The 136,358-nt window shown below is 36.8% G+C and overlaps 7 protein-coding genes and 1 long non-coding RNA gene across 23 annotated transcripts; 3 read left to right on the top strand and 5 right to left on the bottom strand.

Moving 5' to 3' along the window:
* Positions 1-1,422: 1,422 nt before the first annotated feature.
* On the bottom strand, positions 1,423-13,508 carry LOC124633260 (TBC1 domain family member 16). 4 transcript variants are annotated; one of them, XM_047168435.1, is made up of 7 exons: positions 12,503-13,508; positions 6,205-6,401; positions 5,423-5,939; positions 4,626-4,770; positions 4,009-4,115; positions 3,023-3,204; positions 1,423-2,716 (listed from the first exon to the last, which is right to left on the bottom strand). In XM_047168435.1, exons 1-7 carry the CDS (start codon positions 13,378-13,380, stop codon positions 2,523-2,525), a joined length of 2,220 nt encoding a protein of 739 aa, XP_047024391.1. In that variant the 5' UTR covers positions 13,381-13,508; the 3' UTR covers positions 1,423-2,522. The 4 variants fall into 4 exon arrangements, with proteins under 4 accessions (XP_047024391.1, XP_047024389.1, XP_047024392.1 ...); XM_047168433.1 differs by having other exon boundaries at positions 4,593-4,770; positions 5,423-5,924; XM_047168436.1 differs by having other exon boundaries at positions 5,423-5,924.
* Positions 13,509-14,844: 1,336 nt separating this feature from the next.
* Positions 14,845-36,865, top strand: LOC124633026 ((E3-independent) E2 ubiquitin-conjugating enzyme). Of its 2 annotated transcripts, none has more exons than XM_047168113.1 (25): positions 14,845-15,177; positions 16,299-16,526; positions 17,851-18,093; positions 18,456-18,570; positions 19,399-19,530; positions 19,849-19,985; positions 20,434-20,606; positions 21,077-21,199; positions 21,474-21,675; positions 21,875-22,000; positions 22,645-22,745; positions 23,224-23,359; positions 23,888-23,974; positions 24,686-24,827; positions 25,373-25,536; positions 27,253-27,342; positions 27,594-27,815; positions 28,154-28,259; positions 28,638-28,746; positions 31,776-31,871; positions 33,590-33,699; positions 33,995-34,239; positions 34,568-34,765; positions 35,123-35,273; positions 35,429-36,865. In XM_047168113.1, exons 1-25 carry the CDS (start codon positions 14,953-14,955, stop codon positions 35,758-35,760), a joined length of 3,993 nt encoding a protein of 1,330 aa, XP_047024069.1. In that variant the 5' UTR covers positions 14,845-14,952; the 3' UTR covers positions 35,761-36,865. The 2 variants fall into 2 exon arrangements, with proteins under 2 accessions (XP_047024069.1, XP_047024068.1); XM_047168112.1 differs by having other exon boundaries at positions 21,062-21,199.
* A 2,357-nt stretch (positions 36,866-39,222) lies between these two features.
* Positions 39,223-47,243, bottom strand: LOC124633258 (transmembrane protein 104 homolog). The gene is made up of 5 exons (XM_047168430.1): positions 47,001-47,243; positions 45,797-46,009; positions 45,190-45,449; positions 42,808-43,019; positions 39,223-41,383 (listed from the first exon to the last, which is right to left on the bottom strand). Exons 1-5 carry the CDS (start codon positions 47,076-47,078, stop codon positions 40,623-40,625), a joined length of 1,524 nt encoding a protein of 507 aa, XP_047024386.1. The 5' UTR covers positions 47,079-47,243; the 3' UTR covers positions 39,223-40,622.
* An 859-nt stretch (positions 47,244-48,102) lies between these two features.
* On the top strand, positions 48,103-65,494 carry LOC124633409 (protein Gawky). 10 transcript variants are annotated; one of them, XM_047168613.1, is made up of 16 exons: positions 48,103-48,254; positions 49,686-49,787; positions 50,361-51,372; positions 51,530-51,634; positions 51,793-51,921; positions 52,008-52,192; positions 52,270-53,288; positions 53,374-53,637; positions 53,927-54,083; positions 54,174-54,296; positions 54,384-54,521; positions 54,659-54,819; positions 55,027-55,171; positions 55,571-55,912; positions 56,081-56,200; positions 56,284-65,494. In XM_047168613.1, exons 3-16 carry the CDS (start codon positions 50,586-50,588, stop codon positions 56,530-56,532), a joined length of 3,924 nt encoding a protein of 1,307 aa, XP_047024569.1. In that variant the 5' UTR covers positions 48,103-48,254; positions 49,686-49,787; positions 50,361-50,585; the 3' UTR covers positions 56,533-65,494. The 10 variants fall into 10 exon arrangements, with proteins under 10 accessions (XP_047024569.1, XP_047024574.1, XP_047024567.1 ...); XM_047168618.1 differs by lacking the exon at positions 48,103-48,254 and adding an exon at positions 48,633-48,778 and having other exon boundaries at positions 50,998-51,372; XM_047168611.1 differs by lacking the exon at positions 48,103-48,254 and adding an exon at positions 48,633-48,778.
* A 6,619-nt stretch (positions 65,495-72,113) lies between these two features.
* LOC124633379 (cytoglobin-1) lies at positions 72,114-103,101 on the bottom strand. Of its 3 annotated transcripts, none has more exons than XM_047168572.1 (4): positions 102,969-103,101; positions 81,472-81,632; positions 73,979-74,204; positions 72,114-73,290 (listed from the first exon to the last, which is right to left on the bottom strand). In XM_047168572.1, exons 2-4 carry the CDS (start codon positions 81,624-81,626, stop codon positions 73,150-73,152), a joined length of 522 nt encoding a protein of 173 aa, XP_047024528.1. In that variant the 5' UTR covers positions 81,627-81,632; positions 102,969-103,101; the 3' UTR covers positions 72,114-73,149. The 3 variants fall into 3 exon arrangements, with proteins under 3 accessions (XP_047024528.1, XP_047024527.1, XP_047024525.1); XM_047168571.1 differs by lacking the exon at positions 102,969-103,101 and adding an exon at positions 97,217-97,346; XM_047168569.1 differs by lacking the exon at positions 102,969-103,101 and adding an exon at positions 85,148-85,288.
* Positions 103,102-107,601: 4,500 nt separating this feature from the next.
* Positions 107,602-111,894, bottom strand: LOC124633398 (globin-2 A chain-like). Its single transcript, XM_047168596.1, has 4 exons — positions 111,747-111,894; positions 111,014-111,467; positions 109,515-109,743; positions 107,602-108,172 (listed from the first exon to the last, which is right to left on the bottom strand). Exons 2-4 carry the CDS (start codon positions 111,166-111,168, stop codon positions 108,047-108,049), a joined length of 510 nt encoding a protein of 169 aa, XP_047024552.1. The 5' UTR covers positions 111,169-111,467; positions 111,747-111,894; the 3' UTR covers positions 107,602-108,046.
* Positions 111,895-113,149: 1,255 nt separating this feature from the next.
* Positions 113,150-116,703, bottom strand: LOC124633399. The gene is made up of 3 exons (XR_006984739.1): positions 116,515-116,703; positions 113,523-113,588; positions 113,150-113,241 (listed from the first exon to the last, which is right to left on the bottom strand). It is a non-coding gene; the product is annotated as an uncharacterized LOC124633399 (long non-coding RNA).
* Positions 116,704-117,280: 577 nt separating this feature from the next.
* LOC124633433 (deoxyhypusine hydroxylase) lies at positions 117,281-119,734 on the top strand. The gene is made up of 4 exons (XM_047168648.1): positions 117,281-117,656; positions 118,071-118,394; positions 118,677-118,866; positions 119,350-119,734. Exons 1-4 carry the CDS (start codon positions 117,377-117,379, stop codon positions 119,468-119,470), a joined length of 915 nt encoding a protein of 304 aa, XP_047024604.1. The 5' UTR covers positions 117,281-117,376; the 3' UTR covers positions 119,471-119,734.
* The last annotated feature ends 16,624 nt before the right edge of the window (positions 119,735-136,358 follow it).

Below are 136,358 nucleotides of genomic sequence, written 5' to 3'. Positions count from 1 at the left end.
AACCTTTTTGACATGAGGGACCACTTTAACTAAAGTTTGTCTTGCCGGGGACCACCTCATCGGTTTACCTAAATTAGCAGTCATTTCTTTATTATTTATAAAAAAAAAATCTGAATTTTTGGGTCAGTTCTACTCAAAGCTAAAGCATGTCGGTAGTTGTGTAGGTAAGCAAATGCAAATAAAGAATAAAACCGGCCAAGTGCGAGTCGGACTCGTGCACGAAGGGTTCCGTAAATTACAGTTAAATCAACCTATCTCAAAAACTATAAGAGATACTTTGATCAAACCAAAAATCGTTGAAAGAGTTAATTAGCATGCATCACCTCTATTTTTTTTAGAATTTTATACCCCGTAGTTATAAAAATAGAGGGGGGGGGACATACTTTTTACGACTTTGAGAGCTGATATCTCAAAAACCGTTCACTTTAAGAAAAATGTTTTTTAGAAAACTTTATATCATTTTAAAAGACCTTTCCATTGATACCCCACACGGGTATGTACATCGAAAAAAAAAATTTCATCCCTCAGTTACATGTATGGGGGGCCCCACCCCCAATTCTTTTTTTTACTATTTAGTGTCATATTTTTGTAGCGGTTCATACAACACATATTCCCATCAAATCTCATCACTGTAGTACTTATAGTTTCCGAGTAAATCGGCTGTGACAGACGGACAGACGGACAGACGGACAGACGGACATGACGAAACTATAAGGGTTCCGTTTTTGCCATTTTGGCTACGGAACCCTAAAAAGTAGCCTATGTATTTGCCAAATGCGCGAGCGAAGCGAGTGCGAAATTTTTATCGGACTTAAACCAAATATTATGTAAAATGTAGCCCAAACGTACTTAACATTTTGTTTGTTGACAAATGCAAAAATAAGGGCATATAGTTCCTGAATATGCGAGCGAAGCGAGCGCGAAATTTTTATCGGACTTAAACCAAATATTACGTAAAATGTAACCCAAACGTACTTAACATTTTGTTTGTTGACAAATGCAAAAATAAGGGCATATAGTTCCTGATACGCGAGCGAAGCGAGCGCGAAATTTTTATCGGACTTAAAACAAAAATTACGTAAAATTTAGCCCAAACGTACTTAACTTTTTGTTTGTTGACAAATGCCAAAATGAGGGCATATCGTTCCTTAATATGCGAGCGAAGCGAGCGCGAAATTTTTATCGGACTTCAACCAAATATTACGTAAAATGTTGCCCAAACATACATTTCCATAAATGGGGGGACTAGGTACGACACACCCGCTATACATCCATGCGAAAACCCCCGCTCGCAATTATAAGTCAATAAAAATTAAGTTAGATAATGTATAGCAACGTCGCGAAGCTAAGCTTCGCGGACCACTTGGAATGCCTCCAGGGACCACCAGTGGTCCGCGGACCACCGGTTAAGAACCACTGATCTAAAATATCATTAACAGCTGCGCTTTAATTTAAGTAATTATATACTTAGCTGATGCTTTGAGAAACCTATCAAATAATTCATAAAATAGTCAATAGTCTTTTAAAAATTTACAATATTTTACAAACATCGTTTTTCAAATAATTTTTGTATGTTTCCATTTTCGATATGAATTCTCCCTAGATTTTCTAGTTTCCATATACATAGGTATTAACCAGGTACATATTTAATTTTGTTAATTCACAAATAGAAATGATAAGATCATTGAACATTTTTCGTTACCAATTTGATATGTCCTAGCCATATCCTCAATTTCCTTACTGACACCATTTTCCAAGTTTTTAATACTGATTTAATTTGTACTTATAGAATTACATTGATTTTGTACGATGTGCATTTTTTTACAATACACAGTTATACGTATACCGTTTCTGTTAAAATCATTTGTGTTTCAATTAAAGATAATATCTGAAAATAATGAAGTTGTTCTAATCTTCTCCTTTAAGGCCTTTAAATCCATTGTACAATTCGAAGTTACCATTCGGCTCAAGTTTGTTTAAATGCGTATTTAAATAAATAATAATTTAACATAGCATGTTCTGTACAAAACGGACATTAAATGTAGGCCACATTTTCACTAGAGCGTTACGTCCTGAAAAACCCGAACAAAATATCAAGAATTCTGTGAAAACGTGACCGATTCGTTAGACTGTACACTCATTCGTCAGTTACTTTCTAAAAAAACACGATAACTTACTTAGAACTCTTAATACATACAAATCATATCGACTGTATTTTTAACAATAATAATTTGAGACCCCGTTAGGTACTAAGCTTTCTCTTACCAACGCAAATAAATGTTTACATATTCAAACTGTCTTCACATATGAATCTACCAGTTCGATTATCGAACAAATATGGCATTTTTACTTCTGAATATAAGCTGAAATCACTGCATGGCACTATTAAAAAAAAAAAACTTAAATAATACTGATCTGTCTACACTAAAAATGTCCCGCATTCATCAAGCAACTACAAGGCCCATATTTTCCAAATAGGTTTGCCAAAATCACGACGGTTTGCCAAATATCTTGCATTTTCCTTACTGAACAGCATACTTGCAGAAGTCATGGGCGCCAGTGCACTCAACACTAGGCCTATGGGTCGAGTCCCATATGCCTGGGCCACATCGCTGACACATGCCCACTAAAGTACAGGGGATCCTGACCAGTTGTCGGAATTGGTGCAAAAGACCCCTCGCTTTGCGGAGGATGAGACGCCCGTCCATGTACATTGCTGGAAAAAGTCAGAAAAAAAGTGTTTTTAGTAATGAAAAAAGTATTTATAATTACTTAGTTTTTTATTGAGCAAGTAAAAGCCTTTCAAAAGTCTGCTTGTTTTTCACTACCTTTTGCTCGTGCAAATATTCGGTTTCTTGGAAATATATTTCCACAAAGACTGTCAGGACTTATTAGCCTTATTGATAGTAGTCGTCAAGAAAAGTGAAATATGAGTCGATGACTCACTGTTAAAGTTAACTGCAAATTTTTCGTGTCAACTACAGTCAAAAACCCGCACGCACTCGTACATTTGCTTACGTACCTAAAGAGCTGAAATGCAGCAGCATCTCGTCAGTATTAAGGTCCTGTGCGATGACGTCATCGGCGTACACGGCAATGATGGCCAGGCAGAGGAACAGATGGAAGTAGTCCGTCTGGTAGTTGGCCCAGCACGCCTCCCACATGCGAAGTGCTACGGCCTCCGTAAACTCGCGCTTGAAGCACCTGTAATGAGTAGAAGTATGTTTTAGAAGTTGGAAAAACATATATAGGAATTACTTAAATGATGTAGGGGTAGGTAACTAGGACTTTAATTTAAAGTGGTTGGTTAATCCCTATCACTAAGTGCTACAAAAGGGGTATTCGAGTTGAAAACGAACCCCTTCCCCGCTAAGATTCTTCTTGGAAATAAACCTTTTCTACCTTAGATATTTTAATATTTTTCCTGAAAAGATTTCCCTGAGCCGTAATTTTAGTAAGTAGGATCGACCAATAAAGCATAAAAGCCAACAAAAGCTGGGACCTGGATTTATATGATAAGATACGACGAAGGCAAGGCAAAAGGATAGTAGGGCTTCTTTCTAGGAATAATTAAATTTCGTCTCCCTTTGATACCGTTCTACGCCGTAGACGGAGAAACGTGGGCGTTTTTTACTTGAAGGAAACCCGAGTGGGCGGGTAAAACCTTTTCGACAACATCCAATTAATGTATCTACTTGAATTTCAAAACATAAAACTTAGGTAACATAATATTCTTAGCTAGGTACTTGCTCCATACGATGTATTCAAACTTTACCATGGATTTCAAAATAAACTGAGCTCCGACCGATGGAAATTAAAGATTAGCAGTATTTACTAGGTCGACTGCAGGCTACACTAAAGTACCGATAGTGTAAGTAGGACAATGTGTTAAGTAACCAGTAGGTACAGGCCCGATAAAATGTCGATAGGTACCTAAAGATGGCTTCATTTATTAAATTTCTAATGAAACATGGGCGAGCGAGCCAATCACCTTCGAGGAATACTTACAAAAGTATCCAACGATGACAGAACAGTAGTTCCATTGCGTCGACATGTTTTTCCAAATGCTTGTAGAAATGTGGCAACATTATCCTAATAAGCTCGCGTAAGTAGCTCTGAAAATTAAATGTCACGCGTAGGAGTTACATTGTCGTCTATACAATATTAACATCGGCGATACGGATGATAAGATAGGACGAATATTATATGTATGTGACTCATTTGGGATTATCATTGTTGTTAGTGGACTTATTATAAGTATTGGTGAGTGGTAAGCTGATGCAATTAGATACATTGGAACGTTAATACATATGTAAGATACCTATTTATGCTGTACTGTATAAGCTGAAGCACGTTGAGTTATTGGTTACCGCATAATAGCCGGCAAAGCTGTATTGATTTCGCCCCGAATCTATGAATTCGAAGTTATTCAAATATGGCTTTAAAGGTTTACTGACGGCAGACAGTCTGCTCAAAAATGTTTTCTGACGTTCACCAAATTCTGGTTGTTGACTTTGTTGTCTGTTTTGTTCTACGAAGATAAAGCCCACACCAATGTAAGCCGTATGCTAAAGAATCGATTGTTCACCTACATTATTCGACATTAAACAGTTGTTGTATCTTACAAGATTGTTATCCATATCGTTGTCGGTTGGGGTGCACACAAATATCGCTCTCTGCATCAGGCCGACAAAGCACCAGAACGCTTCTGCCTCACATTTTATCTCGCACAGTACCGGTGCTAAGAGATCACTCATTCCTTGTGTGTAACTGAAAAGAAATTACTTAGATATGTAGTTCACAAGTATTAGCAAAAAAAACTGATGAAAATAACCCTTTCAAAAAAGTGCCTGCAATTTTGCGCATAAGAAAGTTACGCAAAATGATGGTGTCGCATTGTCCCATAAAATATTGGGGTCGGATTCCAGTCTAACCGGATGCAACTGAACACTAGTAGGTATTTTACAAGGAGTGACTGCTAAGCAAGAAAGGGTGGGAACCCCTTTAGTTACTGGGTGACACGCGATACCCTTTCCTTTCGGATATCTCGTGGCGACAAATAAGGGCAGAAACCACTAACCAGCCCTATCGTAACGTATAGTATCTTTAATGTAGGTATCTGTTTCTGTAATAAAGATGATAGTTTTCCGATCGATATAATTGAAATGACTCGAATGACCTGAGATTATTTTTTCAAACAAGCCCTTGTTAACTCACACACATCACAATCGGTTCTCCTAACTGCGTCAACCATGTTATGTATTCCAAGTACCCATTTATTTTACAATTCTGTCGGGTGTAATTAGTATACATATAGTATGAATGGAACAATAAGCCTCGCAGTGTAGTGAACAAAGGCTGTTGTTTGCAGAAAACTTTAATTACTTGGCATCAAGAAAACAAAACAGTTAATTACCCTTACCCTAAAATCGGATTGTATACGGCGTAGTTCAACAAGATGTTCTTCATAATTTCTACGTTGTAATTATTCTCCCCTGCGAAAAATGGATTGCCTCTGTCCGTTCTAACCACGTCCTTCTCTATGACACACTGGACTGTCTTCCAGAAAATTGCATGCTGCTCAGGTGTCATCTTTTCTAGTCTTCTTCTCGAAATTTCTTCGTATTCTCTTGACCTAATCTGAAGTATTATCTCTCGTTCGTCATAAGTCGAATTGTACGGATAGCAATGTAAGAGGAATGGCCACACTTCTCTCCTTAGTTCCTTGTCCAATCCTCCGAAAAATACACATTTCCTCAAAAATAGATCGTCTTCAATAACGCCCTTTCCGTTCATAATTTTCCCGTAGAATATTTCGGGAGATATTTTGGGAAGCTTCCCTTCTTCAGGATGTTGTTCAGACTTTTGTACCTCTGGACGGCATACCATAAAATGACGGTAGGGTAGATTTGGCTCTTCAGAACCTGTGGAAACAGTGCCTGCTTACGTTAGGTGAATATTCGCAAAACATATTAAAACATGTGCTAAGGCGGGATTTCATCGGTGTGAACCATGCGACACGAATGATTCATTTTGTTTACTTGCTCTAGCAAACAGTAGCAAACTGAAACCTTTGTGCGCGAATGCATTTTTATTTACCTGTACAACATACGGACTGTTAATAAAGAATTGAGTATTCCACAACAAACGGGACACACCATTTTTGTGAAATCCCGCCTTGATAATTTCGTAAGTTCTGGTTACCTGGTGTAAGTTTGATGTTGTGTAGCAACGAGTGCCATCGATGCAGAACTTGTGCCAAGTGGTCCAAACCTCCATAGTGGAAATGGAGTATTTTGTACTGGGATTCCCTGGATGCGACTACTAACTGGCCACATGTGCAATTGTCATCGTTGAAGAAGAGCCGCAATGACCGCATCTGACTCAAGTCTACTGAAAACCTGGTGAAAAAGTAGGTAGTGAAGTATATACTCATCGAAATCCTGACTAGAACCCATACCTAGATGTAGGTGGTAGGTATATACATATGTAAAAGTATGACGCAAACTCATATAGATAAAAAAAAATACTTCGACTGTAGCTAGAGGCATTAAATTACATGAATGCGTATTTTCATGCGACACAAATGCATTTGTAACCAACTGATTGAACGTTCAAATCCCTAGAAAATGCGAAGTTAGAAGCGCTACACGTGTTGTATGTGGGTAGCATGTAAATGAACCCTTCTACCCCCTCCTACGCGAACCGCAAAATTTAGGAGTTTTGGACCCTGGGGTAAGATTAATGTGCGCTACTCGCAATAACTTTAACTTACCCGTTAACTCGGATGAATAAAGACTTTATTTCTTAAATTATTCACACATATAATATTGTTACTGAGTTACTAACATCATAAGTCACCCTACATAAGCGATATCATGTTCTAGCTACTAAATAATGCAGTTGAGTAATAGTACCTACTGGCGTCTGTTTTAATCAGGTCATCGAATAAACAAGACGATGAACTTTAGGTACGGTTTCTTGCAGTCCTATAACCAGTGGCGGATTTACAAATTTGCCGCTAGTAGGCCATTCAATTTTTGCCGCCCCTAATGATTGTGAACTTAATGATATTTCTGTCAGTTACTATGTAGATTATTTTTGCAACCCGCTATGTAACGAAGAGTTTAATGTTGACCTAACAAGTTTATTTGACAGCGACTTTAAAGCGTAAAACCTCTGTAACTTTTAAACGGATCAATTGATTTTCATGAAACATATAATTGTTAAGTTTGGGAACAGTAAAGTACCAAAACGAGTTTAAAAAACTGGTGTAAAATGAAAAAGTCGCGAGCGCAGCGAGCGCGAAATTTTTTAGTTTTGGGACACAAAAGTAGGTACCCAAACACACGCGAAATTTGTGATTTTTGGGACGCAATGATACCTAAAGAAATTAGAAAAAAGTAACTGTCAAGTGAAAGGCGAAATTGTTGAGTCTTGGAACACAAAAATACTCAAACAAGTTAAAAAAAAACCAATGTAAAGTGAAAAAGCTGCGAGCGCAGCGAGCGCGAAATTTTTTGAGTTTTGGGACACAAAAACGAAATTATTTGGGACACAAAAGTCCTCCACCCGCTAAACAACTTAGAAATCGTCAGCCTACGCTCCGCTGCGCTACGCTGACGCTCTACAACGTTAGTTGTTTTTGCTACTTCAGTGCTTTAACTTTGGATTCAAAGAGCGCAGAATAAACCAGAAATGATGAAGAAACCGCGAGCGAAGCGAGCCGATTTTTCAATTTATCACATAAACCTAAGTATATACTACAGTGCGTTTATTAATCGTTTATTTATATATGGATTGTGTACTCGTATAATTATTTTAAAAAATCTGTAAAAAAAATAGCAAAATTTGCCGCCCTAGGCACTGGCCTACTTGGCCTATTGGTAAATCCGCCACTGCCTATAACCGACCTTCTTATATGAAGAATTAATTAGGTTATTGGATCATAACATGCTCAGGGATACCCTGTTAGTGAGCTATAAAAGGATAAATCCTTGGAGAATATCGACTTTATCACGACCTAGTTGAAGTATGTTATAAAACCTAGTTAAGAAAATGTCCCTTCTCAGATTATGAGGATAGAATGAAGGTATGAAGTCGAGTCAGTACCTAATGAAATAATTAGACAGTAAGTGCCAGTTGCGTAATCTTACGTTGAAGTGCTTGTCTAATCATCAATTAAGGCCGCTGATAAACCATAGCTTCCGTAGAAATCCTACTTAAGTTTAGTTAATTGCGCATTTCAAACATGAAGTTAACTTCTTTATTAGCTATCCTTACCAATAAGACCCTTCATGTCTGGACGTGATACGCACTAAATTATACCTAACTATTATTCCTACATTGTAGTCTCCTAAGCTAGACTTGCAAACAAGATTGCAAACTAAATATTGCATCATCAAAGTCTTAATAACACTTTGACCTTTCCTCATTCTAGAATTTTCCATTAGAAATGTGGTACTTTATCCCACGTAATTCATTGCGATCGCTTATCATTCAAGGAGCAACTTTCGAGGATATTAAATGAGTTGTGAGAGCGATAATGACATTCTTGGCGTGGCATGTGGCTTGAGGAATGCAATCGTCGATAGAGGGATGCGACCTGACCTTGGGTATGACATGACCTTGAATGCCTACGTATGACATTCGCCCTAAACATCAGTATTGTAGGTGTAGGAGCTATGAATAAGTGAAACGGCTTATGTTTTCGGTGCTCAGAAAATGGACACGCAGTTTTTTTGCTAGACAGCGTAAGCACTTCATAGTTTATAGGTAGGAACACTGATGAAGTATAGATAAATGGTATCGTTAATAGTGATCACAAATCATTAATCGTATTGAAGGGCACAACAGACTGAAATATGGGTCCAAAAATATTTTGGGAAGGGAACACTAATGAACAGCGATAGAATAGGCCGATCATTAAAACATTTTATCAAATAGATGATTAATTTACCACAGACTTTGGTAAATGGGTAAGAAGAAAATCAATAAGAACCTGTTCATAACGGCCAATTACTCAAATCACATATGCGGCCTTTTCGTAGGTAGCTTGTTGCACCTAAATACGCAATGTAAATACAACAATGAGTGGAAACCATTTTGCAAAATAAACGCTGCTAACTGCACGCAGAATATTTATAAACTTATACCAAGTGCTACGAGTCCCTCGAACCCGCAACAAATGCTTTTATTAGCACATCTATAAACCCTTTTTTGGGAAATATAGAAATCGTATTTTTTTAGTCTTCCATACAGATGTAAGTAGGAACTTAACTTACTGATTTTATTTATGGAATATCTAAGTGGATGTAAAGCTGTACTTGACAAACAATTGGCAATATTCCGTATTGACAGTGAGTGTCCTCCACCCGTCGTTACCATCCCCCGAGGGCCCTTGCGTGTCATGGAACTCAATGGATTTATTCACCCACTTCGTAACGAGTGAGCTATCTATACATATAATAAATCTGTAAAAAAACTGTGTCTGTACATTGAATATATTAAAAAAATAATAATTGGGTGGGGTTTAGAAACAGTAATGGAGCACAAATCCAAAAAAAAAAAATTGTCTGTATGTCTGTATGTCTGTATGTCTGTTTGTTTGTACACGCTAATCTTCTGAACTACTGAACGGATTTCAATGATTTTTTCTTTGTTTTATCAGTATTAGGCCTGGTCAACATATAGGCTATAATTTATCTTCGAAACTTGAAGACCTGATGCAGAACTCCAACAGACCAATAAAACAATAAGAGATACAAATATGGTGCCGTGGCAAAAATTGTTTCATTTGATGAGCATTTTCAGCTGAGATAATAAATTTTAAGATCTGGAACACCTGATGTGGAACCCCAAGAGCCCAGCTTCTCTGTACCATATACAGGTATGACGTTTTAGCAAAAGTTGTTCAATTTGATAAGCACTTTCTATTGACTTAGACAAATTGAAGATCTAAAACATCTGATGTGGAACTCCAGGGGCCCAGCTAGACTATAGCATATAGAGGTATGACGTTTTAGCAAAAGTTGTTCAATCTGATAAGCACTCTCTATTGACGCATTTTTCTTTTCTCTCTCACACAAACAAATAATAACGAAGATACAACAACGCTTGAATTTCGTGTTAAGTACTGCTTAGTACAAATTTTACATAATTGTCCTTTTGAGACAACTTTAATGAAATGGTGACACAAAACCGACGATTATCCCTTTATACACTATAGAAATGAATCCAAGGACAATCCTCGGTGGACGTCGTTAAAAAAAAAGACAATCCCCGGTTCTGTGCTAACTATGGAGGAAAACTACTTGGGCTATTGTGATGGGACGTTAGTGGATGACAATGTATTAGGTACATGTAAAAACGGCAGGTGGAGACTCGCCACCTCACTTACTGGGCCCCCGGGAACCAGTCACTGAATAGCAACAAGAGGGCAACAGGGATATGAGCGGCTGAAGGGTGAGGATACCTCGGCGGACTTTAAACGTAGATTACGCGCTCCCTGTGCTTACCATGAGGCACCTACCCTCCGAGCAAGGCTACTAATCCTGCTCTAGCGACGGCCACTCTGGACGGCCAAGCCAAGCCAGAGGCGTGAGATCTACCCCCGTCATAGTTCACTCCAACCGGCCGGAGATGGGGGACAGTATACACTCCCTGGAGAACTCAGTATATATAGCCCCGCGGGGTCGCTACTCCCCGTCATCAGCCTCAGATGTCCTGCGGTGCCTATATCTTATTATTATTGTCGTTGTTATCTCAAGAGCCTTTGTCCCAATTATGTTAGGGTCAACTTCCAGTCACGATGCAACTGAGTACCAGTATTTTACAAGGAGCGACTGCCTATCTGACCTCCACAACCCGGTTACCCGCTCAAACCAACACTCCTTGGTAAGACTTACTGGCTTCTGACTACCCATAACGACTGCCAAGAATGTTCAATGACAGCCGGAACCTACAGTTTAACATCCCCTCCAAATGACGGTCATTGGTATCCAAAATATACGTAGAAAGTACATACGAACTTAGAAAAGTTGCATTGGCAGGCACTTACCAGACCTGGAATCAAAGACGCACGCTCATACTTAAGAGATTGGTTCTCTACCCACTAAACCACCACGAATTCCACTAAGTCACCACGACTTTGTCATCTATTTAATGTTTATTTACGTAATATTTTTGCCACACACAACTTAAATGCGGACTAATTAGAATCACTACTTTTATCCCTATGTTCACGTCTATTGCGACTATTCAGATTTTTGATTTTGCTGACCCCGTAGTCGCTGGCATAAGGGACAGGATCCGCGTACGAAGTCGCGGGCAGAAGCTAGTTTATAAATAATTCTCTATATTCCTTCTTGTTTGTATCGTTTTAGTGTAGAAGGATCAATATAGAAGCTTGGTAAATAAGGGATTGTATGCTCAAGAGACTGCTCAAGTCAATAGTCTGTTAAATATTTGTTCAGATATATTTAGGCTACGAGGGTATTCCCCCTTAATTCTGCTCTTTTGGTACCAGTATTTACATAATTATGTTATTGTATCACTTATCTTACTCCATAATTAGCTAAAAGCCTTGAAATGCGAAAATAAATAAACAGTTATTATTGAGCTAACAATCAATTATCTATGCGGGTACAACTGGTAGATCCGGTGAGATAAGGCTGAACATCGAGTAGATGCTAATGTAGAACATTCGACTTTAACCGTCACGGTAAGCTAAGTTTTGCTTCATAAACAAAGCGTCATGAAATCAACATTGCTTAGGTAGGTATACCTATCTACCTCTACATTATCATTAAACGTTTATACCGTGAATAATCAACTTTGCAAATGCGATTTAGGTACATGCATCAATTTACAATCGAACATAGTTCTCGATAATTTCACCCATCGATATTGAAATGAGTAGGTAGACCTATGGAAACTTTTACTTAGGACAGTTTTCCCCAGGGGCCCGATTCTCCTAATTTTACTTAAGCAACATTCGATTGACGTTCGACTCGATTCGACTGAGATCCGATCCCGACTCGATTACGATTGAAGCGTATGTGGCATTCCGCTATTTTTTCTTTGAAATAAACGTTTTTATCCTTTTCTGTCATTCAATAATAAATAATTTTGTCTGCAAATGATTTACGATTGCAAAATGATTGTACAGCAAACTACCGTATAGATCAAAATTACCAAAATAGCAGACCAATCGCACACCAATCAAATGTCAATCGAATACGATTGGTCTTTTATTAGTAGCAGAATGCCCGATATGGTTAAAACTGCTATTGCGATCATATTGCGATTCGATTTCTATTCGATTTTGACATTATTAACTTAGGAGAATCGGGCCCCTGTTTGGTAAATATTTTCTTCAATGTTTTCTACTTGAGTTGATAGTAGTAAACCAACAGGGACAGTTATTGAACGTTAAATGCCGCGATCCAAAAATAGAATACCTAATAAAGAAAAAGTACATAATGTAAAAATTCGAACTCACCTTCGACATTTTAAAGGAGCTCTACGTTGCGGCACCGGTGAGCTATGAACGCTGTCAGGAAACACCAAATTGTGTTTCAGAGCTAAAAACTCCGGCGTACTCATCCAATTTGGATTGCCCTCGTCACACGAACTCATTGACAGTGACCTAATAAACCTGTCCCCCGACACAGAATCAGGGGTCAAATCTACGTTTTCTATTGTTGGATTAGCAATCGTAATGTTAACCGAGGTCATTGACTGTGATCTCACATGTTTGTCGTACATAAACACCTCATCCCGAGACTCGTCCTTCTCAAAGCTACTGAAAATATTATCCTTCACCGAGTCTATAGACTTAACAGTAGGCTTCGAACTGGAGGACAACTCCTCCTGCGTAGTGTCATTGTGTGTGTATCGAGTATCAGATGATTTAATACTTTGCTTATCAGAGTTAGAATTAAGACTCGTAGTTTCTGAGGAATCAGAAAATGCACGTTCGTTGTTAGCGTCCAATTTGGCGCTGTTTGTATTACTGCGGGACATGGGTATTTCCTTTGCATTCGCCGGCTTGCCAGCACATACTAGCTCCTCGCTCGGACTGGTTTCTACGGCCGAAGGACATTTCCGCAGCGTCGAATTCGGAATCCAGTTCAGGAAAAGCGTGGGTCGTTTGGCGTTGTTATGTTGGTCCGTAAACACCTTAGTCGTGACTGTGAGGTATCCAGGATGGTGAACTATATCAAGTTCATGCCTTGCAACGGTCGGAGGATGCACGCACACATTGTTCTTGCAAAACAATATTTCGTTGTCGACGTAATCAGGGGGTTCCTCGTTATCATCAAACTCCAAACCAAGGAAATAGCTCGAGGCTCGTTTCAAAAGATCTGGCAGCGGCATTTCGCTGCGGGATATGTTCACATTTCCTTAAAAATTTAAATCACGGCTTATTTACTGCGGCGCGTTATCACTCGCGACAACCTCATTCAAGCGAAGCTGTGTGGGTACTACGCGCATGTAAACACCTACACAGCTATGTTGATAACGCCGTATTGATCGGACAGCGAGAATAGAACCGGCGGCGGCGGCGCTCGGACCAACGTCACAGCCGTGTCACTGCAACTTGAACGGTTAACACGTGTGCCACTGCTTGTTCCACTGAGAATCGATCGAAATATTATGCTCATAATATTAAATTAAATATAAGGCGTTTTCCTTGTTCTTTTCCTTCAGTTTCATGTCATTATACCTTTGCGCTTTCTTTGAGTCCACTCCCAAAACGAGTTAGGCTCCTATTTTACTATATTCCTATTTAACTTAGCACCAATTCTTGGTACACATTGAGTAAATTACCTACCCAATGAGGTATCAAGGCCTACAACATTGTAGCTTACCTATATCGGGTCATCCGGACAGTTCTCTAATACGTATGGTAGGTCCTATGTAGCTTATAGTCGTAACTTAACTAATCGTTTATTTAATAATTTAACTTTTTGAATAAACTTTGGTTCAAGTGATTTATTCATCTTCCAACTTTTACGGGCACTGCATAGCCTTATCCTGATCCTGCTACCCGTATGTTTTATATTTTATTTATATCCATGAAGATATTTTCTAAAGTCTACATCTGGCAAGTATTGATTAATAGGGGAGGTCAATTAGAGGTCGATAATATTGCCACAGTTTTATAATTATTATGTTATATTAATATTCAATAGGCCCCCTTACCTAACCCTTATAATGATTGAACTTTATCTGTGAGAAAAAAAATTAAATAAGATTAATGTGGTAGGCATTTCGGGACAGTTTCAAATAAATAAAAATATCATCTTCATCAGTTCACGAAATGATTGCGATGCCTAATTCTTCTGGTTAGATCAGGGGCTGAATAGAGTTATGAACCTTTAGCACTCAGATACCTACTTTCGCAATGCAATGGTGTCAGTACAAAAATATTTTGGCGGGAAACGCTTGACATGAGTTAAGTAAATATTTGAACGATACCCCATTATTTGAAAGCCGATGTTGCGAATGCAAGGAACCGCATAACAAAGCTTTCGTATATATTCAAAATAAGGATTCTAAAACTGATATCTTGTTGTGGTAAGTCTAAATCTTGTGATATATGATCACAGCACAGTCCCGCAATCAATTTCAAGATTCTTACTTTGAAAGATAACCCATTTTATTTTTGTTTCCTTAATAAATTATTCCGGTCAACGCCAGCGAAGAGATTAGGTATCAGTCAATGTTATCTGAATAACAACAATAATAAACTATTTTGAAGATAAAATTATAAAAACAATAATAAAGTGAAACGGAACGCCGGAATACTTTACAAAAAACCCGCAAGATGGCGTTTTCCTTGCATAATTTATTGACGCATGCGCCACACATTGCAATCAGCTGTCAGAAAGAACATAATCACGTAAAAAACAAAATTATTTGTGTCTTTAGATAATTCCCGTCAATATGGCGGGGCAAAATCCAGGTTCGCCGACTGACTTTCAATATTTTTACGAGGATGAAGTGTATAAAATCAACAATCGCGGTCAAGTGGTCTTCGGTCTGGTACTCGAGAACTATGAAGCCAACTCCAGCGATCAAGAGAGCGACATTGAAACACCTATACAAAAAGGCGAAATTCGTGTTGTCTGGCATCCTTCCGGCACCGAGCGAGTCATATCCGAGAAGTCGGTAAGCAAGGGCGATCACAGAATAATGTATTAGATCTCACGCGGTATTTGGCACTTGCGCACCCAAGTACTGAGAGGATATTTCTTGTTCTCGCTACTTGCGAGTACAACAACCCCTAGGCCGGGGTTGACGCGAATCCTCTCGAATAACTCAATTATCTAGGATTCGTCCTTCAAAACGTTTTTGAGGACAGAAATTAGGCATTAAATTTACTAAAATCGTACTACCCTTAATAAAAAAAAGTTATCACTCAACAACGAAATTTTGATATTCTCTAAATTTCAAACAATGCAATGGCAAAAACCATTCTATTAAATTAATACACCAATACAAAAAGACCATCTATTTAGAATTAAATATTGACCATGAACTTGAATCATGACTCTGGAGTTTAATAGCACAATGTTAAATTGGTTTCCACATGGTACCTACCTACTGTAAAAAATGTGATACTGCAAACTGCTCTTAAAGCAGTAACGCAATTGAGTTTTAATGGAAATAATAATAAAAAATGTAACTTTCCTGAAGCTTTGTTATCTTTTTACTTATTTATGAAAGATGAAACTGATGCAAGGATTTTATTTTAACAAGATATTCCTAGAGACAATGTCTGGAACTATTCTTATGCTCCTAAAGTCATGTTTTTGTCGAGATGAGGGTGTGGTCTTGCAGCAGAATCTCTAATATAAAATATTTATCCTTGATAAGCATAATAATGTAAAAAGAATAACATCACTATAAAAATCAGCTCTTATAAAATTTTAATTTTTTTTTTCATTGTACCCTAATCTCATTAATAATAAGCAGGAGTAGAGTAAAGCCGACTTGTTTTTTGTTTATTTGATAAGCATGTCAGGAAGTGTACTTGGGATTTTCCATTTGAAATCCACCAGTAAGCTGGCAAATAACTTTGTATTACAACAATGCCAAAAAGCCCTTTGTACTTAAATATAAATTAAACTGAGATGCAATGTATGAGTTTTTGCTTTCTACCTCCACCAATAAATAAACATTTTTTCACTTCAATAATTTGCAGAACTATGTATTAATACTAATAGAAGGCTAAGAGTAACCCAACCCTTCAAACAAATGAGATTATGTAATACTTTCTTATTACCCAGGTTGGCTTAGCAGATCGCTCGTTAATGCCCGGAGATGTAGTCCGCCGTCTCATCGCTGGCAAGGATACGCAGAGAGGATACTGCAGAGACATCATCATGAACGCAGCCCTTCAGATTGTAGGCACCAAGCACGTCATACCCAGTGTTGCCAGTGAAAGGCTCCAGCCTTTAGAAGAATTCACGCCTGATTTGGCTGTGTGTCTCGATTCCTGGGTTGGGACTTCTAAGGTAAGAAAATCAATGTGTTTCATTTGTGATCTTTTCTGGATTTACCTCAGAAAAAAAAACTACCCACTTATTAAATCAATCGAAAAATATTACCATCATAAATTATGTTGGTAAACTGTTGTCAGTCCAATCTTGGCATCAATCTATCTCAAGATATACTTAAAGAAGTGACGAGTTCACAATATTTTTTCTTATATCATTTAGGTACTATAGATTTTTGATTAGATTGAGGGTAGAGTGCTACTTACTTTACAATGCATAATGTCTTGTTAGCAACTTTGAACACACTGCCTTTTCGATGAAAATATAAACTGTTTTCACTAGGATTTATTGATGGACTTATGAATTACTGGCCACGTGGGACTTTCCTGTGTGTAGGCTTTGCTTCGTTTTTTAAAGTTCATGCAGATGATTTTGCACTGTGCATGTGCACTGTGTACACATTTATGTATAAACTATTGTTAAAGAACTTATGGTACAACTTAGTAACCATGGGCCATTCCATATTTGTATAACTATGCTATGCATTATGCTAATTTTATTCAAATTCATTTTTTTTATGCTAGCAGTAATATGTGATGTATTTTATTTGAGTACAATTAATTATTTTGATTAGTACATAGAAAAGATTTTAATGTGCCTTTAATCATCACTAAATTAAACTTGAGTATCTGTTTTGTTAGCACATCAATCATAAATGTTGATGAGTATGTTGTAACTTTGAAGTGAATAACATAAGGAGTTCCACTTAGTGAATATGATTATAGCACTCATTTTCCAATAAAAATATTTGAAGACTATTATTCAATAAATATAGGGTAGAGAGTAAAATATAAATTAGAGATGAAATACCTACACAATAATCTCATTCTCTTGTCTGCTTTAATTAAAGTTATACAGTGAATAAACTCCGTGACGTCATTGCAATATGACGTGGGTGGGCTAAATAAAGGGTGATTTAATTTTATAGCATAATGTTGTGCTGGAAAATATCTCGCCCACAAAACTATTGACTGACCCATATCTATTGAACTCATTAATTATTACGAAACCGCAATTTCTTGACTTTCTTGCCACGGAACGCCAATTCGTCTTTATACGTTTCTACAAAACATAAATAAATAGCTTTAATCTTCCCTTGTCTGGTCTTACTACCATCTCAAAGGCAACATGTTCAAACTACCACTTCTGTAGTCTCAATTCCTCTACATTACATAATATTGCTGCCATTGTGACGTAGGCAAAATAGCATATGATTTAGATAAAGTTTAGAGAGAAAATTGATTAAAGCTGCAACAAAAATATATTGCTGTTTTTCCCACAGGCGGTACACAGCAAACTCCGCTTAGTATCAGCCGAGGGGTCCCGACTCGAATACCCCGACCTCGACACGTGTCCTCTGGAAGACTACTCGATGCGTCGCCGCCGGTCCACCCCTTACTCCTCGTCAGAGTTCTACCCGGGACAGGTGGTGTACGGCCCGCTGGGCTCGCTCGACTCCGCCAACTGGCTCCACATCACCAAGGAAATGAAGGCCGCTAGGAAACATAAGATGCATGATCATAAGGTACGGTATAATGTTGTCTTTGATTTCTCTGTATTGGATGAAACTTAGAACTTTTGTCAACTGACTGAAATATACCAGCATCGTGATTTTGTAAATTGTATTACGATTTAGGTAGTTGCGAATCTTAACTTTAATTTGTACACACACACAAATCCATCAGGACAGAAAATTTTGATGCGGCGGATACTGATTTGTTCTAAATATCTGCTGCGTAAATATCGGACTTATTTTAAATAATATTTAAAAAAAACCGTCGTTGTTCTACGACTATGAGGAAATATCTATTGAGAAAGATCTATGACTGACTGATTTCAAACGAAATAAATCTATATTTGCTATATTACTCCATGTTTGTTGTTCAGTTCACTGTGGAGGCGGTGATGACGGAGAGCGTGAGCGTGCACTGGCAGTGCCGCGCGCTGTGCACGCATCCCACCGACCCCTCCACGCCGCAGCAGCCCAAGTTCCTAGTCGAAGGTATGTATTACATCTTAGAGAACCTCTGTCTTAGACTCACTCGAATGAATGTTCGGAGACTTGTCTATAGTCCGCGCCAAATAAACGTGCAATAAAGTTTGTTCACCTCCTTCTACTAATGTATCCCAATATTCCAAAACGATACGAAAAACATGTATGGGCAGTGTCGGTAACACGATCAAAACAAGTGTATCGTGGTAAGAGGCGTCCTTGTCGCAAAGGATTACAAACCTTTGGTCAAAAGTATGATCAGTCAGTAAAACTTTCCGAGTAGAGTACCTACACAAGTTGAGTAGTCTATCCCAAGCGCATTCCAAATTCGAAATGACGGAAGGACATTATTACAAAATGGCGGACAGGTGATGCGCCCCTGACGGCAGGGCGGTTGAATGACCTTTATTGCGAGTTTATTTGGCGCGTACTATAATATAGAAAAAGTTGGCACTTGCGGTTTAAAGATGTCTTGTCGAGCACGAATCGTGGCTATAACGAAGCCCAGATTGAAAAGTTCTCAAAAGAAAGTCTTAGCTTCAATAACTTCGAAAACTTAATAATACTAGACTGCAATACTACTGTAATTTGTGTCGATTTTATTCGCGCCATGCGTTGCCTAACTGCCAGTGCATTCGATCGAGAATCATAGGTGTGTAATACCATAAAAATACGTTAAGACTTACGTTCTAACCTACAGGGAGTTGCGCCACTTGGGTGTTTTGGGGGGCTGTTTTTTGTAAAATTTTGACGTCCTAAAAGTTCTGTTTTGCAGCCAAGTTTGAGTAAACCATTTTTTATTTTGATTTTGTTATCACAAAGTTGTACTCCCAACAGGTGAAGATCTGAAGAATTTGAAGTTGTTGAACGTATTCGAGCCGTGCACTCTGCAAGTCGGTGACAGGAACTTCCTCACTATTGGCCCAGAAGATAGCTTTGTAAGCAAGAAGCAATGGAGGAAACAACAAAGTGAGTCGCTTAAACTTATCTTGTATGTGTAAACAAGATCTTTTAGCGATAAACTTATCAGTACATGTTGGTCACTGTTTGGCTTCTGATTTAGTGCTTTGAAAGTATTTACCTAAGCTACTTATTAGCAATAATTTGTATAGTTTCATTTAGTTTTTAATAGGAAAAGGCACTACCTATTCCAGACTGATACTCAAGCGCCCAACTTATATTTGAGGGATTAAATTCAATTACAAAATTCATACTCATACTTTTCGATTCGACGCAAATGAGTTCTTCAACATTTTTTTGTAATAAATGTATACATTCTGCACTTAGGTAAATGCTACAGGAATCTCCGTAAACAGACTAAGCCTACAAAGAAGCCGTCTAAAACCGAGACGAACTCATCCGACCACGTGCCCTCGCGGCCTAAGAAGCGCGCCTCCGCACACCGCAAGCTTAAGTCTAACGAGGTACGTTATAAGTTCCCCCCTACCATAGGAAAGTAGGTCTTTAAGGGAAGTAAAGGGAGTATATAAGGGGACCATATCACTCGAGTAAAGTGGTATATAGGAGAAGTAAAGGGTGCATTTAGGGGGAGTAAAGGGTGTATATACGGGGAATAAAGGGTGCATATACGGGGGAGTAAAGGGAGTACATAAGGGGAGTAAAGGGAGTATATAAGGGAAGTAAAGGGAGTATATAAGGGAAGTAAATTGAGTATATCAGGGGAATAAAGTGGTATATAGAAGTAAAGGGTGCAAATAGGGGGAGTAAAGGGTGTATATAGAGGGAGCAAAGGGAGTACATAAGGTGAGTAAAGGGAGTACCTATAATAAGGGGAATGAGGGGATATATAGGAAGAGCAAAGGGTGTATATAAGGGAGAAGAAAGTGGTTGTACAAAGTGTATTCATTCTAGAACGACATGGACGTTGACGCCGGAGACGACAAACTGGAATCTCTCGACGATGCTCTGAAGATGGACTCGAACTGCCCCAGCATCAAGATAGAGCCCATCGGAGACGTCTCCCTGCCCATGGCCAGCAGTCAGGAGGATACAGCCACTGAGGAGAAGAATGATTCCGGAATCAGGTCTGTTGAGGGTGACATGGTTTTGCTGCTTTGAGGGGCTGGCTTTTTTTATAATGGATTTGTAAAAATAAACAAATATTACTCAAGTATTTCTAGATGAAGGAATAGCTACACCTAAGCAATTTTATAACTTGTTAGGAAATTAATATAATACACGTACTTCAGTTATGGTTGAAATTAATTAATTATATTATAGTCCCTAGATTTAATCGATAGTCTCTATAAAAGCGTAAAAAATTGTGATAGTGTACTCTCTTTTCAATTTTTTATCTGATTAAAAGTGATGGATTCCTACATTGGATCTTATACATTGAAAGACTCACGTTGGCAATAATTCCCATCATTTATACGGTTTAAAAAAAAAACAAACAAAATGAGCTGCCGCTTACATAGCTAGTACAGCAACAGTTATCAATAAGGGACCCTCTGATCATCACACTGTCGACGCTAACTAGATCGCACGTCCGCAGTCCTGAGCCGACGCGCGAAGACTCCTCGCTGCTGAATGGTGACAGCAAGTCTGATACCGCGCTCAATGATGATGACTCGGATAACTGGGAGAATACCAGCAGCGATGGCAGTGATACTGACAGGTAAGTGTGTAGTTTATTTGTATGGTAAAATGTTATGTGCTTTTATTATAAGGGGGGGAGGGGGTTGTAAAAGACCATGGTCGGTTTGAATCCCCCTCTCCATCCCTCATAAAATGCCATCTAGTTAGCAGATTACAAACGGCTCATAAAAAATTACTCAATCAACGAAGTTTATTTCGGTCCCTGCCGCTTGACAGTCTGTGAGGGGAATAATCTTAGCAAGTCATGTAACGATTGCGTCTTTGACCGGTTTGTCTTGTTCCTATCTCCATAGCGGTGCAACATGGTCATCCCGCTGCTCCTCAGCGGCATCAGCCCGCGGCAAGCGATCTCCTCAACTAGCAGTACGACTGTTACGCGGCAAGCGACTCAAGCGCACCGTGCGCAGGGCCCCGCCCGCGCCGCCGCCGCGCCTCGGCGACCGCGTGGTGGTCGAGACGCTGCACACCACCAGCCGCGCTAACGTCGTGTGGCAGGTATGTGCTGGGTACAAGCGACTCAAGCGCACCGAACATGTCATTTTGACCAAATAAAGCAGCCATATTTACGAAGCCGCAAGAATATTCAAAGAGTTCCAAGCCACCCACAGCAAAACGAGAAGGGTCGCGATGATTCTCGCTCCTTTCAAATAAGCAGCCTTTTTTCGGATCGCTAACATAGTCACGTTTTTCACAGGATGGTACAATAGAAATGGGCATTCCGTCCACACAGCTGTATCCGATCCATCACTTAGACGGGCAGGAGTGCTTCCCCGGCGACTTCGTAGTCAGCGGGGCGGCTAATGTCGAAGAGAATCAACAGGTCAGCACCTTTTACAATTTTCTAATCTTTTTACTGACTCGTGTTCGATATTTTGTCATCATCTTACACTAACTTCTACACGTGGTTTCACCCGTTTTCCCGAGGGATTTTTTTTCTCGGGCACGGGTAAAAAGTAGCCTATACAAGGTGTTGATTTGCATTTGTGCCATACTTCAGGAGGAGGACATAAAATACGTAAATATCGATTGGAATTACATTTTTTTTGTCATTGTAATGTAGTATTTCAGAAGTAATCCAATTTTATGAATGAAATTTATGAATAATCGTTGCGTATGCTTTGTGTCTGCGTTTGTGTGAGGGCGCAGCGCGGTTTTAAGGCCAGTAACACACGCGCCAAGTTTAAATAAGGCTAGATAGACATTGACGGAATTCCGAAAAAAAAAAATTACCAATTTTTTTGTTGATTTTTGTCGAGAATCATTAGCATAATTACGTCCTTGAATATGGCACGGATGCAAATCAACAGCTTGTATTATTGCCAAGATTCATCAAAAGCTATCTTATAGTTTTTAGTTTAAAGAAGAACAAACTTAGGCATTTATAATTATTATCATTATATAGATTTTTGATTTTCACTATAAAACGGCCTCAAACTTGTTTTACATAAATATTGTTATCAACAGCTGAAGCACAGAGAGTACGGTGTGGTACAACGCGTCGATCATCACGGCAGGACGGCCATCGTGCACTGGTACCGCACATATACTAGTGCCGACGAGCCAGTGTGAGTTACCCCTTATATGTATTTACTAGTAAAATGGATCATTTACTAAAACTAAAAGAATAGGTGATCCAGCATGCTACATATTCTGTCTCTCCATTTTATCATTTTATTTTTTTTATTGGTGGCCTGAATTGTATTGTATAAAAAGATACTATTGTGTTTAGTGTTTATCCCATCAATAGGGAACCATTTTCAAGAAGAAAAACGGATACAAAAGCTCTATAATACATAACATTGTGTTTCCTATGAACCTTGGATATCATACTTATTTGCCAATTTTTGCTAGTGTTTATGCCTTTTGTTTTACTTTCAAAAATATTATTCAGTAGCAGTTTTACCCGCGACCGGGGGCAGTTGTTACAGCCTATGTGTATCGGGGGATCTATAGCTTCCCAACAGTACGGATTAATTGTGGCTTGAACCTTTGTGTTTCCTCAATGTTACTTAACATTATAGACCTGATTATATTCTCTCCTAGTCCACAAATGCTGCACGAGAGCGAGGTGAGCGTGTACGACCTGAAGGACCACCCTGACTTCCAGTACCGGCCCGGTACCGTCGTCATTAGGGTCGCCAACTTCACCGGGGAGGATGCCAATTGTACTGCTGGACAGGTCAGGGTTTAGTTAAATTGATATTTTTGTATAGTATGAAATTTAGAGACCATGTCTTGGTATGCAGGTTTGTGTAAATATGTAGTTTTTCAAGGATTATGTATAAACAACTACGTATAAAGAAAGAAAAGCAATCTTTGTATATACATATACATAGTTATTATTTATCCCATATGTGGCTTGCTAGCTGTTTTACGGCGTTTTCCCGCGTCCTGGGGTAATATCTTCCCGTACATGCATAAAATGTAGCCTATTTTACTGGGGGATAGTGTAGCTTCCTAACAGTGAAAGTATTTTTCCAAATCGGTTCAGTAGTTCCGGAGCATTTAGTATACAAGCAATGTTTTTACCCCCTTTTTTATATTGATGGTGAATTTGACCTTTATTCGTGGTTTTAAGTGTTCAGTCCTAAACAAGAAATTCAGACATTTACTTGGAGCCTGACCTATCTTACTTTTGTCCTTCATATAACCATTACAACTAGTCCCGAGTGCCATGATTGTTAATAAAACTGATGGTTTGTTCCAGGTGATTGACAACTTCCCGTCTGGTCGCGTCAAAGTGTGGTGGGTGGACGGGCACACGAGCATGTGCTGGCCGCAAGATCTCTACAAGGTAACACCACAGGTTCAAGCAATACTCTCTTCTTCAAATATCTCATTATGTTTATTGTTTCATTCTAAGAGTAGTAATATTAATTCACGTAGCTTATAATATTATCTTGGGCCTCAACCATTGTAATTTTTTTTTTAAATTAATTAATATTTTTTCACTATAATGTATTTTGTTTGTGTATATCGTGTAGGGTAAGTATTATCGTTGAAAAAACGTCGGCTACTTAGTTTACGAAGGTAGTAATGATCCTCCTATGCTTAGATTATAAAGACGTACTTAATATAATTACTTACTCTCGGAAGCCGTTGGCCACACGTGACAGTCACGTGGCTCCTAATTTTACCTTTACGAATTTTGTTTATTGTGGGTTTCTGTTAAAATAAATTGATTTATAACATTAGTTTATATATGTCACCGGAAAATAACAAGATCCGTAAGTTTATCAATTTACTAGGAAGTTTATAAACTTTCGTAAGATTCTAAACGGGAGATAAATTGTAATATTTTACGTTTCCACATTTTCGTAAATTTATCAATTTCCGACGTCATACGGTAAATTTATAAACTAACGAATACCTATTCGTAAGATTTTATATGGTTCGACCAATCACAGAAACTCTTTTAAATATACGATCTTTGAAATACGTAAAGTAACACACTGCTCTCTGATTGGTCAATGTTCATAGTGTTTATAATTATGTTGTGATGCAGGTGGGCGAGTACGACAGCGAGGAGGGCGAGCTGTGGGGCTCGGAGGGCTCGGGCTCGGAGGACTCGTGGGAGACGCAGAGCTCCGCGCACGAGCCCGAGCCCGAGCGCCCGCCCACGCCGCCCGACCAGCCGCCGCCCACACGTATGTATACAAATAACATAAATAAACTAATTATAGCTACAAAGGAAAATAACATATCTGTTTGCGCAAAACGTGATGGTGAAAATAAAATTAGAACCTCTAAATAAAAGCTATAAAAACTCCTCCACAATTTGCTATTTATAAATAAGTATTTGATATTTTATGAAATTTAGTAAAAACATAAGAATCCACCACTTCGTAGAGATTTATGAAGAAATTGCAATAAGACTGTTATTTTCAAGGTGTACATGATGTCCGGCGATATGTTGTTGAATCTAGAATTAGGGCCGCTGCATACGTGTCGGGGTTTTTACGGACGTGACTGAATGCTTACAAAATGTATATAAAAGCGCATATTACACGGACAGGACATGAACGTAGCACTCACGGCTAAACACGTCGCGGTCCCATTCACGCCATATTAGAGGGTATCTCGTATCTCGTCACGTATGCAGTGGATATTAGGCTACTAACCAAACAGCTATGTTTAAGTTAGCCAAACGAACGTTTGTGGACAGCATGCTATAACATAATTCATATTCCAGTGTCCGGGCCAGCTGTGGCGGCGTGCGCGTCGTGCGGCTCGTGCCCGCGCGAGGTGCCGCGCCTGCTGGAGCCGCGCGTCGCCGCGCACATCGAGCGCGGCCGCCTCGCCATGAGGAAACTCGAAGAGATGTTCGCTAAGCATCCCACCTTACAGAGCCAAGAGGTACAACTACTATCTCTGTTAAGGTGGCTTCGCAACCCCTCCGACCCCCGCCCCGCGCCGCAGCTGCTGCGTCCGCCCCTGGCCGCGCTCATGCACAGGCTCTTCCACGCCGACGTCGCGCTGCTCGACGCCTTCTGCGCAGAGCCCGAGCTGCACACGCCAGAGGTAGGCACCGAGCGCCGGCCCGTAAGCAAGTCTCTAGTCAAATAATAGACATGACGATAACGGTACAAAATTGAGACTCTAAAATATACAAATACCAAAAAAAGTGGATAAGTTTAAATTTGTTTTTATGGAATAATAAAGAAAACTGAAATATGTCCGCGCGTGAGAGATTGTAAGTCACGGTTTCTTAAAAGTACTAAACAACGAAGTCCCACAAAAGAACATGCTGTATCTTCATTGATATTTTATGGTAGAAAATAAAACTTAGATATCCAATATTTTACGTTAATCTGAAATTACTGTATATACAATTTTCAGTCGTCATGTCTATTCCATGTAATTTTAATTCAATTTGAATATATTCCAACAAGATTTTGAAAAGGATGCTTCGGCATGTCAACACGGCGAGCTCAGCAACGAGAACTGATTGGCGAGACGGTGGTGGGACTACAGAGCTAAATTTTTAACCATAGCCTTTACTTATTCAAAATGCTATGCTTCACATTAGAGGTCATTTCATTTGCACAATCATACAGATTCCGAAACATCTCGAAGCATCCTGCGATATTTCCCTCCTGGATTCTATCTCTGCATGTCAAAGTTATACTTAACGGGCCGGTGTGTGATTTCGCGAACATTCATACATTTTTGCAGAACAAACCCCGTGTAGTGCTGCATGTTATAGAATCGTTCACACATTGTTAATGCGAAAATTGAACACTGCTTTAGTTATAAAATATAGTAGGAGTAGTTTCGTCAACTATTTATGTAGCTAAGGTTTCAGTAGCCGCACTTTTATCCACGTGTCATATTCTGCACAGTCATACTAATATTATAAAGCAGAAGTGTTTATTTGTTTGTTTGAACACGCTTATCTCAGGAACTACTGGTCCGATTTGAAAATTTCTTTCAGTGTTAGATAGCCCATTTATCGAGGAAGGCTTTACTACTTTTTATCCCGGTACGGGAAGTAGTTCCCACGGGATGCTGGCAGAAGCTAGTTGAATATAAGGGTAGAATGTCAACTGGACGTAAAATAAATACGTCGAAGAATTCAGGCGTTATCGGTCGATCCGGTAACTTATCAATTGTTTAGGCCGATTGCTGCTGTTTTAACGTGGTCGCCTCGAAAACCGAGCAGAAAATTCGCTTTTCTCAGTGCATTTTTAAACTAAAAAGTTTAAAACTTCGAAAATAGCGAAGTTTTGGAAGGAGATTGGAATCCTGCCTGTTATGTGAATTTTTGTATCAATTGCTTTTTGATTGTAATATCGGATTTTAATAATGATTTTTGTTTCTTTTTTGTCTTTTATTTCAGCTTAGAAGAGAATGTTTTTGATATTTTATAATAATTCTTGTTCTATGTGTTTTATTTTTATTTCCCCTTGTACCCAGTGTTTGTTAAATGTAGCGAGAATAATTCCGACTATGTATTTGATTTCAGTAAAATTATTGTTGTCTTGAAATCTGTGCTTGGAAGAAATATCTAGTGTATGTGATACTGAAAGTGTATGTTTATAGTGGTTTTCTAAAGGTGCCGTTTATTTTCAGATAATGCGCAAGCTGTTAAACTTGTACAAAGATTGCCGGTTCTTAGACAGACTAATGGGAACGTCATTCTTCCATGAGGATCACTTTTTGGTAAGTTATCGTACGCTGTTGACAGTGTGTTGTAACTTGTAGAATATTTTTATGTAATAGAAAAATCATCTAACTTGAAACTTTGCATACAATGTATCTATTTAAAAATAAGCGGAATAGATATTTTCATTAAAAAAAAGTCATCACAAAATTGTTAACTTCTAAAATCAAAATCAATTATGTAAAACGGTAATTTTATATCTAACACATAAAACACTCCCACATCCTAATTTCAAACTTCTTCCATCCAGGGTCTTCTAGAACGCGTAAGAGAACGCGGCGCGATCACCCCTCGCGCAGGGGAGCGTCGCGTTCACGAACAGCTGCAGCGTCTGTTCGCGCCCAGCGACCCCCCCTCCACGCCCGCCGCGCCCCCCTCGCCAGACCCCATGATGGTCGACGATGAGCTGGAGAAGGCTGCTGACGGTACCCGGCCCATTATCACGGCTAACGTCACTGTGGAGCCCATGCAGGTCAGTAAGGTCAACTTACTGCGGTTTCTATTACCTATCCATCCATTTTTCGAACTTCCGAAACTAAATTCTATGAAATTGAAATTTCATAGAATTTAGTTTCGGAAGTATAATTCAATCTTAACGTAAATCAACGTATAGGTCCCAAAATTTCACCTGAGTCTTTAAGGCCTACGTCAGGTCATCATAGTTTTTTCCCATCATCAGGCCAGAAGATGTCCACTGCTGAACCCTCCCCCAAAATTAATGTTAAAATGTCTTCAGTAGATCATGTTGGAGCTTTTCTTTCCCCTTAACAGACCCTTTATTTGGATGTCAAACATGTTTATAACTTGTAGGTGGAGTGTAGTATGTCAAAGAAGCAACTGCATCTGAACATAGAAGCTGCTCAGGCAACAAGTTCCGACTCGGTTGTGCCACAAGATAATGCTGTTAGTGAAAATCGTGAGTATACTGTCACTAATAAATAAATTACTTAAGTATTAAAATTTCATCTGATCGAAATGCATATGAAATGAGTTAATATACTTTTAAGTTAATGTACTCAACATAGTATACATTTTCTACAAGAAAATACTCCCAGTTTCGTTTTTAGATCATGACGATCTCAAAAACACACAAAGACTGCATCTGCCACATTTTCTTTGTCTTCGAGAAGTACTAAAATTAACTCAGAAGTACACAAATTTTAGACCTCCTTACACGTCTTCATTTCTGTAGTTCTTAAGAGAATTTTGCTATATTTTTACTGTAAATTAAAAATATTTTTTATTTTTACTGTAAGTTCCTAAGCCCAATCTGACTTATAAAGTGTGTTGGCAGCGTCTACAGAATCAACGGAAGGCGAGCCCGGGCCCGGCAAGAATGTGTGCTACAAGCTGTGCTCGCTCATACACGCGCAGCTCATCAAAGCTCACACGGAAGTCAGTCGGTCAGTCAACACATTGTATAACATTACCATGTTAAAAAAATATATAAAACTTTAATTTTCTTTTAAGAAGCAGCACTTTGAAGGAAGAATTTTGAAGTTTTTGGTCCAAAGCCGGATCTTTCTATCTCGGATAATATAAAAAATACGACAAAATAAAATTGGTTTTGTTGTTTATTTGTATAAAAACAGATTTTCTTTATGCGTAAGTCCGGCTGCAAAATTTTGATTTTACAATAGGCATGATGACAGTAATTAAAAATCATTAAAATATTATACTTATTAAATTAAAGTTGAAGCTTGGAATATAAAACGCGCATTGTTTTCTTTTTTAATAATGTGATTAATATTTATTTTTATAAAATAAAACTACGAAATAAGGCAATCCGCCATGATATCTTGAACACCAATCAGAGCGCGTGACGTCACCTTTTGGTCGACGCATTAAAAACTCGCACAAACGTCACATTTCGTATTGTAAACTTCCTCTGCGAATCTCTGTGTTTTCATTAATTAATTGTTTATAACGAGTACTATTTGAATGTAAATGTTATTAAAATCGAATATAAAATAACACGAATCATGAAGCAAGGATTGATTAGGCAAACAACGCTAATTTGCCTAGAATCGATATATGCTAGGAGAGTTTTTGGCATCAAATAAAGATATCTTTAGGATGCAAAAAAGATGTATTATGTCTATGTGTAAACTAAAAGTAACAGACAGTTGTGCACCTTTTTAGGGTTCCGTACCCAAAAGGTAAAACGGGACCCTATTGTTTTCGCTCCTCTGTCCGTCCGTCCATCCGTCCGTCCATCCGTCCGTCCGTCCGTCCGTCCATGTTGGATTTTTCACAGATGATATATTTCTGTTGCCGTTATAACAACAAATACTGAAAATTTGAATAAAATAAATAATTTGGGTGGCTCCCATACAACAAACGTGATTTTTTTTATGGTACGGAACCCTTCGTGGGTAAGTCCGAGTCGCACTTGGCCGGTTTTTTACCATTTAGACCTCGTACAAAACCTATATTATACTAGAATCTAGAAAACTATGTAAAAACTTACATCAAAGTGATCTTCACAAAAATAATGGTGTGGGTAAAAAATACTGGGCAATATTGGTTTTGAATCTCGCCTTGCAAGTTTAAGCCACTTTTTTCGTATTTTTTAATGTGAGAAACCAGAGAAACGTACACAAATAACTTAAAATGAGTTGTTATGGATGTGTTCTTACCAGCCCCGGATCTAGGGGGGGGCAAACCGGGGCCTGTGCCCCGGGCGGCAAATTTAGGGGGCGGCAAAACTCACACTTCACAGACCAATGGATAACTAATTTTGACCACGGAAAAATTAACGGTTAAATAAAAATAGCACAAGTACAGCCATTTCATGGCCACATCAACTTGACCGATACCCTGAGCGCCGAGTGAGACATGCTGCATGACTGCACGAACATTTATTATTCACGAGGCGAAGTTTTAGCAAACTAAAAAATTATTTGCGATCATCTATGAGCCAGGAATATCGCATATTTATTTTTATTTTAAATCTTACATTACAGATTACTGTAATAGTTACCTACAGCGCCATATTAACCTATGGTGCAAGGTGTGCGAATAACCCGGGCGCCTCGGTCTCAGGGGCGCCCCGGGACGCCCCACCACCAGGAATTTTGGATGAAATTACACCCGTTTGATAAGGAAGTTCCACATTGTATCACGATACTGACAAGCGAAGTTCCTAAAAAAGTCGCCTTCGCTTTGTTTGATTGATCATTTTGATTATTTTTTACTTTTAACATCCTCCAACTAAGTAAAAAAATTCTCGCTCGCTACGCTCGCGGTTAAATGACAATGTATGTCCTGTTTTTCTGATTGTTTATTATTTTTATTGACTCGGTCGTCGGTCATTGATTCGGTCTCTAATCACGTTTTCTTTTTATTTGTACGTAATTCCCAGTTTAATTTGTGAGTCTTGTCAGTGTACTTGATCAGGTAATTTTGTGTCATAGGCTCAAAAAATTTCGCGCTCGCTTCGCTCGCAAAATATTGTACATACATTGCCTTGATAACTTCGTAAGTCAAGTCCACACTGTCTTATCTTTTATAAGTCAAATGTAGAAAGGATGTTTTTTATGGAGTCCTCAAAACCACAAAAAGTTTGCGCTTCCGACTGCTTGTTACTTTACAGCGCTTTTGAAAAATTTATTAACTTTTTGTGTCCCAAAATTGAAAAATTTGCGCGCTCGCTTCGCTCGCGCTACTTTTCACAATTGCATTGCTCTGTCTCGACTTTCATAACTTAAACCTGGCCAACAGTTTGAGCCTACAATGAATTGGACACATTTTTTAAGTCCTTTACCTACCAAAAAAGTGCACTTCATTCGAACGTTCTTATTTATATTCCTTGTAACTACTGTAAGTACTTCAATACATAGTTGGCGCTCGGGTGATGATTGCACCCAAGCGCTACATGAGCTAGAGACGGCCCTGCCTACCTACATATTGATAGCTAATATATAGATGATAAAGGTGAAAATAAACATAAGTAGGTAGGCGGGGCGACATTTTTCAGTTTTTGCCCCGCCTAATAAAAATTGAAGATCCGGGGCTGGTTCTTACACTGGGGGACCCCACACCACTTATACACTTTCGAATTCATATTTAATAATACAAAAAAACTTAATTATTGAACGAGCGTTGTTTACTTGCATCTTGTCAACCCAAGGCGTGACGTCACAAGTGACGGCATGACACTGACAAGCGTTTTCGCGCCGGATTCAAAGTGGACAGAGAAAAATGCAATTATTTGACAAAAAAACTTCGCATTTTTTTAAAATTAATGATCTTCCGTATAAAATAGACGTATACCTACATCATACAAAGGAATTTAAAAATTTGTCATCATGCCTATTGAATATTAGTTCTGCACTCTGGCACTTTCAAAATTCACTAATTTGACAATACAATTAGTAGGTATATTTCCACGCCTTTATAATTTATTAAAGGTATATAATTTATTTCGCAGGAGAAGGCCGCAAGAGTTGGCCGATTTCCTTAACAGCTTAATGAAAAAACAAAACACAAACGGCTCTGAGGAGAACTTAGTCTACCACTTTTCAGTGTGAGCCTCCTTTATTGTTTTTATTTTCATTTAATTTTATTTCTACTTTATTTTGGGCTTCTGTACGTGTGTTTGCTTTGTCCACACTTTTGTAACATAATAAAAACACACGAATGCTGCCTACATGTACACTTATAAATTGTTCTAAATTAACTGCTAATGTATATTGCATTTTTTTTTATCATCACTCCTTTTGACAATCAGTGGGCTTTTTCAATAAATTTTTGTACAAGACCGTTAGCCGATTAATACCTACATATTTACTACAATCATGTACAGAAACCCAATAAGCTTTTGTTACTTATAATTTCGTTTATTTGTACATATATTTTTTGTTATTTTATTTTAGTTTTATGCATTTCATTACGTGTCGTACTGTGTCGTTACTCGATGTCGTATTCATAAAAATGTACATACACTAACTGGAATATAAATAATGTTTCTTTAGTTTTAAATTTAACTAAGGTTGCATATGTAAGTAACAAAAAAAGTTAAAATAAGTCAAAGTTCTTTATGCACAAAAAAAAATAGCTGTGCCCATCTTAGTCAACTATTTAACAAAATGGCACAGTATGATGCTCCTTCCATCATAGCTCTATACTTATGTTAAACAAATATAAAAATAATAACAATTATATACTTTTTGTATTTTTTATGTTTTGTCATGTTTATTTTAGTAGAAACGACAAATTCTCTCAAATCATCCAATAGATGTAGTTTGGATTCTTTATGTAAAGGACTGGTATTTACCCGACTGCTGAGAAGGGTTATATTTTAAAGAATGTTTCTCCTTGCTAGATACGAATGGAGTAAAGTCCATTCAAATATACAGTGCATGGGGGTATTTAGTCCAAACAGTTGAACAAGTTTACCTCAAAGAAGTTCCTATTATAAATGAATGCATTTATCCTTTGATCACAGTCATAGAATCTCACATGGAGGCATGGAAGTGCCCCAGCCAAGCCACTCCTTCTACACCAAAAACTCATCCATATTTCAGTACTATTTAGAGAAACTTTTGTTTCACAGTAACACTTTTTACTTTGTTTTTATTTTATTTACTTTTTTGTTCTTTTTGTAGATGACTCTGTAAAAAGTGGTAACTTAATTTCTCTGATATCCGATTTAACCCGATTGATAGATTTCATATTATTGTATTGTATAGCCTATATATTTGTTTAATGTAAGTGTTGAGATAAGGCCCTTAGCACCTGATTTGCTATAACGAAAATGCACGCCATTTTCAAGAATTTATCGACTTTAATTTACACAAAAAGTATTTTTAGGTACCGTTTGTAAATAAGAAATTTCGTCATAGCGAAATAAGGCCCAGTTCAAACCTTTTCGTAAGCCCCTCTTAACCATATGCATGGTACAATTTTACCCAGTATAAGTCTTAATAACTATCGCTGCCCCCGTAATAATTGATCCAATTACTGCATTGTACTGTTTAAAAATCCAATATCAGTAAGATTCGTAGCATTATATTTTTTTTGTAACTAACACCCATCAGTTATTTCTTGGTATGATGTAATACTTCATTGCTGCCTTTCTAGGAAAACTTTTCAGTGTAGATGAAACTAGCCAGTCCTGGTTGTATTACTTCTTTTTGAATTCTTATTATATGGAGATTTAACTTTTTTTCTGAAATCTCAATCATCCATATACCTGAAAGTATGTACTAATATAGTGACCTAACATGGGTGATAATGTTATAGTCAATACGGCGCTCTGGTGGTGAGCTTGGCGGAGGAAGATAAGGCGGAGTCCAAGACAGCTGATGTGAAAGACGCAACTACCGCCACGGCGCAGAAACTTGAAGGCGCTGGTAAGACAGTCATTCAGTTACAGTTGAATAATATTATAAGGCTGGAGAGTTGTTTCTCTGCTTGTTGCACGCGCTAATTTCAGGAACTATTCGACCTATGTAAAAAAGAATTCAGTGTTAGATACCTCATATATCGAAGAAGGCTACTTTTATCTGGATGTGCGGAGTAAACTGCAAAATAAAATCAGAATCTTCCTAACTAACACTGCAAACTCTGCACCAAATAAATTACTATTGACGTCATTAGTTATTCAATCAAAGTCCATAAGTTAATTCATCTTACTCCACTATACAGCAAGCAGTACCGACACAGCGCCCCTCGCCACAGCCGAAGGTTCTGATGAAGCCGAGATGGACACGGCCAGCCCCGCAGCCGTCCCCGAAGACAACAAGGAGGGGGGCGAGGGCTTCTGTATACTGGAGTCAGCCCCCGCCGCGCACCGGTTCCGCCTGTCCATGCTGCAGCCGTCCGAGCCCAGGACCTTCTACTCGGCTGTGAAGAGGGAGATCAAGTTGCTCAAGAGTGATCTGCCTCCAGGGGTGAGCTGTTCTGCTAAGATTGTTAGAAGGAACTGAATAAAACATGAGCTAGGACAAAAGCACCTTTTTGCAACATATTAGGATTCATTCTCCAACAGGAAATAGTTCCCTCATTTGCTTGACACTTTTTTTTTGTCAAGTGGTGAAAATGCCTATGCATACCACCAGCGCTCGGAAAAAACGGAGTGGTTATGTGGGATTTGCCGAACTAAAAACTCCGCCGTCTGTTCAACTCCTGCTTTCATATCATGAGAAGTCACGAGAACTGCTATGCATGACATTCGCGAATTTGCTTAACACCTAAAATAACCCTATCTTCTTTCGTCAGGTGTGGGTCCGCGGCTACGAGGACCGCATCGACCTGCTGTCAGTGATGATCGCCGGGCCCAGCAAGACGCCGTACGAGGGCGGGCTGTTCGTGTTCGACGTGCAGCTCGGCGGCGAGTACCCGCGGGCGCCGCCGCTGTGCCACTACCACTCCTACTGCACCGACCGACTCAACCCTAACCTGTATGAGGACGGCAAGGTAGGACATACTTCTCACAGCTATGTTGGAGTTGGGTTTCAAGTTTGGAGCTGAGAACCAATTGTGTGACTGATTGTTTTAAATGCAGCGACTGGGTATAAGCAACACGTTCCCGATGGTAGGAATCGTTGTCAGAACTTCTGACTAACCGTAACCACTGCTAGAGATGTACAAGAAAAGCTAGTGGTCAGGAGTCTGATTAATGGCACTATTTAGAATATTGGTCGTTAGGTGTATCTGGTTAAAATTGAAAGCCAAGAATGTTTTTCTTAATTTAGTTAAGTTATATTTTTTATATAATTTTTTAGTATAAAGCCATGTAATGTGTTCTACAGTAATGCGTTCTTATATCGTCAGGTGTGCGTATCCCTCCTGGGCACGTGGTCTGGCCGCGGCGTGGAGGTGTGGGGCAAGGACAGCTCGCTACTGCAGGTCATCGTGTCGCTGCAGGGCCTCATCCTCAACGCGGAGCCCTACTTCAACGAGGCCGGATATGAGAAGCAGAAGGGTATGTATTGTTGCACATAGTTAAGCAATTTCACAAAAGATTTTGATTAGATCAGAGACATAGTTAATGGGAGTTTTGTAAAGAAGACATCGACGAATCGTTCACATATGTATGTATGCATGCAGAATTTTACAATAGCCTTTCACTTTACGCAGGTACTCAACAAGGCAAGGAGAACTCCCGCATGTACAACGAGATGGTGCTGTTGAAACTAGTGCAGTCGATGACCAAGATGCTGATGAACCCCCCGGAGCCGTTCCGCGAGGAGATCCTGACGCACCTGCGCGGCACCGGCGGCGCGCTGTGCTCGCGCCTGGAGGCGCTGGTGCGGCTGTCGGGCGAGGGCGCGGGCGCGGCGGCCGCGGCGCCCGAGTTCCCGCTGGTGCCGGCGTCGCGCGGCTTCTGCCTCACGCTGCGCAGCTCGCTGCAGCAGTTCCGCGCGGCGCTGCGGCGCCACGACATCGCGGTGCCGCCCTGCACCTTATAGCCGCCCACCCCGCCTCCCACCGCCACCGGCACATAACGTCTAATGATAATCAAATTCTAAATGAAATGTTCGATCTTATGCGAATACGATTCTTAGATTTATTAATGCATAGTTAATATTATTTATTTGTTACAAAGTAATGTCTACTTTAATTCAACATTCGACGTTATAATGTTTAGATTATGAGTACTTATTGAAATTGCATACTTTTTACGAGGCGAAGCTTATTACTGTCGTTCGAATATTTGCTACACTAATATTATGATATGAAATAAAGACAGGTAATGTTAGATGTAACGTCTAGAACGTTTAGTTCCTGATTCCAATATAATTTATATTTACGATTGAAGCTCCTACGTATCAATATTAGGGAATGGTGTGCGAGTATAACGAGTATCTCATCAATGTCTATTTTATGTATGTGTAATGTTGTGTGTAAAAATGCATTCACTCATTTTTATGTAATTATAGTTTTGTTTTTATTTTATTTTGTTTTATATTGCGGGAAACATTAATTTGTATGGTAATAATGATGTAGTAAGACCGTCGTGGTTAAATTGGCGCAGTACCAACAGACAGTACATACCACTTAGCATAGTCGACTCACCACTGCACTATGTTGTCGATTGTCGATACCTAAATAATTGTTGTTTTCTCTTGTTACCAATCTATGAAATTATTGAAAATAATTTACACGCTTAGGTTTAGTGCATGTAGATGTTTGAATTTCATTTCTTCACCAAATAAGAGCGTCACAAAAGTAAAGTCTTACTAACAGTGATATCTACATTATTAGTATTAATTTTACATTTCCCGAAAATTAATATTAACAAGGAAATCGAAAGTGCTACCCAGTGAAAGGCGCTTAATTAGTGGTATTTTGGAACTTAGTTTTCATTTTCTATCCAATCTTGTTTTAGAAAGAAATTCTTCCTCGTTAGTGCTTATAGTATTAAACCATACGGCCACGCCGCGCCGGCGGCTGCACAAATACTATGTAACTTCATGCCAAAGTCAATTGAGCTATGGAAGGCTTTTGTCGCTTGTGTACGCGAGATAAGTGACAACTATGTATAATTATAAAAAAATAAATAATTCTTCAACAATATTTTTATTTTCATTTTTGTAACCCATTAGATACTAAATTTGACCTTGAAATTTATTTGAATAAAAACAAAAGGCGAAGGGGAATCTACCCTACCTAACAAAACAGATGCCGTTTTTGTCAGATATGGCTATATTTGTTGATACTTACGAATACTATAAAGGTACAGTTACACATGTTAGTTAGTAGCACGAAAGCATGCTACTTTTGAGCAATTGCTACTTAGTGGTACCTATACGTGTGTCGAAACATTGCTAATAATGAGCATGCTAGTTTCGAGTTTGCTCAAAAATCGACGATCGTGCGATTATTGGGCATGCTACCTGCAGCGCGGGTGGAAGGGGCGTGCTTATAGCGTATGTGAACAAAGGACAATGGGCACTTTGTATGGGATTTGGTACCCGCTCCAACAGCAACGTATTATATATCATTAGAAAGGTATTTACGTGAAGAATAATAAAAACTATGGAGCTTGCCTCAATTAGCTGTCCGATCCAAGAACGATAAAAATTGAATCGACATAGAAACAAACATGTCATCCATATATGCAAATTCATTAAGAGGCATTTATGTCGTCAGTGTAATAATTTTAAACTCAGTTAACAGACATCTTACATTGATTGATGCACTCTATTATAATCTAAAGGTTGTAATAGTCTATGGAGTCATACTACGGAAACACAATCGTCATCTGATTTGACAAAAGTTCAAAACATTTCTATTCATCTTTTTTTAAGAAGAAATTCGCCATTATCTCAGCACCTCTTGAGGAGCAAGATTGAGTCGTAATATGGACTATGTAAACATCGTCTCCTGACTTTTTAACCTCAATTGATTGTAAATACTGAAAGACTTTCATCAAATACATAAGCTGGTTCTGCGTGAACTGCAAAGGTTTGCACAGTCTTTTTTTAAATCAATCGGCAGGCAAACATTCTAAAAAGGCCATATTCCTGTTTTTTTCTTACTTTACCAGTTTTTATTCAAAACAGTTGGATTTAAGAACTACATCTACGTTGATGATTTATGAACATTACACATTCTATTAGTCGATGTCACGGGAAATGGACAAGGATTTCGGACTAGTCGTCATAGTAAACATTTTTTGCCTTGCCAAGACCTACGCAATGGTACTAGATTCAACACTGTTGGACAGGGTACCAAAACGCCCATCGTCCTTTGCGTATTGAGCATGCTAGTATCGATCAATCGTCAGCAGCAGGTGCGCGCATGCGCGTGTACAATTTCGCGCTAAAAATGTCTCGCTGGGGAAATGAAAAAACGTTGAAATTTGTGATTTGATATCGGAACAATGAATGCCTATGGATGGATATGCCTTGCTTTTTTCTTTCTATCTGAGAGAAGTTTTTGGACGCATTGCAACGCTACCAAAAGAATAATTCTATTCAACTCCATACGAATGGCTGTTTGATTGCCCATGGTTTTGTTTGAACTGACGGTAAGCACGCTATATAAAATGTCATGTGTACCGGAGTGTTTGCTTTGAGCATACTTAAAACTAGCATGCTTATATCTAGCAAATGTAGACAAGTGCAGAGCATGCTCGAAACAAGTATGCTAAAAAGCATGCTACTAACTAGCATGTGTAACTGTACCTTAATGCCCATTTTCATTGATCGAGCTGTCATTATTGAGTACACGTCAGGTGGGGAGTCCCCGAGTACAGACTAGTATCATTACTATTATCTCAGTTGATTCATGCGGGTATTCCCCTAAACAACTAATGGTTGTTTACAGCAAGAGAAAGGAATCGATACAACGTTGGTGGGCAGCAGGGGCCCGATTCTCCTATAATAATTTTACTTAAGCAATATAAGATTCACGTCCGACTGCGATCCAATCCCGACTCGATTACGATTGAAACGTATGTGGCATTCCGCAATTTTTTCTTTGAAATAAACGCGTTTTTATCCTTTTCTGTCATTCAATAATGAACCATTTTGTCTGCAAATGATTAACTTTGCAATATGATTGCAGAGCAAACTACCGTATAGACCAAAATCACCAAAATAACAGACCAATCGCAAACCAATCGAATCTCGTTGGAATACGCAATCGTATTCGATACGATTGGTCTTATATTAGTAGCAGAATGCCCGGTATGGTTAAAACTGCTATTGCGATCATATTGCGATTCGATTTCTATTCGATTTTGACATTATTAACTTAGGAGAATCGGGCCCCAGGTTTACATGTAGCTCAAAATACACTCACACCACGTACGCGCCACGTTTCCACAAATCCTGTCAAATATTTACTACTGACAATGTTTCAGTTTCTTTTTCTAGTAATCGGGAACCGTGTAATTGTTAAACATATCATAAATAAAACAAAACTTTGTGAACACGAGCGGGTAATTTATTTTGTAAAAAAATATTTTGTACTTCTAATAAATTAATAGTCAGTCGATACATAAATTCCACTTTATTTACAATATATTTCTTTAAAATGGTTTATTTATCACAATAAACATGCAATTATTAAATACAACAAATAAAAAATTAAAAATAAATCGTTTATGATTTGGCACCATTTAGCATTCAAAATCAAAGTACAAAAATAGCTACCTAATTACACGAAACAACTTTTAACTACAAACAGAGAGACATGAAAGTATTGTCATTGGAGTGAATTTAATGAATTACACTTTACAGTAAGTATTAACTTTATTTAAATTATACTTTACGTTTTACAATAAAAAAAGGAACACCAAAAATGTTCATGCCCGCACATTTGTCATGTAGTCCATGTCCAATATAATTTATCAGGAATCACAATTATAAACTACAGCATATTAAAAAGGCAAAAAATACTTAATAAATTATAATGTATTATTAATTATATTATAACATAACCAGTGAATAGCCAAAGCAATATAATAGTAGATGCAACAATAAAAACAACGATAAAAGCCTCATTATAATTATTAGCTTCATACTTGTGCATTTATTTATTTTAATTTTAATAGAATCATAAAAGCGTTCTTAAGTAAGTGTTTAAAAATATATTTTGTAAGTAATATACCTACTTACAGAGGAACGAAATTGACTTCGTCTTTGGGTATAAGGTAACATTTCATTACGAATACACAATTAGTTAAATATCTAGTATATTAGAATGTTATTATCTATAGAGTAGCAAAGGGTAAAACATTTCAGGCTTACGCTATTTACGCAATATGACATAATTGTCAGCACTTTAGATATTTTAATTAACTATTTTTTGCAAATTGAATTGACGGATTGACAAGATATTATAACATCCATTTACTACACATATTTTTTACTATATCGATAACGTTTCAATGAATTATTATTTTATAAACATTGACATTACATACCTAATTGATTATTAATATTAAATGCACTTTTGAGCGCCAGCGCACGTTATGCATAGTTTATTTTTTTTAATTTTACTTATTTTATGAATAAAAAATTAGTGTCCATGCATCGATTGTTTCAAATAGTAATATTGATTAAAAAATACACAAGACTCTGCTATCGGCAATACTTGTGAAAAATTGTTAATGAAAACTTGATTACTGACACACACATCAGGGAAGAGATATGAACACATTGCATATTGTCGTTTTAATTTTGAATAATTTATTGAGGGAAAATATGCTTCAAAATCTTAATAATTAAAAAGTTGTAAAATTATTGATACCTCACTGGATTTTACATGAAACACTTCATATAGATGCGTAATCAGATTTCTTAACATATAGACTCTAATGTCATAAACTCTTCTCAAAAATGTTTACTGACACTAGGATAATGCACATAAATGACCATAGCAGGACAAATATAGCCCACGCAACATGTGAAAATGGACTTTTATACTTATTGACTACGCCTAACCCTAGCAGGTTCGTACAGTGGCGCCGCGCGGACACTACCAAGAATGTCGGTATGAAGTACTGGATGCCCGTCCCAGCATACGAACCCGTAAACTCTATTAATATACTTATATCCTCTAAGAAATACGTTAGCAATACTGGGGGAACAACCGTGATTATAGGAAACAGAACTTTTCTTAAAACGAAATTATACGATTCCAATCTCGTTGTATCTAAGAACAAGCTTTGTAAATTATTTCTCAAAGTTATAGCAATGATAGGGAAACTGGTAGAGAGAGTGAACACTGGGAACAAGGCGAGGAAATATTCTACGACTTCTAAGAATATGTTGTCGTTATCTGCGGGAATGAAGTTGAGTGTGTAGAGGTCGTTCAGGTGCGCGAAGGCGAACGCTCCGGTGAAAGCTAGGAGGAGGTAGAACATCGCTATGATGGCGTAGTCGAAGAAGAGATGGAGGCCGAGGCGTGATTTACCCCTGATGGGGGCGATGAGGCCTGGGAGCGAGTGATGGCACATGAAGGAGTAGACGCAGGCGCCGAACAGCGTGGGCAAGCCCGTCACGTCGAAGGCCGGCGGGTGGCCCTGCGCACCGCGACCCACTAGCAGGTGAATCGCCATTGAGATCATTATCGTGAACGCTGGAACAAATAACATGATTTAACATTAGTACCTTTGTTATTGAGATATTACTAAAAGTGACAGAGCGAAAATCTTCTTTTCTCTTACACAGATATTATCGGGTATTCATTTATATTTTTCGAAGCCTTACATTTAAAGCTAACGAATCAGATTTCACGCATGATGTGGTATGTGAAATATGTTGTGGTTCTGTCATCGCATTGATTAGATTAGATTTCAATGAATCAGTATTCCCAAATTGAAGTTCATATGTACTTAATTTAGGTTTGCAGTATTGTTATTGTATTATAGAATATAAATAACAGCAGTGCCTAATTGAGTTATCCTTCAGTAAACGTTATACTATGTAAGTATATAGGTACTTACATAAGGAAATACCGTATACTGATACATATCTGGTGCAATAATGCTAAAACTATGTATGTTATGCTATCAGTCTGATTTGATATGGATAACTAGAACACAATATTATCTCTAGCGAGTCCGGAACGCGTGAGATTATTTTTTCAATCTGATGATGGGTAGAAATCCTACTAGGTGTTTAAGCCAGGAATAACACACAAATTAACTCTCAATACATTTTACTGTTTGTGTAAATTAGATCAACCTATTTAGATGACATGATATCTAATTATAAAAAACTATCTGAATAATTTGAAACTATTTATACGATCGTCACCGATTGTGTGAATAAATTCCCTAAGACGAGGGTAAAACCGCGGGACAAGGAATACATTCAAAAAGCATTCCACTAACAAATGCTATTTCAATATGAGGAGTCGAGCATACACTTGTCATAACTCATGCAGTGTCAATTGTCGCTCATACATAAACGGTCTACCGTTGCACATGTCCTATTCAGTGTAGAAGGGAGATGCAATTTACCAATCAAACTACATATTACCATTTTGTTCCGCTGTTATATACCAAACACGTGCATTAGGCCTAATTGTTAAACTAATCAATATTTTTATTTAACTAACGTGGTGCGCCCGATAACAGATGTAATATTTATGAATACAACATGATAGCGCAGGTTATTGAAACGATAAATGGTCCACATGTTGCCACGCTAACATGAAATGTAAATAACACGATTTGCGAGCAAATAATAACTATTATTGTATATTTTTTCAACTGCGTTACATAACATAATTAGGTAGACAATTGACTCGAATTTGCCTAACATTTTATTATTCAAATGGCATTGTAATCCACAGAATAGGCCTGTATGAATAAAACAATGAATACTACGCGAAAGAAGGACATTATTTACAAATGAGCGATTATATGCACTTTTTAAAACCTGGTGTCACGACACAGAAAAATAGATCATAATTCTAACAGAGATAATATTTTCTGTAACAGCTAAAACCACAGCAAGCCGTAGCATTCTGATATCATATAATTTAAAAATACTCACCCAACCACCGCATGCCAGAAGTGAACAGCTGCAAATACTTGGTCTTCTGCACATTGAAGAAAACGAAGGGGCCCATAGCTGCCACGAACGTCAGCAAGGCCACCCGGTACGTGTCGAACCGGGTATACCCAGTGCGGTCCGTGGAGGATATGTTGAAGCAAGGCAGCTCATCCCAGAGTTTGGAGTCCGTCATGTTCGGAGGGATTGGGGTACTGTTGGCAAAGAAGAATTATTATGTTAAGACATCTTTCATACATTGTCTATTAGGCCCATGGAAAGCTATGCAATAGTTTTTAGCTTGTGTTATGGGTGCTACACTCAGACCTTTTTTTTTGATGGGGAATCAAATCATAAATCAATCAGATAAAAAATCAAATCAATCAGATCAAATTACACCTCCCGCTGTGGGTTAGCTGCGTGGGTTTTTTATGTATCAGGGCCGCGGTAATTCTTTCGAACAATCCCGCAGCCCCGGCAGGCTTTGGCCCTGCTGGGCAAAGCCTCATATAACATATTATACCATCCAGGGATGACCGGGATAGACCATTGTGGGCATGGTGATCAATCAACGGCCAATAATAACAGCGTCGTTGTTTGTTAAAACATGAGACAATATAGTATAATGACAAGTTGCACCCTATTATTGTTTGTGTCAGAAGCTAAACTATTTTTTTTCTCACATTTTGTTTAGGTCAGTATCTCAAAACTAAGAGCAAACTAAATAAATATTTTTGTTTTTAGGGTTCCGTACCCAAAGGGTAAAACGGGACCCTATTGTTTTCGCTCCTCTGTCCGTCCGCCCGTTCGTCCGTTTGTCACCAGGCTGTATCTCATGAACCGTGATAATTAGAGAGTTGAAATTTTCACAGATGATGTATTTCTGTTGCCGCTATAACAACAAAAACAAGAATAAAATAAATATTTTGGGCGGCTCCCATACAACAAACGTGATTTTTTTTGTTCATTTTAAATAATGGTACGGAACGGAACGGTTTTTATATCTATTGTTCAAGAGTTAAAATTAAAAACAAAACATGATTTTTGACGAGAAGTTCTATTGTTTCACCAATATGGGATAAATTGACTATGTATAATTTAGACACCAATGACTAATTAAAGGCGAAGGAAAACACCTCGAGTAAACTTAGACTTTAAAGTCTGAAATCACCAACCCTTTATTTGACCCTCAATCCTTCACTGTGAAAGGAGGCCTGTGCCCAGAAGTGGGACGATATAAAAGGCTGAACAAGACAAGATGAATTACACGCTAACCACATTCCCGCTAAAAAAAATCAATACACATTTTAAATGTGGTTGATAAATTAATGTCGGGTAATTACACATGTTTATTATTGTCGGTCAGCCGATGAATAAATCATTGCTATTTATATTTACAGCTGCCGCGCATGGACACATTCCTCTAACTTATCTCTCCAGCAATTTGACACGACAACTATAAATTATAATAATTACTGTCGTGTAACGAGGAACATTATTTCAAACGACGCGACGAATACATTATAACACCTGACTAAATATTTAGTATTATGTAAATCGTAATTGTAGTCAAGTTTACATAAACAGCTATGTAAATAGGTAATACTGGTTTTAATTTTCAGTAAAGAAATAACCTACACTTTAGATTTTCATCAATTTAAACATAGATCAACTCGTAGGCTTTTAATAAGAGATAAACCAAATGTTTTATAGTTGGTACTTTTCAGGCAAAGCACTTATGAAAAGCAAGCTAAATGCCATAAAAAGGAGCGACGTCATTTGATTACGCTCTATAAACGCTTGATTTTTCGTGCCTTCAATTCCGATTTTATTCGCTGATAATCATCTAGCCTCAATCAATGCATAACAATGCCGTTTTAACTTTCTTTATTATTGTTCCATTAAAATTTCAACTGTGTTAATCACATTCTAAATATAAATTAGCTTTGCCTGCGCTTTCAACTATGTCCAAGGGGAACCTCTTCCCATTCTTAATGGCAACTCAGGGGTAATGTAACTTCCCAATAATGAATGATTTTTCTCCAATCGGTTCACTATTTTAGAGCCCCTTAATATTATAATTGCTAAACATTTATGGCCTTACTAAAAAAACTTAAACATCTGTTTTACACTAGTCTAAAAAAATGGTGGCTGCAAAATGGACCTTATTTCAACGTCATAATCTGACATTTTTTTAGACGAGTGTTAAACTGACGTTTAAGAGTTTTTGTGGTAAGACTGTCAATTACTTGTGTCAGTATGAATAGGCATGGTGTCTTTAAAACCCAAAAAATTAAGAAATAAACAAAAAGGCAAGAGCATTTCTGATTTTCTCAGACAAAATTACAGATGTACATCACAATAAATAATGTAAAAAATGCTTACCAAACCACATCCATGACAGACTTAGCAACTGCTGCAGAGTAGATAGATAGGTCTCCATACAAATAAATGCACAGGGAACAATAGAAGGTTGTTCTACCGATCTTGTTGAAGAACAGGTTGGCCATCTCCCCCAGTTCCACTCGTCTGTCTAAACTGTAGTAGCGAGAAGGGATGTTGTCACCGCAAACTAGAGGCTCTTCTAAGTCACCGTGATTGTTTTGAGACGTTGATGGATCTTCATCCGATTCATGGTCTTGTATCTGGAATTTGATTTATAGATGAACAGAATCTGTCTTCAGCTAAAATGTATGAATTTAAGAGAAGTCTTTGCTCTGTTATGTTACAGTAGTGAAAAAGGTGGGTGGTTTTGCAGTGTCAAAAAACTTTGTACTACTACCAGAACTTGCTTTGTGAATTATAAGCAGAATGTTTTATTTATAAAATATTTATTATGTAGCCTATTACTAAACTTAAATGTTTACACTTCTTCTAATGATATAACTTTAGACAAGATTTTATATTTTGTTGACACAATGTGCACCAAATAATATATATCTACCACATAGGCTTGACAAATGATTGAAATAGGAAGTTTGTCTATACTTACACTTTCCCTCTTGATAGTCTGCAGCCTCTTCCACTTGAACACAGCGTTAGCGCAGGCCATCGTCTCTATGACATAGGTAGCGTTGAGGAAGCTCATGAACGCCAGGAACATCAGGGATATGGTGCTGAGACCCCATCCAGCTCGGGCAAACGCAGCTGGCAGTGTGAGCGCCCCCGTCCCAACAATCAGGTTGAAAACGTAAATTAAACCCACCTGGCAAGGGCATGTAAAATAAGATGGTCATTCTGTCATTTTAGAAAAGGATCATAGTTATGTTATAAATTAAGTACCTATAAATAATTAAATTAAATTAACTGCATTAACATTTAATTTTTGAATGACTTTTTAATGTCATTGTAGTCAGTGGGTTGTCTTATTGGAAGAGTAAACTTGTTTTGACGTTTATTACAAATGTAAGTGTTCCTCTTTAGCATGGAATTTAATTTTATAACAGAGACCGAGGCTGTAATGATGACAGCTGTTTCGAAGCGGAGTGGGAGAAACAACAGTTGCTTTCGTAAACAATACAAAGAACAAAAGATTATGAACTTTAGCAATAGTTTGGAAACAATTAATTTACTGCCAAATCATATGTTAAACACTGCTACAGCTTTTACGATGATTAACGGGTTGGAGTGTAGCAAAGGGTGTGCAAGGCTTTTGGGACTTAGAAAATTTTTCATAAAAAATGAAAATTTCTGAAAATGTCTAGTTTTTCATTTCCATCGTATAGAATACCTAAAAATAAGACGAAAACCATCAGGGCACTTTTTGTCTTAGACCAAGGAGCCCCGCGTAACGGGGCTCCGTCGACTATGGACACCCCGACTTAGGGCAACCCCGACTCGGACAGGTTAGGTTCGAAGGGGATGGCGGGGTCTTGCAGACCCCGCCATCCCCTTCGTGGTTATTTTTTTTTAAACCACCCAGAAGTAGGAGCCCCGCGTAGCGGGGCTCCGTCGACTTTGCCTTTGTTTACAATGACCTTCAGTGCTCATTTTCAGGTGAACCGTTGGTCCTAGGCAAAAGGTGCCCAGATGGTTTTCGTCTTATTTTTAAGTATTCTATACGATAGAAATGAAAAACTAGACATTTTCAGAAATTTTCATTTTTTATGAAAAATTTTCTAAGTCCCAAAAGCCTTGTACACCCTTTGCTACACACTAACCGATTAACGACTTAAATTTGTATTTCGAAAACTCACCCATACTGAATATTGGTCCCCAGCCTCCGTTAAAGGCATTCTTATCAACCTTCTTAGACCCCAGAAGCGACGAGGCATAATTCTCTAAATTCACACGACATCGCTGCCGGATATCTGACACAGCAATGGACGATTTTTCCCCAATCGATGTATTAACATTTATCGATAATAAAGAAAATTGACGATAACGGCCAAACACAAAAGATAACACGACAAATCAAAACTTATGACCACTTATGACATAAATACATGACAGTTTTGACTTTGACAGACTGGAATGAAATTGCCAGTTGCCAGCAACAATTTATTTATTTCGATTATTTTTGTTATGTTGAAAGAGGGAGTATACTCGAACACTACTGTGGGTCGGGATCTGCGCAGAAAAAAAGTTACGCTAGAGGTCTGGGCCAAAAAGTTATAGTTATTTGTATAAAAATAAAATTAAATATAACATAATAATTATTTTTAGAGGAATATTTAACTTTGTGAGTTAAACAGAGACATCAAACATGGCATCATTATTACCCTGAATAATAATATCACTAATATCACGCTTATCTATATAAAGTGCAGCCTAATCAATCAATTAAATTGCGCAATATTACGAGTTATACAAAATAAACCGTATAAAAACACAGCTGAAGTGACAAGCCCCGGACATTGTGCTGTGTTCGTTCTCGTAAAGCAATTGGTGGTCCCATGTAGAGTATTTTTTATATTTTCCGCTTAAATCAAATTAAAATAAATGTCAACTTAGGTAAACAACAGTCAAAAATTATTCATTTTTCATGACATATAAAATCCCCAACTATACCTTCCATCTTTCTCATATACTTACACCGGAAATAGCACAACACTAACAGGCGTGCATCCAGCGCGAGCGCGGTGTTGTAGTTACAAAAATGTCTTAAGAAAGGAATAGATTTATGAGCATATTACTTAACTTATTATATAAAGGGATTGATACCGATAATGACTAATTTAAAATGCATATAATTATGTTATTATCGGTATAAAAATCAGAAATTGCTTTTTTTCACGGCTGTTGGCGTTTATTCTACACTATTACATTTTATGGCAAGCATAAATAACTTTACCCATCAATTAAATTAGGTAATACATATTTTTGTCAATACAATTTAATTTTTTTACGATTTGGTAAGCTACAGCAAATTAATCAAACAAGATGTTGAATGCTTCACAAGTTTTAATAGAACGTGTCCTATTTCGGTATCGCGAGCTAGGAATAAGTAGGTGAGTTATAGCAAAAATGTTAACATACCCCTATTGTTTTGACAGAATTAATTTCGAGATCAAATCTCAAAGCAATAATTTGTAGGTACTCCGACTTCTAGTTATGAACCATAGCATAAACTGATTTTGCCTATCATCCAGTCCAATACAGCATCCTACAGTAAATTGAATGTATCTGCTATAGGTAGTTATACACTACAGTATAAAAATAGGTATGTATTCGTACGGTATTATTATAGGTACATATTTATAGATAGATACTATAGATAATACCTTCTGTATAGTGAGTGCTATACGTATGTATAGTAAATTGCTATTACCCTACCAAGTTAAAAAACACAGCAATTCTGAGTCTGCCCAACCGCGCTTGCAACCATCTTGCATTGGTAGGGTTTGTAGCTCTTCGTGCGAACCCCGACGACGAAATCATTCCATCCAGCCGTCGAAGCCGTGTTCTCGGGGGTTTGGGATTGTGATTTTGTATAAATCTTTAAGTTATGTGCCAACAATATTACAAAACAGAGGTAAGTTCCAATAGAAGCAAGTTTTTAGAAATAGTTCTTTATGTCGTCGTTGATCGGTCTGAGCATTTATGGCATCGCTTTCTCAGGCGTATGTTTGTTCTCCCTCCAACAAACGGGATGTCAGCGACATGTTTAATTTTCTGTCTCATTCCTTCTAGTAATATAACACCGTTGTGCTCGGTCGTGTCACGTAAGGTTTTTTGTATTTTTGCTTGATTATAGTGTGATTTTTGAGGAAGTTTTGTAATATTCATGTCAATCAAGTGTTTGTGAATGTGGAGTACTAATTTGTTACAAAAATATTAGCATTATTCGTATGATATGGGTCGTGCTAACTTTCACTCTAGATATAGATAGGTACCGTGGATGATATAGCATAGATAGATACATGTATACGACTGTAGATATTCAACATCGAGTCGTCGAGTCTCAAGGCCGAAACACACAAATATATAAGTATATAATATAAGAAAAGAATATTGGTTTTTATAGGAATGTGAAAATTGAAATGGGAATCGTGATACTTTAACGTTTTATTCTCAATAATTTCGGTGCGACCGTAAGTACTTGCGTCGTACTTCAACGTACCTATACATTTTGGAATGGCGTATTGTGAAACACCATCATGATTTTTGATCTTTAACGATTGCCTTTATCGTATTTTCGCCTAGCCAGTCTAAGTAATGTATTACATTGGTGTTGCTCTTCCTACAAATGCGTCTACTGTATCTACCTATGTTATGTATCTTTATGCGATGATCCACTTGATCTTTCTTTTTTAATCCTTGAGATAACCTCAAAATAATTATGTACTTATTGTTATGACCCACGTATTGATTTTTATTGATTGTTTATGCTAATAGCTGGGCCAATTAGATATGTGAAGTATGGATTCTTTGTCCCACAGATAATCTGAAACGTTACGAGCTGACTGCAAAGCTGCTCTGAAGGATCTGCCGAGCCCGCATTATCTGTGATATACAGCTCAGCCTCTCGTCCGTCCTAAAAGGTAAGCTTATCTATGTGCTCCAAACTGTATATTTTGCTAATTCCACATTGCACTAGCTAGTACAAATGAGACATGATAAATAGCAATCAAAATATCAGGGTAGAACAGAAAAATAAGACTTACCACCACCACAACTTGATAAAATTGTATGGATTTCATGTGTACATTGTGTATTACACATGAAATATGTTTTTCATCTGGGCTAGTCAGGAAATATAATTTTCACCTAGTATTATAATAATCATGGAACATATTTGGACAAGATCAAATAGCTTGTTTGGAGATTGTATGTTTTGTAAATCATTGAAAAATAAAAAATATATAGTCGGTCAATTTAGTCAGTGATGCAAAAGAATTTTTACCAAGAGAATTGGAATGTTTCTAATTAGCCTTTGTTTTCTATGCAGCAACTGAAATAGGATGCTAATTAGTTGTGACTTGCTTTTGAATCAAACTCCTTACAGTAGAATATTTAGCTTGTAAACCAACAGTTTTGCTTGTTCCTTCAATGCATAATAACTTGTCTAAGGTACAAGTTAGCTGTACGCTGATACAATGTTGTGTACTTTATAGGGCTGGGCCAATCGGGGCTAGGAGGCGAGTCCGCAGCAGCTTCCAGCGGTGATCTCACCTTGTCCTCTGCCATAGAGGCACTAAACACTGCTACCTGCTTTATTGACTGCATCACTACGAACCATTGTTACTTAGTCTATAATTGAAACAATATGCTATCTGTGAAAATAAGTATAATGTTAGGTGAAAACTGTAGAAAATTATTCTATTTATAATAATTGTCTGATGTCTAATGTTTCTGTAATATTATGTGTTCGACATCTAATTAAGGATAATTGTTACTCCAATATTAATACTGTTACCGAACCAATGCAATGTAATTACTCCACCTCGATGTTGGTGGTGAACACAAATAATTTTGGTGCTTTTAAGCGAGTCGAGAAGAATGAAAGTCATGAAGCTAGTGTAAAAATGGTAGATTTAAATATTTATAATGTAGAATTTGTTGATAGTGTCCAACAAAACCAAATGATTGGCGAAACGCCTAACTACTGCATTCCTTTAACGATTAACGCCATAACAGTCCAGGGTATCTCATACAGTGACCCATATTTCAGTAGCTTTAAATTAAACTATAAGATGGCGTTCGGAGCGCCGGAGCATATGAACAAGTCTGATTACGCTTTTAAATCCTCAGTTTGTATTATACGAGATGAGCCTTGCGATACGCAACTACTAAACGACAAGTCTGCTCATACTATGATATCCAAAACGAAAACTCGAATCATTACTAATGAAGACAAGTCTGTGAAGACATACCATGACAATAATGAATTGGAAGTTGGTTACGACAAACCCGCCAAAAAGACGGCTCTGCGAATGTTCGCGAACGGTGATCTCACCTACGACGCAATGTTGGAACTTACACGAAACGAGGATCGAATAATCAAGGATATGAACACACAAGACATAGACAGCTGGGGCGTGCCGCGGCGCCTGCGTCTGTGCGGAGGAGGCGAGAGCTCACTCAACGCTGCCACCGGCTGGGGCAGTCCGCCAGCCTCCAACAACGGTAAGTTACTTTTCAATGTCAATTTACTAACATCACAATTAGTTAGCTCTTGATCGACACTCGAATATTTGGCAGTAACGCACGCGGCCGAGATTAGACCTATATTTTAATCGGCGTCGGTGATAAGACAGTAAAAATAGATGTTTTTCTTTGCCAGCTGGGAATTGGGGCGGTAATTCCAGTGGCCAAACAAATAATGGGACAAACAATACTCAACAATGGAATAACACGGCTCAACGCCCGCCCACTTCTCAAGCAGACAGTAAGTTGTTTTAATATCGTCACTCTAATGATGAAGTCATCAAAATAAAATTTGCTTCTATTGTTGGCAAATGATAATTGCAGTGATTAGAAATTACGACTAACATTATGGATTTTCACATTTTGTGTAGGTGGTTATGGTTGGATTGTTTCTTGCAGTGAATAGCAACAAGGGGAATGGTAATCAAATGCCTCCAACCAGTGGCGCGTCTGCACAGAATTGGCAAAGTTCCCCGCCTAACATGCCAAATTCACAGCCTAACAACAATGGTGCACCAACAAGCAATGGTTAGTTAACAATAAATATAAATGCATTGCAAAATGTGTTTTATTGAAACTATGGAATTTCTTATCAATTTGTTCATAACTACTAGGTACGAACAACGCTGGTAATGGAAACAATGGCGGTACTAATCCACCCAACTCTACTCCAAATTCAAATGGGCCCACCTCGGCCAATGGGAACAATGGCAACAACGCCAATAGCACTTCCTCTGCTAAGATTGAGCAACTCAACTCAATGAGGGAAGCTTTGTTTAGTCAAGATGGCTGGGGAGGCGTAAGTGGCTGTTTTAATAACAATTGTCTTAATTTAAACCTTATTACACTATTCCTCATTTTGACTTTATTTTTTAGCAACATGTAAATCAAGATACTAATTGGGATGTACCTGGCTCGCCCGAGCCTGGGCCAGGAAAGGTAGAAAACCAGCCAGCTGGTGGGCCTCCAGCTTGGAAACCAAATATTAACAATGGTGCATTCCTTGGCACTGATCTATGGGAGGCTAACCTAAGAAATGGTGGACAGCCGCCGCCACAGCCCGCAGCTAAAACTCCGTGGGGCCATACGCCCACTACCAACATTGGTGGTACATGGGGTGAAGACGACGACGTTGCAGACTCTGCTAACGTATGGACTGGCCCACCGCCCCCTCAGCAATGGCCTGCAGGTCCTCCGCAACACGCACAGCAGTGGGGCGTGCCCAAGAAGGACGACTGGAATGCTTGGGGAGAACCTCACCGACCAGTCGATCCCCGTATTGATCCTCACCGGTCCAGTGATCCTCGTCAACAAAGCGCAGACCCGCGTCACGACCTGCGCGGAGGAATATCTGGCCGTCTTAACGGTGATATGTGGAGCCAACATCATCAACATACTGGTGGCCCGAACAAAATGATGCCTGGAGGTGTTAACCAGTGGGGCGCTCAAGGGCCCAAGGACCCAATCAAGGGATCTGGATGGGAAGAACCATCACCGCCGGCAGCAAGACGTGCACCCGGCGGCTTCGATGATGGTACGTCATTGTGGGCACAGCGTGGAATGGGCGGTATGGCAGCTCGCGGACCACAAGGCCCGCCCGGCCCCCAGCGTATGCCCCCGACGCCTACCAAACCAGACGCCGTATGGGGAGCTCATGGTCAACGCAATGGTTCCTGGGAAGAACCACATACTCCCGCTTGGCCCGACCGCGATGCCCCAGCTTGGCCCGATGCATCCGGACCGGCCCTGTGGCCCGTGCCTAAACCCAAACCTGCTGGACCTGGAACAGCTTGGCCGGATGATATTGGCGAATGGGGAGGACCGAAACCACCACAAGGTGGCCCACTTGGTAAGCAGCTACCTAAGGAGATGGTCTGGAACAGTAAGCAGTTCAGGTAAGCACAAGTCAACTTCGATTGTAAAAATCGTATTAAGTCATTAGGTTAGCATTATTTTAACATATTTATTTTCCCCACATAGGTTCCTCGTTGAGATGGGTTTCAAGAAGGAGGAAGCAGAGGCAGCCCTGCGTAGCCGCGACATGAACGCGGAGGAGGCGTTGGAGATGCTGGCCAGCGCTCGCGGTGACGGGTGGCGACGCGACGATCACTTCGGCGGCCACCACGGCGGCCCCTTCCAGCCGCCGCCCTCCGTGCCAGCGGTCTCTCCCGCCGTCGTGCAGAAGATACTCAACCAACCGCCGCCCCCAACGCAGCAACACCACCAGTCTTACAACCCCAACAGGTACGCTAGGATATACTTCTAAGGAACCCATATTTTTGATGTACCTATCTCACTTATTTTTCCTCCCTCCTGCACTTGCCCAGAGGTGACCTTTATGTGAAGGTCAAAGTCAATATGATGATTACGAGAAAACATAAACATTGTTGAGGAAAATGTTTACAGTGAACATTTCTCTCTAGTCATAGTGTTTACAAATAAAAATTACATAAGAATGTAACTTGTATTTGTAAACAATGAGTCATAAACTGCCACAAATAAACTTTAGTTGTAACATAATCTGAAATTGTAGCGGTACGGGCAACGGCGGACAGCCGAGCGCGGCGCAACTGCGCATGCTCGTGCAACAGATACAAATGGCGGTGTCTGCTGGGTACCTCAACCATCAGATATTGAACCAACCCCTGGCTCCGCAAACCCTCGTGCTCTTGAACCAACTGCTGCAACAGGTACCTTAACACATAAATATCATAATTTACCACATATTAATCATCACTCTTTGTTAAATGTTGATTTTACAATGTGTTGTTCACTTGCAGATCAAGGTACTGCAACAGTTGTTGCAACAGAACTCTCTTGCGATGACCAAAGGTCACTCCTCTCTTGCGCTGCAGTACTCTGTACAAATCACTAAAGCCAAGCAGCAGATTACTGCTCTACAAGTAAGTTGAATAATTTAACTTCAAATATTTTGTTGCATGATTTTATCTTAGAACATCTTTGTGAATGTTGTTTCTGTTTATTCTTAGAACCAGATAACAGCGCAGCAGACTCTGTATATGAAGCAGCAGGCTGGCAGCTCAGACTTGTTCAAGCAGGGCCATGACCCCATAGCTCAGTTGCAGAACAACTTCAGTGACATGTCTATACCTAAGGATACTCAAGGGGTATGTATTAATCAAAATTACATAATATATTATTAACTTTAAATAAAAAAATATAAAAGAAACTTTCCCTTGTCTTTTACTCTTTTTGTTACATGAAATTTATGCAACATTGTGCTAATATATTTTTTTATATTTAGGGTTACGGCGGCAGCAGCGGTAACCAGCAATCCCGCCTGAACCAATGGAAGCTGCCTTCTCTGGACAAGGATGGAGAAGGTTCCGAGTTCAGCCGTGCGCCCGGAACTGCTAAGTCTACCACAAGCCCACAGCTCAACCAACTTGGCCTGCAACCTGACTCGTATGTATATTTTAACTAGATAGGCTATTTTATTTATCAGTAATGACTCTTCCAGAACTTTAAAATCTATTTCAGTGCAGATATCAAGCAAAATGCTCTTGACATCATAGTAATGTCAAATGAATTTTTAGTGATATGCATTGTTTCAGTGACATTTGTGCAACTTTGACTTTTTTATGTATATTTATAATCTTGATATTGTCGTAGCACTTGGGGGGTGGGGCGCGGCTCCGAAGGTTGGGGCGACAGCGGGGCTGACGTAGCTGATGGCAAGGACGCCTGGCCCTCACACCCTTCGCACCAGCCTGTATATGATCTGGTGCCTGAGTTCGAACCTGGCAAGCCCTGGAAGGTTAGTTTTATATCATCAGGTTTATTAGAAACTTGGTTACTTTGTTGAAGAAAACAATCTAAGGGTAATAATAATGAGATCATAAATGGGAGATAAAAGAGATTTTGGTCTAATCTACGAGTTGACGTACCTCAGGTCGCTGACGAGCAATAGCGTTACTGATGCGCAACGTTCCGTTCTGCGGTTACCTGTCTGCCCACCGTGGAGAATAAGGTCATAGTAACACATTTTTTCGGTCAGCCTTCCTACTAGCGCGTCAAACTTACTTTTAGTGGTTATTGGCCGAACTGAGCGGCTAAATACATGAGTAGGAATTGAAATCGAGGAAATTTTGTGAACGAAAATAACAACAGCAGCTGTGTGAAAAAGCACGTTGATACAATCCTTATTTTGCTATAGGGCAACCAAATGAAGAACGTGGAAGACGACCCGGCCATGACCCCCGGGTCCGTGGTGCGGTCGCCACTGTCGCTGGCGGTGATCAAGGACGCCGACATGCTGGGCGGCAAGACGTCCCCGCCGGGCGGCGAGCGCTCGCTGTCGTCGTCCACGTGGTCGTACGCGCCGCCCGGCGGCGCCGGCGGTGGCGCCGCGCTCAAGGCGGACGCGTGGGGCGCCAAGCCGCGGCCCGCGCCGCCCGGCCTCAACAAGGCCTGGCCGCAGCACCACAGCGCCGCGCCTCCGCGCGCCGTCTCCTGGCAGGCCTCCACTTGGCTGCTGCTCAAGAACCTCACTGCTCAGGTACACGAAGCATCACATTGTAGTTAATAGTACTAGTAAATAATATTATATCATGCTATCTTACAAACATTGGGTGAAATACATTATCGAAGAAAATAATTTACAAAGATGACATCAATACAGTCTATCTCTATTGTATTAAATTCTAAATTGAAATGTATCCAACAGATTGACGGGTCCACCCTGAAGACGCTCTGCGTCCAGCATGGCCCGCTCCAGAACTTCCACCTGTACTTGAACCAGGGTCTCGCCCTCGCCCGCTACTCGACGCGCGAGGAGGCTGCTAAGGTTAGTGCATATTAAGATTAACAATGTTATCGTATTCGTGGTATGTGTGCGTTGTATGTGACGAGCGGGTGTCGTGTGTGCAGGCCCAGATGGCCCTAAACAACTGCGTGCTGAGCAACACGACCATCTTCGCGGAGTCGCCGGCCGAGTCGGAGGTGCAGATGATCCTGCAGCACCTGGGCTCGGGCGGCGGCGGCGCGTGGCGCGGCGGGCAGAAGGACGGCTGGGGCGGGTTCGCGGCGCTGTGGCCCGACTCGCACGACCAGCGCGCGACGCCCTCGTCGCTCAACTCGTTCCTGCCTCCCGACCTGCTCGGCGGAGAGTCCATCTAAGGCGCTGTCCACATCTGTACAGATGCATTTGTCCGTGTCGATCGGGTTTCGCTCCTAACTTCGTTTCGGTCGCGGTCGCTCGGAAATGTCGCCTCGGTCATTCCTGAGGTGCAAATTTTTTATGGTTAGCGTAAAATCTTCGATTTGGATAGTATAAATAGTATTTATCGATCGGCCGGCATGTCGCTCGATCGTCGACGACGCGAGTTTAGGATCGAAGCCTTAGGTGTCTAGTTGTAATTACGCTTTACCGTCCCCCGTACGGGGATCGACTAATTTTATTCGCCTAGTCAGATGATGTCGAACGCGTCACGTGGCGTCGGAGTACGCGGCGCGACGCGGTCGCGGTAGCCAACTGTCCACATACTATATTATCTTACTGTGTTTTAAGTGTTCATGTAGAATATTTAGTGTATATAAGAATTATACATATACAATGGCAAATGAAACTGTATCGAGGTTAGATAGGACGAGTCCGGTCGCGGCGGGCGCGGGCCGCAGCCGCGGTCAGACCGCGCGGCCCGCTCCTGCAAATCTACCAAATAACCGTAGGTATCAGATAGCGTAGTGCGTCGCGGGCTACCTCAGTCACACGTCCCGTGGCCTTATTTTATAGCGTATATTTATTTTGTTGTGCTCGAGGGCTGTTGCTGTTTCGCCCGTCGAGCTGTTGCGTTCCGAGTTTCTTTCGTGTTCGTTTTTATTTTCTCGTTTTATCTGTACTTGTCGTATTTTAATTATTTATTTCTGTTTTGAATTCTCACTCGCATAGAGCCCTCGTTTTCCAGTAGTGATATTTTATTCAGCAATAAACGTGTAAGTGCATTTCGCCCACTAACAAAACTTTTACGATTAGTTGTAATTTTTATAAAGGTAACAAAATTTGAAATTATGAGATTTGAAGTGCATTCTTGTAGCGGTAATTCCTTTTAAGCCGTATAGTCTGATGCAAACGAGTATAGTTATATGCTAGGAGCTCGCGGCCGCTCGGGCGGCGACGCAAGTACAAGTGGGGCGCGCTCCCTTGCAATCCAGTAATCCTGTGATGTAAAGTATCTTGCCTAATGTAAGGATAATCTATTTTGTTGGAGAGTATCATAGTAGCGCGAGTCGCCGGCGGTCGGCCTCCGCCGAAGCTGACGTTTCCCCAAATTTTTTCCAGTATTTGTGATTGAAGTGCCACTTTATGTTTAATATAATGAGACGATTATCTAGATTATACGATTAACGTAAGGGTAACCTAATATAATAAATTGAAAATTGTTTTATCATTTTATATTACACATACATTTGTGAGAAATGTTATTAAAGTACTATAATTGAACAGTAATTAAATATTACACTTTTGTGTATAGGTAAGAATAAAGTTCTAACTTAAATTTAGCCATATCAATATCTATTTAAATAAAAGATTTGTGGTATTTTCTATAGGCTCAATTTGAACGTTATTCAAAGTGACATATGCTTTAGATATTCTGTTAATAATATACTTGTAGTCGTAGGTTTGTCGGTATTACATAACTGTAGGTGTAAGTTTACATTTTAAGTCCTATCGTAGAGTTCAATAAGCATACAACTGATATTTAACGGCAACGATTGCACGTGTAAGTTAAAGTTCGTTATCATAAAGTTTATTTACACTTTTATTTACTTTTTAATTTATTGATGGTGTGCCACAGAGATACTCTGCCAAAATATAAAATTACCAATAATTAGGGGATCAGCGTAGCAGAGCGCTAGGGCTCGGGTCGCGGCCGGCCCCAGCGCTCGCTACCGCGCCGGCCCGCGCCGCGCCGCCCCACTTATAATAATGTAAATTGTATCTGTATTTCGAACATCTTCCAGTGTTTTTATGATAAAACGATTTTAGCCTTAAGTTAGTTTTAAGCGATTCGCTGTACCTTGTCGAGCCTCTGGTTCGCGTACTCTTCACAAATTAATTAAGTTAGGTGAACGCGATTTTGGACGTGTAAGTGCGTTTGAACTCTGTTCGCTTCGGACCTGTAGTAGTCTAGAGTTAAATGTTTCGATGTGTGATGTGTTCATTTAGAAACAATATTAGCATTTGTCATTACTACCGTATTATCTTACTATAGGGACCGACGGCAGTTTTGCGTTTTCATCATTGCATATTCTTCGTTGCCTTTCGCGATTTGTATCAGATACAGATTAATTTGAAAGCGGAGCTCCGGTCCGTGCGGACGGACGGGGCAGCGGCCGCCGCGCGTCTCAGCACACCGCGTCGTCGATACGAAGGCACGGCTATGCTATGCAGCCCAACTGTTTGATTCGCCTTCCAAGGGGCCATAATCGAGATTGTCACGGAGTTTAATGTTAGGTGCCAAAGAGTGATTATCAAAGATGTCCGGAACAACTGATTGCATTTCTCTGCTTGATAAAGATTCTTCCAAAATTTGAAATTATATTCGCGGTACGGGTTAATGATCTGATGTTCCTATAACATTTCGTGTTACGTCTATTCAACAATAGTGCACGTATAAAACAGACAAATGTCAATTCTATGTATTGTTAAAGCTCAATTTAAGTGATGAGGGTGTTTCTTTTACCGATTGATAGAATAAATAAAGAGTATAGGTATTATTTTTAACTGATATTGTTCTGTCCAATTCTACACCAATATTCGATAACGCCTAAATCTCAGTTGTCTACTCTGGTGCAAATTTAAATTTTAATGATACAGCAATAAATGTCATATTTAATTTTTTATAAACTTTTTTCCATTTTAAGGTTAGACAAGCCGATCAAACGGAGAGTATAATAAACCAGTGCCCTTTAGAATACGTCATCCATAGATAAGACGAAAGAAGTTTATGCCTTGAAATTTTTTAGTCAGTTAAAGTTATCAGTACTTAATAATGGATATACATATTGTAAAGTGGACGTATTTTAAATGTGTAGACGTGTCGGTAGCAGTATATAGTGGTGTTAGAGGTGTATCGGTAGAGGTGTATCGCAAGGTTGTGAGTAGCGGCATCGCGCCGCGCTAACTGAATCTCCTCTCGGTTCAATGACTGCATCATTATTTCCTGCACACAATTATTGCGCCATGTGCAATTTAGTCTGTGTTATTATTATGTTGTTGTGTATTTATATGATACATCTATACTGTAATATGTATATATTGTGGAATTTTATTCGTAAAAATTTAATACGCTTCACGCTTCTCTTTTAATAACATTTTTCGTGATTTGTTTCTGTTATTAGAATAAATTTACGTACCTACAAGTAATTATAATAACGATCATAGATGTAAATATAAGTAAAATAATGAAAAAATAAAAAAACTTAAAAAAAAAGAAAAAAAATATAAAGAAAAGCAATTAAAAGAAACCAATGATTGTGCCTCAATGAACTGTGGTACGTTACCGTAACAGATGGCAGGTGTAATCGTTTCCTTCAAAAATGTATTATAATGAATTGTGCGCCTAGGCACCGCTCTGTGACTAGCTGTAGACAATATAAGGCTGCGAGCAGCGGGGCCCGCGCCCACGCCTTGTGTAATCATTAATGAGCTTAGCTATGTTTTACTTTTATTATAATAAGTGTTATTTCATCAATCAACATTTTATATATATACCTACGTATATGTAAATATTTTTATCTATTTATTTTTTGGTTTTCATGAAGTTTACCCGAATTTAACGCGTAACCTTAAAATTGTTGGTTATTTTGGAGTGAGATCGCGCGGTGTCGCGTGTTTCTAACGATCGCATCTATTCCATAACACTTGAATGCCAAAGTCGATGTCTGTAAGCCATTGGACGACCGCTTGTGTTTTTTACATAAATTGCGTGGATCTCTGACATCACAACAAACTATTGATCGTACAAATAGGAGCCATTAATACTGACAGCCGACACTTAGGTCGCTGTCGCCTATCCAAGCTGCTCTGGTGTTTTAGCTCAACTATTCAAGTAGTTTGCTCATATTGTTATTAATTTTAATTTTTTATTATCTTAATTATTAAACTTTCCTTAGTGCGGAATAAAATTCTAAAGTTATTTTGTAATCTCCAAATTAGCTTTTAATGTAACTGGACCATAGCTGATAACTGCAGTGTGTATGGCGTAGGACTCATGCCGCCTAAACTGCGCGTAATGCGTTTGTAATTTATTTTATAGCTTTCCTTCGCTTGTCACTCTACCGTCCCTGTGGCCTCGTTGAGTCTAAGTATAATATTAAATCGGTAGCTTTATTAGTTTAGCATCAAATCAAACTCGTATTTGTAAAGATACGTATATCAGTTAGTACGTTTAACCGGCCCTTTAGTAGCTAACGCTTAGGAAGGCAATAAATATTGCAGGGAGTATTGAGCAGCGCGGTTCAAGGGCGCCGGGGTCGGTGGCGTGACAACTGTTCGGCTTATTTGTTGCTCGACAGCAGTCGCGACAACCCATTGTCAGGCGCCACTCTCTCGTTCAACTGTGTACTCACATTAGGGACCAAATATCTATGAATATTATGCAGTTTCATTTTCCGCTGACTTACTACACTCATAAATAAGCTGAACGTTGCATACTAAAAGACATTCTCATTTTTCCATTGTTAATAATGCGTTTGCCGTCGCATATAACCGACGAAGTTACTTATACGACATAATTGTACCTAGTGATAGTGCGTACGATATTCAGAAGGGCCTTTTAATTTAAATAAGGTTAAAGTTTTGCTTGTTGTCTTTATTTATATATATTTTTGTACGTTACGGCGTTGACGTCCTAATACAATAGAGAACACATTAGGTGATATCTACAAAGAAACTAGTCTTCCTTATTTACGAGGGATCGTGTTGAGATGGCGGGACGCGTGACGTCGACACAAGAGGCAATCATTCCTCTAGTCTTGTTATGTGGTGCGAATAAGTGAATACCAAATATTAAATAACGAAGGCTTTGACGTTAGGTGTAGAGGTAACGATAGGTCGGCCCGAGCAGCTTGGACCCTGTCAAACTTTACAAGGGAATGGTTGGGTAGTATTATTATAATGCATTTATTTCTCTTTTTTCATAGTCACTCAATCATATATTTAATTAATTGAGCTAATGCCTAAAATTGGAATATCAGAGTTTATTTAGGATGTTCATATTTTACATTTTAGTGTTTAAATATCTAAAATTTACCTTAATTATAGTGAATGGATTTTTGTATTATTGGAATATATAGCTGTAAGACAAAGGGTGTTCTTGATAAAACACAAACAACTGATTATAAACAAAATAAAAAAAAATGTACTGAGTGACTTTACGTGTAAACAGAGGGCCATTGATTAAAATGTTGAACTAAGCTAAATTCTCTATGTGGTAATTTAACTAAATGTGATTGCTGAGAATATTTTAACTGCTATGATGTATAGTTGTAATAGAGCAGTAAGTCGCCATTTATCTGTTAGCTCTGCGAGCACACACGGACATGCACTCCGGAGCCCGGCCCGGCCGCACTGGCGGAAGTTTCACTGAGTTGCATTTGATTGGAGCACCACCTAGCGTTATGTATATATGTATGTGTATCAAGGCCAACCCCCCACCAACAGTTAATTGATGCAGTAGACTCCAGACTGCTGCTCGCTAACTACACAACACACTGCTTCTCTAGTCTCTCTCGCATTCATGAATCGCACGGAGCGACGTGCGAGTGATTATAATCGAGCATAATTTAACGATCATATCCTATATGAAACTAGTTTATATTCGTATTATTCTTTCATTAGATCTCTGTTGTACCTGTGTGAAATTGTTTATATTCAATGTTCATTTGTACTGTAAGAGAAGTGTACCGGTCTCGACGACACCGTGCTTGACATATACGTAATCGCGTAGTTCGAACGACCAAATTCGTTAATGTTCCACTAAAGTACTAATAACCTCTCAATATTTAGATATTTCTATTGGCGTCAAAAATCAATACTCTGCGGTCTTAAATTAGTCACTTTTGTACCTTGATTGTACTTGTACTTGAATAATATCCTATGTAAGTGAGGAACGACTAATCCAATTCTGAAATATACTTAATTTAAATTTTGACAGACTGATATCTGTGATTAAGAAAATATTTTTAATATTGTCCAGTGAGTCGGATGAGAATATTTATTTTATTAGAGGTCTCCTACTGCCAGCGGCACATGTTATGTGACGAGACATAATATTTAACTGCTTCGTATATTTTTTTACTTTAGTGATGTATCGAGCTGGAATACATTTGGAAGACCATTTACGAGTGGACTACTACCGTTGTCGGTTTATGTTGTACAAAACGAACAAGCTTAATTAGTAATTAAAAAGCCCACCATGTAAACATGTACTGTACCGATCCCAATGAAGAAATGATTTACAAACTAAGTTAATGTAGCACTCAGTATCATGACATCACCGCCGCCACCCAGCGGAGACTGATCACAAGAAATTATTTCCAGTACCACCGATGTCATCTGAAATATGTTTCCTTAAAATAATTGATCTTTGAACGTTGCATATCGTCTACATTTCTAATTCGAATTATTTTGTTGTATTCATATCCGTGATTTCCGTGATGTGCGTTAAGTTTGATAATTGTAAATCCTTAAGTTATCATAATAATGAATACTAAATTGATTGCCTTTAGTATTGTAGTGAGTGACATCTCTTTAAAATAATGAACGATTGGCGTTGTTTTATAATAAAAAATAATATTTTTCGGTACCACCTTTGAGTTAAAGTACAATGTAGTTATATAAAGCATGTTTCAGCGACGTATTTCATTATAACAATATCAACATAACTAATTGATAAGTTTAGCGTAGACTTAGGCTGTCTCGTCTCACGTTACACCAATATTATTAATAATTAATTCTCCTTGGTATTTGTATTGGAACACTTAAGAAAATAAGCAGATACTAAATTATAACATAATTATATCAATAGGCTAAATATATTTAAAAAACTAAAAGATTTTTCTGTGCAAATCTCTGTGATGGGAAAATTTATTCTAAAGATCTAGTATTAACTGAAAGTGACACGAGGGTCGTACTATGAAGCATTTTCCTTGCGTTTGCAGGAGATAATAATGTACGCTAAACTCATAAGCACATCTTTGACGAACGCACGGAATATTAGTCTGTATTGCATTTCATGCTAGGGCCCGAGTTTCATGGTGACTTTAAAAGTTGAACTTTTCAGTCTTTTCGCGCAAAGGGTTGTGTATTATTTTTTATGTAGTACAAAATGTGTTCGCAATTTGATTGCTGCTGTAGTGTTCCTTATGTTCTTCAAATTAATATGTTGGGTATTTATTTGAAACTTTGTATTCTCAATGTCTAAAGTATAATGTGTAATACTATAATTATGGTCGTAATAATTATGAGGCATGCGTAAGAAAATTTCACGTAGTAAGTTTATGAACGGCTGCCTTAATAGTAATATGAATTTGTATCGATCTGTACACCATCCTCTACGTATGTTCCGTCGACGATTCGCTGCGCCGAGTCGTTTGTGTTCCGTCACGTACCAAATAATAGCGTAGCGGGAGCCCGGGGCGAGCGGCACACCGCCTCTGCCACGCTTGTACTACACCTTTTACGTGTTCTAGATCTATTTTTGCAAGTGCCGTGTTTTTAGACATAGGCGTCTCCATTTATACAAGGTGTAGTCGGTAGCGCGGACAGCGGTGGGCCCGCGTCGTCCGAGGCGCCATCGGCAGCGGTTCTTGTTCTTTGTATCTGTATTACCTCATTCAATAACCTCACATAGTATGTCCTATATCAAACTATTTATATATCGACTCCCAGTACTTATCAAACGCACTGCACTGTTATTTGGTACACAATTTTATCAATTTCTTTAAGTTAATTTAAGGGTTTATCATGAATTTTATCAGTGTATCAAATAGTCGATATATTTTACTGTTATTTTTCTGATACTACCTTAAAGCAATGTATATTAACAAACAAAGCAGGAGAACAATAATTATTATGTAAGTGTAACAGTTAGTGAATTTAAGTGTGCTATTTTCCATTCCAGAACTCAACGATATCATTGTTCTTGTAATACTTATGTTCGGGTTTAAAAATGTTATTATTGTATTTAAACTAAACCTTATGTGATTGAAATGCAATGTTTAGAAGTATTTTTATTCTTTATTTTTTACCATTAATTAATAATAGTTAGTAGAGATCTATTTGAGAGTCTAATGTATCAATTATTTGTAAAGTTGGCTGTAACTAATTAGAAGTTACAATAAGTAGACATATTTTAATATAAACATTTGGAGCAAATTTTATGTAGATGACAAATAGTTGTTTTGATCATTATGTGAAATGTTGTCTCGTATTGTTAGCGCAATGTGTACGCACAACGGTGAGGCGGGTCGGGCGGCGCGCGGCGTCGCGTCGCGAGGCAGGACAGTCCGCGCGTCGCCCCTCCACCGGTGGACCCTCGACACTCACTGCACAGCACTGCTAGACTAATTCAGTTATTGCGTAAGGATATTTTTCTTACATTTCGATAAGAGTAATGTTTATAGAATAGGCAATAAATAATGTTTAACAAAAAGTCCCTATATAATCGAACTGACGACAGAAACGCATGTTATATTTGTGGCCTCTTTATGAAGTAAGATCTAAGTTACATGTTAAAAGAAAATTAATTTTGCTATGCACATAAATGATACTCAATTAATTGCCAAAAAGTAATATATATTCATAGTTCAACAATATTTCTTTTGGGCATATTTACTTTGAATTTATGCAAAACTTAGATTATGAGTAAGTAGGTTGTAGACTATATGTAGAGTGAACGCATATTATATTATTATAATATATCTATATATATTTAAAGTAAGCTGAATTTGAGAGGTATCAATTTCTTGTATTGTTCGTAAGTTTAGATAATAAATGGGTTTAGCCATACTTCGGCTGGTTTGATATGTATGTTATCTGATTAATTGTAAAAAAAAAATAAAAAAATCATTAAAATGTTGTGTTTTATTTATCTCCAACTTATTTACCTGTTGGATAGAATTTTGTTTTAGAGTTCATAGATGGTGGACCATGCGAAGTGGCTATACGTAATTAAGCCATCACTAAAGAAATTAAAGTAAAAGAACATAATTTTCACCAAACTGAAGACGGAAAATATATAAAAGGAGCTATCCTATTTCATAATAAATTAATTAATCCTACGGAATGGTATAATTTTTGGTGTGCGTTCGCGCAGCGGAATGTTGTTGAATTTAAAGATTTTAATTATGCAGATAATTAGTGTATGACGTCCTATAATTGTGTATGGTAAATAAAAATTTGTGTATGCAGCCATTGTGGAGAAATTCACCAAAAACATTCCGCTGGGCGAACGTTGGCAAACGTTGTCCTGGCGGAACTTTTTTTAATCCATAGACTTTAGAAGAAAAGAGATGTGTCCAAAAATTAGTGTATTTGTGTATAATTGATTATGTATGAATGAAATCAGTGCATGCATAAACTTTGGAGAAATTCAAGTTTCCGCTACGCGAACGTTTGGCCATTAGCTAGTTTTCATATAAAGCGCTTACATAGAGAGCTGTAGATTTTTACATACGTTGTTTTGAATTTGTTTATATTTGTTTAAAAAACAGATTTAGAAAAAGTCGTAGGGTTTAAAAGATAAAAATATAAACGTAAAATACACTTATTAGGTCTTAGTTCTTAAAGTATGCAGTTTGGGGTCTAGATTTTCACGTTTACACAAACCTTGTAAGAGTCTCCAACATGTTACCAAGTATCAATGATGTTCCGTTAGTAATTAAAAAGTTATAGGATATTTTATCATGATATATGATGAATAGATCACTGTTTACAAAGCAGTCGAATATCACGACGTTCTAAAGGAATTGCATGGTAAAATGTATGCCAATAAAAATATTTTTGTACACGGATATTTAAATAGAGAAGTACTTGTTAATTGAAGATATATTTTTATCGTAGATAGTGGCATTATTATAAAAAAAATATTTTTCATTCAAGAAGCATTGTTTTATTTTTGCTAACGCTTGTGTACGCAACTGTGCCATATTAATAAATACTAACCTTCCAAGTTAAGAACGTTTCTTAGACATATGACACGGCCGCTTTTTTGTAGCTATCCGAACTTGGTCGGATTATGTAGGTTTTCGATGCTCCGTCAGTATTATAATTGTCTTTCTTTAATTACTGAATTTAATGACATGAAATTTTGCAAGTGAATAGTTGAATGATTAAACTAATTATTGGCATACATTTTACCTGCAATTCCTTTAGAACGTCGTGATATTCGACTGCTTTGTAAACAGTGATCTATTCATCATATATCATGATAAAATATCCTATAACTTTTTAATTACTAACGGAACATCATTGATACTTGGCAACATGTTGGAGACACAAGGTTTGTGTAAACGTGAAAATCTAGACCCCAAACTGCATACTTTAAGAACTAAGACCTAATAAGTGTATTTTACGTTTATATTTTTATCTTTTAAACCCTACGACTTTTTCTAAATCTTTTTTTTAAACAAATATAAACAAATTCAAAACAACGTATGTAAAAATCTACAGCTCTCTATGTAAGCGCTTTATATGAAAACTAGCTAATGGCCAAAAGTTCGCGTAGCGGAAACTTGAATTTCTCCGAAGTTAATGCATGCACTGATTTCATTCATACATCATCAATTATTCACAAATACACACTAATTTTTGGACACATCTCTTTTCTTCTAAAGTCTATGGATTGAAAAAAGTTCCGCCAGGACAACGTTCGCCCAGCGGAATCTGTTTTTGGTGAATTTCTCCACAATGGCTGCATACACAAATTTTTATTTACCATACACAATTATAGGACGTCATACACTAATTATCTGCATAATTAAAATCTTTAAATTCAACAATATTCCGCTGCGCGAACGCACACTAATTTTTGTGTTTTCTTGAATGGAAGTTAACAGTTGCTATATTTAGTCACAACTATCTGCTATATGAGACACATATTTATGATAACAGGTTAAAGTTCACACTATTTGACTCTATACAAAATAACTCGATAAACAAGAATCATTAGCAAATCAATTCTCGGAACGCAAAATCAACATGTTGATTACGATATGTAAAAACGTGGATTATAATATTACACAATGTTGAGGTATGGGCATCCAAGAGCGCGTTCATAAAAAACAACGAGTGGGTTGAATGGACGGTAAACTGACAAACCGATGTAGGCAAATAAGCCAAATTAGTATAGGCTTGTGTGTTGTGAGAATACACAGTTCTCAAGATTTCTGACTTGACAAAGACTGAACATGTGAAAGATTTAAAGCTAAAGTATGTCTACCTATGCCTTCCCTACTTCAGAACTGGAAGATTTTATTGAATTAAACTTAACTGCTGAGCTATATCACAGATTAAGTTACCTATCTTGCGGTAAAATATGAGACCAACCTCTGCCTCTTTCGAAAGTTAGCAATGTCCCTAACCTCCACACTCAGAGACATTTAATGATTACTTAAGCCACTCCTTAGTGACGGAATGTCATACAAATCCATCACTAAGGAATGGCTTAAGTAACCATTAAATGTCTCTGAGTGGGGAGGTAAGGGCGATTTGTGAATTGATTTCTTCAGGTACTTTCATTGCAATTAGTCTAGAAATAGGTAGCACTGGAACTATTGATCGGTTACTATTGTGTTAAACTCCTGGTACCTACCTATTATTGTTTATGGTTCATAGTATATTTTGATAGAAAACTACGTTTTATTGGCAGTTGAGCAGTCTTTAATACCTTTCATTTACTTATTTCACCTCGTCGCCGTACAGGGGCCCGATTCTCCTAAGTTAGTAATGTCAAAATCTAATAGAAATCGAATCGCAATATGATCGCAATAGCAGTTTTAACCTTATCGGGCATTCTGCTACTAATATAAGACCAATCGTATTCGAATGACATTCGATTGGTTTGCGATTGGTCTGCTATTTTGGTGATTTTGGTCTATACGGTAGTTTTCTGTACCATCATTTTGCAATCGTAAATCATTTGCAGACAAAATGATTCATTATTGAATGACAGAAAAGGATAAAAACGTTTATTTCAAAGAAAAAATAGCGGAATGCCGCATACGCTTCAATCGTAATCGAGTCGGGATTGGATCTCAGTCGAACCGAGTCGAACGTGAATCGTATGTCGCTTAAGTAAAATTAAGAGAATCGGGCCCCAGTTTAGTAGTCACGTACTCACTGTACGTGACTACTAAACTGGGGCCATGTATTAACATGTTATCAAATAGAAAAATCTATTGTTGATTATGTCTTCCGCGGAAAATTATTTTCACTGTTTCCTTACCATCAGACTACCACATGCAACAACTTGTATTTCTGTGTCAGTAGAGTTGTGCGATAGCACTTTCGGTTCTCAGCAGGTACCGATATACCTACCTACATTTTGTGAGTTGGCCAAGTTCAGTGTTAGCTGATAAAACCCAAAACTTAACTTTAGTCTTTACCTAATTCTAATCAAATTAATCCCTAACAACTTAAGTATATCGTGTCTATAACTCACTGTTAATTTTGTTTTGAGTAAACCCTGCAGGACCGTAACTAGAGACAGGAGAGCGGCGACGGCGCGCGTTAAATATGCAGCAGGCTGAATAATGCAAGCACTCGAGTCCGTGCCGTACTCTATACTCTATGGGCCCGCGCTTTGCGAGGCTGGGGAATTTTATTATACGGCCAAGTATTTACTTACACATATGGTTGAATCCTAGCACTAGTAGTAAATGAGTTTACTTATTTATTTATTCAGAAATTATTTAGGGTGCTGGCGTGTTCTCGTGCTTCATGCAATTCCCTCACCTTTTGTATTATTTTGTATGTTCTGAGTAGGCAATTGACATTGTGCAGAACCATACAATAATTTTAAGTAAACAGAGGCTTACTGTTATGTTCGAACAAAAGCGATCCTTGCTCTCCTAATCATTTTTCATTGATGAATGTGCGCACAAAGAGTATCTACTTATAGCATAGATATTTGAGTGTATGAAGGTACAGTCAGCACCAAAAGTCGATGAACAGAATCAACATGACAAAACACTTTTTCACAATAAAATGCCATAAGTTATAGTCGCAATTAGGGAACAAAATAGCCTGTAATTTACAAAAGTCGTTAAACACGAGTATTTCAAAAGTATCTGTGCACTAGTATTCCTAAAATCGCTGTACACCATCAATCCAAATGTCGCTGAACATCATTGTATCAAAAGTCACTAAACAGCAGTAAATAAAAAATTAGGTTAACAAAGTATATTTTTAATGTTGCCGTGTGTTAATGTACTTTTGACGCTTATGTTGTTCAGCTACTTTTGGGACAGTGCTTGCTTGACCTTAATAATGTATGTTAACACGTTAGTATCTATTTCAATACTTATTTACAAAGCAATTATATTTTATTGTCAGTAATCTTACTAATCCATAATATGATATAACATAAACATAACTCTAATGATCTACGAAGCGATTATTGTGACGGTACTTATAATTGACTTTGCGCGAATCTTACAAAACCTACCTTTCTTTAATTTTTAATTTATTATTTCTATTCACATGAGTTGTGATAATTTTGGTCTAGCGTATGATTGTCGTAGTCTGAACTAATTGAAACGTTGTGTAAGTGCATAGTTGTATAATGTGCATATTACGGAGCATGAACGTCACAGAAGTCTCCTATCTCGATTAGTTCTCCAGCCTCTCCAGGGCCACCAGAGCACATCCACCCCCAAAACCCAACAGATATTTATTTATTTATTATGTTCACCCACAGCATATACATACACATACACAATACATACATAGAAGCATAAGTATTATTCTGCCAATTAAGGGTAAACACAACATTTACATTAAATACGCCAGATTACACACTACGGTTACATAAAAACAAAAGAAAATGGGGAAAAAAAATAACGAGATAAAAACCTAAAAATAATAGTAAAAATTAAAACAATATCAAAAATAAAACATAAAAAATTTTGAAAATTTAAAAAATAAAACAATATTCTGCCACTTGCACGGTTATCGATTATATTACGTTCTGCATATCGAGTATTATTTATGTGCCAGAGCGACATACGACCATTTTCCGTAGAATGAAATGTTTTTACATCCAAAAGCTAAGAAGGTATTTCTAAAAGCGTTATGTTAATTAAAAGAGTTATGTTTATGTTATTTCATATTATAGATTAGTATGATTACTGACAATAAAAAACACTGTAAAGCAAAAAAAAAACTATTCTTATGTGCATCGGCCTAGAAGACAGTGTCTAATGGATGTAACTAAGTTTATTTCGCCACCGACTTCTAGGCCGATGCACCTAAGAATATGAAGAATATATATATTTTTTGCTTTACAGTCTTCTTGTCTTCTTTCTCCTGCCCTGTTCCCAAATTTTAGTTGGGGTCGGCGCAATATGTCATTTTCTTCCATTTCCCCCTGTCACTCGTCATACTGACACTCACTCCCTTCCTATTCATATCATCTTTCAGGCATCCATCTTTTCTTAGGTCTTCCTCTTCCTCTCCATCCATCTACATTCATAGTTAGCACACACTTTGATGCATGCGTATCATCCCTCCTCATTACATGCCCATACCACGATAATCTTCTACTTCTTCTTTTGCTTTATAGTATTTTTAGCTTTTCAGTGACAAGCCTAGTCGTCACTATCCGCATAAGTGGAAAGTTCTCAGCAATACGAACAACACAAGCCCAAACACGAGGTAATTTACATATGCAGTTGTAAAGTTCCCTCGACCTTCTCTGGTCTCCATCATCAGGTCAGCTCTAAACCTTCACCATTGCATAGTGTTATCAGACATACGCCTTAGTGTCAAGTTTTTACCCTGCGTATTCCTACAATTTTCGAAAGTTGCCCTCGATTTCTCAGCGTTTCCATCATCAGATCCTGACCGTGTAATTATAGGACCACCTGGGAGGTAAACCCTATCAAACAAAAAAAAATTGCAAATCGGTCCAAGCGTCTCCGAGTAATCGGTGAACATACATAAAAAATAAAAAAAAAGATCCCGACGAATTGAGAACCTCCTCCTTTTTGGGAAGTCGGTTAAAAATATAATTGCTTTGTAAATAAGTATTGAAATAGATACTAACGTGTTAACATACATTATTAAGGTCAAGCAAGCACTGTCCCAAAAGTAGCTGAACAACACAAGCGTCAAAAGTACATTAACACACGGCAACATTAAAAATATACTTTGTTAACCTAATTTTTTATTTACTGCTGTTTAGTGACTTTTGATACAATGATGTTCAGCGACATTTGGATTGATGGTGTACAGCGACTTTAGGAATACTAGTGCACAGATACTTTTGAAATACTCGTGTTTAACGACTTTTGTAAATTTCTGGTGTACAGGCTATTTTGTCTCCTAGTTGCGACTATAACTTATGGCATTTTATTGTGAACAGGTGTTTTGTCATGTTGATTCTGTTCATCGACTTTTGGTGCTGACTGTACCTAATTATAATTTCAGTGGAGAAAGTAAGTAAGGTACATAGGGGTAAATAAATAGACAAAACTTCAATATAAAATTTAATGAACCAGTAATTAAAATCCTTGACAATATTGAATATGTAATATTTACTTAATATATTTTTTGGTTTAACAAGTGTACAATGTACAAAAATCGACAGGTTTATTTACAAATATAGCTATTTACACTATGCAATAAAATGGAAGATGGTCGAAGCATTTAAATCTAAACTACAATCTTATTAAATGCGTCTTATTATAATAATAAAAATAGATAATTTACATCTATGACAAAATCATTTTTAAGTGAACATAAAACACCTAGATGTGAGTCATTGAATAAAATGGAACCTACAACAATAGAATAGAATTAAAAGTTTACACATCGTACCTAGTCATAGGTATGTGAGGAAAAAATAAGAAATTGATAAGTTGTTTAACATTTTGGTGTTAACAACAAGGAAACAGCCTAGGAAAAAAGAAGGGAGATTAAGACATAAAACTACTTTTTAATAAATGGTTAAAAACACGACTACAATAAATTCAACAACAAACAAAATACAAGATGTATTTCTGTTTGTGTCTTTTTATGGACAATACCAATCGAATGGAAAATTCATGAAATAAAATCGATTCTTGGCGCCCAACACTGACCGTTACCGAACACAATTATGCAGTATGAATTATTCAGCCTGATTGAACACAGAGTAAAGCAAACTCTTTTAGAGTGAATAGTAAATTCATTATCCATTTATCGAGACCTTTTCAAGACCAGATTTAGAAAAGTTAACAAAAAAAGTGGAATAGTCTGCTTAAATATTTTAAGCTTAAGACAATTCAGTGGAATAATGTAAACTTAAAATACATTTGTATGACATTCTTTTTTAAATACAAATTAAAATAAAAACTGTATTTAAAAGTCACGTTCAAAGCGCAGTCCCCAACATGCACAAATAGCGTCTTATTCCGAGTTCGGTCATTTTCCTATCATCGTGCATCAGATCAAATTGAGTTTGCCTTTCACAATAACCATTGTAGATACTAAACTAGTCTTTAAAGTGTAATTGGTTGACAATGTGTATGTTATCTGGTCTGTTCCGCTCTATTGAGAGTCTCGAATATGTGCTTGTACCAGAACTCGACGGTCTTGCCCCAGGCCCCGAGCGTCACGTCGTCCAATTTTAACACCTCGATGAACATCTTCACTATTACTTCTTTCAGTTGCTAGAAAAGAAAATGGACACGTTAGATTTTATCTATTAAACCGTTTATTGTTTTGACAGTTAAAATCGATAGATGATTGAATAAATAAAGTTAAAGAAAATAACTTCCAACGTAGGTTTTCATATTGTAATTGATTAGAGATAGGTAGGGACTCTGGTTACATAACTAAGTAGGTGTAATACCGAATGAGGAACAAAATCCATTCTGATTACGAGCCGAACGAAGTAGTATCAATAATGCATTAAGGCTTTGTTTACTTATAAAAAGTTCGCGCACAAAGTACACAATAGATATTATGTAAATGGGCCACACCCCCGTGGTTCGTACTTACATTAGACTAATCTAATACATTTAACATGGAAATGCGGTATCGGCCATATTTGCGGTTCGCAAATTGAATTTAATTCAAGCATCGAACGTTTCTCGGCGTCGTTTTGAATTACGAACACATTTACCGTTTGGTTACGTGTATGGAGGTTATATTTTTGTTAAAATAAAGCTGGATACTGTGTAAGGGAATTTCAAGGTTAGTTAAGCCTGTCTGGTTTACTCTGGTTAGTTATTCATCCTTCGCTGAAGTTACTATTAGTTGACTATAACTTTAGGATAGTTGCGTGGACTTCAAATATGACCCAAAAAAAAGTTCTTACACAACCCCTTTCTTATTTAAGATCTTAAAATAACTTACATTGAAATTTTTCTCCTGGATCTTTCTCCGGCCGTGGGATTCTCCGAGCTTATTCATCATGGCGGCCACTACCTCTGGCTGGTTAAGGTTTTCCACTGCAAGGTTCAATGACGTCATCAGATTGATGACGTGAGCCTTAAACTGTGGATTCTGCAGGTACTGATCTTCAGGCGTATTCTTTATCATCCTAAAGAATTCTTTGGTTTCCGGGAATGCGATGAAGAATCTGTAAATTGGGAAATGAGGTTTGCTTTAGCTATTTTTTTTGTAAACTATCTAAGTACTAAGTAATTGCTGTTTCTACGGCTAAGGACGATATTCCAACTAAACAAAGACATTATCGGATTAAGCGTTGTTGGTTACCATTACTTACCTACCAGGTAGGTAAGTATTTCAAATATGCCATTAAATAGTTAGTATAGAAAACAAAATAAATAACTTAGTTACGAAGGGTAGGTACGTGTTATGTTCACGAGACGGTTTATCAAAACTCAAGATTATCAAATTATCGATTATTAGGTACAATAGGCACTCATTAAAAATCGGATAAGGCACCATGGTAAAGTAAGTTCAGTGTAAGCCTAGATGGACCGTAATTATCTTGTTTTACACAATGATTCCGTAATGCAAGTTAAGGGCCACTTCAAATCCATAAAGTTATAAAGCTTGCACTCCACAAGACTTATAGTTACTTAGTCATAAGAGCGCCATCCATTATCTCATAAAAATACTAAGTTTACTACATTCTCTTGAAAGTCTGTCACTGTCTTTATGCATTCGATCAATATTGCGGGTAACGTAGGCTAATGCATGGCTTAATAGACACAAATCACTTGCAACGTTTCCTACACGATCGATCGATAGGTACTTAATCTGTCAATATGATAAACCATTTAGGGTAATAGGTCTTTAAAAAAAAAGGATTACGGATAGTGAAAAACTTCTCCATGTAAAGCACTGGTTCTCAGCTGCATCCGCTTGGACTAGAGGCTGACCTCAGCATAGTTTTGAAAAGGCTAGGCAGATGACGGAGCAGAAAACCTTTGACTCTGTCTATTTATTTAAAAGAAAAAATAAATCAACTACTTAAATATCGTTTCAAATTCATGCATACTGAGCATTTTTTAATTTGGAATGCAACTCTCGCAAGCAAAACTTCGCAGTAGCGCACGTGCCAATTTGGCTGCGCTTGCTTATGGTTAAATAATATCGAGTAGTATGCTTTTCTTACAATTTGTTACGTTTGGGTTAAGGCCAAAGAATTTGCGTCTCACTCCACAGTTAATTTGAAGTAGCTACTTATATCGGAGGGATTTTAAATACTCGTAAAATTCACTAATGAGTTTCCGCACCGGAACGTTATGCTTCCATAATCCATTTCAGTACCTATTTAACCTCTTTTCCGAGAATAAATCTTAGCTTAGCCTTAGCAGCAATTTTTTGTTAAAAATTGATTTCTAATTCATCAGAGCCGACTTTTAATTAAGCTCTCTGCTCCCACGTTTGAGTGGCGTTTGATCATACAAACTGTTTGCCGTGGCGACCACAAAAAGTGCTACAAATCAAACACAGTGACACATAGCTGGAATACGTTTATTAAGCCGTTCATAACCGCAGCTGTTTGTTTAACGTTTTCCACCTAAAGTCGTAAAATGGAACATTTATGCCGCTAAGACGGAAACCGTTTTGAATTTCGTTGATATTGCTAATAGTTTGTAGCAATTTGTAGCAGGTCGCTTGGTTTCGTAGTATCCTTATAATGTAAATCCTGTCATAATGCTATAAATCTGAATTCTAACATATCTCGTTTATGAATTTATGGGTAGCATTTTTATACATCGAACTCGACTTTGACCTTTTGAAAATGGTAGAAAAACTTGATTTCGAATTAGGTACTGGCGGAAAAATAATTAATAACACTTTAATTATTTAATTAGTGTAAAGAATATAAAGTAAGAAAGAAAGCTAGTAAGCTAAGCTAGTCTAGTGCTGAAACTATCTACGGAGCTAATTGGACTGACATATCGATTTTCCGCACGAATATAAATGCGCCGTTCCACTTCATAAACGAATATGAGAGCTGGAAGCAAGCATAGCAGCCATGTTTAAAAAAATAAAGTTCAAATAAACTTCTCTGTGGTTGGTTTTCAGATCCGTGGAAATATTTTAATTTTGAGAAAAGATTAAACTAAGAGCGTACTTAAGAATTCACACTCCGTATTTTATTTTAATTAGGTCCGTATGGGTATCACGTTTTTTATTTTATTTTCACGCTGTGTATTTTATCTAATAGCCATAAAAACAAAAACAGATTGCGTAGATGTGTTTATTTATATCCTTGTATTAATTTACAGTTTTTGTAAATACACACAGGGAGGACATTTATAGCTGTGTATATAAACTTGATCTTGCGTCATTCTTAATTTGGCTATTATGTTTTTATTAAATTAATATTGTCTATTGGTTGTTGCTGAGAATTGCGACAGCTGGTAGTATTTTTTAATTATTAAGACCTATTAAATGTACTTATGTTTTATTTGTATATTCCTTTTACATTCTACAATGAAATATCACCAGTAAGCAAGGTCGACAACACGAATTGACGTTTTTTAGACTTAATTATTTATTATTTCACAATATTTTTGTATGTGTTTACAAATTAGGTAGAGTTAAATAGATTGATCAGTAGGTATATATGTATATACGTCTTGCCTAGGTGAGTTAAAAAAACGAATGTACAATATGTTTTTAGTAGGTACGAGGTCTAGATTGTGTTTGCAAGCCATATGCAAAAAGTCATCATAGAAGTTGTTTCATTGACTCCAAATTTTATTGAATAGAAAACGTTTCCGGATGTCTCATCAATGGAGATGAGCATTTTAAAATAGCCTGTTTTTGGGTATGCGTGAAATCAATGTAAACAAAGTTTTTATCTTTTTAAATAATCCTTAACCGTAGTAGAATTTGGGGGTTTTCTCAATATTTTACTACCTGCCCTAAAGGTCGTTGTGTTGCTATTATATGTACTTAATATATTTTTATATGGTTGATTCGCGTTATTTTTTTAGTTGTTTTGTATTTGTTTAACAGCAGTAGAGGCATTTACGGACTTCTGACTTTCACTGAAAGAGGCTCGATTTGGTATAAATAAAGAGCTCTATTTTGAAAAGTGGTTATGAGACCGGAGGTGTCATTTAATAACGAGACGAACAAAAAGAGTTATTTATGTACAAAACCGTACTTTTACACCTAAGATTGTTACTAAAGTGGTTATCAGAAACGCATTATCATAGTTATGTGATTGGCCACACGGTAACAACTGTGTTACAATTGAAATGAAATCCGTGTAATGCAAACCAAATCTGTATCGATTACGCGCTTATAAATATGTAGATATACGCATTCGATTCATATTTTCTCGCAAACATATCCGCAGATGAATTTATTAGATACCTTCCTTTGCATAATTGAATCCGCAAGCATTACTGAGCATTACCATGTTAAGCGTTTTCTTGTTTTGTTTCAAATATAAGACAATACGTTTATATTCTCGTTTTAAAAGGGGCTGGGATGAGTCCGCAATGGAGTCATGTTTAATTTTGATCGTGACTTACCTGCTTTAATTTAAATTCGATGTTCCTAATTGACTACTAATTAGGACTTAAATTTATATTATTGCTGATAGTAGACCTTTTTAGGATTTCTTTATAATGATTTTTTAATTCATGGTTGACTTGTTGAAGTGTAGTAGGTTGAGGTTCCCCTGATTGTAGGTACCTATATCATGTGCAAAAGTTATAAATAATAACCTGTGTTATTTCTCGGGTTCTACACTATCTGTGTACTGAGTTTGAAAGCCTGAGAGACATTTATAATTTTGTAAGGATAAGACATGTTTAATATACAAGCTGTTGATTTGCATTTGTGCCATAGTTCAGGAGGAGGACATACAATACGTATATAATCGATTGGAATTACAGTAGATGGCAAAAAACTAATATGCACTGCTTTTTTTGTCATTGTAATGTCGTGGTATTGCAGAAGTAATCCAATTTTATGAATGAAATTTATAAGTGATCGTTGCGTATGCTTTGTGTTTGCGTTTGTGTGAGGGCGCAGCGCGGTTTTAAGGCCATTAACACACGCGCCAAGTTTAAATAAGGCTAGATGACATTTACGGAATTCCGAAAAAAAATTAAAGAAAAAAAATTACGTACCAATTTTTTTATTGATTTGGGTCGAGAATCATTAGCATAATTACCTCCTTGAATATGGCACGGATGCAAATCAACAGCTTGTATTTGAATAATAATTCCAACACCAGGTTTAGTACGGTCCACACTAACAATAGCATTTAGATCCAGATAATAGCACTATAATAGCCTACTGATCATTCTATCAGATCCTACGTCATCGCAATGACTTTGCGTCATTAAATAACGACGTAATTGGAGTGACGTTTAGATAATTGCACCATCTATGCCGGTTAGCTTCAACTACCCACGATATTTGCGTACTGTAGGCGTAGTTTCATATGTTACATTAATTTTATATGACATTTTTCCAATAAGTCGGACTGGAGCGCTTAATTTTCTCGACAATGTGGGGAATTGATTATTATCCTTTATTGCACATACTATTTATAGATAAATTATTTTTGGAAAAGAACACAAGAGGTACAAGGGCTAGCTTAATTCAGAATTTATTTTTCTTAAGACAAACCTTATTGTAAGATAAAAAGTTTAAAATAAATATGTACATTCAAATACCTATCCAAATAATATTAAAATAATGATTTAGTTAGAGATGATTCTCCCTGGTTTCTTATTTTACGATTTGATTAATTTTCGAGTTTTCTTGAAGAGTAACTATGTAACCCTTCTTTGCAGACCTGAATTTTCTTCTTTATACATCTACAAAAGAACTACATATAGGTATGTTATGTATTTTATAAGAATTAGTTCTAAGTCACGTTTGCCAAAACACGCCCTTATTCCTTACTCCGGAATACTAAGTGCTCGCTTACCTACAATGGACGGAAGGAATGCCTGCCGTAAGGCCGTTAACACATTGGGATAGTAGGAACTGTATCTAACCGTACAGACAGAATAGTGTTGCTGGGGAGTTTGTTCCACCACTTCTTCTTCCCAGCAAAAACACATAGGAAGTGGTGAAGGGCGGGCGTTTTGGGGTTTGTAAATTTGATATCCAAAAAGTGCTGATTTTCAGCCTACTTTGGATAAATGACTTTTTATCTTTGATCTCTATCTTACTGGTAGGAGTTGGATGAGTCACAATTTGAAATGTCCTTTTCTGAATCACACTTTATTGTAGTGCTTTTTAGTAAACACAAATTCGATAAATATTATACCTACTTAAATGATTCAAACTGCTTTAGTATTCTTACCTACTCTGTACCCACCTACTTATCACATTGATGCATGATAGCATTACACGAAAAAAGTAAATAATTCAGGTTTAATATAATTATTCAGTCTCATTATTTAATTATACGTTCCGTTAAAATAATATTTGGATGGCTATAAGTAGAAGGTAGGTACATTTCAGAAGAGCAATTGAAAATAGGTAATTTGTGGTTTACCATGACGTCAAAAGTTTATTTTGCGGTCAATTAATTCTACATCCAAAAACAAAATTATAAATAATAATAAAAGTTTTTCATAATTAATGAAATGAAATAATTATGAGCTTAAATAATTCTTAATAAAGTAATTCATCATTATTTACTGGTTTTTGAACACCATGATGTGGAATCTGAGGTCACTATTTCAGTGTGACTCAGAATCGAGTCATAAAATATCAATTACCCATTTTGACTTTTTTTTTTTGTTTACTTTATTACTTAATTAACTATACTGACTGCATTTTAAGAAGATTTTTGCTAAATACTTAATTAGAATAATATTATTACAACTTTTCGAAATATTATCGCTAGCTCCTAATTAAATCCTATAGTACGTATAGATAGATATTTACTATCCTCGTATGCCAAGAGCCTTAGCATTAGGGTCGACGCTCGCGAACAGGTGGTATGTTAACAATGCCGAGCTGAGGGAATGACAGTGGAAGCAATAAAAAGTATATGTACGTTATATACCCAGCCATATTATGTATATGGGACAAAACGTTCAAGGTTACCCGTGAAATACGCAAGGATCTGCCGTAACGTAATGAAATAGGTACTCGACATGGAGGACAAAATGACTAGCGGAGATGTCATAACGCAAAATCTCCTAAAAAAGTAGTAGTAGTAGTAGTAGGAACGTTACTTACTAGGGCCGCCCTGATACGCCTTCCATAGTGGCACCCGCCCATTATTTTAAAAACAAAATCATCAATCAATCAAGGCCCATCTTGACAACCTTGTCCAGTCAAAACCCGAACGCCTCGTCATTTCTAGCAACGTTAGGTGACCTTCAAGAAGGAGCCTGACCTACCTTATGGCACCTCCACTACCTTTCCTTTCTCCGCGGTACTCGTATATACAGCCACTTAGCTTCCCGCATTCTTTAAAAAGGGTTCTACTTGTTCGTGATAGAATTCTGCGATTGACCTATAACATTTCTTTGAAATTGAACTGTCATTCTTAGAATTAAACGGCATTGTTGCAACTAAAGGTCGCTGAGACTAGATTACGACTGGTTTTTCACGTATTTTCTACATAAGTCGTAAAATTATTTTGGTTTAGTCTTTTAATTGTCATTCCGTCAGCAGTACCGAAGAGTTAGGCTGCCATTTAAAAATCCTTGCATTTTAATTTACAACTTGAATCTTGTTCTAAAGTGGGTCAATATTTCAAGATCACGGAATATGACGCAATTTAATCCGAAATAAGAATTCTGATAAGATTATTGCAATTTATATCAGAAGAGTCTTTCCTTAATATGTAAGTTTGAAGGTCTGAACGAAGAGTCAAGTTTTCCTTAATATGCAAGGTCCGAACTTCACCTTTTTCAATGTAAGTGAGCTTTTCGCAGAACTAATGTAATAAATAACCTTCTAATTATTTAGGACATTATATAACATATATAACCTTGTGGTTATACGACGGAGTCCCGAAGACCGTAACACACCTATTTCTTAGAATCTTGACATCGTACCTATTGCAATAAATCTGCAAGACCCGTTGGAAGGTTGCTCACTTTTACCCTGTTAAAACAGCATAGTTTCCTCTGATCTCAAAACCGTTACCTCTCTATGTAGGTACAAAGCTACGAGACCGCGGTTAAAGAAAAACAACTGAAAATCGCTCTACCACGCCACGGGTAACTATTAAGGAAAGGGTCATATCTGACGGGGGATGCGTAGGTATCGCGTACCGCATAAACAGAAACATTCAATCATTCACACCTGAAGATGATGCGTTAGTGCGTCGATATATATTTACGAAACGCTCGACGCATGTTCGATATGTGATGCAACCTTCCGTTCATCCGTTACGATGAAAAAGTCCATTATGCTCAGTTTCTCACCTCTTTAACAGTTCAGCGCCAGTGTTAATGGCGTCTGCGTTGACAGGCACCCAGGACTTCTGCACCAGGCTGACCTCACGCCTCGTGAGGCCTGACACTGGATTCACCACGTCGGGGTCGCCGCCCCACCAGAAGTAGCTCAGCCAGCCGCCCATTGTCACCTGAGAGGAAGAAGGATTTTGGTGAGAAAATAAGGTCTTATTAATATAATGTGTATTAAATTAACACATATGTACAAAACAAATGTACCTCGAAGTAATTTTTGATGTCTTAGTTCTTACAGTTAAAATCTCGAAATATAGTTAGGTATAATAGTATTAACAACATTTACTATAAGGTGCTTTGAATGATCTCACGTTTGGTATTAATTTAAGTAAATATTAAAAACCGATTTTATTTAAAAACGCGCTACAGTCAGTGCTTTAACCTTAAAAGTGATATAAATAAAATTATAAACCTTTTTTCATTATAAGATATGTTATTAGTCTTCCAGGCATCTTAACCTAGCTAGAGCTACCTTATAGGCACACATCACAATTTATGATAAAATAAAATAACCTAACTTGCGACATTAGTATTCAGCCAAATTTTGATGGTTTATGTTTTTATCTCCGTTATAAAAGAAAGCTTAGCATAAGTATTTCTCGAATTTTGTAAAAACGAAGTGGGTTAGGTAAAAGCCTACTTAAACGTTAAATATTTTATTTTTCTTAAATTGTTTACCGTTTACTTTTCGATCGGTAAATAACGGGACTTTTTCCGTTTTATACATAAGATTTTATTTCTTACTTAGATTTTAGTACCTATTCTTTAACATCCTATGATCTAAGACTAAAATCATAGGTAACATTCCTCTTAACACAACATCAATTTGAACAATTGTTTGACAATTATCTCGACGAAGACATTCGGCGTCTATCACATTACATTGCAAGTAACGAATAAATATTCCAATTGATTAATTTACATAATATGCGGGAGTCAATTTACACTATCAATAAAATAGACCTTGAGATAATAAGTTGAATTGACTACTTTACTAAATGGGAACACGCTGTATAAAGTTACAACGTGCTGTATAATACGAACATGCTTTTTATGATCAGATTTATAAATCACGGTACATTAATGTGCCCTAGTGACTAATGAATTATCAAAAAACAGGAGGTCAGATCGCTCCTCGTAAAACATTGGGTAAGACTGAAGTCGACCCCAACATACCTACTTAGTTAGGAAAAGGTTGGGCAGATGATGACTGACTAATCAACCTGGATTTTCCCTGTTTCTGCAATACTTTTCATAGATTTGTTTAATAATAAATTGCGCGTACTAAAAGCTAATAAGTAGTGCAAAAGTTAAAAAGAGGACCAAAAGCTTTTTATTTTAAAGAAAATCGTAAGAAAAGCTACTTCATTCTTTACTTAGAAACTGGATAAAAATAGTTCATATAAAAATATATTAACCAGTTCTCACTTGACAGCTAATTGGCGCCATAATACAGTTTTTTGTAACTTATTTACTTAATCCTTCGGTAAATCTTTAGGTTTTTTGTGGTTATTTGACCTGATCCCAATATTAATATTTACAAGCAGTAGGTACCTACTTAGTTAACTGATGTTATACATAGAGTGAAGTGTCAATAGACTTGCGGTTTGGCGTAAGGTTAACCGCATATCTTGGTAAACATGTTAGATTTTAGCTGAACCTATATGTCTGAGAGTAATTTATTGATTTATTGTCTTTTATTCTTTAAATAACCGCATTCATTGTAAGATCAATGGTTGGTCCCAAATATATCGGCAAGAATACAAAAGAAAAAAGTTTATTCAAAAGTAAAGCAGCTAAGCGTTTGAGGAAACCTGGACTTACAAGTTATCACTTTTTCTCTTTTTTTTGCTCTTTCCTTCCCTAAATAAGGAAAGGTTCGTGGCCCGCAGTGAGATACTAAAAAGGCGGATTACGGTACCTATACTTAATAATGATATAAGTTCCTATATAATGTTAAGTAAAATCGCAATATCCTTAACAGAATCGGCTGGAGTTTCTCACTTACCTACTAGGTAAGTGAGTCCATTATGAAAGCTTCATTATTCGGATACCACAGAAAAGAAAGAACACAAAAATGCAGTGGGTTAAATTGTTATTTGAAAACACGGAAAAACCGACATCGGTCGTTCGCTTGGTGCGAATTTTATGCAATTTTTTTGGAATCCAAAAACGAAACCAGCTCCGTAATTGTTGTCTTGTCCGGTCTATGTCCGGTTTTACGGTTCTAGTGTGTTATCATTATCAGCCTTTTTTCCAATTTTATTTAGAGTCGGCTCAGCCAGTCTTTTTACATAATTATCTGTGCCTACTAATAAGTCTGAAGAATTCGTTTACTTGACTTAAGTAATGGTACGATTTGAAAAAATATTTATCAGTTCATTGAGGTTGAAAGCTAAAGATCTTTCTTCTAAGAAATAAAATTAGCAACAATATTACAAAGACCTTTTTCTATGGACGTGTAATAGATATTGACCATCACAAAATTTAATGGATCTTAATCAATAAAGAATCAGCCTCTAAGCTATAAATACATAGTATATGGTATATTTATATATAGTGAGACGATCTAAAACTTGTATTACCCACACACAACTATTAGATAACATTGTGTTTTAAAACAAAAATAAGTTATGAGTCATCTCTATGGCACGAAGAACATAATATGCTAACTTAGAACATACTTAGGACCGATTCTTCAATCGCCACGTAACTTTTATCTGGACTGCGGGATTGTTCGAAAGAGTTACCGCGACCCTGGCACATAAAGGGCTTAAGAAGGAATATGGTTGGTTTAAGTGAGTAAGAGTCTGACACTCCCTCACGCCGCACCAACAGAGGGAGGGGTCGTTTGATGATTTCCCATCAAAACAGATTTTTCAATCGTCGGAAAACTTTTACATCAAGAATATATTTTACGGTTTTGTATGGAAACTATGTCAAATCGCCGTATTGATTCCCCAGATAGAAGTTAACTGATGCTTAAATCGGCCCTTAATCGATTGAATGCTGTTGTTGTGTCTTTCTATATTCCGTCAATAAAATTAATAAAATGTTGCTAAAACTTATCTAGATTTATTTATATTTATTCATTTACTTCGGATCCTTTGTATATCTTTCTAAATGATGACCTAACATATGTAATGAAGTTAGAGAAAGTCTAGCCAGACTGGTGAAAGTTGAAAAACATATAGACCATAGAATAAACAGATATTAAATCTGTCTGAACTAAACCTAAAAATTAATGATTTGATTTAAGTATTTTACGTATTTTCATAGACATTTTTACCTAAAGAGTTCCTACTGGCTAAGTGGCTATCCATTTTATGGTTATTCAAATATATTTAGTTAACACTAACAATACTAGTTTTAGTTATTAGTTAAAAACAAACAAAAATATATTTTGTGAATTCGTCTCTGTCATTCACCTTTGACTTGTGTGTCATTTAGTGGACATCTTCGTATTTACCTGATTAACTTTGAAACACTTACCAAGCTTGCTAAGGTAAAACACCTTAATTTTCGGTCCCAGATGTATGAACTAACCAAAAATGCGAAAAACAACCGAAATATCTTCACCCAAGATTTTTTCAGAATTTTCAGATTTTTGCGAACCCCGAAAATTACTAACCTTGCCACTTTTATCCTTCTTCAGGAACATAGAAATAGTTGTAAGCACTATAAAAACCGAGGACAGGTACACGTACAACATCTTAGTACTAAAGTTCACCAGCGAGTATCAAAAACGACCGATCCACACCAATTTAAATAACGAACTAAGTTGTTTCTGTGATCTTATGACGTTTTACGCAAACTTGTTTAAATAAAAGTGAAAAATTCATATCAGTCACAAGACGAAACATAAATACTGGTTGGTGAGTGATCTCAACAGTGACGTAGCCATTTAAGTTCATTAGAATAATTTAATTCGTCTCTGGAAGTCTCGAGAATTCCTTTTTTGAATTTTATGGCGTCATCATGTTGTTGGGAAAGAAGGTGCATTTTTTACAATGATTCATTCATGATGTATTGGAAATTCGTAATATGCATCAAGTTTGTGAAATTAGCCAGGTACCTATGACTATGTCATCAAGTTTGTAATTAATGCACCCTTATGCACTGATAGCTTTATAGTTATGAAATAATGAAAGGATTTATGAAGACTTATTCTGAACTAGCTTCTGCCAGCGGTTTCACCCGCATCCCGTGGGAACTACTTCCCGTGCCGGGATAAAAAGTAGCCTATAGCCTTCCTCGATAAATGGGCTATCTAACACTGAAAGAAATTTTCAAATCGGACCAGTAGTTCCTGAGATTAGCGCGTTCAAACAAACAAACAAACTCTTCAGCTTTATAATATTAGTATAGATTTGGGACTTTTAAATCAATTTTGTTTACATTGTTGTAATCCTACTACTTAATATTATAAAGGTGAAAGTTTGTGAGAATGTATGGATGTATGTTTGTTATTCTTTCACGCAAAAGCTTCTAAACCGATTTGGTTGAAATTTGGTATGTAGATAGTGATAACCTGCATTGACACATAGGCTACTTTTTATCAACTCACGCTGGCGAAGCCTCGAGCGGAAGCTAGTAATAAATAAATCCTGCTTCTATGGCGATAAGAAACTCGAGAGAAGTTCGAGACAAAATTGTAAATATACCTTTTAATTAACAACTATTCGATTGATTGGTGACTAATCTTATTACTCGACTGTTGAAATAGAGTTGAAAAAAAGTAATGAATCAGGTACAAAGAATGACAAAATAATGTTGCACTAATGAGTGCATAATATCTTTACCTACCTATGTTCATAGAAGAGCAGCAAAGGATTCCAATGAATAATATTCTGACTCACTATCTAAAATGTTCTTTCTGATACTATTTCATAATTTTTCGAATTTTTCATGTTAAAGGTTTGATCTTGATGTTTTATGTAAAATGGTTTTACCATCAGAAATATTTATAATTTTCTCAGTATTAGGAACTACAAGAAGTTGACTAGCCATCTTTACCTACTTAGAACTAAGACTGCCCTTTAAGATAACTTACACTATATGTTTGACTTACCTATAGTTAGGAATAATCATGGTCCTATATTAGGGCACAGCAATATCAGGAATTTCATCTGAACTTCCGACCAATTTAGTGTCTGGTGGTGTTTCCCTAAACCACTTGCTATTTGACCAATGCAAAATAAAATCTAAATATCAGACTTCCCACTTTATCAGGCTTTATCGTCCCACTGCTGGGCACTCTCGCACACATAAAGGGAATGAGAGTTAATCACCACGCCTAATTAATGCGAGTTGGTTCAGATTTTTATTCCAGGTTTCCTCGAGATGTTTTCCTTCACCTTTTAATGAGTCATTGCTGTTCAAGATATACGTAGAAAGTAAGTATACAAACATAGAAAAGTTGCCTGACCTGAAATCGACCTTACACGCTCATAATTGAGAGGTACATAATTGGTGCTTTACCACGACTTCTTAATTTTGCATTTGTTTCTTTAAAATTGCATCTCAGTCCAACTGTTTTATCGGAAAGCGTAACCAGCAAACACTTTCGCCTTCATATATAAGTAAGGATTTCCAGACACAGCGTGACACAGTGCGTCAATATTTGCGTAGGTGGAAATCACATGGTGCCAACAGAACTAACAGTACCGTAATCATTGTTCATGAGGGCCTTGTTTTGTCAACTTGAGCCTTGTTACTCTCGCTTTCTCTGTTCATTTTTGTTTAATTACTTGGCAACAAGTAAAGGGGGTGAAATACATGTTAGTAAAAGGGTCTTGAGGTTGTGTTGCTATTTCTGAGAGTGTAATGTCTTAATATTTGAGTTGAACTGCATCAGAGACATGAGGATGAGAGCTTTCCTATATCCGCGACACGAATAAACAAAATGCAAAAAAATAAATAAATTGTTGTTTCATTTTAAAATGTATGAGTGTACTAGACTGTACAGTAGATGAATATCGTTGCCTGGCTTAGGCTTTATCGATGGAAAAACCACTACATTTTTTTGGAAATTAAGGCTTTATCTGAGTCACAATGAAATGCAATCCTATTTGATATCGGAATCATTATTGTGAATAGCTAAACTAGTTTATGCAGATTGTACATACCAAATTATGCAAATTATATGAATGGAAAATGTTTTTTCTTGGTTCTTATTCTCTTGATTCTAATGAATAATGAACACGACATAATTGTTGAAACAGTTGACACGACATAATTTAATATTGTTCTTAAATATAAAGTTAAACTTTTTAACAAGCAATATGTAAATAAAAGTAAAAAATTCAATTGGTAAGCAAACAAGATAAAACCAAACAAGATGTCGGTTGAGGCTACCACATTAAACTTGAAAGGAGATTAAACACCACAGATATGAATTTGGTAATTAATTAGGGTTTATACCCCACAGACATATATCGATATTAGTTTCAAGTGAAATTAGGTATGCTAACCGAAACCTAAAACCATTAGGTTTTACCAAATCCCCCTTAACGATTTACCAATTTATCAATTTTACGAAGAGTATTATTGTAAGTAATATTTGCAAAACTGGATCATTTTATTTCTAATTATTTAAAACTAGCTTTTACCCGCGGTTTCACCCGCGTCTTAAACATCCTCCCGTACCCGGAGAAAATATAGCCTGTTACTCGACGATTCCAATCTTCCCAACAATATTAAAAAAAAAATCAAATAGTTAAATTGTTTCAGGTCATTTTTACCTAATAAACAATCAATAAAACGCTCCACATTATTATATTACTATAGACTAGCTGATCCCGCGAACTTCGTAACGTTTAAACCTTCGCTGAACCTCTAAAAACATTTTAAAACCAAAATAAGCCAAATCGGTCCAGCCATTCTCGAGTTTTAGTCAGACTAACGAACAGCAATTCATTTTTATATATAAGATTAGTAATTTTGCATTTTCTGGTATTGGAAAGAGGCTTATATGTAGGTACTTAATGTGCTTATGTTAGTAAAGTACCATTTTGTTCTCCACGTTGTTATCATACCGCAACAGAAACTCTTCAAACAGCCAAGTTTGCCAAGGAATAATACTGTAATATCTTGGCTAAAGTTGACTCGCGTACACTGACCCTGTTTCACTTGTATTTCCATGTTTAATTTGAGATATGCATAGTGCACACAAAAATACATGGGTAGGTAATGTTTTTACTAATTTCCTTAGGTACTGTTAATCGCGGTTTCACTTTCGTCAAGGGAAACTTGGTCCCATATAAAAGGATTAGGTACGTTAAGGACAAAGGCCTTATATGTCATCCAACATTGAAATAATTTTTCGAATCGGTTCAACAAACAAATCTTACTTCTTTGACCTATTTATAGCACGGATATTTATAGCAAATTGGTGGTTTTTAGAGCCTCTTAAAAATCCAAATGATTGATTAACAAGGGCTTTTATCTATTAAGCTTATCATGTTTTTATTTTGATATTAACGTACATAGAAAACAAGTCAACGGTGTTCTTTCGCTAACATTCATACATATTTTTTTTACTCGTATCTTCATAGTGAGAAGATAAATTATGTAATAGACTCATAAAAAATGAAGACAGCTCTAGTACAAGACCTGCAGAATAAGCTGGCTTACCTGGAGAGTCTAAAATCTAAATTATGTAGGCAAACAGTTTGCGCAAGCGCAGTACGTCTGTTCAAATATTACTACAAATATGTAAGTAATAAGTACACAGGCCTTCCATTTCTAAGCAGAGTAAGTTTCTTGAATATTTTAATGATGGCTCAGTGTTGTGACATCATTAAAATATTCAACAAGAGTGCATGTTGTATAAGATATTAATAAAAGAATGCTCTAGTATTCACATTAAAATCAATTTATAGGGAAAATCTCTAAAATGCTGAGCAATAATGCTCTTGATCAAGCTCTACTTTTACATACATAAACTTCCAGTATCTTATTTGGATACGTAGTCAGATAAACGTGGGTAAAAAGAGCCAACTTTACTTGTAGCAGCAGGATTGCAAGGTTTTCACTGTTTTCAGGGGTGACTTTTAATAACGTTGTAAGTACCTTTGTATTTTTATATACCTAGGTAAATACTGTCTGCGGAGGACCATTAGGCATGTTGACAATTGTCATAAAAAACCTACACAAATAAAGATGACAAATTAGTTGTATGTACAAGGAACTATTAGCGAAATGTATTTTTAAGCCAATTAACTAAAAAAACAATCCACTAATGGCTGACCTCGCTTATTAAATTGGTTACTATAACTTAATTAAAGTAACTCGAATACAAACGAATAAGTTTTAATATTTTGGTAGGATTAATTAAAGGGAAAGTCACAGTTTTGAGTAATTGTGTCGCGTATTCCGTCGGGGAGAGCAGGTTCAATATTAGGGACACCATGATTAAGATATTTTTTAGACAGTCCACAATTAATAAATTGCGTATGTTGTGTTGTATTAACTAGGTGATCGGTACCTACCTCTTGCATTGTAGGTAATATTTTTTTGTATTTTTGCAACTAAGTAAATTGTGAAATTATCTGACTTTCAGGTTAGTAGCAAAACGTGAACAACCTTTATTACTCGAGTTAACACCTTGTAAATTTTATTATGAAATTCGAGCGTAACACGTAATATTTGGAACTTTTCTAACTAATTTTTATTCGACAGGAGACACGAACTTCCTAAAACATGAATAATGTGAGCGTAAACTTTATGACTTTTTGGAATTTTATTAAGAAATTATCTGTTGGTCTTGCGAGGAGTAAAAACTTAGTTGTTGTACGTTACGTTACGCGTACAGATGAAACTTCGTGGAAAATCGAATTATGTCCTGCTAAGAAGTATCTAATAATGAAATAATTTAACCACTAACACGCGTGTCTTATGAAGATTGTGTTATCATAGTTTTTACTGACGTTCCAAGCCGCCTTTGATTAAAGCTTATGATCTTGAACTCGTATGACCTCATTATAATAAATACCTACATCCGATACTCGTTGAGTGGACAACAAATCTTTATTTTTAACTGACCACACAAATCGTTGTTCCTTTTTTAAAGTTTAGGATTTAGTCCGAAAAATCACGTTTGTCGTGGTCACCCTACCTGTAATTAATTGGACTGTGGCGGGTGGGTCCACTCATGCCGCGTCAAACCAATTGAACTCCAATAATTGCATTAACCCAGAATCGACCGCGACTCTGGACCAATTGAAACATTATTCACGACCAGCCCATTAATTGATAAAGGCTGCCAATTTAATATTTAAACTAGATCGATTGGAGGGTAATTAAGGCACGTCACATAATATTGTGGGAAGCCCCTGTCGAATGACAGGCGTGAAGCAATATTATCTATCTCAGTCGACGTGTTTGGATAGGAAAGAGTTTTCCCGCACGTAGATAGAAAGTAGCTTCTATTAACTCTGATATGCCTATGCATACAGCCATTCTGTAATTTCAATTCTGTCTGCATAATAGGATAGTAGAATTTTAACTATTCTGAATTCCTGGCTATTTGCTAGCCAAGAGTAACAACAAAATTTCTTGAAGAAACAGAAGGGCAATCATGAATTCCAATAGGCTTTTCCATACTTAGTACACTAAATACCTATATTAAATTGTGATGCACATTCATTGAGGAAAAGCATTCATACAAGTAAATAAGTCATATGATCAGCCTTTTTATCCTGTCACAGTTCTCACCTCACAGACAAATTAATAATCATTTAAAATCAAGTTTGCTCAAGGCAGATTGGCGATTTCAGCTTTTAAGTCCAGGTTTCCTCAAGATGTTTTCCTTTACCGTTAGTTAAAATGAAACTACACAGGTGCTCTTTCCTCATTGGTTAGCATACCTGATTCTCAAGGAAGAAAACTCAACGCATATTGAACATATGGCTGTAACTTTAAATAGAAAGAAAGTAAAAAAAGAAAGAATATTAAAAAAGAAGAAAGTTTATCTTTGCATCGAAGCCTGGACGGGAAAACTGCGGCGCACCGCTACAGTCTCTACTAATACCTATAACAAAGAGGAAATATCTTTTTGAATCCTAAAGGCTCCAAAACTGCTGAACCGAATTGAAAAATTCTTTCACAGTTGGAAAGCTGCACTCTTCCCGAGTAACATAGGCTATATTTTATATCGGCGCGGTCAGTAGTTCTCACGGGACGCGGGTGAAACTGCGGGATATCGGCTAGTACTTTATGTTGGTTAGGTTTGTATGCTGGGAGTATATTTCTCAAGTCTTTAATATTTCATTCGCGTTGTAGGAATAACTACGCGCTTAGGTCTAGGCATAAGTACCGTAAGCCTAATAAATTCTAAACGAACCTTCATATTAATACAAATGGAATCATTAAGTTGACTGATACGAGTTAAGTTGAATGAGTATATAAGTATAAGTTTATTTTTAATTTATAAAATTAATGTAAATATTTTGTAAATATTATGTAAATATTATAATATAATAATAGTTGAATGATATAAGTGATATTCATTAAAGTACCAATCAGTCCGAATTCTAGGTACCTATAACTACAATTAGGTTATTGTTTCAATAAGTAAATAGGTGTTAGTTTCCAGACTACAAAAATATAAAGCACTTTTATTTTTGACTCCTGAAAAGTTGGCAGTAGATGATTTCAGTGAACACGGCAAATCGGATATTCACAATTCCTGTTCCTTTAATATTTGTAGTCTAAATCAAACAGTACTATCGCTACTTGAGTTGAATGCAATTTACTTAAGACTATTTAAAAAAGCCGTTTGCTTTGTTATTATCTTATCTCTAAATGAGGTGCTTACTTTAACAACATACACATAAATATCTTACTTTGTACAAACTTCTCATCATATGACTATTCAGTAGTCATATGATCTCACTGTTTGCCCTATGCCCCAAATCATATGAATGTATTTATCATTTACTAGATAGGTCTGTGTTATCTCTGAGCCCCCAAACACTGCAAACTAAACTGTCGACTAATGTTGATTGACAGTTCATTTTGAAGGCGATCCAATTTACTTCTTAGATCTATAAGTACGTTCGGTCTAAGTATCGGCCGACTAAAAGTTGTCTTATGGTTGGAGTAAAAACAATCTTTCATTGTTGGCCGACTTAGTTAACATATTCGACGCAGGCCCTCAAAAAAAATCAGTAAATAACTGTTAACAACAATAACTCGGAAATTATGATTCCGTACGATCTTTTTTCTTTGGAAATGTTGGAAATGGTCAGGTTACTACCCAGTAATTGAAACAGACTTGTAAAATAATAAGCGACACACAACAAATTGTAAATTGTTAGTATCAAAAATAGTTTCGTAACAACAAAATCTAACAATAAACCGACAAATCTAATATCAATGTGTGAAATATCAGATTAATTACATTCCATTATACTTATAAAGTAGGCGGAGTATTTAATTAACTTGAAAAGGAACTGCTAAATGTAACATCCTGAATCCGTGACAAAAATGGCGGGTGTTAATTGGCGCCAAATTAGGCACAATTAAATATGGCCATGTTTTCTTGTAGCATTTTTTTTTCATGGCTACTATAAACACAAATACAAATATATATTATTTTGTAACAAAATACTATATTGTAAAATTAATGGTAGCACTTTTTATATCCAATATTCATTATTACTTTTTTAATTTTAAAGCTCTTAAAATGAAAATATAAAGATTTCCGCTCCGGACTCACTCCGCAGCGCGTCAAACCTGAGTCGACGATGAATATAAGCTGATATTAGACAATTACTTACTATATGTCAATATCTAATATGTATATCTGTATCTATATATATACAGATACAGTGTGTCTATAAGTGTTACCTACACAAATTAATTTATTCGCTGCAATACTTAGGATACGGTTGTGACAAAGTTTTTACGTTTGTACATTATTAAATTACAAAGGTAATGTACCTAATTTAAATAGGTAATTTAATTAACTGCTACAATAAATATATGATGTTTTTACAAATGCCTAATTAGTTAATTGAAAATTATAATTTGAATTGCTCTGATACTGGATTAGGCACATTCTTTTAAACTTAATAACATGACTTCTTTAACAATTCCTATTGCTTATGGCTGCTAAGTTTTTGAAATTGTTATTTACGGATCATTTCTTGTTTATGGGAACCGCGCATTAAAAGAAGTTACCGATTGGTTATCATGAAACCATATTTCAATGTGCTACATGCAGTATACTACGTCTTTCTAACAGCCAGTTTCTTCATCAAAAGTTAAAGCCAAAGTAAAAGTCAAAGTAATGTCTAAAGTAAAAGTAACGGTCAAATTCAATTTTTCTATTAGTTTTGCTGTCACTTTAGCCTTGAAAGAACGAATTTGACCGTTACTTTTACTTTAGACATTACTTTAACTTTAACTTTTGATGAAGAAACTGGCCGTAAGCCGACTAAGTTCTCATCAAGTGAAGACATTAAGCCTTTCACAAAAACTTAATAGAATCGGCATAAGTTTTCCAACACGTGGTAAGTAACCAAGAACTTTACTTTAAAAATATTACTTTCATGTTTAATAACTGTCTAGTACCTACAGGAGTCAACTGTCTTTAAATATTTTCCATCTAACAACTACACGTGTATGCATAAAAGTAGTATTGTAATTATAAAAGTGTAATTACTTGTACAATCATCGTTACAATGTGTCAATAAAATGCCTTCATTGAGCATCCACTGAACTTGTTTGCAGTGAGTGGGCGTGGCAAGCGTAAGGACGCAAACACATTGAAGCTAGGGATAGTGCGACGTTATAACTATTTCATTTTCATTTTTTATTATTATTTCGTCTTATATTTTTTACTATTTTTAAATACTTTATATAAAAATAGAGTAAAAATTGCGCATTTGATTATTAAGTTTTACTTCGGTTTCAATGAAAAATTTATAAATAATCAGGATTCACTATTTAGACAGCACGTAACGTAATAAAATGTTATTGACGCTTGTATGAATCCAAATTGTAGGTATTAGCTTGAATGTTGTCTTATCGATTGTTTTTGTATTAAGTAGTTTTAATGACCACATTATTATTATGTTCAGATATTAATAGAACTCTTTTGAACCACAAAACTTGACACCAGATATTATTTCTTATCATTAACGGTTATTCCCGGTATTAGTATAATAAATATAGTTGTCTGTTATGACTTCAGTTGTCAATGTAGGCGTTAAGTTTGGAACACACATGTCGAAAATACATTTTCCTTTCATTTGCTTTTTAAAAACAATTGTGTATTAAAATGTTAACCTGTACAAATTATGTAATTATTGTGATAAAATTCGCCAGTTTTTAGGTATTATATCAATAGACATCAGTTCAAATACATAAGGAACCAACGAATATCGAACAGTAAACATATAAACAGCATCCAATAGTTTGATAATATAATCTCGAGGATAATTATTTGGATAGAAATGAAAACAAAAACGTCAATTAGAACTCCCTCCCTTTGTGGCCTTTTATAAATACATAAATAGATATTTTTAGACATGTTTGATTTTTTGGTTCTGCTATTGTTATTACCTATCCAAATTAGAGGTACATAGTTTTCCTACTTCGAAGAGAATAACTATTACAGGTAAAATAACTTAGATTTGTATTTCCCACAGGAATGTGATGTCATTTGTATACGTGACAGCAAACAGTTACGGACGTACAATTTTCTGTAGGTACAAAATAATGGGAAACTATTGCTTGTTATTACTTAAATAATAACGACATTACCCCAAACGTCAATGTTTACCTGATAATAATAGATGCTTCACCAATTACTTACTGTTACTGTTACAGCCTTTTTTTTTATCGTCCCACTGCTGGGCACAGGCCTCCTCTCACATGGAGAAGGATTGAGCATTAATCACCACGCTTGCTCAATGCGGGATGGTGATTACTTACTCTATTATTAATTACAACATGCCTAAGGGACTGAATCATGCCTATTCCAAAACAGTTGCGCGTTGTATATAACTTCTTCTGCATCTGCATGGTTCGAATGTGATAAGCTAAATCAATTACGGTGATACGACGTGAAAAAACACCGAGTCGTTTTTTATTGTAATTCATGTGAAGATAATTGAGTGGAGACCGTGGTTAGAAAAGGCTTAGATTAGAATGTGGTTAGGTCGAAGTTGGATGCACAAATCTGATGATCTAGAGATTTGGGAATTCACAAAGGGAAGATCAATTAGCATACTTAAATAGGCCTGTGATTATGCTTGTTACTTAACTGTACAGGATTTACGGTGAATTGCAGCATTTAACTTTAATGATTACCGAACCATTTCCAGTTGTCAAATCGCCGACCAATGCACGGCATGTAGCTATACCTACGACTAGTTTGGCAATCGTTACATTTAAATAGTGCAACTTGGTCTTCGATGACAACCTTTTCCAGTTCTAGCTGTCAACATAAGACTGATTTGTCGTAACGAATCGCTTTTCCAATATAGTAGCGCCTTTATAATTGAGTAAGGCTTTAGTTGTTCGACAACATCTCTCGTGGTGTTTGCACTATGACGTCAATAGCGTCACCACGTGGAGTTTGTTGATTAAAAACTTATCGGCATATTGGTACATTTATACCTACACTATTACCTAGGCTAAATTGATTATGGAATATTTTGTAATTAAATTTGAAACTTGTAATGTGTGTGCGATTGTGAATTATAACTTAAATGAGTACAACTGAGAATCTAGTTTTTGGAAGGCGCTTTAATATTTGTATTTTAATCCATAAAAATCGTCTGTGAAATTATTTTAATTATATCCCACTTTTTAATCTCTCGTGCTAACATATTGTTGCATAGTTAGGTATTTAGAGTTCTAACAACGAGAGTCTTGTCTTAACTAATACGAAGTGTGTGAAATATTTCCGCAGCATGTGAGATTACCAAGTATATAGATTTGAAAAAGAAATTCAAGAAATGAAAGAATGAAAACCAAATTGAAAACACAGCACAAAACTTAATTAGAATCGAACTGAAGAAACTTAAGTTAATTGCTAGGTACTAATTTAACTTAGTTTCAATTAAGAAACGAAAAAGGGATACACTTTATTATACTTAATTATTTTGTATGTAAATAAAATATATTTTTTTTTCAGTTATGTGAATGTAAAATTGTCGAATGGTATGAAAATCTTAGAAATTATAGTAAAATATTTAAAATATTGTATTTGGAATTACATTATATAATGCCAATTATGTAGAAATGACGTTTCTATATAATTACGTACGTATTTTGTTTTGACGATTAGATACATACACAAATAGAGTTTCTGATAAAGTCAATAAATACTCTTATCTCCGCACAGTTCACATGTTAGATACATTATAATATTTACGATAAGACACACTTCTTTACTAAAATAATACAAAACTTTTCAGCCGCAGCTCGAAACTAAATAGGTTTTATTTAATTTAAACTGAAAGGAAATCGACGTTTTAAAATATATAAAACGTAGTTTAACCAATAAAATACAATTCAACAGCTATTTATACATTGTCGTTTAGATTCCCGACGGCTCGAGCGTTAATCCACTTGGTATAATAAATTCCGCGATTCACTCAAAACTCAACCCTTTCGATACTTCAAATCTATATAAAAAACTGCAAATTAACCTGTAAGAATCACATGTAAAATTGTTACTTACGGGTCACGGTATTCAATAGTCGTTTGAACTTTTACGCGCGCGTTTTTCGCGTGTAATATGTAATATAGTATTTGACGTTCGGTTATGTGACACGTCCGTCACGGGCCGTGTTTGCTACGGTACTGTCGTGGCCGTACTTTACTTTGTTTACCAGCGCCCGCCTCCCGCCCGCCCATGCGAGCCCTAACAAAATAATACGATGGATGTATGGGAATGATTTTTAATTGTACGGGTGTATGAACAATTTATCTATATATCTATGTACATTTATAAAAATTAATGCCACTTTTCGTTCCAATTTCAAACTCAAGAACGGACTCACTTATTCAAACCAAATGTTTAGGGTTCGTTCGGACTATTTAGTAAATGGTTTGTGTGAAGTTGGCACAAAATCAGTCAAAGGGTTCTTCATTTATATTTATTTAGCGAAGCGCATAATATGGGGCTACTAGTTATTGGTATTTTATTAGCTACTCCTATATTACTATATTTTTAAAATATAGTTCATCATCATCATCCTTCTACCTTTATTCCGTTTTTCTATTTGGGGTCGGCGCAGCATATTTTCTTCTTCCACACTCTTTTGTCTGCCGTCATCTCACAAGTAACATTAATTTACAATTTAATATATAGTTATTGTAATTTAATAGTTTATTAAGACTTTATTAGTCACGATTGTAGTATTGTTGTTTAAAATTGTGCTTGTATGTCATAATGGGCTTGACTTTATAAACGATTAATGTGTCGATGTTTATTAGGTACTTAAGATTTACTGGTTTTAAATTACTTACCGTACATGTATGGTCATAAGGTTTCAATATTTTAGTATTACTCGAATCAATTTAATGAATTTATTTATAGTTATTGAGATAGTTCAATGGTTGAAATTGTTTTTACGGTAAACTAAGAGTTTTATTTATAAGAAATAAAGATTTAATTAAGCATATTTGGTTAGGTGTTTGTACCAATTATCTGTCTACTACTGGGAACATAATAATTCTTAGTTTTTTGGTCTATGTAAAAAGAGTGGTCCTAATTTACTTTTTTAATCACAATCAAATTTAGGGTAATCTTATTAATTTCTCATTGAACTATTCAATATTACATAATAAACATAGGTTATAATTAGAAGACAAAAAAACTCTTTAAAACTTTACTCTCAATTAAATCTTAATTACATAAAGGAGCATCCTTTAATGATATCTAATATAAGTACATTAAAAACTTATTTTCAACTAGCTTCTGCCCGCGACTTCGTACGCGGATCCTGTCCCTTATGCCAGCGACTACGGGGTCAGCAAAATCAAAGATCTTAATCGTCTGATATTGAATTTTAAGAGCCCGTTGACTTGAAAACAACGGAATACGCATTAGAAACGTTACATATATTTTATTTTTGTACTTCAACGGCAAAAGCACAGCAGACTAAACAAAACGCTGAGAACTGAACCGCAATAGACGCGACCATAGGGATAAAAGTAGTGATTCTAATTAGTCCGCATTTAAGTTGTGTGTGGCAAAAATATTACACGTATTATTACGTAAAAAACATTAAATAGATAACAAAGTCGTGGTGACTTAGTGGAAGTCGTGGTGGTTTATAGGGTAGAGAACGTCTTTGATTCCAGGTCTGGCAAGTACCTGCCAATGCAACTTTTCTAAGTTCGTATGTACTTTCTACGTATATTTTGGATACCAATGACCGTTATTTGGAAGGCATGTTAAACTGTAGGTTCCGGCTGTCATTGAACATTCTTGGCAGTCGTTATGGGTAGTCAGACCAGTAAGTCTGACCAGTTTTACCAAGGGGTGTTGGGTTGAGCGGGTAACCGGGTTGTGGAGGTCAGATAGGCAGTCGCTCCTTGTAAAACACTGGTACTCAGTTGCATCGTGACTGGAAGTCGACTCTAACATAATTGGGATAAAGGCTCTTGAGATAATAACGACAATAATAATGAGCTATAAGCACCGCAGGACATCTGAGGCTGATGACGGGGAGTAGCTACCCCGCGGGGCTATATTTACTGAGTTCTCCAGGGAGAGTATACTGCCCCCATCTCCGGCCGGTCGGAGTGAACCATGACGGGGGTAGGTCTCAAGCCTCTGGCTTGGCTTAGCCGTCCAGAGTGGAGTCGCTAGAGCAGGGTTAGTAGCCCTGCTCGGAGGATGCCTCGTGGTAAGTGACCCACAGGGAGCGCGTAATCTGCGTTTAAAATCCGCCGAGGTATTCTCACACTTCAGCCGCTCATGTCCCTGTTGCCCTCTTGTTGCTATTCAGTGACTGATCTGTACAGTAAGTGAGCTGGCGAAGTCTCCACCTGCAATTTTTACATGTATCTAATACATTGTCATCGGCAGGTGCCATAGTTCCCGTAGTTTCCCCATTCCTAGTCCATTAGCATCCCCTCACAATAGCCCAAGTAGTTTTCATCCACAGTTAGCAATGGTATAGCACAGAACCGGGGATTGTCTTTTTTTAACGACGTCCACCGGGGATTGTCCTTGAGTTCATATTTCTATAGTGTATAAAGGGATAATCGTCGGTTTTGTGTCACCATACCTATTTCATAACATTCGTTTCTATACATTTCAAGTGTAGTATTGCTCTTGAAGTTCCACATCAGGTGTTCCAGATCTTCGATGTATATACGTCAATAGAGAGTGCTTATTAGATTGAACCACTTTTGCAAAAACGTCATATATGCTATAGTATAGCTGGGCTCCTGGGGTTCCACATCAGGTGTTTTACATCTTCAATTTTTATAAGTCAACAGAGAGTGCTTATCAGATTGAACAACTTTTGCTAAAACGTCACACCTCTATATGCTATAGTCTAGCTGGGCCCCTGGAGTTCCACATCAGGTGTTTTAGATCTTCAATTTGTATAAGTCAATAGAAAGTGCTTATCAAGTTGAACAACTTTTGCTAAAACGTCATACCTGTATATGGTACAGAGAAGCTGGGCTCTTGGGGTTCCACATCAGGTGTTACAGATCTTAAAATTTATTATCTCAGCTGAAAATGCTCATCACATGAAACAATTTTTGCTATGGCACCATTTTGGTATCTCTTATAGTTTTGTTGGTCTGTTGGTGTTCTGCATCAGGTCTTCAAGTTTTGAAGATAAATTATAGCCTATATGTTGACCAGGCTTAATACTGATACAACAAAGAAAAAATCATTGAAATCCGTCCAGTAGTTCCGAAGATTAGCGTGTACAAACAAACAGACATACAGACATACAGACATACAGACATACAGACAGATTTATTTTTTTGGATTTGTGCTCCATTACTGTTTCTAAACCCCACCCAATTAATATTTTTTTAATATATTCAATGTACAGACACAGTTTTTTTACAGATTTATTATATGTATAGATTAGTAACGGGTTACGTACTTGTAGACAGCCCTACGGCTCGTAGCGGTTTCGTAGCCGCGTAGTGTAGTCCGCATTAGTTCGACCGAGGTTTATAAATTAATCATAAACTCACTTACTTGGTTTACTGTTACAATAGGTACTGGCATAATAGAAATGGATTTGTTGTATCCATGGTTAGTACCTATATCGGTTCATTGTGTTAGGAATTATACATGTAATTTAATGTTCCTTTTGTAGATTTTTTTGCAAATAAAATTTTTATTGCATTTCAACCTACCTAAAGATATTTTCTGATAATGATTGGTTAAACTAAGTTACTGTACTTAATAATTTTGTAGAGTGTGTAGAGACTTTTATGATTTGTCGATGTTGTGACTTTTCATCCTAACTAATATTATAAATGTGAAAGTAACTCTGTCTGTCTGTCTGTCTGTCTTTCTGTCTGTCTGTCTTTTCTTCACGCCTAAACTAATGGACTGATTTGTGTGAAATTTGGTACAGACATAGTCTGGAACTTGAGAAAGGACATAGGATAGTTTTTATTACAAAGAAATACAAAAATAAAAAATAAAATTTATTCCGGACATATACCGCCATCTATTGGTCAAACCATAAATCTGCCGGAAGTCACTATTCCACGCGAACGAAGTCGCGGGCAAAAGCTAGTTAGTGAAATAATTTTTAAAATAGGTTCAATAGATACGAAGCCTACAGAGTAAAAAAAAACATTTTTTAATGATTATAATATTAGTTTAGATTAGCGAATACCTGCATTAAAATTGAACTAATCGATAAATATTATATTTAGATTTAGTTGGCTAATAAAATATATAGACGCAATCATAAACATAAAACAGTAATCTGTTGAATGTTGCTATCATTCCGAAGCATCGTAAATGTGTCTTCGAAGTGTTGCAATGGAATTTCCGAAGAGGTTAGTCGCAATAGGATTTTATAAGCTTTTATTTTGGGTTCGAATATCATAGATATTTTTGGGAAGTAGATATTATTGCATCATTTTTATTAGGAGTCGGGTGTGCAAAGCACAATATCCTCTACATTTTTAAGGTCAATATGGGACAACGCTAGAGAGTTCCTCTATTTCTTAATAACAAGCTGAAATTAAATAAGTTATGGTCAGTCAGGCTGTGTAGTACGTATTCTATTATATAACAACTACGTTATCTGCAGTTGTCAACGCTATCTACTTGAACTTACGACAAAGTGGGAATGTGCTTAGACGTACCCCTTAAGTTTAGTGTTACTTGACTCTATCCATAGATACAGTATTCCTCTAACTCCATATTTTGTATACCGTGTATACAAAAACAATTACAAAATAACCTTGGTTTTATTAAAATTAGGAGTTCACACGACCGCAAATGACGTATTCTCTCCAAAAACATATGACGCCTGACACTTTAATAATGCCTATGTGACATGAGAGAGACAGATCTACTATTAGGTATGTCACTTGAAAAAAAAAAAAAAAAAATGGTGGTTAACGCTAATTCACCTTTTGAAAAAACTGACACGAAAAATGGAGTGCCATGCTTTGTTATATTGTCACTACAAAAAAAAAATACGTTCTTATATTTATTTTACTAATTACTAATTAAAGGTGGTCCATATTGATGATAAATCTATAAAAAAGTTAGGATACCAAGGTAGGTAAGTGTCGGCAGTCAAATTCGAAGCATTGAATCATTCATACACACTCACTATAGGGTAAACGACACACCACAGCCTTTATAAAATAACGGAGATCGAGCTGCCGTAACCAGTAGGTTATCAAAATGAATTTTTAACATACCTTAAACTAAGAATACTCAAAAAGGCAAAAGTTAAAACTGTGAAATAGAGTAGTTTAGTGAGTTTCTGCGTATTTTATTTGCAACTGCCTAATACGTTTAGAAATAGGGAATCACCTTTATCAATGCGTCGTCATCGAAGTAGCATGCAAGCATAACATCTTTTTTTTAAACAAAAAGCTAAGCTAAATTAGTCCTTATTCCAAACACAACTAAGTTTCAGATTAGTCTTCTTTAAATAATATAAGATTACTGCGTCGCATTAGTTATTCAAATATGTATAGTAAACCGGTCTTCAGGTGTAGGAAGCGCCGCAAATATTAGCACAATCTCCTATTAGTTGTACGACTAGACACCTCACGCGATTGTCTTGCTATTTCACACTGTTTTCTTTGAATATGACGCATTAATACAGCTTCTTAAATAATATTTTGTATTTAAATAGAACCTGCGTAGACTAAACTGTGTACTCAAGTCATAAATTCTAATTTTAAAATTATACTCACCTGTAATATTTATGGTAGTTTTACCGGTTACTGGTAGCCTATCAGGCACTTACCTGACAGATAAATTATAACTTTTGGTTTCACAGGTCTCGGACAAAATTAACTGACACTTTGTTGGCAACCAGTGAAACTGTGCCTTACAACAAATACCTAAATATTGGATACTCGTCGGGAGTCATATATTCATTCACTTTCATCTTCTAGCAGCTGTCTGGCTAACTGCGCCATAATATGCGAGAAATACGGTAAATACTCAAACGTCATTGTGATAATAGTACTCATACTTACCTAAGGTTTAACGATATAGGTACCTAAACTACACTACCTTACAAACAGTAGTAGGTACTCATTGTACACCAATAAACAATAACATTAAATTGCCAATGCATTACGATGTAAATTATAAAAGATAATAAAATACCACTTGATGTGCAGCGCACTGCACTTGAAGACTAATCGTCGATTTATATCTACTAATGAAGTATTGTTCTTCGTCCGTGTTTGTCACACTATGTGGTTACTTGCGCAGAATACTGACGAGCTTTGAAAGGAAGTCGACGACCTCCGGTCACAATTGTAAGTTAATAGGAACCCCTTTGGGATTCAGGAACCTAGTTTTTATACTTACCTTTATTAAACTCACGGATAATCCATGTTAGTTGACTGAAACAATGTAGTGTTTTTTTATGTCAAAACATAGAGTTTGTTTCAGGATAAAAATTAAGTAGGTAGTCGCAACATTCGATTCTATGTCGAGTAGTGTGGTGTGGATGTAAAACAAGACCAAGCAGTTATACCAAGGGATATAAAGTTGCCCGGTTGAGAAGCTCAGACAGTCCCTCCATGTAAAACACTGGTACTCAGCTGCATTTAGTTTGACTGGAAGCCGATTCCAACATAGTTTTGAAAAGGTTAGGCAGATGATGTACCTGAGTAGCTTGCAGTGTAAATCTGTAGCCATTTGAAGGCAATGGGCTTGCCAGTAAGCCAGGGCTAAACCATAACTGGCACAATGGCTATTTAATTCAGATACACCTGCTTAGACTTAGGATAAAGTTATGTAGGTAAGTCTCTTGGCACTAACTTATTCGATGCTAATACGAACCTATTTACACCTTGGATCACAGACTAAACAGCCAATTGTCTTTCGCACCCTTACGGCCGTTCCCAATACTGTATCTATCTGTAGAAATGCTCATTAGATATAGAATTTTGACATTAACCCCATACAAGTAATATCATGTTATGTCGTGGTGGCCTAGTGGGTAAAAGAACCAACCTCTGGAGCATGTGGGTGTTGGTTCGATTCAAGGTCAGGCAAACCAATGCAACTTTTCTAAGTTTGTATGTACTTTCTAAGTATATCTTGGACACCAATGGCTGATAAAAAGGTGAAGGAAAACATCTCGAGGAAACCTGAACTATAGTCTGAAATCACCAACCCGCATTAAACAAGCGTGGTGATTAATGCTCAATCCTTCTCCGTGTGAGAGGAGGCCTGTGCCCAGTAGTGAAAAAAAAGGCTGTAACAGTAAGTAATGTTAAATTCCTATCCCTGGTACGGAACACACAGGCAGATAGATTATGGGGAAGGGTCTTTAACGGTCGAGGTGCGTATGGCGTATGTTAACGATTCAACAGAGAATTCAGTAATGTAATTAATATTAGTTTAACACAAATATGGCACGCTCATTTGCATGTCAAATATTTACTGGCTAATGTAGTAAGTGCGTGACGGGTAATTAGATGAAGTCTCAGGGGATGGGATGCCGATAGCTAATGCCGTCCCTACGCTGTGAGGGTTGGTCGGAACACGATATGGATTATAAACGGGGAAATATCAGGCGTATTTTAATATGAAGTAAATTGACTAGGAAAACGTTTGTTGGAGTATTTTTATATTTATTTAGAACAGTGTTTCCCAAAGTGGGCGATAACGCCCCCTTGTGGGCGCTGCAGGTCTCAAGGGGGGCGGTAAGAGACCCAGAAAGAAAATAGGGGCGTTGTGTAGAGGCCTGGGGGGTGATTTGTAATTTTATTTAGCTAGGAGGCCTCTTAGACAACGACTTGTGAACATCAACTAATATGAATTACAAGATTGCTCAGACTCGGTTCTATATTTCTCTCCACGTAGTTCATATATCTGTCCTATTTTACTGAATATAGAAAAAATAAAAATCATGTCAATGTCAATCGGTCGCTCCGTTTCGTAATTAAAGTAGACACAAACAAACAAATAAAAAGGCAACAGACACACTTTCGCATTTTGATAGTTATTAGTACTCGTAGATATCTATCATGTTTTAACAAGTTTTTGTTAAATAACCCGAATTGTGAATTCTTGTATCAGTCGGCTGGTTCAAGTTGTACGACCAGGATGGCACGGGCAGAAGAGAAAGTCACTGAGGGTGCCAATCTGCAAAGCCTAGGTTCACTTCATTATTCAAATTTTAAACAAAACTACAACAGTGCATGCGCAAACAAGGCATGACGTCGAGGCGGTACTGGAGGGGTGCCAGTCCGGCTGTCACCCCTCTCTTTCTCGTTTATTTATGTTTTTTCCCGGTTTACTTAAATTAATTCCTCAAAGTTATATTAAAAAAAAAACAGTTTTTTCGACATTTCTGGTTTATTCTGCGCCCTTTGAGTCAGTCAAAAAATTTTGCGCCTTTCACTTAACAGTGACTATTTTCTAATTTCATTAGGTATCATTGCGTCCCAAAAATCAAAAAATTTGCGCTCGCGGCTTCTTCTCTTTGCAGTGTTTTTTTTTCCACACTTGTTGAGGTACTTTTGTGCCCCAAAACTAAACAATTTGCGCGGTTTTTTTTAACTTGTTTTGGTACTTTACTCTTCCAAAACGCAAAAATTTCGCGCTCGCTGCTTTTTCACTTGTAACTGGTTTTTATAAAACATGTTTGGGTTCTATTATGTCCCAAAACTCAAAAATTACGGGCTGGCTTCGCTAGCGCTTCAAAAGTTTGCAGTGATCTGTCTCCGGTTTCTTTATGTTAAACCAGGCAAAAGCACCATGAATGACCATATTGCACCATATTTTGTCGTTTTTTTGGGGGGGTGCTCAATAGGTAGTCCGCCCCGGGTGCCACCCGATGCTACGCCGCCACTGTAAGAGTCAACTTGAGACCTAAACGCCGCGGTATGTTACCTACCTGCGCTCAGGTTTCAAGTTGCGGGTTATAGTAAAAGTTTCGTTTAGAACTCTCCGTTAATAAACATATATAGGTCACAATAATTAATTAATTTAATTTGAAATTATAGTGGTTTTTAAATAGGTGAAAAAATGGGGGGCGCTAAAAAAATATTTATTCTCAAAGTGGGCAGTAGACAAAATAAGTTTGGGAACCACTGATTTAGAATAAATACCTATGTGAATTATTATAACATTGAAGAAAGACTCTTGAAACCAAACAGACAGACATGTGTTGCTGCAGATTTTTTTGCACGATTTCTTGTTCCCAGCAAAAATATAGGTTCGGGAGAAAGTCCAAAAACTTTTTCAAACTGTCCTTGTATTTCTTTGTCGTTCAAAAAGTACATATATTCAGGCTCCTTTGATTTAATAATAAAAATAATAGGCATAAACAAAGACGCATGTGTATCGCACAAATATTTGTCGCTGAACAACCTTGACTTTGGAACAATGGAACGACCTTGAACTACATTGTGCTATACATTGTCAGGAACCCTCATGGAATGCCAAGATTTTCTGCACATTTTCGCCATTCTTTGGTAGATATGGTACCTACAGGACATAGAGATAGTCCAAGACAATACTTACTACTTATAAAGTGATTCTGGAAGTGCTAAGTGATTGCTAAAATTGGGAAATTATTCATAGTTGTAGTACGAAAATACATAACCGAAATTAATAATTGAAATGAGGTTTTTTGCTTGTTGTTGTTTTTTGTAATGGCTCCGTTCATCATGCACTATTAAGTACCTAGAAAGAAAACACATGTTGAGTACCTACTTAGGTAGGTAAATGAAAGCGAAGAGCGAGATAACGATTTATTACAGATTAAAACGATAAAATGGAATTGTTTGAGATAACAGAGATTTATCAATTAGGTATCAGCTGTAACCTGTAACACACCGTTATAAGGTATGCCGTTTTTCGGACTTTACATTGTCTGTGTACCAAACTTCATTTAAATCGGTTCAGTAATTTGGTGTGGAAGAACGACAGACGGACAGCTACTTATTAGCTGTTTTGAATTAAGCAGTTGACATTTGAAAATAATACATTAATATTCTTTGATGAAATCAATTCTTATTATCGTATTCTCAAATCGTACGTTCGTTCGTACAAAAAAATAAGGTTTGCAAAATTAATACGGCAACGCTAATAGAATTTAAATTTCGTTAACTGTCCTAATATGCATTGTCGACAAATCACTGTCAACTCTGTGTCAATCATTAATACATTATGTACATAAATACATGCCAATTGTTTACATAAAATGTTTATACCCCTCTATTGAATTTTAACCGAGAGATTTCTCGATTTATTTCATCGGATTGTCAAAACACTGGTACCTACTCACTGCATCTGGTGAAACAAGAACCTCTCTAATAACAAATTGGTAAAAGGGTAGGCGAAGGGAAAAATATAAAACCCTTTGGTTTTACATTTTCATTTGTCGTTGGTAAAAAGAAACACAACGATTTTAATAAATCACAATTTATTAAAAAAATTAGGATTATATGTATTGCAGATAATTATGCAGTCAAATATAAAATGTTTATGTAATTATCAATACTCTTGGTATTTAATGAATCCGAGTCAAAACTTATAAAAAAGGTAAACCTTCCTTTACAATAAATAAACAAAAAAATATTTCGAAAAATTGAGGTGGAAGAAAATTCAAACCTAGTCTTAACACGCTTATTTGTTCAGCTTCATCCGCAAGTTACTAATTTTTTTAGACCATGATAGCAGAACTATGTTATGATAGGTATATAAAATACTGGCTGAAATACTCAATGTGATATAAATTAAAAACTATTTGATTGATCTCGACCCAAAAAAAGGACGCGTCTCTAGACTAGATGACCTTAGTAAATGTGCAAAAATATAATAAAGTTGAGCTATTTTGCCAATTAGTGCAGCTTATGAAGACAATTTCGGTAGTATATGACTATATATGAAGGTGACGTATCTGCCCCAAGACTTCACGATCGGCTCACTTAACTTAAGATCGTTTTGCAAAATGTTCACCAGGACATCTCTGAACACCTGAAATAAAATTTCATGTTTTAGAAGGTTCTCCAAAAACTAAAAAAGAATGACTAAAATGTGTAGGATTGGTATTAATTTCTAGGGCAGTTAAATGTGAAAGTAGAATAAAAATCATAAGAGATAAAGCAAACTCTACCTACTTTGCAAGTATGTAATTAACGTAGGATCGTGTTTTTCTAATGAGTTTTTCTATGCCATTTAGTTTGCCTATTGCTATGACGATCTACACTTTCTCATGTAACGCACATACATGTTAATCATCATCATCATCCTCTGAGCCTTTTTCCCAATCCTGTTGGGGTCGGCTTCCAGTCTAACCGGATTCAGCTGAGTACCAGTGCTTTACAAGAAGCGACTGCCTATCTGACCTCCTCAACCCAGTTACCCGGGCATACCCCTTGGTTAGACTGGTGTCAGACTTACTGGCTTCTGACTACCCGTAACGACTGCCAAGGATGTTTAATGACAGCCGGGACCTACAGTTTAACGTGCCATCCGAAACACAGCCAATGGTGTCTAAGATATACTTAGAAAGTACATACAAACTTAGAAAAGTTGCATTGGTACTTGCCTGACCTGGGATCGAACCCGCGCCCTCATACTTGAGAGGTTGGTCCTTTACCCAATAGGCCACCACGATGTTAATGTATGTGCCAAAATATTCTATATCTATAGCTGGGTACTCACTTAGCAGTGTACCACGTAACGTATCAGATACGGTATCAAGTGAGTACGTAGGCACGAGCCCGCTGCAAGCCGCCGAGTGGCGGTTTCACTGCGAACACAAAGGCGGCTCGCAGTGTGCTCGTGAGGACCGTGGACGAGCCGTACCCACTTGCAGGTTGATACCGTATCTGATACGTTACGTGCTACACTGCTAAGTGAGTACCCAGCTTATCATCTGAGGATCGTATTTCAAAATAATGTCACCCACGATTGTTCCTTTGATATCAGACTACGAAAGCAAAAATTAGTGTTCGTATCTTACACTCACTAAAAGTCACGAGGGCAAATCAACTAGATAGGTGGTCCCAGCAGTCATTTAAACATCTATAGCAGTCATCACGGAAGGTCAGAAGAAAGAAACTGTCAACCAGTCTTACAAAGGGGTACCTATCATTTGCCCGATAACTGGGTTGAGGAGTTAAGACCATGGAGTCGCTCCATTTAAAATCAAGTAAAATGCCTCCACTGGTATGACCAGCTGCACCAGGTTAGACTGGAAGCCGACCCCAACATAGTTCAGGTCAGTAGAAAAGTAGAAAAGTAGATGACGACTAAGTATTCTACATACAATATCTATAATATCCTTCGTTCCTTGCTGAAACCAAAAACTCACCCAAAAATGTCGTTCCCGGATATTAAATTTTTGATGTGCGGATCCGAGTTTTTCCATCCACACCACTACTACTTCAGGTTTGTCCAAATTTACTATGGAGTTGTTGAGTGCCCCCATAATGTTCAGGATGTGAGCTTTGAACTTCACGTTCGCTTTCATATCGGCTTCAGACCTCGCATTGTCTAGGATCTTGAAGAAAGTCTTCGTTTCTGGGTCTGCTTCGAAGAGTCTGTGAGAAAAATGTGTAATTGGAATCAGCTTCGCGATTTAGGGTCACCTTCCCTTCATGGCTTTTCGCATATAAGCAAATAATGTTCCATTAAAGTTGTTGTGCGGTCAGCATTTCAAAACATACCTTTGTAGTTAGGCAGATACTATACGATTATTTATTCTTATACTAATATTATAAAGCTACAGTTTGTTTGTTTGCTTGAATGCGTTCTGTTAAGTACCTATAAAAAATGTGTATAAAATGTGTGAAATACGTGTTGCGTCTCCACTCTTACTCACTCAACTTAACAAAAAATGGTAGTAGTTAGGTATCAGAATTGAGAACAATTTACCCACCAATTTTTACATTTGCCAAAGATTATGTGCACTTAAATGCTTTAAGGAAACCAGTTAAGGAAATATAAAGACATACAAAATGCTGAATAGGTACTACCTTTGCATTCGCTAGTCACAAAGCATAATAGGTCATTCTTAGGTACTTTATTTGTCACGTAACTCTACACGAATACATTGCTACGATCTCTAGATTTGTGCAAAATGTAAGATAATTATTTATGAAATTATTTTAGTTTTCAGTTTTTAATAGCTAAATGTAAAATAACAAATGGAATTAGATTTCGATTAAAAAAATGCTTAAAATTATTTGAAAAAGTTACATAAAAATATGCCAAAATCAAAAGAAAAAAAAGTGCTATATTCTTGACAATGAATAAATTATATAATGATCCGAAATAAATAGGTACCAAAAAGGTAAAATACCAAAATGAAACTACGCTGCAAGATCCTGGCCGATTTTCTTCAAAACTTTATTATGCAGCCTTTAAGTTAAGAAAAATAAATTATAAAAAAAAAAACAAATGGCATCTCACATTTTTTTCGACAGAGACGGCCAGCTTTAACACTTACTTACAACCTTTTTTGTTATGACCGTGCAACCTTTTTTTTTTAATTAATAGTTTTATTGATCAATACTAGAGGTATAGTGTACCTACATTCATTCAGAGGTATAGTGCCTGATCATGATTATTTTTTAACGGTAATTAATTTTCCTAATATCTAATTGACATTTCCGGATCCAAGCGTAAATATGTGCAGGTCGTCAGACGGCAAATTAGGGTACGACGGTAGGATCATATGAGACTAACATATAGGTATACCTTCAGCAGTTTTCAGCTTAAACACTCTATATTCCTTTTTCTTCTAGTGTTTTATATTAGATTTAAGCTCAAAAATTAAGCTAAGCTAAATTTCAAGAACCTTTTACAAACCTAAAAAACATCAGGTATCCATTATCCAAGGGGTTTGCATGAATCGTCTTCCAGGAGTGTTGCACATTGTAAACATCCCTCAATGACATGCCAGATATTTCATTTATTTGGTCCGGGTCCCCGCCCCACCACCAGCGGCTGAACGTCTCACCCATACTTCCAGAAGTTGGAGAATACTCGACTACTAAAATATTTGGTGTTCTTTTGGGGGCTTATAAGATATTCTGGGAAAGGATAAACAGTTGGTGTGCGGTCCAGCGATAATTTGAACGAAGCATAAACAACCACAAAGGTTTGTGATGTTTTCGATTGTAGCGAACAGTCCTTGTATTTTCTTTTTGGTCGGCTGTGTGTTTTGATTTCTTTGCCTCTCGTCGTTGCTTGGTAGAAAGTTTTCGTGTTCACACCTTTGGTTGCCAGAGATGCTCTACTTTATATTCATTTGTTAGGATTCCTAAAAGAAATAAAAGATATCAATTGTGTTGTCATATGTTCATTTGCGAGTAGAAGCTCTATTTAGTAACCAGTGAGTGAAGAGCCTATGAAGAGCAAAGTGGCGAGCCTTGGGGGAGGCCTTTGTCCAGCAGTGGACGTCTTTCATCTGACACGAAGGGCCTTTACGGAGGATGATGATTAGGTGGGCGTTAAACGTGATTATGGCTTTTGCATTTGTCGCATAACCAGATATTCAGCCCACAGATAAGTAAACAAGAGGGGTTTACACAATACCCACACGGTTTAGCGTAAGGTCATCTGTATTTGCAAGCCACTCACAACACGACCTCATGTAGGTATTCCTACCTGCAAGGAGATTCAATTCATTTAATTTATTTGGAGATTCCATAGACAACTCGAAATCAAAAATAGAATAAACTAAAGGCCGGTTTACACTTTGCGAAGTGTGAAGTGATAAGTGTTAAGCGTTAACTTTACGGGATAAGTCTCAAGTGTTAAGTAGTCTTTTCCATCTCCGTTTACACAGTGTTTAGGAAGAAGCTCATAGTGGTACTGTGCGTTGTGCATAGTGTCTCTAGAAATGGAAGATGAACAGCGCCTAATATTGAGACAAATAATTAAGGAGATTGTATCTGTTGTGGTATCTGATATAGAAAATGAACTCAATTTTGAAATCGGGAATTCCCATCGCTTCACTCAGTTTCAATAGGGCCACATCTCTCAACTGTTTGTTTTTAAATTCTGCGCACTTTACATTGTATAGGCATTCAAACTTTATGTATTCTTGTACGAATTTTAAAGTATGTTGTTCAGTCCACTTCATTTTCGCTTTGAACTTGACACTGCGCACTTAACACACACGTATTTACACACTGATTAGTATAGGCAAATTGCGAGAGAGGGTAGTAGAAAAGTTGAGAGGGGGTAGTCACTTAACAACAAAAATAGACCTTGATTCTATTCACTCGCACTAATCAATAAGTACTAATCGCACGTATCACTTAACACTAATCACTTTACGCTTCCGTTCACACCTTGATTACTAAACACCTGCACTAATCACCTGCAGTGTTAACTTAACAAAGTGTAAACCGGGCATTAAGTGCGCAGTGTCAAGTTCAAAGCGAAAATGAAGTAGACGGAACATGTTGTTCCGTCTACTTTAAAATTCGTACAAGAATACATAAAGTTTGAATGCCTATACATACAATGTAAAGTGCGCAGAATTTAAAAACAAACAGTTGAGAGATGCGGCCCTATTGAAACTGAGTGAAGCGATGGGAATTCCCGATTTCAAAATTGAGTTCATTTTCTATATCAGATACCACAACAGATACAATCTCCTTAATTATTTGTCTCAATATTAGGCTCTGATCTTCCATTTCTAGAGACACTATGCACAACGGACAGTACCACTATGAGCTTCTTCCTAAACACTGTGTAAACGGAGATGGAAAAGACTACTTAACACTTGACACTTATCGCGTAAAGTTAACGCTTAACACTTATCACTTCACACTTCGCAAAGTGTAAACCGGCCTTTATATGAAGTTGATTGACAAATAATCATTAATTGACTGTTGTTTGAAGTAGCGATGCAAGATATCGACTACTTGACTCTAATGCCCGGTTTACACTTTGTTAAGTTAACACTGCAGGTGATTAGTAGTGTTTTGATTTCTTTGCCTCTCGTCGTTGCTTGGTAGAAAGTTTTCGTGTTCACACCTTTGGTTGCCAGAGATGCTCTACTTTATATTCATTTGTTAGGATTCCTAAAAGAAATAAAAGATATCAATTGTGTTGTCATATGTTCATTTGCGAGTAGAAGCTCTATTTAGTAACCAGTGAGTGAAGAGCCTATGAAGAGCAAAGTGGCGAGCCTTGGGGGAGGCCTTTGTCCAGCAGTGGACGTCTTTCATCTGACACGAAGGGCCTTTACGGAGGATGATGATTAGGTGGGCGTTAAACGTGATTATGGCTTTTGCATTTGTCGCATAACCAGATATTCAGCCCACAGATAAGTAAACAAGAGGGGTTTACACAATACCCACACGGTTTAGCGTAAGGTCATCTGTATTTGCAAGCCACTCACAACACGACCTCATGTAGGTATTCCTACCTGCAAGGAGATTCAATTCATTTAATTTATTTGGAGATTCCATAGACAACTCGAAATCAAAAATAGAATAAACTAAAGGCCGGTTTACACTTTGCGAAGTGTGAAGTGATAAGTGTTAAGCGTTAACTTTACGGGATAAGTCTCAAGTGTTAAGTAGTCTTTTCCATCTCCGTTTACACAGTGTTTAGGAAGAAGCTCATAGTGGTACTGTGCGTTGTGCATAGTGTCTCTAGAAATGGAAGATGAACAGCGCCTAATATTGAGACAAATAATTAAGGAGATTGTATCTGTTGTGGTATCTGATATAGAAAATGAACTCAATTTTGAAATCGGGAATTCCCATCGCTTCACTCAGTTTCAATAGGGCCACATCTCTCAACTGTTTGTTTTTAAATTCTGCGCACTTTACATTGTATAGGCATTCAAACTTTATGTATTCTTGTACGAATTTTAAAGTATGTTGTTCAGTCCACTTCATTTTCGCTTTGAACTTGACACTGCGCACTTAACACACACGTATTTACACACTGATTAGTATAGGCAAATTGCGAGAGAGGGTAGTAGAAAAGTTGAGAGGGGGTAGTCACTTAACAACAAAAATAGACCTTGATTCTATTCACTCGCACTAATCAATAAGTACTAATCGCACGTATCACTTAACACTAATCACTTTACGCTTCCGTTCACACCTTGATTACTAAACACCTGCACTAATCACCTGCAGTGTTAACTTAACAAAGTGTAAACCGGGCATTAAGTGCGCAGTGTCAAGTTCAAAGCGAAAATGAAGTAGACGGAACATGTTGTTCCGTCTACTTTAAAATTCGTACAAGAATACATAAAGTTTGAATGCCTATACATACAATGTAAAGTGCGCAGAATTTAAAAACAAACAGTTGAGAGATGCGGCCCTATTGAAACTGAGTGAAGCGATGGGAATTCCCGATTTCAAAATTGAGTTCATTTTCTATATCAGATACCACAACAGATACAATCTCCTTAATTATTTGTCTCAATATTAGGCTCTGATCTTCCATTTCTAGAGACACTGTGCACAACGGACAGTACCACTATGAGCTTCTTCCTAAACACTGTGTAAACGGAGATGGAAAAGACTACTTAACACTTGACACTTATCGCGTAAAGTTAACGCTTAACACTTATCACTTCACACTTCGCAAAGTGTAAACCGGCCTTTATATGAAGTTGATTGACAAATAATCATTAATTGACTGTTGTTTGAAGTAGCGATGCAAGATATCGACTACTTGACTCTAATGCCCGGTTTACACTTTGTTAAGTTAACACTGCAGGTGATTAGTGCAGGTGTTTAGTAATCAAGGTGTGAACGGAAGCGTAAAGTGATTAGTGTTAAGTGATACGTGCGATTAGTACTTATTGATTAGTGCAAGTGAATAGAATCAAGGTCTATTTTTGTTGTTAAGTGACTACCCCCTCTCAACTTTTCTACTACCCTCTCTCGCAATTTGCCTGTACTAATCAGTGTGTAAATACGTGTGTGTTAAGTGCGCAGTGTCAAGTTCAAAGCGAAAATGAAGTGGACTGAACAACATACTTTAAAATTCGTACAAGAATACATAAAGTTTGAATGCCTATACAATGTAAAGTGCGCAGAATTTAAAAACAAACAGTTGAGAGATGTGGCCCTATTGAAACTGAGTGAAGCGATGGGAATTCCCGATTTCAAAATTGAGTTCATTTTCTATATCATATACCACAACAGATACAATCTCCTTAATTATTTGTCTCAATATTAGGCTCTGTTTATCTTCCATTTCTAGAGACACTATGCACAACGGACAGTACCACTATGAGCTTCTTCCTAAACACTGTGTAAACGGAGATGGAAAAGAATACTTAACACTTGAGACTTATCGCCTAATGCCCGGTTTACACTTTGTTAAGTTAACACTGCAGGTGATTAGTGCAGGTGTTTAGTAATCAAGGTGTGAACGGAAGTGTAAAGTGATTAGTGTTAAGTGATACGTGCGATTAGTACTTATTGATTAGTGCGAGTGAATAGAATCAAGGTCTATTTTTGTTGTTAAGTGACTACCCCCTCTCAACTTTTCTACTACCCTCTCTCGCAATTTGCCTATACTAATCAGTGTGTAAATACGTGTGTGTTAAGTGCGCAGTGTCAAGTTCAAAGCGAAAATGAAGTGGACGGAACAACATACTTTAAAATTCGTACAAGAATACATAAAGTTTGAATGCCTATACAATGTAAAGTGCGCAGAATTTAAAAACAAACAGTTGAGAGATGCGGCCCTATTGAAACTGAGTGAAGCGATGGGAATTCCCGATTTCAAAATTGAGTTCATTTTCTATATCAGATACCACAACAGATACAATCTCCTTAATTATTTGTCTCAATATTAGGCTCTGTTCATCTTCCATTTCTAGAGACACTATGCACAACGGACAGTACCACTATGAGCTTCTTCCTAAACACTGTGTAAACGGAGATGGAAAAGACTACTTAACACTTGAGACTTATCGCGTAAAGTTAACGCTTAACACTTATCACTTCACACTTCGCAAAGTGTCAACCGGCCTTAAAGTTAACGCTTAACACTTATCACTTCACACTTCGCAAAGTGTAAACCGGCCTTATCTCTCTATCTAGTTAATGTTGTTTTTAAGTACATTATTATTTAAAATGATTAGGTACAAAAGCGTATTATCATAAACACTTGACTTGACAATGACTTTAACAATAACATTCAATTTATTATAACTGAAGTTCAAGGTTTAACCAATATTTTGATTAGCACTTTTTGTGTTCCAAAAAAACAACGGAAATTAATTATGTCACGCACTTGCAAACATTCTTTCGCAAAAAGTTTTACTACTTTAATGTACATACGAAAAAAAGATTAGGTACTCAGACATTATTATTTACCAATAAGTCCAATATTTATTGTCACTTTTAACTACCGATATCCAATACTGAATATTAAATTCTTATCTTTTTTCGACGCAAGAGCATTTGGACTGAATGACCGCGATAGACTGGTACCTAGTTGGAACTTGATCTACGATTATGGATTTCATTGTATTTTATTGCATTTTACGAGTTTCGAGTAGCGGAGACGTGACAGATTTTGCGTACCTTTGTATAAACCGGTTGCAGATACATGATTAAAATAAAGGTCATATGTGGATAAACACCTAACTTTCATTGCAACTTTATATTGTTAGTAACAAATAACAATATATAAAGGGCTTGGAATGGTAAATGCAGAAATCAAACGTGTGATTTACTATAACTTAACAGTATTCATCTTTCAACTATCAGTATAGCTTTCTATTGCATTTCATAGGTTTATATAGAATGTAAATATTTTTTGTGTGGTTACAGTGGGATAATTTTAGAGGTCTGGTAACATCGGCCTTGATCGGATGCACACACATAATATACCAATTGAAATTTGTGGAAGGACGTTTAGTGTTATTTGGATGTGTGAATTGGTTTTCCAGAATAGGAAAAAATCATGCCATACATGTGGTTGATTGCACAAATCAAGAAGCTTAAAAAGTCACCGATATCCGATATCTAGATTAAACTTTTAGATGGTATGCATAATGTTGTAAAGGTATCCGATTTTGTATTATAACAACGTCATCTTTGACGTCAATGTCAGTTTTGAACGTTTTGAATAGGTGACTGCTGTCCCGCTGTCACTGTCATTACCGCATGTTGTTTCTCTGACTTGAACGAGAAAGCGATTCTGTTTTGTTTTCTTTCATAAAAATATTACAAAATGGCAAAAGCCAGCGAATCTGCAGTGAAGAATATTGGAAAAGTCCTCAACGATCCGTCGAGGCCTATGAAGGAGAGATTCCGTGCTTTATTCACGCTGCGGAACTTGGGAGGCGAGGCCGCTATCGAGTGTATCAGTCAATGTTTTGTCGACGAATCTGTGCTGTTGAAGCATGAATTAGCCTACTGCTTGGGTCAGATGCAGGATGAACGGGCGATCCCGGTGCTCAGGAGCGTGCTGGAAGACAAAACCCAGGATCCCATCGTACGCCATGAGGCAGGTCGGTCCTTATCATTGTTATTGAAATGCTTGAGATAAATTATGTGATAATGAATACGTGAGTTAGTGCATGTAAGCATGGGGTTGTGAGTCATGGTTTTTCCATGAAGTGCACTCTACATGAAGATTCTACATGTCACTACATGTCTCAAGATTTATTCAATAAATAGATATTTGTTCATATTGCAGCTATTTAAAGTTGCATGTGTGGTTTAGTTCATTTTCCTTCTATTGGTAGGTACAATCCTTACTTGAAGTTCTCATGATGTCATTATTGTGTAAAACTGTTAATGTAAGAAGCTATTCAATGATCGACATCTTTTTGATTATAATGCTGTTGTTTTTTTTATAAAAGAAACAATAAAATCAATTAATGTAATGTTGAAGCCTAATATTTTTTTCTGCCATGTTCCAGGTGAAGCATTAGGAGCTATCGGGGACCCGAAACTCCGAGAACTTCTAGAAAAGTATCAGAATGACCCCGCAATTGAAGTGGCAGAGACCTGTCAAATTGCATTACAGAGGTTGAACTGGGTTGCCAATGAAGCCACTAAGGAGGCCAATCTATCAAAGAGTTTGTTTACATCCATAGACCCAGCACCGCCGAGCAGTGAGAGTGATGTAGAGAACTTGAAGAACACTCTTATTGATGAGACAAAGACGTTGTTTGAGAGGTACAGAGCTATGTTTAGTTTGAGAAACTTGGGTACTACTGAAAGCATCAACGCTTTGGGTGAAGGTGAGCTCTCTTTTTACCTATTGATGTTAAAAATATTTCTTATGATATTGAAAACAAAACAATGTAATTCTGGAGACATCACTCGCATCCTATGGGAACTATTGCTTGTTCCCAGATAAAATATAGTCTATGTTAGTCAGGTATATTGCAGCTAGCTGTTAAAGAATTTTCAAATTATTGGTTCAGTTTCAGAACTTTTAGGGTACAAACAAAAAATGATTTTACCTTATTACATTGTCATAGATTACAATAATGTTTAACATTGTATTATGGCTTTTCCAGGTTTCAAAGCATCCAGTGCCCTATTCAGACATGAGGTGGCATTTGTCTTTGGTCAGATGCAGGACGAGCGCAGTGTGCCCTTCCTGACAAAGACTCTAGAAGACACAAATGAACATGAGATGGTGAGGCACGAGGCTGCTGAGGCTCTCGGCTCTATTGCCACCAAAGAATGCACTGAGGTTTTGCAGAGGTAAATTCATATTGTATTTATTTGAATCTTTAGAAGGCCAAATAATGTTGAAAATGTGTTGGGAGAAGTTAGGCTGTTGCTAAGCAAAACAAGTCTAGTGTCTTCTCATCATCCTCCAAGCTGATGTAGCTGAGTACCAGTGCTTTACAAGAAGTGACTGCCTATCTGACCCCCTCAACCCAGTTACCCAGGCAACCCAATACCCCTTGGTTAAACTGGTGTCAGACTTACTGGCTTCTGAATGTCTCAGATTATAAAAATAGGATGTGTATTATTTAAGCATTGAAAGCTCAAGTTTTTTGTCTGTATATGAATTCTAAGCATGCTTACAAGCATGTGCAGTCAAAGGAATCATTTTACCATTATTTACAGAATTAACATGGAATTAAGCAGGCTACATTTTGAATAATGTCTTGTGAATTCTGTAAACTACTCCATATATATTTTAACTTTTCTAATACATTATTTTAAATACATTTTCAGGTACTTAAAGGACCCTCGCCCAGTTGTTCGTGAAAGCTGTGAAGTGGCATTGGACATGTCTGAATATGAGAACAGTCCGGAGTTCCAATATGCTAACACCTTGCTTACCGTTGAAGGCTGATACTTGTCTATTAATTGTTAGTTTATTTTTTTCACTTGATATACAACATTGTTGGAACCTAAAATTCAAAGAATTATGTTGACAGTGTTTTGATATTGTGGCGAATATTTAGCCCAGTGGTAAATTTTATACAGACCAGACAAACTAGATGATTATTATATTATTTTAATTTTGCATTTTTGTTTGTTGGATGGCGAATTCTGATTATCATACAATATTTATTATAATGCCAGTATTTTTGTAAATAAATTCTAGTTTTTGATATTTTGTTTTTCTTTTGAATAACTCCGAGTTTTGACCAACTTTGGACGGCATTTATGACAAAAGTTTTTATACTGTGCTGAAGTGACTGAAAATATTGTTTCAATCAATATTTATAGGAGCTAGCGGTTTTATAAACCTGCTTGCAAGTATTCCAATTTATTTTTTAACATCCAATAGTAATAAAATGTAAGTTATAGTTTATTTTCAACATTTTATATCCGAATTTTGTATTAGAATGTTCGAAAACATCCGTTGTGTAAACATTTTTGACAGTGATATATTTTTTAAAGAAATTTTATATTGTACAGTAATCATTTTGAAGAAATTATGTTGTTAATATTTTATGCTCTTCACGTGCAATGATTATCGTGCCCAAGCAATATTGTATAGTTTTATTATTTTACGTTTCTGTTATAATGGCGGTGAGTACCTAAATAACATATACCATCATCATCAACCTTTTTAGTAACCCACTGCAGGGCACAGGCCTCTTCTTGTAAAGCTTAGAAATGAGTACCATGCTTCAAGGGGTTTCAGGCTAAAGTCTATTATCACTTGATGTTTTCCTTCACCTTAACTCAGTCAATAATGTCCAAGATATGCTTTTAAAATACTGGCTCAAACTCGCATTGCTCTTGCGGGTTTTTCATGTTTTCATAACTTGGTACGTTGTTGGAAAGTCAGTTCGGGCTGGCAACTGCAGTACACACATGATAAGGTGAAGAATAGGTAAAACTATCTGGTATGTATCTGATACCAGATAGTTTTACCAACAAAACTTCGGTTAAGAATTCATTATTGTTTTCGAGCCATTATGTGAACTATGGTAGAGGCATCAAAGATCCTGTTATTTCCATTCTTTCAGAATTTAGTTTCCTTATTTTTTTTTAAAGTCTGTTCCATTGTATTCAAAGAAACCGAGTTTAGAGAACTGAGACTAATTGTAACCATAGTGACTCCTAATCTTTACCATCCCGATTTATAAGTATGTAGGTGTATAGGTTCATATGATTTCTACATATATAAGCTATACTTTTAAGATAGGCGTGATACATGCTTTGTTTAGGGTATAGTAACTAATATAATGTTTGGTAAAACACCGGGTAGGTACTCAGTTGTATAACATAGCTGGGACATGAAGGGACCGTCAAATACTAGGTACCTACATCACAATAAAACGGCCGAACTTCAATAAAACCTTACAAAACTTTATTCATAGACTTCAGATGTCCTGGAGACGGAGCGAACTTCGTTCTTGGGCTTCACCCATGAGTTGGTCCTGAGTTCCAGCACCATGGAGTTAGTGGCCCAGCTCACTGAAGTCGTGTTAGACAGCAAGCCCGGCGACCGGCGGGTGCGACGCTACTTCGAGTACTATGACACGCCGTTCGTGGGAGAAAGGAGGTCGGGCTCTGTAAATTAAGGTTTTAGATTAATTAAATGGTTGTTAGATGTTGTTTGTGTTATTTGCCTTAAAAAAATGCTTTAATTTCGGTAGGTATGAAACAAAGTCCTGAAAATGTCAACGTCTAAGTCTACATAACTTTTGGGCCTTCCTTCGCCCACTAGAACTAAGTATAGAATGTTTAAAGCGCATAATATGTTGAGACAATAAGAGAGAGATGACTAATTATATCTAAATACCCTAATCATACGCGGATGTCCTCTAAATTCTACTACATCGATGTTATAGGAGCATATCTACCTAGGTATATCAAACCCGACGAGTATCAAAAGACGATACAGACAATATACTCAGTCATAATAAAGCTGACCAATCTTTCAAGCGGAGCCATTATTCCTTTACTCCACAATACAATATTTTATACGAGCCACATCCCAGTCAATGTTTACTATAGAGGTTTTATCCAACGCTCGCCGAGGGAGGTCTGAAGAAAATTGGATTGTCACTAGCTTCCAGTGAACACCTGCACTTCTTGAATACTAGACGACACGACCGAGCCTTTTATGACAAGATATTTTATTTAGAAACGGATTACTGGTCTGGTGGGATAAGTGGAGTTGGCTAGGTATGTAGTGTTAAGGAGTTTGTCTGCGGGGTTAGGTTAACGGAATTATGTAGTTCAGTGAATAAGTAAGTACGAAGATTGTTATGTTTAATTATCGCAGGGCCAATTGTTTGATAGTTTGGTGATCTTTAATCAATATAAAAATCAGTAGATAGGTACTAAGTTTAAATTCTACAAATTATCCTGATGCTTTCTGATGACATTTTCCCCTTAGCCTAAATATAATGCCATAATAATATTGTGAAAAACATCATATTTTACGTAGGCAGACATTAAGTAAATGAGGTTTTACTCTTCATTGAGTCGAGAGGTAAGGAAATGTTAATAATGTTTCAGTGTTCAACATAGCGTGTTACACGTAGGTGGGTGCAATTTATATAAATAAACATTTAATAGGTATAGGTAACAAGTCTGTGAACTCACAAGTCCTGTTGAAATTGAGATGTTAGAGGAAATTTTACTAAGCACTCTAGCTGTATTAACAGACGTTGTTACAATTAGATTTGAAGAACTCACATCCTGTACCTACGGGGTGGGGTTTTTAGTTAGGTTAGCAGTTCGGAAGCTTATAAGTATGTAGGTAGGTACTGCTAGAAGACTACATTGTAATAGTAACTTCATCAATTCAGCTATTTGGTCTCTCATGCATGTGCAATACTCACTGTAAGTCAACTTCACAGCGGCAAAGTTATATCGCAAGAGCTGTAGCTAAATAAGCCACAGCCGCTTTATCCTAAACTAACCCAAACCACATTTAGGAATATCAGCGGCGCAGTCTCTGCATAAAATACCTGCATTTAAAGAAACCCCTGAAAGCTGGTCACGTACAGTCGAGCGGGCAGGTGTACATATGCGGCCACTTGCGCTCGACTGCTCACGACTGTACCTATTGAATGTGTTACCTAATCTCGTAGGAAGCTGAAATATTAGACGCTTGTTTAAGGAACCTGATGGTTTGAATAGAATCTTTGTAGTTTTTGTGAAAACTCTTCCTCTTTTCTTACAATTTTTTAAGGGTATTTTGTGATGCTATACGCCACGCTACGCTACCGTTAGGTAGGTACCCATTTGTATAATGAGGTATAATGGTGGAATATGAAATGATTAATTCGACTTTTTAGATTGTAGAGTGATTCTTTACGACAGTGGTGGACCGTCCAGAGTCTAACGAAAATTAAGGCTTCAACATTTTCACATACCTATCGCTCCTACGTAACTGTAAGTAGGTAGGTACTTGCCTTCTTAGAAAGGTAACCTTTAACTCGAAAGTCTCTGATATTCCAGAATCGTTTAGCTACTTCGTGGAAATCCGGCCTAAACAACCAATAAACACTCGCAGGTCAGCACCACTCTTGATCGCATTGCGCCAAAAATTTCACCCAGTAAATAAATAACAGTAAGTAGGTAGACTACTTCAACGTTCTTAAATCTCCGTAGATCTGAGCATATTTTGTCAAAGTTTACCAACTGAATTATTAACGAGCGACCACGCTTAGTATGCTTTGAAGTACACCATAACGTATGTCACTCTAGCCGTATTTGTACACTTTGGATCCCGTGGCTTAGGCCCTTAAGTAGTCCGTTTGACATATATAAGCCTTTAAATAGATAAGCAAACTTCTTAGGGCAAGTTGGGGTCCCGGTGAGGAAGGCACGTATGGTAATGGTGTTTGGAGTATAGTGAACTGACTTCCTGATGCTAAGTATATACCTACAACTTGAATTGAGAGCCTGAAAGCTAGGTAAGTTGGTGTTGCATATTTAAGTCTGTTGCTATATCTCATCTAGCCTTATTGTGTAGAGTTAATTGATAAAACGTTACAAAACTAGAAGATTAAATACCATATTTTATTAGACCCAACTCTATTTACACATTGATTTATTTCAGCGCAAACATCAACACCGCATTAGGTACTCCACCAGCACCGCGGAGTAAATAAATCACAAAAACGCCTTCCCAATATAATTGAGAATCTATTTACCCTGTTTTTGCTACGGGACTGATGCTTATTCAGCAGAAAAATCAGTAACGAAGAGCTTTCCTTTACAATTTGCATCTCAAGTTCGCGTTTTTCGGTACATTTAATCAAGAAATTGCTTCAGCTAGACTCGGTTCTATTAAACTTAAATAAAATGTAGTGTAAGACAAGAGAGTTTAATCAAAGCCTAATTGTGTAGTATGTCTCTTTACATAATAAGTATATTAAAAGGAAAGTAGGTTTTATGCATAAGAACTAGGCTGGCCTGTTAAATAATAAAATAGTTTTTTTTTTCAAAATATCTTGTTAGTATGTAGGCCTAGGCGGTCAAATGCAAATGACTGTGCTATGAGTTTTGCGTAACACATTTTGTACTTTTCACACTGTACGGAAAAAGAAATAGCAAACAACATTAACATATTACTTTAGTAGCCACATACGTGGGTAAATATTAATATTTCAGAGTTACTGCCGTCCTGTTCCGCAACTAAGTTCGAATTGAAATAAATTCCAATTGGAGACTTCGAAAGTCGAGGTTCGTACTTTCCAGTTATGAAAATGTTACTATTTTATTTTGAAAAAATATTTATCATTTTAACCAATACTTCGTTTGTTTTGGACTATTTTTATTGACTGTAAAGAAGAAAAATGGTGAAACCTAATTCACGCCCAGCACTCTTGGTCTTAGCCAAAATCACTTTCTATAGGTAGGTACCCATAACGATAGCTGAAACAAGTCTGGTTGAAAACTAAACAAATAGACGCGGTGTCCCATTAAACTTATAGGTAAGTATCTGTATGTCACATTCGACATAAAGACGCATTAATACAAGATTAAATGAGTGTGATGAAAGTAATTGAAACTCAATGATACCGCAACTTAATTCACTTAATCGTCAAACGATTGAGTTTCAACAACCAATTAACTGTAAGAACGGCGTCACTATAAAGTCTACTTTGATCATGATTAATTTGGTTTAATTTGTGCTTGGATATATTTACTAGTAAGATTTGCAAGCAGATAAACAGTTGTATTTATAACACTTTTGTTTTAATCTAGAAATTCGGCAAACCCATAAATAAGTGGTGCTAGGCTCTCCTATTTCTCTCTTTGTGAATTAAAATAAGGCATGATCATAACAAAACATACGAAACCTAAAACTACGCTCCCAAATATATTTTTTTGATTACATTGTATAGTATATTATTGTATATAACTACTATACTTATATACTAATACATTGTATTATTATATAAGTATTAGTATATAAGTATATATATATAAGTATTAAATACATTGTATACTACACTAATATCGTGAAATATATACCTACCCAAATTCTGCATTGACCTTGCTCCTTAAAATAATAGCACAAAGTTTCCAACCAAGAAGTTTGATCAGCTTCTCTTACGTTACAATTTAACCTTTTGAGAGTAAACAGACCTAAACTCTATGGACCACAGAGTTCCGTGTTCCATTTTCGGAATTAAAACATTTTCAAGATTAGCTGGAAAATGGATAAACAGCTACTTAAGGTGGTGTTGGGGTTACCAAGTCGCAATCTGAGTAATGCACCTGAGACGCCTCTTACAAGGGTCGGATCTACCACTCAAAAAAGGTTGAGAGCAAATAAATCCGATATTAATGAAAATAAATTTATGTCATCATGAAAGTGCAAAGTACATCATTTGAATTCAAAATACTGTGTCGCAGATGTCAATTAGTCATATTCATTTTAGAGTAACTTGCATTTTCTATTCATATTAAAAGTGTTGGCAGTTATTAAAGCTTAGCATATGAATTTTAATTATAGTAAGACAATTGAAAAGCGGGTAAGTGATTTCTTGAAGAAACAGACTATCATACAAAACTTAGCAAGGTTAGTAAAGTATAAAAAATATTAACCGTTCGACTCGTAGTATCAATCTAACAAATGGAGTGTAACCATAGAGCGGTATAAAACCGCAACATTGTTCATACACTGCTAATAAAATAACACAGCTATCAACTATTTACAGGTTCGCCTCTAAGCCAATAATTCCACCGTAAATCTTAGAAGAAGGTCGGCTGTAAGGCTTTTCATTGCCGTAATACTTGTGTAACGACCAAAGTGAGTCGTATTTGGAAACTTTCCTTCCTTTATGTAGGTACTGCTACTCAATTCATGCATTGACATAAAAAAGCACTGGTGGATGTGATGCAAACTTGTATGAAATTAAGGTTCTGTAAATATGACCTATTTACTTTGATATTTTTGCAATTTCATAGGCAGAAAAGAAGAGATTTATTTAGACTCGGAAATATCAGTCAACTCTATATATACATAAAGGTTTCAAATTAGTATCTATAAAAATTATGATGAGAGATCCACGAACAATTTTCTAGGAATTATAGGGATAAGTCATTGAAAATGGTGCATAGAAGAGATAATGATGAAGAAAATGGATAAAAGAAGGTGGTGTCATTACTGGCCATCCTTGTTTCAAGGCAAAGTTGCAAGAACTTAACATCTACCTCTCAGTTACCAAATATCTTTAACAAAACATTGGCTATTTGCCAGAGAATATGGTTTGAAGCACGTGGCTAAACTAAGTAAATAGATACTTAGACATAAATAGATAACTACAACGTAGGTAATATTTTAACCAGACCTAGAAAAATATAGAACTATACCTGCCATAAGCTAAAATTCTATGATAAGGACTGTTCTAAGCACCGTGAATGTCATCAATCAATAAATAACATTTGATACATATCTTACTGAAGTCAATATTGTGTTTCCCTGATCGAATTTTTTTACTTTTCCCATCCGTTCGCAGGGAAATCCAATTTTAATAGACTAAAACGGATTTCGTTGGCAATGTGAGTTCCAATTAAATAAATTGGGTTGAAAGGGATGTATGGCGGTTAATACTTGTGCCATGGGCTTCACTGATCGTATTCGCCAGACATGAAATATCGTTTTGTAAATTTTTTCGGAATGTTTTTTTCTCTTAAAAGGTGATTTAATTTTGTATTTTTATGTGTGATTGGTGATTTTATGAAATAAAAATTCATTTCACAATGAGTGCGTCATACTGTGATAGGATTCGAGAGAAATTTTAATATCGATTTTACTGAATAGAAAACCTTAATTGTATGTTTAATGGTACAAATAAAAGTTGGGAGTAAATTTTTGGTTACTAAACTAAAAATAGAGATAATAATCGCAAAATATTCCTCAAAACCACCCTTTTGTGAAGTACTTCTGACTTCTCAGAATATTCTATGAAAACCTATAGCTCCCTTTAATATTCGGACTAAATAAGCAGGCCACTAAATAACATGGTGAGGACAGGTGGGAACTACGAGCCTTGCACAAGAACTGAGCCGGCGTGAGGGCACAATGCCAACTGCATTGTCAAGGAACACGCTATGACGTCACAACATTCTCACTAGTACTGTTTTGTGATTTAATTTGCTTACTGTGGTGACTTAAAGGGCTGCTGTTTATGAGAATGAGGCCTGGAGGTTCTAGGTTTAGCCAAGCTTTGGGCAGCATTTTCTTGCGAGAGCCAAGAATGCCTAAAAGATTCTGCCTATCTTTATATAGTTTCTTTATTACCTACGTGCATCAATTTATACAGTTAGGTAGGTCTTAAAACCAATTAGAGTATGTGACATAATGAATGTTCTTACTGCTAAGCTCTTCTAGACTACCTTTGCATGGATTAAGATGAGAAGGAAAAGTATATTCAGTTAACTGGTGTACCTAAAATTATATACGTTACAAAAATATTCAATTTCATTATTGAACATAGGATGTAAGAAATAAATCCATTGATTCAACGTAGGTGATCAAAAATGTGAGTTCGCGATTGGAGATTTTGGAAACGTCTAGTTACCAAGTCTTGCGGTAAATATAAACTTGATTATCTACCGTCTAGTGGGTAAGTTGAACGAACTGAATTGTGCCAAAATCCAGCCTCCGTATTCAGACGTTCTATCCATTCGTAGGTAGGAATAGCCAATAGCCATACAGTACAATAGCCTAGCCATTGTAAGCCCTATTCAATCGGTCCACAATAAATTCCAAATCGATACAATTGTAACGGCAAAGAGGTTTTTTCGTCCATTTAACAAATTCACGAGTAATGGTCCCAATTCCGACGACCACAAAAGCGAAATCTGAAATACTGATAATATTTTTTACGGTTTAAACGTGAATTTGAATGTTTTTTTTGTGTAATGTTTATTTATGCCTGTGTTTGAAAGCCTTTTTTAATTGTTTTTCTTTGGTGGGAGTTTTTTTTAGCTGCCTATGTAAGCTGATGTCAAGTTCATTTTTATTACTTTTAAAAGCTAATGGTTGTTTTGATATTGTGTTCAAATAAAAAATGTTATCTGTACTAATATTATAAAGAGGAAAACTTTGTTTGTTTGTTTGTTTGGTTGTAATGAATAGGCTCAAAAACTACTGGACCGTTTTTAAAAATTCTTTCACCATTCGAAAGCTCCCCACGATCCACGAGTAACATAGGCTATATTTTATCCCGGTACGGGCAGTAGTTACCACGGGACGCGGGTGAAACCGCGGGAAAACGGCTAGTTTGATATAAAGGTTTATTCGTAAAAATAAGCCAAAACATATCCTCTTTCTCGGTACCAAAACAAGCATAGAACCTACATTTTATAGCTTTAGAAAGCTAGTGTGTGCAGTACATCAGCGAAGAAAGAACTAAGTATAACAGAATTATTAAATTTAAATTAATACCAGTACAAACTTAAGCAACAAAAACCACTTCTAAATAACTTATTTAGTTAACATTACAAAAGTTAAATTAATGTACTGAATTCTTAGAGTTACATTTACTTAGCAATGTTTAAACTTTCAAGTCTCCATTCTAATGGAAATATGATCCTTATTCCTAGAAATAAACCGTAAATTAATTATTTTAGCAGTCCGCAGTTGAAACTGAAATCAGCACTGAAGTTAACTTCTAAATTAAATATATTATACTAAATAATAAAATGGACGCTAACCCCATTTAAGTTTAAAGGATAGTCAAGGATAGTCTCGGCGGAGAACGCTACAAAACATTATTTAACTGAAATACTAATTACTCCTGGATTCTCTTAAAACCTTCTAATTGATTATTAGAAGGCTCAGCACAATGTAATAACTGGTAATAATTAACGTAAACTAAGGTTTTCAGTAGGTATTACATAATATAATATGAAATTAAATTAATCCTCCAACCGTATATAGGTACTAGGCAATAAAGCTATTTACGTAGGTACTTGTATTCATTGGAAAAACAAATATTTTTTTTATTTTGTCTTATAAATGAAAAAAATGTTTTTCTCGATACTGCAGTACTTTAAATCGGTCCCAGTCAGTGTTTAGTATCGATTATACTTTTTTGTATCGAGTCAACCTCCCTCGGAAATATAGTTAATTGAGTAAAAGCGTCACGTCTCGTGATCGACAGCGGGCTCATATTGAGTCAGTCACGTCGGCCCAATAGGCCGTGATAGAGCTTCGGGACTCCTTCAATCTTCGGCCTTAGGCCAAGTTATGGCCTGAAGATATAAACAAAATAGCTTCACGTCATATTTTTGTCATATTGAGAGGACAACCTTGACCTGATGTTGAAATAATTTGAAGCGAATATTTTTTTAAGATACAAGCGAAAACGTTTTTAACACAATTTCGAAACCAACATCAACAAAACAGTTTAATTTGTAAACAGTCATCCATTTTTGACGTATTTCCCTTTATTGGACTTCAAAGCAGCGGAAACACAAAGTGTGTTTTTAAACTAAATAAACACGAACTGTCATTAATCAAAACCAAAGTTAAACAAGTTGATCTAAGCCTTTAAAAGATCAATAGATCTGGTATCGGCGAACTTCAAACCACGGTATAAATGAGGCTCAAACTTCGACACCCCTTCCTCGTCCCCGTCACACAATTAACTGAAGAGGGAGCTATGATAATTTATAGATTTGCCTTCAATTCAAATACCAGTAGAAAGTTTAACAAACTTTAAATTGGTTTTAATTTAAACGCTGCCCATTTTACTCCGGAAACAACCTCGATCGAAGCCGGCAATAGCCATGTTTCCAATTTTAATTCAAAACATGAAATTATTTACGAAACACGTAAAATTTTGAAATAAAGGAACTTCCAGAACCCCTAGATAAGGGAAGTTTTTTTTTAAACGCAAATATTAACTTTGGTGAAAATTTTCGAAACTTTAAGGATCATGCCCTTTTGGGAATTCTTAAACTAAATATTTTAGAAGAAAATTCTGATCGGATGAAAATTTTAAACAAAGTTCAGGAGTTCCCAACTCGAGTTTGTTCCCCCTTCTATATTAAAGAAGAACCGTTAAATGTAACTAAGTGTTAGTCGAGATCATTTTGTAAGGCAAGGCATGGAGGGGTATTTATACTCAACATGATCACAAAATTGTAAAAACTCTGTTTACAATTTTCATTCAAGCTTTAATAAAAAAAAAATAAAAAAAACTAGCAATCACTATTTGGATAAATAATAATTAGTGCCTACACAAATAAATCGACAAAATAATTATATTAACGTCACCATCAGAATAAGGAAAAAGATTTCCAAACATCTAAGGTCAAAAAATCCTGTAAATATTCGGCGATCTTTACAAATTGAAGAAAATATACCCAACACGTAACATTGTGGTTGAATTTTGAGAAATTTTGTTTTGGTCCAATTTCTTTTCAATCTGTGGTGTTCAAAATACTTCTTGCGCAAATCTTCAAGTTTTCAATGAGTTGCCGAGTTTTGTGTATGAAAAGGATAAAATTTGAGCCCTTACAGGGATGTTGAGATTACTTTTCTAAAATTGGTGATTTATTTTGGGACTGTGCATAAAACGAACTTTTACCTAGCCGTATTTGCTCCCATTACATTTTAAATTCAGGTATATAGGGAACTCAAAAATGAGTGTATTTGTCAATGTAGCTTATAGTTGAACGACGATTTTCGTGCATTTTTCTTACAATAACTGTGTGTGGGTATGAGGTTTGAGGTTTATCCTTTTTCTACAAAAAAGAAGTATAAAAATTTGAACATGAAAATTCATATTAAATAGTTGTTTTGTGTTGTTGGTGAACATTACCATGAAGAACCGTAAGGGTATAATTTTTGTCACAAATACTTAATGAGCGAAGACGTATGATGACTCCCATAGTTTTCATAATTAATTGCACGTTAAGTCAATAATACAAGAACCTAACCAAATACATGGAATACATATGAATCTTTAATTTAGTGTCCTACATTCAGATTGCTAGTTAGTTAGGTCAGCTCTGAAGCTCAGTTGCAACTGTCCAACTTAAAACGTCCTTTACTGGTAATTCGTGTAATTGTCAGGGGACATGGGAACTCAGTTTAAAATACAGTGTGTAAGTAGTTTATTTTTAACTAGCTGTCTCTCGTGGTTCCCCCTATCTTTGGGGAACTTTTGTCTTTCTGGTAAGCCTTTGTAAAAAGCCCACGAGATATTGCTTGGCAACTTTTTCATTCATAAATGTCATTATTACTTGAACAAAACTCGATGTTTCCAAGTATACAGGTAGATCCAAGAATCCAAAATTTTTGATAAGTATTCACCGCGGGATTCAATGATTCGATGGGTATACGTATGCTTTTGTACCTCTATAATAAGGCTTCATGCTTGTCACTTGTTGAGCCTATTTTTACGTGACCCAGTTGACCCAAAAATAAAAGTAGGTACGTTAAATAAAATGGTTTAATCCATTGGCCAATATTCCAATTCAATTATTAACAATAGCGCCATACAAAAAATATTTTTCGCAACTAAAATTAGTTGAAGCTGTTTTTTGTAGACAAATTCAATAAGCCTGATCTAAAACTTGATCAAATTGGGGCGACCGATCTGAAAAATGTTTTCAATGACTAGAGATAATATTCGGGTAAATATTTTAACCGCATGCTTTACATAACAAAACATGATTATGAGGGTACCGAATGTTTTGTGCACTTGTCAGTTTTCAACGAAAAAAAGGAAAAACGGTCGAATGTGAGTAGGTATTTGTCAACGTTTATTTGTTACTTCATCATGTAGCAAATCGAGGATTAATTATTAAGTATACTCTGGAATAAGGTACAGTGGGTTGCCAAATTATTAGGGACGGTTACAAATACACGGTATTGGTAAAGTATTTGGTTTAAATTAATTATAAAAACACACTTTTGACATAGTAAAAGCTTTAATATGATAACACAACTATTTAAGAATGATATAAAATATATTTAAGAATAAAATAACAAAAATAAAAAATTATAAATAAATAAATGTACATGCAGAAAAAATAGTTAATATTTTGTGACGTTGCCTTTCGCCTCAATGAATGCTGCTAAACGCCTGGGCATACTTTCTATGCAGTTTTTTGCACTTTGTTTTATTTTTGGGTTATGGTGCCACACATTAATAAGCTTTTCGATCAGTCTAACCTTGGTGGTTATGTTCTCCTTGGCTATTTCAGCCTTGGTGATCTCCCATAGATTTTCTATGGGGTTCATGTCAGGTGAATTTCCAGGCCAAGGCAGTACTGGGATGTTGTGGTCGGCCAGGAACTTGGTTATGCTCCTGGCTTTATGGCATGGTGCTGAATCGTGAATTCCACTAACATTGATAAACATGAATTCTTCACCGTCTGGAAACCATTCTTCAAGTGTGGGCAACAGGCGAGTTTGTAAAACTTGCTTGTACTGGTCTTGTTTCATGGTTCCCTGGACGATGTAGAGGCGCCCAACCCCTTTGGCACTTATGACAGACCACACCATTACCTTAACTGGGTGTTTTACCCTCTCAACAATGCAGTCAGGGTGGTATTTTTCACCTGGGTGTCGTCGCACAAAGCTGCTCTTGTCGGCTAAAATCTCAAAGGATGACTCATCTGAGAAACACACCTGAAAAAAAAATTAAAGTTGTTTATATTTTTTATTTATGCGTTCTTAATTTAGTCGACTATAAATATGGACCCTATCTGACCTTACTCCAGTCCTCGATTGTCTTATGCCGGTGCTCACGAGCCCAGGCTAGACGCTTCTTTTTCATGGCCTCTGTCAGCCTGGGTTTCTTAGCGGGACGATGTCCTGTCAGGCCTTCCTCTGCTAACCTACGCTGCACAGTTCTCTTGGATATCATTATTCCAGACTCTTGAACCATCTGGGTTAATAATCCAGCACTTTTTTTCCTGTTATCTAAACAGATATCGCGTATTTTCCGGTCAGTACGTGGAGTTGTGATGCGCTTTCGTCCGCAATGACCTTTTCTTTGAGGTGTTATTGGCTGATCCAGGTCCAAAGAAATTTTTATTTTGTTGACTGCTGACTTAGAAACACCAGCGATATCTGCTATCTGTCTTTGAGAGTGCTTGGTGTGTTGCAGAAGCGTTTTAATTTCGCTTTTCTTTTTTGGAGTCAAATCACAATGCTGAAAGGCAAAAAAAATATGAAAAAAATAAAAATATTGCAATATGTGCACGTAAAATAAAATTTCATGAATATTAAATAGTAATACTTACATTTAAAATAATTTTCAGGCAGTAATACTGAAATATTTTTTGTCTAAAATTTTTAATTCGTCTTTCACTATCACGCGTCTCCAGCAAACTATAGCACTCACTTAATTTAAAAAATTGTAGAAAATAATCCAACCATTGAAATCTCAAAAACCACTTATAATAGAAAGAGTAAAGAACAGGCAAACATAAATAAAACATTTTTGTAACACCTACACCACTCAAAACTGCAGTCAAGTGCATCCAATGTGAGAAATCGACAAAAAACGTAAGTGTCCCTAATAATTTGGCAACCCACTGTAGGATAAATTTTGTCATATTATGACTCCACCAAGATTTTTATCTCGCAACTTTGTCTCCTGTGTCTACCACATCCCATACCAGATAATAAGCCCATCTCCGTCTATTAGGCAACACCTATCTCCATTTCACCTCAATCGGTTTAGCTGTTTCAGCGTGGACCATAACAAATAAAAATTACAAGGCGCCTGACACTCCCACCATATGGCATCTCCACCCATCATTCCTACCTCCATACTTTTACCCTACTTAAAGGTATTAACACTTCCATGACATGTGTGACCGGATATTATGAAGAAGGTACAGTTTCATTCACCCTAAGGCTTTGTTTGCTATGAAGATTTATGGTGTTGACAGCAGGGACGCTATAAACTACGTAAGCTTCATGATAAAGTGATCCAGAAAAACATTATTTTCAAAATTGGAGAATTTTCTCGGAAGTGTTATAAATAAATTAAACAGTGGATTTTTTTTTACTGTAACTACAGTTTTAGCTACTACTATTGATACTTAAATTTCTTCACCATATCAGTTTAGGTATAGCCGTTCCTTTCATAACACAAACTTTCCCCAGAAAGCTCTAACCATCACTCTTAAATTTTGCGCGTCTACTTCATTCAAAATTTTCACAATCAATGTTACGGCAATTTTCACAGTTTCCAAAGGTAAATAACTAATTCATTTTTTCTATACCGTCCCTCTTTTAGTAGATAAAACTATTACTTATAAAAATAATATTAAAATTACAAAATAAAAAGACGCTACACAAAGCGTTCGGTAATCATTAAAGATTTCATCGTATAAAAAGCTGAGTCATTCACCGCAATTAATCATTGGGTCCGTCAATTTTCAATTAAGCAAAAACAAAAATAAAAGGTGGGCCGCCATTTTGAACGAACCGACAATAGGTACTGAAGCCCGTTTATCAGGTCCGAACATAATAGTGATAATTTAATGTCACGTTGATATGAAAAGATGTAATGGGCTGTCTGACCGTAGACTAAGTCATTGTACTATTGGCAAAAGCGATGTGTGTAAAATATTGAGTAAGTTATGAAAAAAAATGTGTGTGCGTCTACAATGATTACAGCGATTACAGTTTAAATAGAAGTGCATTTAATCTGGTCAATAGTAATGGGAATTTGAAATATTAAATGGGGATGTAAAAGAGCTTTTAATCTAAGCGACTGTTAGTCTGCCTGTACAAAGGAGATGGCCAAAAAATACATGAGAGTATATAAAAGACTACATAAGAGAGTAGATAAGATAGTATATAAGACAGTACATAAGAGAGTACATAAGAGAGTACATAAGATAGTACATAAGACAGTACATAAGAGAGTACATAAGGGGAGTACATAAGAAGAGTACATAAGGGGAGTATATAAGGGAAGTACTTAAGAGGAGTATATTAGAGAGTACATAAGGGGAGTACATGAGAGGAGTACATAAGAGAGTACATAAGAGAGTACATAAGGGAAGTATATAAGGGAAGTACATAAGAGGAGTATATAAGGGGAGTACATAAGAGAATATATAAGAGGAGTACATAAGGGAGTACATAAGAGGAGTACATAAAAGGAGTACATAAGAGAGTATATAAGAGGAGTACATAAGAGAGTATATAAGAGGAGTACATAAGAGAGTACATAAGAGAGTACGTAAGGGGAGTACATAAGAGAGTACATAAGAGAGTACGTAAGGGGAGTACATAAGAGAGTACATAAAGATGGCTTGTATTATGTTAACGTACCTTGTTTTTAACCGACTTCCCAAAAAGGAGAAATGCAGCGATGTTTCATTATTAAATTGATTAAAGATATATTTAGTATTCCTACAGTAAAGTTATTCCGAAGAAATTATATTTTCCTTCCTTATATATAGTTTTATCAATTTTGTCATCAGTACATAAAGGTGCTTACATATGTAATAGGTGCGGGACGCGCTGGTATCCAGAATTAATGCGGGCTAGAACACCGTGACTTAGCAATAATATTTCCCTTACTGAACATATTGAGAAATGATATGTATTCGCCTTTATTTATTATTATTTGTTTAATGAGGTTGTAGAGAATTAAGTTCGACAAGTTCTGGCTGGAAGGACATCGAACTTGCTGCTCAATTTTGAAACGAGTTAAAAGCCAAGCCAAGCAATGTGATAACAGAATGCCGTCATAATTATCTATGGAGAATAAATAATTCATATTTTTTGTTGATTTAAAGTGTGCTTGTTTGATGATGATGTCCTCCTAGCCGATTATCGGCTACGACGGCTGTTCTCACGTAAGGAGCTTAGCCAACTACGCAGGACATATTATAGTGCACGAGCATTTGCGCAGACACAGGTGCACTCACTATTCCTTAACTCTCATAGCCCGATGGGACGGTAATCCGACACGACCGGAGAGAGATCAGGCGCAGGACCGACATTTACGTGCTCTCCGATGCACGGGAGTATCAATCACCAACTTCCAGGCTCCGGGCTGCTTTGTGAAAGTCTTCTAAAACCCACAAAGCGATTTCGGCCCGACTCGGGAATCGAACCCGAGACCTCGTGCTCAGCAGCCGCACTTGCGACAGCTAGACCAACGAGGCAGTTAAATTGTGTGCTTGTTTGATACGTTTATACCTAGGTACACTAAATGGTGTAGCTACTTTTTATCCAGGAACGGGAGATAGAAAGTTACTTCAGTACCTACATGATCGAAGTCAAGATTTAACCACTTCACTGTCCACGATGTAGACAC

This window comes from Helicoverpa zea, chromosome 9 (genome assembly GCF_022581195.2).
Source record: "Helicoverpa zea isolate HzStark_Cry1AcR chromosome 9, ilHelZeax1.1, whole genome shotgun sequence".
NCBI lineage: Eukaryota > Metazoa > Arthropoda > Insecta > Lepidoptera > Noctuidae > Helicoverpa > Helicoverpa zea.
This window is presented reverse-complemented; position numbering and strand designations above follow the sequence as displayed.

Excerpts from the sequence above, each read along its gene's own strand:
- LOC124633260 (XM_047168432.1), bottom strand. The coding sequence starts at position 13,380 with ATGCCGCTGCCAGATCTTTTGAAACGAGCCTCGAGCTATTTCCTTGGT. Across the intron at positions 6,402-12,502 it reads GCTCCTTTAAAATGTCGAAG|GTTTTCAGTAGACTTGAGTC; the intron begins GTGAGTTCGAAT and ends CTTTTTCACCAG. Across the intron at positions 5,940-6,204 it reads CAACATCAAACTTACACCAG|GCACTGTTTCCACAGGTTCT; the intron begins GTAACCAGAACT and ends TAACGTAAGCAG.
- LOC124633026 (XM_047168112.1), top strand. The coding sequence starts at position 14,953 with ATGGCGGGGCAAAATCCAGGTTCGCCGACTGACTTTCAATATTTTTAC. Across the intron at positions 18,094-18,455 it reads ATAAGATGCATGATCATAAG|TTCACTGTGGAGGCGGTGAT; the intron begins GTACGGTATAAT and ends TTTGTTGTTCAG. Across the intron at positions 22,746-23,223 it reads ACTAGTGCCGACGAGCCAGT|TCCACAAATGCTGCACGAGA; the intron begins GTGAGTTACCCC and ends ATTCTCTCCTAG.
- LOC124633258 (XM_047168430.1), bottom strand. The coding sequence starts at position 47,078 with ATGCCTCGTCGCTTCTGGGGTCTAAGAAGGTTGATAAGAATGCCTTTA. Across the intron at positions 46,010-47,000 it reads GGGACCAATATTCAGTATGG|GTGGGTTTAATTTACGTTTT; the intron begins GTGAGTTTTCGA and ends TGCCCTTGCCAG. Across the intron at positions 41,384-42,807 it reads TTCTGGCATGCGGTGGTTGG|CGTTCACGATAATGATCTCA; the intron begins GTGAGTATTTTT and ends TATTTGTTCCAG.
- LOC124633409 (XM_047168613.1), top strand. The coding sequence starts at position 50,586 with ATGTCTAATGTTTCTGTAATATTATGTGTTCGACATCTAATTAAGGAT. Across the intron at positions 54,084-54,173 it reads TGAACCAACTGCTGCAACAG|ATCAAGGTACTGCAACAGTT; the intron begins GTACCTTAACAC and ends GTTCACTTGCAG. Across the intron at positions 56,201-56,283 it reads CGCGCGAGGAGGCTGCTAAG|GCCCAGATGGCCCTAAACAA; the intron begins GTTAGTGCATAT and ends TCGTGTGTGCAG.
- LOC124633379 (XM_047168569.1), bottom strand. The coding sequence starts at position 85,228 with ATGTTGTACGTGTACCTGTCCTCGGTTTTTATAGTGCTTACAACTATT. Across the intron at positions 81,633-85,147 it reads AGAAGGATAAAAGTGGCAAG|GTGACAATGGGCGGCTGGCT; the intron begins GTTAGTAATTTT and ends TCTTCCTCTCAG. Across the intron at positions 74,205-81,471 it reads GGCGCTGAACTGTTAAAGAG|ATTCTTCATCGCATTCCCGG; the intron begins GTGAGAAACTGA and ends CCCAATTTACAG.
- LOC124633398 (XM_047168596.1), bottom strand. The coding sequence starts at position 111,168 with ATGGGTGAGACGTTCAGCCGCTGGTGGTGGGGCGGGGACCCGGACCAA. Across the intron at positions 109,744-111,013 it reads GGATACCTGATGTTTTTTAG|ACTCTTCGAAGCAGACCCAG; the intron begins GTTTGTAAAAGG and ends TTTTTCTCACAG. Across the intron at positions 108,173-109,514 it reads TCCGGGAACGACATTTTTGG|GTGTTCAGAGATGTCCTGGT; the intron begins GTGAGTTTTTGG and ends ATTTTATTTCAG.
- LOC124633433 (XM_047168648.1), top strand. The coding sequence starts at position 117,377 with ATGGCAAAAGCCAGCGAATCTGCAGTGAAGAATATTGGAAAAGTCCTC. Across the intron at positions 118,395-118,676 it reads CATCAACGCTTTGGGTGAAG|GTTTCAAAGCATCCAGTGCC; the intron begins GTGAGCTCTCTT and ends TGGCTTTTCCAG. Across the intron at positions 118,867-119,349 it reads TGCACTGAGGTTTTGCAGAG|GTACTTAAAGGACCCTCGCC; the intron begins GTAAATTCATAT and ends ATACATTTTCAG.